The following is a 108273-nucleotide window of genomic DNA, read 5'->3' on the forward strand; positions in this document are numbered from 1 at the left end:
GCCACTCTGTGGAAGCGCGCCTCCTTCTCTGCCTTCTCCCGAGCACCACTGGTTGAAAACAAACTGCCAGCCTCTTTTTGTGCATTCACAGATCATGTTAGTGACATTCGTTGGGTGGCAGAGTGACTCGAGGAAAAGCAACAGGCGCAAGCGACAGATGGCGGCAGCTGTCAAGTACACCACTTCGCAGGCGCAGTTGGCACCTCGTGGAACCGGCCGCGCATGCATCATCCACGTAGCAGATGAATTTTCACGCACTCCCCAGTGAGCGCCACAACTCGTGAAAAAAAAAAACTGTGAAAAACCTGTTGTGTGCATGTGTGACGCTTGAGTCACTGGATAAGTTTTCATTGTACAGCATTCGTTTCCCCCTGCGCCGCCTGGCCTAGAAGAAATACTAAAGCTATCACAGCCAATGTCACCACAACAGCAAACATTACGATTTGCAAGGGCTTCCCAAAGAGCGGAGGATTTCCAAAGCCTCTGGGCTTTCCTCTAGGACTCGTGTACATGCGCATGGTGTTGCTTCAACGAGTTACAAAAACAAACCGTTTCCCATTTATTCTGAGTGTCCGTTCACAGTATCTCCGAAGTTAGGTGTGCCTTAATTTGTCACTTATAATAACCACGTTGCAAATGCAGATACGAAGGGAACACGGATGTGATTGCACTGCTGGGAACGTCAGTCAGGGCCAGCCATGAAGCTCCGAATTCGGTGTCGGGGAGAGGAGGATTACGGTACTCTGAAAACTTATACAGTGACTCCGTGTGAAGCTTCATCCTCAGTGCCCCTAGTGGAATAGAGCAATATAAATAAAGAAAAATTGTGAATTTGAGAAAAATTGCAAAATTATAGATACCGTTAAATTTGGCAGGTTTGTCAGAGAAATATAAAGAAAGAGAATACCGAGCATGGTGGCACCTGCCACCACCCGCCCCCTCCGTTCATCCGTCCTCTTATTGCTTCTCTGTTTGCATATGCTGAACTAAAGGTGCGGATGTGACAAACAGCGTAACATCCCGCAGAATGCTTGCATTAGCGTACGTAAGCTCTTCGCTTCGATGGCCAGGGTCGTCAAAAAGTTTGCATTTCCTCGCATCCCTTAAGCCTGGTGGGTGAGTTGACCAATGTAAAAGAGGCAACAATATGCAATGAATTAATCAAAGCTAGTGCTTAAGTGGTGTGTGTATACTGCTAGTAACAGATGCTGTGTTGCGTGTGCTGCCAAGGGAACAAGTGTGGGTGCAACAAAAACACAATGCAGACCTAAAGTTGCACCTGGCCTTCTTCATTGTTTTGTGTGTGCTGCTGGTAAAAAATGTCAAATAACCAAGTCCAACACTCCACGTTAGCATGTGCTAGCTGCAAAAAACATCACTAATTTTTGTGCGCACTAAACTTAACTTTGCATTCAAGCAGGAATTACCCAGTGAACCACAAATATCCATTCGACGTACCGGAAAGATCCAAACATCATGTCCTAAAAGGGGCGTCCATTAGATGTGCATCATAAAGACCACCGGCACGTTTGGACACGCTAGACGTCTATAGGACATCAATAATATGATTATTTTTTAAATCTAGAGCACGTCCACGAAGCATGGACACTAGATGCCTAATATATGATCTCGTGCATGTCCACCAAGCGTGAACAATAGATGTGCAAAGTATGTTAATGTCCACCAAACGTGGACATTGGACGCGCTATATATCTTCGAAGGCTTTAGTGCCACATTCGAACATGCAAGAAAAGCCTGAATCCTAAGATGTGCGCCATGGAATGAATTTATTAAAGTTTTCTTCTATCGGCAATTACTCAGAGCTTTTTAGCGATAATGCAAAAGATTGATAATGCGAAACATTGCCGTCGTTTGTGATGTAACCAAGACGTAGTGGCGGTTCTGTGATCTGTTGACCTTGAGCTACTTGAGCAGAGCATGAGACGCATGCAGATTACACTCACGTACGTGCTACGCCTTCGATCTCGGTGCTCACGCTCACTTTTCGTTTCCTAAACTTATCTACTCCTTAATTATTGGCTTCGGCAAAACATGCACATATTCATGTGGCTGAATATGCAGGAATGTGGCGTGGCTTATAGTGCTATTATGCTGTAAAAGGGTCATCTGCCACTTCGTTATTAAGTTGTAACGAATACTGTGGTACTGGGTATTTTCTGCAAACCGGAAACTTAATTCTTGCGTATAGCCCAAAATGCTAGCGCATACGTCGATGCATTTGCTTGCAAACTGAGTCGTTCGAACTAGGAAGACTAGGCACACACAGCAAAAAAGAGTCACAGCATATTCTCATTTTCTTTATTATGACATTTTTACCACCCTGTGCTAGATTTATTTGCTATAATTTTTCTGATGCAGATATTCTAAATAAAAAGCACTGATGCTAAGTAACTTGTCATTGTTTTTTAAAATGGTGCAGTTCTATTACAAAAATCATTAATTTTTCCTTCCTTGCTTTAGTGCACTCACTTGATTGCAAGCACCTGCTGTATTGCTGTAAGAGGGCTGTATTATGCTTCAGCAGCTCTCGATTGCTGCTCTGCAACGCTGGCTATGTAGCTTTTGTGGCTATCCAGTGGATGCAACAAATATCCAACTGCGAGGTCTAGTGCACATCCATTACTAGGGGTAAAGAAGCACTTTTGGTGATCTATAGAATATCTTCAGTGTGTTCCAAGGACAAATTAGGATATCCATTAGAAGAACATTATATGATCATAGATATCTCCTGGATGCGACAAATATCCAACCATTTGATCTAATGCACATCCTATGCTAGAGGTACCGATGCATTTCTGATGATCTATGGAACATCTCCGGTGCATTCCGTGCACTAATTTGGATGTCTATAAGAAGTACACAATATCCAGCACTAGGCATTCTTAGGATGTTCAAAGGACATAAGTGGTTATCTGGGTCCCGATCGGCCACCGTACACCTGCATCCTCACAGTGATCCGCAGGGACGCGAGAATGTTAAAAAAAAAAAAAAAAACATGCACTGGGCGCAAACACACCGACTGCTGACATTCAAACAGTGCACCGTAGAACGCTGCGCGCTAGAAAGTATCTGTGGTGGGGAGGCAAACCGGAGACAGAACGAGCGTTCTGGCGATGATGCTGCCAGCAACAATAGAGCAGCCACCGACATGCGTCGCGTCGTGCGTCCGCGGTTCCATGCCCTGTGCTGGAGGCTGGATGAGACCGCAGAAAGTTCAGCGAACTTAACAGCGCCCGTGTGCTGTGCGGTGTCAGTGCGCGTTAAAGATCCCCGTGGTCGAAATTATTCCGGAGACCCCCACTGCGGCACCTCTTTCTCTCTTCTTTCACTCCCACCTTCCTTCTTTTTCTTACGGTGTGGTTCAGTGTCCACTGAGATATGTGAGACAGATACTGCGCCATTTCCTTTCCTCAAAAACCAATTTACCATTTTAGTTATCCAAGATAGCAGACGACGGCGCAGGCTGCGACACGCGACATTGCTGCTCTGCAACGCTGGCTATGTAGCTTTTGTGGCCATCCAGTGGATGCGACAAATATCCAACTGCGAGGTCTAGTGCACATCCATTAGTAGGGGTAAAGAAGCACTTTTGGTGATCTATAGAATATCTTCAGTGTGTTCCATGGACAAATTAGGATATCCATTAGAAGAACATTTATGATCATGGATATCCCCTGGATGCGTCAAATATCCAACCATTTGATCTAATGCACATCCTATGCTAGAGGTACCGATGCATTTCTGATGATCTATGGAACATCTCCGGTGCATTCCGTGCACTAATTGGGATGTCTATAAGAAGTACACAATATCCAGCACTAGGCATTCTTAGGATGTTCAAAGGACATAAGTGGTTATCTGGGTACCAGCCAGTTGAAACATTGTCAAGCACCCTGAGGCTTCCCCCTTGCTTGTTCGCTTTGTGACACCCTAGTCAAAATAGCACAACTGCACATCGTTGCTGAGACGGCCGAGCGCTCAGAACCTTCAAAGGACAAAGCTAGTCAGCTTGCACGGGAATTGATCTGAGCCTCTCTCGGAACCCCGGGGAAGTTCTCTATACCGTTCGGGCGGAAATCTTGGCTTTGGAGGCGGTCGTATACTATAAGTTTTTTGTTTACCAATGTACAAGGTCACTAGATATAATGATGCACTCATTCTGTACTACTATGCTCAAGCCATCTTTATTCATACCTTTCCGACCTATCATGTTTCAATATGGCAGCCACTAAAGCACATCAAAAAAAGTATGCTTGTGTGAATAAACATACTTTTATTCTTATATCACTAACATTCATATTCCCCTTACTACCGCTACGGCACATGTGTCTTGACAAACAGATCATCAGTCAGAGAAGGTATTAGTATTGCAGTAAAAAAGAAGCCAATACTTTCTATAAAACAGCTTCGGCAGTATAGAGTCACCCAGTCAATCGATAAGAAACTCGGTCACAATGTTGTTGAATTCGTCAGCATACTTGAAATGAAGGTTGTGCTTGCCATCAGGTATCACATACAATCTGTAAAAACAATTGAGAAACAAATTTAATTCATAAACTCTCACGCACTCACATTGGTGAGGGTGGCATAAAAGGCACAAAAACAATTTTGCACAGCAACTCGAGTAATTATCCCAACACCTGTAAACATTTTTTCTCTGCCACCTAAATTTCACATATCACATGAGGTCCGCCTTGCACAGAATGCATTCTTGCAATGGTACCTGTCCTCTTCACGCGTTAGAAATTGAAAACAGCTCTCTTTAATGAGCCTGGTCTCAGTAAATATCAGCTGGCTTGGCAAGCCAAGACGAAGAATGTTTTCACCTGCAAGGGCAATAGAATGAGACACAGTGTTTCGGCCTGCATATATAGCTACCGCGAATCACAGCACCCATTGTTTTCTGCACTGAACGTGGCCAAGACGCAGGTGCTACTTTAAATTTCACCTCCAGTGCCCATGCCATTGCCTTTGCCCATCTCACTTGCAGCATCATCGAATGCAGCTACTTCATAGAGTTCCATGTCTGATAGCAGTGCTGATGTAACGTGCAAGCAGTTTGTCAGACAAGCTTTCTTTTCAATGCAGAAAAACTAATATAAAGCTAATACCAAAATTAAAATTGATGAAGCAGAGGCTTTTTAAGATGCACTACAATTTGGCACTGAAATTTTGGCCCAAAATGCAATAGCTGAAGGGTCAATTTTTTCAATTTATTTCATTAGTCAATGGGCCTTGTTCATGGTCTGGGCCTTTTTCATGGTCATGGTGGCACTCTGCGCATGCATGCGCAATGCACTACGGAAAGTGTGTGACCGCCATGTTTTTTGGTGGTTCATCGGCCAGTTAAGCGGTTCGACTCGATGATACAAGGCGAAAGAGTGGACAGGATGAACGAAGAATGAGCATGTACATCAAGTCATGCACCAACTCGCCCAACAGTCGATTCTTCTGAGCGGTTGGAGTGGTGCAGCCAGTTGCATCACTCAATCGGCACTTCGCTTTTGCATAGTTCTCACCAACTCTGCGCTTTGCGTGCCTGCTGAAATCACTGGTGAGATGACTCAGCGATGCGCCGCTGAGGAATGCTTTAATTCTAGCAAAAAGCCAGGAAATGTAAGATTTTTAGATTCCCTGTAGCATCACCGCATGCAGCCAAAAGGGCAAAGTGGGAGCAGGCATTGTGCCGTGTGAATGTTCATGGATCTCCGTTGCAGCAAAACAGCCAACAACAGCCAACTCATGTGTCTGCAGCGACCACTTTGTGGCAGGCAAAGCTCCTTTTCTTCTTTCTTGCACTCTATTTTCTAAGAAGCTGTAGTGTGAAACACAGGGTGCGATGCCTCTGTTGTCCATTTGCTAGTGCAGCAGAAGTGGCTGCAAGAAAAAATAAGCGGATACTCCGCGGGCCTGTCTGCTAGCACCCTCGGCATTATATTAACTTCAATAGAACTTGTCGAGCTAGTTGGTTCATACAGACACGAAGAACTGCACAAAAGAGACACGGACGGCGAAGAGACAAAGACTGAGTGTTTGAGTGCGTCTTTGCCTCTTCGCCATCCGTGACTCATTCGTGCAGTTCTTTCTTTGCAGCTGTAATATCAGTGCTGCATACGAATAAAAGGGAGCCTAAAAGATAGGGTGAAAGGTAAAAGGAATGTAGTACGCCTGTGGGAATGTGCGCGCACCATGGCACAGCCGGTCTCGAGGGGAGCGTGTGGCCGCGGCCACAGTGTTTGCCGAAAAGACGTCGATAACTCCAGAACACTGGATACCTTCAGCTTAGAGCAACTCCCAAGCGAACGCAGTTGCCTTGACTTCTTTTGCTGCAGTGGATTGTGCCTATTTCAGAGCATCACAATGGAGTGGACTATGCGAGTGCGAGGCAACGGCTTCCTCAGCAGAACTCTCATGCACTCGCTAGCCAGCCAAATACGCCAGTCAGTAAGCGCCTCGGTGCCCCCACAGCACTGTATCACGTTGTGAGATCCTATGCGCATCATCAACAGCTCTGGCATAGCCTTGTTATCAAACAAGGAGCACGCTCGACTAGGTACCCCGATTGGGCTTTCAATCAATTTGCTTCCTGTTTGCTATTCCTGAAACTGGAGTGATTACAGTAACGAGAGTGCATAGTTCTGAAAAAGGTCAAGTTGACGTGTGTTTCCCTTATGTTTTATTTTTTGCAGGGATGCCTTCTCGTTTCGTGCATCATCTGGATCATGTGCCATCGATCTTCAAACACAAGAATGCTAGCCGTGTCGAGGCTGTTGCCCGCTTCGAAAGGTTGAAAAAAAAAAAGAAAAACAGCAGCCGCGAGTCGTGATCCGAGTGAGGGGCACCTTCAGTGAGCACTCCGCTGCATGACAGCAATCAGATGCAAGCTATGGCTGAGGATGGTTTCACTGAAGATAACACAACAGATGCTATTATAACCGATGATTCCACAGCAGACAAGTGCCAGAATGAAGATCTGCTTAAACAGAATGGAGAACTTGAGTCGCATTTAGCTAATCACATTTAGCACCAAAGTGCATGTCAATGACATTGCCACTAACGGAAGCACAGAAGTCAGATCGTTGGTTCACTGCTTGCTCATACGAAATCCATCAGCGGAAACATTGTCAGCTCAACAGGAAGAAAATGTTCACAGCACTAAAGGCAAAAACATACTGAAACACTACAGCCAACGTTCGGATGAGCACGAAAACTTCAGCAACCAATCAACGCATGGACAAAACACCGAACCGACCGAACTGACTGCTGCTGTCCACGCGACGCAAACCGACCAACAAAACTACCAGTTGTGACTTGACGGCCACTGCTAGGGCGCTCTCCCAACGTGAAAAAGGCCCATTAAAAAGAATATAAATATACTCTGGCTTCCTATATACAGTGGTCAAACGCATGGTTAAAGCTGCATTCACCTATTGTGCCCCGGTATATCTTTAACCTTTGACTAAAGTTAGCTGAGACACCTGGTATACCAGGCATTGCAGGAAGAGGAAACTGTAGCTGTAGGTTACTTACTGTGTTTTGGTATATTCAAGAATAAGCTCTTTCATTTGTGTTACATTGGCATTTTAACCATGTCAAAGTCGTGTTCATTGGAAAAACGAGTCAGGGCCACAGGCAATCACTAAAAAGCTAATCTGGCTAGTTTCCTTCTAGTTTTACAAACTGACATGAGGTGGCTACAAGTGTTATGGTTACATTTTGCATGTCAGCTTCCCATCACACTTTGTCAACACGTGACAGTCATATACGAAAAATATCCAGTAGATTAGCAAGTCTAACTAGAAAGTTTATGTTCACCCCAGAAAATGGCAAAAAAGAGAGAAAAAAAATACACAAAGAAAGAACCCACAGGATACTTAAGATCTCAAGCTTCTTTTTTCATGTCTTGTTATTTTTTTTTACGTCTACTCTGAAAAATAGCCAGTAATTGTAGCACAAATTTGGCACATTTTTCAATTGCGAAGAAGTTTAAACCAATCAATCCAAGAGTAGCACACCATAGACTAAGCAGCACTTTCTGCATTTTTCTCAGCAGCCACCACTGATAACAAAGCAATCACGAATATGAAATTAACCAAATGCCAATGACCAATTAATTTCATTTAAAGTTTCCCTTAATGAAAAGACTATCACCACGGCTTGCTGCTCACTTTTTCACTACAGAAATACTGATATGTGACAAGCTTTGCCTCTCTTTCTAAAATCCAAGCTTCTATCTTTCTGTAACTGAGCAGAATGAAGTGAACCGGTGGTGATGCGATATGGAAAGTAATGCACGACCAGAGATATGAAGAGCAAAACCCAGTAGGCACACTCACTTGGCATTTGCAATGTGCTCTAGCAAGTAATGTGCATGATGTGAAGGCACAAGTGGGTCTTTTCCTCCGTGTACTATAAGCGTCGGGCAACGTATGTGTGGCAGCTCATTGCGGCACACTTCCCCCTCATGCTTCTGCAGCAGGTCCTGGTAGAAGTCACAATAGCTGGACCAGAGGTGGCGAAAGTGCTCGGTTCCATACAAGGCTTCCATTGAGGCTCTCATCTTCTCACTCCATTTTTCAGTATTTCTTGTGGCTGCAGCAGCATGATGACATGTTTTAAGCTGACAGATTGGGTAAAGTTATGCAACAAGCTCAAACAAGGTTGAAAGATTAATAGAACTACAACCTATACAAGTGCAAAAGCCCTGCAAAGAAGAACACTACAGTGTTCATTAGATTGACATTATAAATAAAACCACAATATGATAAGTACTTACATGCAGCATCTTATGTTTTCATGATTTAATACTGTCAGAACTTTTCACACACAGGCTACCTTCATGAGCAGAAATCAGACTTTCAAGTCTTCAAGTCATGCTTACCTTTATTGAAACACGAGTTACTACATCTATTACTGCATAGCTGAGAACCCACAACAGCTCCAACGAACAGCAAGACCTATATTGAAAAGCTGTACGACAATATGAAATTTTTCTGCGAAATCGAGCATAGTTGATTAACTATGCAAGTGAGATTAATAAATGGAGCTCAAGTTGAATGCAACCACTGCTTTGCTGAAGCTTACCTGTCCAGTTACACAAAACAAATAAAATAAGATGATGACAATATCCTTAACGGGAAACTGGAGTTTTTGATAGTGATGCAAAACTATCGAAAAATTTTTGGAAACTATCGATAGTGTAAATAAACTACTGATAGTGTTACTATCGATAGACTATCGATAGTATTATCGATAGTCTACTATCGATAGTAGAATTGATAGTATTACTATCGATAGTACCGCTATCGATAGTCTTGCTAACGATAACGGTACTATCGCTAGTAACACTATCAATAGTAACAATACTAATATTAGGCATTTGTTGGGAAGCGATATAACTAAAACATTTGCGATACCTGTTTGGTTTCACGGTCTCATGAGAATTAACGTTCGTAAGAGGCTCAAGCTATGAGGGATGCCGTAGTGGAGGTCTCCGGATAAATTTCAACCAGTTGTGATTCTTTAACATGCACAGGGACAGTTCGGAAGAATGCCTGGAACTGCATCCGATGAAAGAACGAACAGCACAAGTTGCGCTCGCTTACACAACGCCATCGTGCACAGCAGACGTCGTCTTGCTGACGTAACCCCTGCAGAAATGCTTTTCGCACACATGCTTCGCAACTAGGACATTGGCACACTAACATTTTATCCAGCAACTTTACGTAGGGAAAGTCTGCTGAGCTTGGTGATGCGTAAGCCGCGAAAACCGGTGAGTCCTGTCAGATACTCATACCATCACCTCCAAACCACACACTCAGGAAACCAAGTTTAGGATGCAGTGGGTACGCATAATTGATTTTATAGAATCAATAGAACTATATATAACAAGTAGTATCGATAGGGCTATCGATTGTACTATCAATAGTACTATTGATAGCACTACTATCGATGGTACTACTACTATCGATAGAACTATCGATAGTCTTTTTTACCATCGATAGTACTATCGATAGTTTTGCATCACTAGTTTTTGGTACTGCTAGTTATAGCCTTCCGGCTGGTCTTTAACTTGGCCATGCCCATATCAGTTCGAAAATAATTACAGAAATGAGCGAGCAGAAACAAGACGTATGCAAAGAACACAAGCACATAAAAATGTCGGATTTCAGAGGGATTCTCTTGCCTATTTCACTTGCCCAGTGGCAGAGCTGTGCCTGCCAGTAGCCTGTGTGCCATGCTGGCCTGTCTAAGGCAGCTGAGAGCTGTGCCTTTTGACATTGTCATTACAACAGTTTCAACGGCCACAAGGGTTATTACACACCAACAATAAGCAGATGCTTTCACACTTTCATTCCCTTGTCATGTATGTTTACACTGTCCTCTACAATGAAAACGAGCTTCCCCAGCCTGACAAAGATCTTGGACATTGTCACAAAGTGCGTGCATGCCTTTTCTTTCTTTTTTCTTTTGTGACCGAGGTGGCCACGGCGCCGGCAGTTCGCAGGCATTTCGCAATGCGGTGGCGACGATTTTGCATCCCTCGCGGGGGCAGTTGACCACTCGCGACGGCTGGAGGGTCAAGGCTACTGTGCACCCTCCCCAGGATTATCGCCGGGAAGCGGACGCGTGCACGATGTAGGGACGCGAAGCGGCCGGGTGAATGCCCCAGCACCATTCCGACCTTTGCAAGCTTCTCGTTAGGACCGTAGCTTTCCCTCGCGTCCCTTCTCAATCTCTCCGTGTTTCTTTCTTCTTCCCCCTTTTTTTAACATCTGCGAATCGTTGGCGCACTGGGCCTTGAGGATTCGTTTGTTTGTTTGTTGGTTTGCCACGAGAACGCAGCGACGGGAAAACCGCAAGCTGGAGATTTCGGTGCGTGCGGATGTGTGTGAGGTCAGCCAGGGAAGTGGTCGGCAAGCGAACTAAGGCGGGTGTCTGACGCTTGGCCCAAGTTCGCCCGTATCCGCAACCCCCCATCAGCCCCGCGCACCTCTGCAGCCCGACGCTCCTTGCAACCGGACCTTGGCAACCCTGCAGCTAAGCCACCATTTCTCCCCACTCGCTTTACTCTTTCCTTTGCCCTGTCACTCTTTCTCGTCGTAACCTTTTGTACAGCATTGCTTTAATTCTGTAACTTTGTTGTATAGTTCTCGCCCTGATGTTTCCCTCTTCCTGTCAATAGTTGTTTGTGTCCCCATTTTGTGTTTGTAGTTTGCGTCGCGCTTATGTATTGACGTTGCTTTGTTGGGCTTTGTGTTGTAACTTGTTGCTGTTATCCTTTGCCCAAGTAAAGGGGTTTCTAAAGAAACTTGCCTACGCCTCATGCCTCCAGTCAACGGCTAATCAGGCGTGGCCCCTATCGCCGGTCAGCAGTCGAACCTCATCTTTGGCACGCGGGGGGGAGAAGTTTGTCGCTCCTCCCCCTCCAAATTTACGGAGAGTGCAGCAGTGGGCAAGTTGGCCCGATTAATTATAATTTCGGCGCTAACCAAACATCAAGCCGCCCACAATATCCTGACAGACATGAGCTTCTGCAATGCAGTAAGCCGGATAAGGCAAATGCGCACTTGTGAATGCTTGCCAAGGCTGTGTATTTGATGTGTCATGCATTGCAGGCATTGTGCGTCCTGTGAGTGTGGCACTGATAGTTGAGTTTGCCCATTAATAGAATCGGATACTGCTGTGCGCCACTGCTCAACAAACATGCATTCACGGAGGAACACAAAAGATAAGGCTTGTACCAGTTAATGTATACGAGATGTATTACATTATGCAAGCAGGCATCACATTTCAGTGAAATTGAGAAGTACTTTTATGCAGTGGACAAACAAAAAATATATTTAATACTATTCAACCCAGCTGCACATCCATATGAAAACTGGTACGAACATTACCACGGCATGTTAACACAACTGCAGAGGACCACCAGTACTATGCAGATAAAAGCCAAAATATCTAGAAAAGGTTGCCAGGGCATCACCTTGTGCTGTCAATACTAAGTGACATGCGTTGGCTGCTTTGCAACACGCATTGGCATCATTGTTTGCACTGCTAGACCATATTCTAGTTGATTACAGTGTAGATCAACTTTTAAAGATGCAGGAAAACTGAAGAAAATCAGTCGTAACGCACAAAGTGCATGCTCAACCAGTCACCAAGGCAGCACCCAACTGCATATGTCATGCAAGCACCTGTTAAACATAATTTAGCTTCTCATTTTCCCACCCACCACAAAGCCAACTTGAGTTCAAGAAGGAGTTTTTAAACAACAAACCTTGCCACCATTTCTGGGAATCTAACAGCCGAAGTTAACTGAAAGAAGGTATTTCAGACCACAAAGTGTTAGCCTTAGCTTTAGACTTCAAACACTAAGATTCTGAAGGTATGAATAGTACTTCACATGTGGCTGTAAAAGGTTACAACAAAATTGGTGATGTTAGTACTGTAGATTGTCTATAGACAGCTTATGACAATATGTTTGTTGGCTATTCTTTACGTGTTCACAATCAATAGTTAAGATTCGAAGCAACAGTCAAACACTGTGAAAACAACTTTGTCTCAACTAAATTAAGGAAAATGAAAAGTAAAGCCCTATGGATCACATGTAGCATTATTCGTTTCAAAAGAAGGCTACAAAGAAAGTACAGGCACAGAATGAGTACAGCTAGCATTAGTCAGCTATCTGACACGCTTAAAGCAGAGATTAGGTCCATAACTTTCCACCCCACTAACACATTTTATGACTCATTAGCCACAAAAATTTGGGGATTACCTTTCAAAGTTGGAAAGCACTGTTACTAAAATAAAGATAGACAACTGTGTTATCAATGTTGAACCACACTGTAGCAAATTTCTTTAATTCGTACTTACTTCCAATCCAATTTTTCGCACCCAAGTGCTCCGTGCAAGTCGGTTCTGGAGCCAGCTTTAACAATGCCAGACGTTGCGATCATGAAAATGGGATCCCAAACTTGTTGCTTAACATCTCAAAAAATCAACAGGCCCCAACAATATTTCAAATAAATTTTTTAGGCGCTATAAAAAACAGATATTCTCTTCTTTTAAAGGTCTTTTTACCAATCTGCTTCCAACTCCTATACCTATGTGCAGCAGACCGGTTGAGTGCAAAGTTGGTGATCCATAAAGCTGGTGATAGGCTACTTGCAGCTATCTACAGGCCAATATCACTAATGAGTTTTTCCTGCAAATTATTAGAATGCATAATAAGTGTAGCAACATAAGTTATTTGGAAGATATTTACTGCACTCAAATCAACACGGATTTCGTAAGCACCTCTCGACTGCAACTCAAATTCTTGAAATAATTCACAATTGTGCCATGACCAACTTTCCACTGCAAGCCGAAGCAATATTCGCATATATTTTTAAAGGCTTTTGACTGGGTGTCCCACTACAAGCTAATAAATAAACCCAAATCCCAGTTTTTAAATTAAAGAGTTTCTCTCTCTTTCTTTCTACTGTAGTTTTTTATATAATGCATTTCACTAACCTCAGCTAAAAGTTTGCATGAATAAAGCCAATTCTCGTTCATTTTACGTTTAATGGGGCTTAACGTCCCAAACCTACTCAGGCTATGTGGGACACCGTAGAGAAGGGCTCCGGAAATTTCGACCACCTGGGCTTCTTTAACGTGCACTCACACTGCGCAGTACACGGGCCACTAGGATTTCGCCTCCATCGAAATTTGACCATCGGGAAATAAAGCCAATTCTGAATGTTCCAAAGTTTTTTCAGGGATACCACAGGGGTCTGTTTTACGTCCTACTCTCTTCTAGTACTATATTTCAATGACCTTTACACTTACATAGTCTCCAGAGCACACAAGCCTGTTCATTGATGACATCATATACACAACAGTGTGTTCTCATGATGACCAGTCAAGACTTGACACATGCCTAGCTAATGTCACCGTTGTGTTGAAGAGGGAATGGAAATAAATGTTGCGAAGACCATATATATTACCAGAACTAAGGAAAAGGGAGCCTCTTCATTTTACGCACAATCTAAAAGGAACTACGGATGAAGGCATTCTAGAAGGCATAGGCTAGAATGAAATGAAAAAAAAAAAAATTGATTTGTGGTTTTCGACCAATACTGAATACCGCAACCTTCCTGGACATTATTCACTGCCTCACGCACTTTTCCACCCTTTATATAGCCACAACATCCTTGTTTTCGAAGCCAAGTGGCAACCAGCCATGGCCAATGTCTCACTCACTCATATTTCTGCAATAAAAATGATGTCAAAAGCAAAACTGGGCATTTCCAAAGAGCTGATTCCTCAGCAGCTGTCAGGCAATGCAAAAAAGGTACTGTGAATGTTTCATTGAATGCTGGCACTCTGTGCTGCTCTGTGCTATTCTTACCTCTTGTGAGGCACAAGATTTCCCTTCTCCGAGGTTCTATTGAAACTTGTCTTTTGATTTTTTTGTTGGAGACATAGATACATGCATAAGTCTGTTTGGCCCAGGTATTTCCACAGGTTGGCTACTGAGAGCAATGCCTGTCATGTGCTCTTTCTAAATTATGAACACACCTGTTGTGCATAAATGCTCGCCCAAATGAGTTCATACCCTTTAAAGCATGTTTGGCAGCAAGTAGCACAGCCAAAGCTTCTCGAAAAATGCCGCCACAGGTGATACCAAAATCCTTACAAGTCAGTAAACCACATAGTCTGGAACGTGCACCAAAGAATGCCTTCCATACAATGCACAGCTCCGAATTTCCATCTTAGATGTGGTGTTCAGAGTCATGACCGGGTGACCCAAATTAACATCGTGTGATATACTCGATCACATCCCGAGGTATTTAGTGTATCACCAGGGTGCCTCATCGTGCTATGGTAGTGTGAGTGGACCGTCGTAAAAAGTACTTTCCTGAGAAAGGTGGCAGAATTGATCAAAAAGGAGACTCAGCAGCAGAATGACAAACAAAGAAGAGCAAAATTGGCACTGGTACTGATAACACTACACCCTGTTTCATACATAGCAGCCAGAGCTACCAAAGCTAGCATACCTGTTCATGCATGCTAAGTCCACACCCAAAAAGTAGTTCGCCATACAACTGAAGTGAACACAGGCCTATTTCATTAAGACAAACCTTAAGCACCATGCATAGCACCTCTTGGACTTTGTTTTACCTCTTGCCACAATTTTTACCTGCAACTCATCGAGACTTCGAGAAGTAAGAATTACATATGGTATTATGATATGTAGCTGGTAGGGAGAACCACTCTTAACCAACACGCACCTGAAAGGTAGTTCACACTCAATGAAAATTACAGCCAAAGGGCTCAAACACTGAGCTGAATCCACCAAATACACTGGCCGAATACACCACAAGGACTTTTCCAAAGTAATTTGTATCAGTAGAGTTATCCTTCAGGTAGGTTGTCCCTTGTGTTTCTGCACTTCTACTGTAAGATGCCTGTGATACTATCCCCATTAACTGCACTCTCACACATGTAAACTACTAACTGCTGGTATGGGTGCGTGACTAATAACATTTATACGGCCTTCTTTCTCAGCTGCTTTATTCCTACGCACACTTGCTGTTTGTGACACTAATGAGATGCAGTGAATGGTTCCAGTTTGAACCCCCCCCCCCAATGTGTAAAAAGATGAAATAATGCACAAGAAATGCAAAAAATGATGAGAATTTGAAAAGGTGTAGGAAAGGCACAAAAATTTCAAAGTAAGATTATCGACTTTCTGTAGTGTACAGAACAGCACAGCGTGGGAGCTATAGTAAGTGTAGATGCTCACCAATGCATGATCTAATAGCCAGGCACATCCATTTTCCATGTTCAAAAAATGCTTCAAATTGTTTTCATGCGGTGATGCGAGAAACCAACCTAATAAAACTTTGTCCCCTTGATAGACTTCTAAAGAGAGCTGATTTGCTTACTACTTCAACGGTTACATTTCATCTACCACAGTTCCTTGTTTTGCTTCCTTTAACACCTTACAGGTCAGAACACATTAAGCAGGTGAAAAACACACAAACAGCAAGTACAAAAATTGATGCCAACCTGAATGGCATGCAAGTTGTCAAAAAGTTAAGCTTCTTCACAGCCATGGCATGCAGCCAGCAACTGCAGTATGTAGCCCGTACTCTAATATGGAAGCCCGCAGAGCACCTTTCATATTTAGGCTGCATGTCACTGGGGAAAAAAATATTTTTTTTTCTTGGTTGTTCTGCACCATAAACATTTGATGTCAAATGCACATACGGAAGTGCTACAGTGTGCACCGACTAGAAACGAAGGCACGGAAAAAAAAATATTTGCTGCATTATCCATACAAGCCCAAACCTGCCTTGGCAACCATAATGAAAGCACGGCAGGAATGAAAAAAACAGAACCATTCTTACCTTCCAACAGCTGAACATCGTGTTCAGTAATGTAAGCATTACCTCCAAAAGCAACAAGCTTCTGGACGCAATCAGGCTGAATAGCTGCTAAGACCAGGCCTGTATTAGCACCGTCACTCCAGCCAATGACAGAGTATTGTTTGTGCCCCAATTTCTGCAAGCATAAGCACAGTGATTACTTTGTAGCAAAAAAAATCACACACACAAGCACGTACAAAACGAAGTTAGTAAAGGAACCGACAACTGACCAAAACATTTCTCGAGATTATAGTAAAAATTAAATATCTTCCAGCTAGTTCGAAATCAGGTAAGATGTTACCAGTTAAGTGAGGAATTCCAAGATTTAATTTGGCATGCAAATATGCATATACAGAAAATTGCATAAAACTAGATGAGGCAATGACCCACAGTGACACTTCGATACTCTTGGTGCATACCACCACGAAATTACGAAAAATTTACATAACCTGGCTGTTAATAAATACACTGTGTATCAGAGTTTAAAATGTCTTTTTATTAGCAGTTTTTTTTTGTCTCCAGTGCATCTCCACAAGTGAAGAAAGCGTATTTTGAAAAGCACTGCTGCTTTCGCATTAACAAGCTGTAACAGCAGAACAGGCAGGAGCCCTTGTAATACGGTGGCACACATCAATGTATTTGTATGCGCGTATACAAATACATAAAAATATGTACAAGTGTGCACATGTGTATTAGCACAGAAGTAAAGCAGCAGGACTGATAACGCGTGCCAAGATCACAATCACATTATTCGGCCAAATAACACATTCTTCAGAGGTCATATTTGATTTTGCTTTCACTATTTTCCAGCATCCGATTGGTACTACATTTCCTGTTGAACCCGGATATACAGGGTGTTCCATATTTATCTGTCTGGGTTGTAAAAAAATTCTCCTGCACAAACTACCGGACTATTTGGGCTCAACCACACACCACAAGGTAGCTTATGATAGTCTGTGTTTTTTTACAAGTAATTTAACATTCGAACTTGCCTGGACTGTCTGGAATCGGCGAATAACTGCAGTAGTCTGTGCACAGAATTTTTATCGAGGCGAGCACAGCAGCAGATTTGACAGGCTGCGCCATTTGGGGTACTGCGAGACCTGCCCCAGCTCTAAGCAGGCATATTGGTTGCCTCGATCGCAGTTTGCCAGATGTATATTAAAAGGATTGTGGAATAGATTCATATATTGATGACTGGATACATCAATAATGGCATTAGAGAAGCTCATCTGTAACCTAGATGCTAGTGACGCGCTTCTTCGTGCTGCCTACCGGCACGCCGGCAGCATACCGCTCACAGAGATTCCTAGGCCTAATCTGCTTCGTATCGAAGCCGCAGCAGACGGTGTTTCGGAATCAGTCACTGCCTCTCTTATGATGCCTAATTCTGTTACCACTACACCTCAAATAAAATATTTTGATAAAAATTAAGCTACAGTTGGCTTCCGCAACACCTTTGACAGTGAAGCACGCCAGGCGGACCACAGCTAGCTTTTAGCCAATTAGACTGGCTTCCCCACATGACAGCAATGTGGCGTGGAAAAAGAGCACAAGAGACAGAAGGTCACCCTCAAACACGCTCCTTATGTTCAACTCATCATGCAATTTCACAGCGCTGTGGTGCCCGCAGACGCCCAAGGCCGCGCAGCGACCTGTCTTCGTGCGCGAAAAGTGATTGTGACAGAATCGTTAAGAGAAACACCACTTGTAGGGACATAGCACGCAGTTAAATGACCGGTGAAACTGGAGTTGGGTTATACTACGCAACTTTCCTGTACTTTTACATAGGATTTTCAAGGGGACAATCTCTGTGTTCCAAGTATCAAGTAATTCGAAATATCCAGGTTCAATAATTCCAGGCTTGACTAGTATGTCCAGTGATTTAAAAAATTCTTAGGAATGTTTTATGATTTATATGCAAGAATTAGGGACCCTGAAGATCAGTACTTGGTCCATTCAAATCTCTGGTATTTGTTATGTTCTTTACTAGATCTTTACAGAGAGGCAAATACTTTACCCCTACCATGTCAATGAGATGTAGTGGCTCAATCTTTTATTATCAATGATGCGATTTTTGTTTTTAATTGCCAGCGAAAGTTTTCCTCGGTCTGTGTTTATCTGAAGTTTTGTGAGACTATTTTTTCATCAATTACACATATGTAGGTGAATTCTATATATTGTTTGCTAGATATCTTTGAGCAAAACATATAATGAGAAACTTTGGCAGTTCTAGTTCATTTTTTAAGCTACAGACCTGCAGATTTAGCATAAGCCATTGTTTCCATACTTTCCAAACAAACTTTAAAAAAGAAGTTTGTAAATTGATAAAAATGATTACACAAACTGTTGGGCATTTACAGTTTTGGTCCAAGGACTTTCAGACACCTCCTAAAAACATATTTCAATTTATTTGGCCAAAGTTGGCCAGAACCTCAATTCCTTCTTTTAAGTGCGGCAGTTCACCCCCTTTGTGATTAACAATTTCTTATCCTAGTTGTCAGGCACCGACATAAAAATACCAAGCAAATTAAAAACATTACCCAGCCACCCTTTGTTCAACACTATCTGAAATCACCCTATGACAGACCGAACAGCACTAAATGAACTTACATGCATGACTCTGGCCAACACTCGAGCATCTCTATGATAAAAATCAACTGGAAAATTCCGTTCGGGTGGTCGACTGAAGCCATAACCAGGAGGGTCCCATGCAATTATTGTGAACAGCTTTCGGTCCAGCTTTTCGAGTTGAAGTGAAAAGTCAGTGCGGGTGGAGCCTGTAGGAGAGCAATGATTGAACGAAACAAGTATAATGCAAGGAACATTTGAATGTTGCAAAAGGGAGAAGACTGCCCAAAATATCTTTTTTTGTGACCTCATGGGTCTTGTGAAGAGACTTAATAAAATGCATTCGCACTGCTCAACAGAATTTTCTTTTGCTTTTGCTGTGGTTTTTGGGATCCATGCTTTTGTGATCAGGGAAGTTATATGTATGCTTATGCAGTATATAACAACAGAATATACAAGTGGAAAAAGGTACACTTTTAATGATCAATACCATCGATTAAAGTGTCAAGCTCAGCTGTTAAGCACCTGATACAGCCACAAAAACCATTCTAACACAAAAATGGAAAAGCAACGTTCAACAATATTCTGCTTTGTACTGCTCTGCAGTAAGCAGTACACAAAGGTCTTTTAAACTGCAGCCATCACCTCGTATTGTACTAGAACATGCAGATATTATTTCTAAGTTCAGCAAAAAGGTCATGTATACATGCACTATTATTGGACCAACTGTCACCATTTCATTTTGTGTGCATGAAAGTGGTAGACATAGCAGAAAGTGCAACAAAATCAATGGATCAACTCGAAAACCTTGGTCTTAATTTAAACCCAGGCACTCTTCCACATGAGAACAGCAAGGAAAAAAAAAATATTCAAATCATGCAGACCACTTTGTCTACTTGCCTACTGCCAATCTAACAAGATCTCAGAATAAATTACTTGAGGAGGAGGACTTGAGAATTTGCGAGTTCCTTTTTTTTGCGTGGAAAGCTTTCAATTGTTTTCTGTTGGGCTAGTTAGTATTGCACTATACTGCAGTGTTGTGTCTGTCTCTTATTCTTGCAGTCTTTGTCTTTAAGTGGTGCCAGAATCAACAAAGCTTTCAAGAGTAATGAATAAAACACAAACAAAAAACCCACAAATACAATTATGCAATGCTGAATTGTAGTCGTGCATGAAAATTTTCTTTAATCAATGGTACATGACAGCCATGCCTGCTACCAGCTTCTCAGGAACTTAAGTGGATCGATGTTCACATATGCTACATAGTCTAGATGTCAGTAAAGGGATACCGAGGACAAACTAAACTTGGCCTGTGTCAATGAATTACCACACTCTAACGACAAAGATGCTACTTTCATAGCAAACTGGGCTTTCATAAGCTGTAGAAAAGGCTGAAAAATAACATATAGGCCGCAAGCAAGCTGCGACGCGTCGACAGTTTTTCGGGAGTGGGTAAAAGGGGATAGGCTACATAACCATTCATTTCTAAACTGCGAACACAGAATCCTTTCCAATGCCTACATTACGAGTTGATTAGAGTGACGGGAAAATTTTTTAACGCAATTTTCTCAGCAATCAATGCATCTTTTGGTGCCAGACAAAATTAACATACCTCCAAAGAGCAAAATAATCAGTTCCTATCAAAAATAAAATTTCAGTGGAGTTGTCCTCGGTGTCCCTGCAATATTTATTTCGACACATTCTTTCTACTATTTGCCGAGACATCAAGCTTAGCATGAATCACTCCTCTGTCATCTGCTAGCCGGTAGTGTGCACATGCATGTGTATGGGACACATTTTTACTAACTGCTGTTTGTTCCAGTTTAAATGCACTCAAATTTGCTCGCCCGCCTGTTCTGACAACTGTGTGCCGTGCTCTAAAGTAAGCCAACTGTATACAATGAAGTTACAGCGCGACTGGACACAGAAGGACACAAAACCACAAAACAACGCGCACTCGCAATGATGTCTTTATTGGCTGACCAGCTGGTATTAATACCCACTGGTGGCCAGAATTTGAAAACGTCATGCGCATGACATGCGCGCTTCGGTTTTCCAATTCTAGGCGCTAGTGGGCGTGTTGTGTCCTTCCTTCTGTCCCGTCTGTAGCGCTGTAAGCATGGGGTACAGAAAACAAGTTGTTTTGTGTACAACGAAGACGACCCACTACATTATCACAGCATAATCACTTCAAGGATATCGGGACTGACACAGGACTGCCGACACCTACCAATTGCGCCGGGTAGCAAGACGACGGGATGAGGGCCATTACCTACAGTCTCCACGTGAATTCTGTAGTTAAGGGCCTCAACATAAAAGCCAGGAGGGCTGTAAAGCAACCGTGTGCAGTAGATAAATAAAAACATCTTAGCCGGCACCGGGTCGATGAATTACTAAGTTCGAACTCGCAGTTACTTACTTTAGCGCGCTCGCCGGTTTCAAAGTGGAGGAACACCTCGCCATTTTTGCAAACGCTGAAAGTGTGTTCATTGTTAACAACAATCACTCTAGTTGTTGACAAAAGTAAAGAGAGCTTTATCGGTGCGACCCCAAACCGTCATTGGCAAGACCGCAACACGATTCCAGCAGAGCACGTGAGGCACGATTAGCAACACACTGGAGATACACGACGACGTCACGACGAGCGGCTCGGTGCTGATGCTGATGGTCATGAAGGAAAAAAAAACAAACTTTCCCTCGATGCTGTACTATTGCGGCCATTTGTTTCCTCCATGGTCTTTTCTTCCCAGTTTTTTTTTTTTTTCCCCTCCTTGGATGCGGCCGTTCCGCTTTGTACCGGAGCATATCGGGGCTCCAAGTCGCATAGCGTTTCGCGCACCGTAATGTATCCATGGGGAAGAAAGAACCATGAGAGTTTCTTACTGTTACCTAGAGGGAGGCTGGCGGCGCTGCACTTCAGCTACGGGCCCTACCTTGGACGCTCAAAGCATCTAGGGCTGGTGAGCTACCTGGTGCGGAACAGTCGGATTTTTTTTGGGTGGGGGGGGGGACACGGAGTGGCTATGGTCCACCATAGAGTGGCGTTACTGAGATGTCCCTACGAAAACGCTGTTCTCCGTGTGTGCGCGCATACGAGCTGCTTCAGAGAAGAACCGTCAAATAGTCCGCAAAAGCAATAGAGCGAAAACGCAACAACACACGACGCCAATAAAAAGATTCTTTTTTCCGAAATGCCATTAAAAAAATAAGCAAGCCATCTCTTATTTTGGGCAAACTTTGAATTTACATGTTTAGCTGCTCGTTTGTTGCAATTTATACACAGGACACTGAATATGTTAGGACATTCTTTATCGAACAAAGTTTATTTTTGCAATATTTCTTCGCCAAAAGTTGTGGTTCTGCGCACGGTAGCGCACCGGCCCATGATGCTTAGAGCGTCCATGGTGGCTGAAGTGGAGTGATCTTGACGAGTACTCCATGTTGAGGAAGCTCCATGCAACTCTATGCTCCATGCTAATACAAACTCCCACAGACAGGGCGCCAGCTTTTCCTCTAGAAAGAAACTCTATGCGCGGTAACTGAGGGTTGCGCGAGAGGAGCGGAGAGGAGCATACGCGACGGCCGATGTAGTAAACGCTAGCTGGCGCGCATTTTTCAGGCAGAGAATATGGTGAAAGCTCGACGGCTTTGTTTCGGCTGGTTTTATTATTCAGTAAATTCTGTTTAGCTTTTTTTATTTTTCACGCGTGGGTCACCGGTTGCGGAAACTTCTGCCCCTATGTTTGCGCGTGCGCCTCGTCGTATGCTACGCGCGCGCGATGCTGGTTCTGACGATGGTGCTTAATATTTCGCTAGTAACGTTCCTAAATGCAGGTGCTAACACGCTGCGCCGTTGTGCGTGAAAGGAGAGTGCACTACGGCCAACGTAGTAAACGCCAGAACGCAGCATGGCTACGAAGTTGGGTGAAATACAGCATGTGTGCTCAACTCGGTAGACCTTCAGAGTTTCAAGTTGAAAGTATAGGGGCAGTTTCGTAAGTAAGGAAATGTAAACTGACCTTTCCATCAACGGCCACCTCGAGGCTGGACTTGGAGAAGTATGAACGCAGCGCTGAAGGTCTGTGTCCTGTCTTGCATGTGTTCGTGTAGTGCGTGCACATATCCGTGTCAGAAAATGAAGGTCCATGACTATGCTTTGTTGTTCCGACTTCTTGCCCCCTTTCGGAGAAAAGCACGACCGACTGAAAACAGTACGTCACTCCACTTATAGTTAGCTGAGCTTGTGCGCTACCTCGGATGTCCGGAAAACATGGTTATTACATTGCATAGCGTTTTTTTTTTTTTTTTCGTTTAATACGCTAGCTCAACGTGGAATGGCAGCTTTGAGGGTTTAAAATAGCTAAGGCAGCGCGGTCACAGCGAAGAAATGAAGATGAGACAAGGGACACGACATGGACAAGTACTTGTTCGTGTCATAACCAATCTTCATTTGTATAACCTCTTGTAATAATTTTGCTCATAGCAGGCTGACTTAAGTAAATTGTTTTGTTACCAGTTTGCTTCATACCTTCAGGCAATGATTGTTCAGAGGCCTGTATCTTGTCACTGCATGGTCAGCATGGCCACCTTTGGTTTGCACCTAACGTGGAATTGTTTGTTGCTTCAACTCCTCCAAAATTTAGAAGAATGAAACTGTGGGCAGACTGGGCCAAAATAATTGGCAAACAATTTAGTGTCAATCGATTTCAGTAACAATTTAATGCCAATCGATATAACAGTTAGGCGTCTAGTTTCAATTCGGGGTTTGTAGCCAGCAGCTATAATAGCCGTATCATTTTTTAGAATTTCGAAAACATTACCCTTGGCGCTGTGGCTCAACAAATTTTGGCTATCTCGCACCAAAGGCGCGCACTATCGAAAAACCTGCGCTCTATCCACTGTCCCGCCGTCAATCAATGGCGCAAGTGTCAGGTCACCTTCTCTGTCCCGTCTGCGCTTCGGTGCTCACCGCTGCTTGCTACCCTAGCCCACGCGGGACAGAAGTGGGCGCAATTCTGACGCCGCAGTAAAGCAAGCGCATGCAACCGAAGCCTCGAAAACGGAACTATACAGCAAGAGAGAGCGCGCGGTTTGCAGCGCTGTATGAGATGTATTGGTACGGGCGATGTCCGAAGTTACTGTTTTGGTCTCCCGCTCTTTATTGCCCCATGTGGCCTAAATGTCCGTTCTAACAGACAAATTGTACAGGATGAAATGGTCGCCGCGAATATACAGCAGGAATGCACGGGTGCCGTAGCTTCGCCTGCCATGCTTGTGTGCGCGCCGAGCTTTGTAAAGATCTAAAATGGTAGCACCACTGGTGTCTGTTCATATTTTTCTTTTTTGTCGTATAGCGCGTTCACGACCACATGCATGCATATGTCGGCTACGTTTATTCCTGTTTCGACACGTCCGCCCAGCACAAAAAGATTTAATTAAAAAAATGTTCATAGTACTGTTACACGAACGCACCAAGACTGCGGCATGAATACTCGTTGGCCTGTTGCCTGTGCTCTACATAATGCAGCGTATTCTAGGCAACCTTGAACACCCTTTTCAGGGACCCTTTAAAGCTTGCCCTCGATAGCTTGTGGCGCCGGAGGCCTCGCTGGCGAGCGATGTGGTCCCGGGCTTCGCTCGTTACTTTGTGTGCGGCTTGTCAGATGGGTCGAGGCAGCGAATTAAGAGAGCGCGAAATGCATGCTTCTCGACAGCAAGCGCGTTAGAACGGACCTTCTTCCGGCCACTTCGTGTATTGTGCCGCACACGGACAGCACAGACACATGAGCAATGTGGGTGTTGCAAAATTAACTAAAAACAAAGCAGCCGCTACCTGTTCTTGGCAGTCTGGTAGAACAGGCTTTTTCCGGCTGCCCGAGCTTTGGGCACAGCCCAACGTCCATGCGCAAGTGCTCCTGCTAGCGCCTTTTCGTTTTTGAAGTTTGATTCGGAGCCTGAGCAATATGCTACTTTGAATGTAAGGAGATAAATAAAACTAAGCAAGCAAGTGTACTGTGCAGCACTGGGTTTTCCTTTCAGTGCCAATGTTAGACCGCATATGCTAGACTCTCCAGAAGACACGCTAGACTCCCCAGAAGCGGGCGCCCAGCTCAGCTGGGCATCGGCGATCGAAGGCGCTTAAAAAAAAAAAAACTTTTTCGTGGGACGAGAAGAGCACAGATTTGATCTGTGCCCTGAGGCGCCGGGCAGGCGTGCTTCTTCGGCGTGCGACAGCTGTGCCGTTGTTTTTATCTTCCGCTCGATGCGTCCTCTGACAGCGCAGTGCGCAGAAGAACAGCAGGCATGGCTGAGCAAGCTCCTCATATGCTGAGCAAGCTCATCAGCTTGTGCTGTTCTGTGGCGGATATTTCGGAATGCGGTTCGTTTTTTGCGACGAGAATTCTGCCAGATGGAGTTTTTACAGAATTAAGATCGTCTCTCATTTTCCAACATGAACATACATGGCAACTTCAGTGATTAGAAGGTGAAATTCCCACCGGAGTGGCCCTGTGGTTACGGCGCTCAGCTGCTGGCCCGAAAGACGCGGGTTCGATTCCGGCCGCGGCGGCCGAATTTCGATGACGGCGAAATTCTAGAGGCCTGTGTATTGTGCGATGTCAGAGCACCCCAGGCAGTCGAAATTTCCGAAGCCTTTCAATACGGCGTCCCTCATAGTCTGAGTCGCTTTGGGACGTTAAACCCCAATAAACCAAACCAATAAACCGAGAAGGCAAAATTCAATCCATTAGGACGTTGACAACGACCATTGTTCGCTGACGTTGTGTCCGTCTGCTCACATAAGCGACGTTAATAAAGAACGGCTCTCGTGTGTCAATCCGGTTTGGTAAATGAAAAAAAAAAAAAACAGAGGCAGCACAGTGTGTTAGCACCTGCATTTAAGAACGCTTCTAGCGAAGTTAAACTCCATAGTCAGAACCAGCATCGCGCGCGCGTAGCAGACGACGAGGCGCGAGCGCAAACTTGGAAGCCACGCTAGAGTGCGCAACGGGTGACCCACGCGTGAAAAATAAAAAAAAGCTAAACAAAATTTGCTAAATCATAAAACCAGCCGAGACAAAAAGCCTTCGAGCTTTTGCATACTCTACCGGAAAATGCCAGAAAAAATGCGCGCCAGCGTTCCCTACGTCGGCCGAAAAAGAAAACGAAGGGTGCGTTCCAATTCTCTAGACGTCCAACAAGACGTCTAGTGTGACGTCTAGGAAGCCGTCTACATGTCTACATTTTGGAACGTGTCTACTTCACGCGCCATCTTGCGGCAGACAAATTGAACTAAAATTTACGAATAAATGCACTCCGATGTTAATAAAAATTATTAATAAAACAATTTAAAAACGTGCGTTTAGTGGGTCTCTAGTTTTTTTTGTAATAATGGTGTGTGCTTTATTCGCATTGTGTAAATTACACGATAGGTGGCAGAGCCTCTCGTCGCTTGTAGCAGACGCTTCTAGCAGACGCTTGTAGGAGACGCGCAATGTTCCCGCTCTCGGAAGACGACGCGATTCTGCTTTTATTATTGATGTTAAATTTATCATGTTCCTCCAGTATGCTCGTCCAGATGGTCCTATCACGGAGAAACCGAAGGGCAAGTACCTCTTTTCCTGCGTTTCATGGCTGGCGGTACTCGTTCTCCGTAATGCGCGCGCTTTGCCGCTCTCCATTCGACCGTTCCCGCCGCCATTTGAGTTCGGGTGCAGGGGTACATATGGAGGTATTGCTGTAAAAACATCACGGGGGTCACGACTCGCTGCGGCAGGTGCAGTATTTTCGTCTGCTTGCATAGCGCTAGTCGAGGTCGAGAGACTAGTACCAGTTTTTCCTGTCATACAATTGGTTGCTTCATAATTATGCAGAGGACGGTTTGAATGAAACGCATGTATTGTCTCAAAAAAAAAAAAGGCTCAAATTATGAAGGTTTGTCCAGTGTACTGGCGAAAATGATCATCAGGAGCTACACACCTCACTGAATTATGTCAAATGCAGTTGGTATGCCTTTGCTTAACAATGTTATTGTGACAGTCCTCTTTGTAATTCAGCATTGTGACGGCTTTCTTTATTTTACAGGGCAGAGGTCCCTACTGCTGCCTAACGCAGAGGTCAATACTCCTTGAATACCTCCACAACCAGGAGCTTGACTTCAAGCATCACTTCAGAATAACTCGAGAGTCCTTCCGAGAGATGATGAACCTGCTGTGGGCTGACCAACCTACAAGGACCCACGGATGGAGCAGAGAGGTGCACCTCCTGGTCTTCCTGTTCTGGCTTGCGTGCGGAACCTCTTATCGTGTGGTGGGGGCTTGTTTTAATGTCCCAAGGACCACCACTTTCCGAATGGTCACCTCTGCACTTGACCTCGTTATAAAGAAGCTGGACAGAATGGTGTATTTTCCCAAACCAAATGAACTCCCACAAATCGAGGCAGGATTCAAAGCCCTTTCTGGGAATGAGCGCTTTGATGGCTTTGTGGGAGCAATTGATGGCTGTCACGTGAGAATAGAAGCACCTGAGAGTATGCACCAGGATTATTTCTGCAGGAAGCACTTTTATTCAATTCAACTGCAAGCAGTCTGCGACCATCGTGGCATATTCTTGGATATTTTCACGGGGTACCCTGGCAGCGTCCATGACGCCAGAGTGCTCAGAAACAGCCCGCTGTACATTGACAGCCTTTATCCACCTGCGGGATACGCCCTCTTAGGGGACTCCGGGTATCCAAATTTAACATCACCAGTCGCCATCACCACACCCTACAAGGATGCACGCAGCCCTGTTGAGATCCGATTCAACAAGGCTCATGCGAGAGCACGCAGTATTGTTGAGCGAGCTTTTGGTTTAATGAAGGGCCGCTGGAGATGTGTGTTTACTAAGTCTCTTGAAGTCTCGGTGCGAAAGGCGCCAGACGTTGTGGCTGCTTGCGCAGCAATGCACAATGTGTGCATGAGAATGCATGATGAAGCGCCAGAGGAGCTCTCAGACGATGACAGGGAGACAGACGCCCCAGATGATGACACAGAGCAAACGCGCCATGAACATGATGCCTCACAATTTAGAAATGAATTAGCTGCCAGGCTTTCCTGTCCTACAGCAGCCGGTGATCACGATTACCATGTTGTGATTTAAATCAGATTATTCACACTAATTGGTTTGTTCAATTACGGCAGATTGGCAAGTCTAAAAATTAACATGCAGAAAACCGCAGTAATGGTTAACAGTCCAGCAAGGAAACAGCAGTTCGCAGTTGGTAGCCAGGTGCTGGGAGTAGCAAGGGAACATGTCTACTTGGGGCAGGTAGTGACCACTGACCCAGATGATGAGAGGGGAATAACTAGAAGAATAAGAATCGGGTGGAGCGCATGTGGCAGGTTCTCTCAGATCATCAATGGCAGTTTACTATTATCCCTCAAGAGAAAAGTATATAACAGCTGTATCTTAACAATAATCACCTGTGGAGCAGAAACGTGGAGGCTAACAAAGAGGGTTCAGCTTAAGTTAAGGACAACGCAGCGAGCTATGGGAAGAAAAATGATAGGTGTAACGTTCTGAGATCACAAGAGGGCGGAGTAGGTGAGAGAACAAACATTCTAGTTGAAATCAAGAGGAAGAAGTGGGCTTGGGCAGGGCATGCAATGCGAAGGCAACATAACCGCTGATCCTTAAGGGTAACGGAGTGGATTCCAAGAGAAGGCAAGTATAGCAGGGGGCGGCAGAAAGTTAGGTGGGCGGATGAGATTAAAAAAGTTTGGGGAGTACGGTGGCCGCAACTGGCAAAGGACAGGGTTAACTGGAGAGACATGAGAGAGGCCTTTGCCCTGCAGTGGGTGCAGTCAGGCTGATGGTGATTCACACTACACACAAAAAGCCTTTCAATAGCTTTATTTCCTTTTTACAATATTCAGAAATAAAATTATTGCACATTACAAAAAAAAAATTACAAACACTTATGTCATTCCTTCCCCACATAGCCCCAGGCAGTAATTTACACAGGAACAAAGTGGTAGTTTTCTGTAAATATAACATTGGGACATTAACAACAAAACAACAGCACAGGATATATTATTGAAAACACCTATGCACACTTCATTGCAGAATTTTTTTCAGTAGTATAGTGATTGGCGACATTCAATATGCATTTTAGAAGGTATAAATGAACAATACATATACCAACTGTAAAATATTGAGTGTATACCGTAAACAGGACACTGCTGATCTATGAAAAGCAAAATTCTGTAACGACACATTGTTCTCCTTGCCAAAGTGCAAGTAAGAAGCATGTTGTTTGTCTTCTCGGTTTAACTATTGCACTCAGCTACTGCACTATGGTCTCAGGAACGCTCACAAGATTTACCGCAATAAATAACAGAACAGGGCACCGCAACAATTTTAGAATTATCACATTTGCTCACGCAAGTTAAAAAAACATCAAAACACTACATGTTTGAATCCTTAGGTATTTAACACATTTTTGGCTTTAGAAATGCTGCGTCACATTCATCTGCTTTACATTTGTTTGTCTTTGTTGTTCGTTGCCTTTTTTGTTTAATCTCGGATTGCTGTGCATGCGCTGGTATACTATACACCGTTCATGTTGCCATAGGATGCCCTATTTGCAGTTTTGATTTTAAGGCCTCCTGCTGTACATGCACCCTAAAAGCATGCACTGTACCACAAATCTGAAATAACAATGTTAAAAAAAGTTACACAAAAACACCCATTAACTTCAGGATTCAAGAAATCTTAAATGCAGCTCAACTTTATACTTCAAGCCCCTTGCAGTGTATACAAAAAAGGTAAACCTACTGCCTCACACCACAGCATGAGAATGAAATTCTGATAGCCATTCTAAACAAACAGCATCAATTATGATACTGTTTTTTCTGGTACAGTGTACGTGTGTTTACTTCTTAGTTGTTTCTATTGTTTACCTTATGGCCCTGATTTAAGTGCTGCTTCATTTCTTTTGTTATGCTTCACCTTTTCTTTGTGCACATTACCCTTTTGTGACCCACCTCAAGTAAAACTAGGCCTGTGTACGTGTGCATTTACTTCTTAGTTGTTTCTATTGTTTACCTTATGGCCCTGATTTAAGTGCTGCTTCATTTCTTCTGTTATGCTTCATCTTTTCTTTGTGTACATTACCCATTTGTGACCCACCTCAAGTAAAACTAGGCCTGTATGTCAAACTTTGTTTCAGAGGTCATGTCATTAGGATACAGATGCGTTCAGTTTCTTATTTTTGTTTTGTGTGCTCACTAGTATGTGTATTCCTCTGTGATAGATTAAAAAAACTCAGTTGAAAGTTAGCACTGTGTACTGTCTCTGTATCAATATCGATAATTTGTGGTGCAGTGCATTAGAGGTGTTTGTAGCGCTGGATTAATAAGAAAATAAATCGAACCGAAGTCATAACCTGCCACATGAAGCAATCTCAATGCCAACTGAGTCAAAGGTCATCGAAATTTTCAATGGCTGTCCAGATGCACTGCTGCCACACGACCAATTTAAAAGATCACTGACTAGTGATTTTTGTGCATCGTTGGCCCACCACCGCTGTCTATCGGTTGTGCCGAACTGTGAAGCATCTTTTTAAACTGAGCAAACTACCAATTAAAAATAGCATTTACTCCAATGTTCATCTGATTTTATTACTGCTTTACTTCATATTTTTTACTCACTGCTACCTCTAGTACCACCTATTAGATCCCGAGCTTGCTACTCAATGATCATTGGAATTCGCCGTATGACAGCGGTGGCGGATCTGGATGGCCCTCAAAAATTTAGATCACCACTGACTCAATGAGCATGAAGGTTCTCCATGTGACAGGGTATTACATTTTTTAAGAATTTTAAGAGTTCTTTGACATGAAAAAGTCAAGGATTCTAGACATGATTTCAGTCTGTCGTTCGATGTTATTGAGCAGACGTTCTTCTATGTCAGCAGAACGTCGGCGTCTTTTTTTCGGCTGCTCCTCACGTGGCGGTGGCTCAGGATCCTTGGTATAACAAAAGAGCGATTAGTAAGCCCTGAACTCTCAAAAAGTTCGGAAGAGGCAGGCAGACTGCAGGCTTCGATGCGATGTGCAGAAATTCTCAAGGTTTGAAGAATCAGGCTAGGAGAAAAGAAAGGAGGACCATGCAAATACCGTTGTTAGCTACAAACCTCTCCTTCAGCCGGCCGTTCAGCCACACTGCCACCAGCAACACTGCCAGCGCGTCGGGCTGATGAAATGAGGCGTGGTGGACAAATGATCGGCCGGCCACTCATGCCGTCATCAATCAGCTTGAAATACGGCCAGTCCAGTTCGCCGTCCTCACTGTCCGCCCCAGTCGGGGGATTCTTGAGCTCCTGGGAGCAAAAAGCCTTGAACATTAAGCTTAATAGTGCTCAACGTCTGGATTATTCAAGCCAAGAGAAAGGTACATGCACAGTTTGCATTAGATATATCACGTGTTGCAGCAGATTTTTGTCCAACTTGCCTTGTACTTGCTCAGCAAATTGAGCCACTTCTTTCGGCACTGTTCTGGTGTGGCTCCCCTCAGCTGCAGCTCGTCAATGATTCGACTGAGATGCAGTAAAAGTTCACAGGTAGGTGATAATGCACAAAACGAGGCAATTTCGACAACACTTGAGGCTCAGGCTTTGCTGCCTCATGGAATAAATGATGAGAAGTTCTTGTTGCAGGGCGTGCTGGTGCATATTCAGGAAAGACAACGGAGCGCAAAAGTGCGAATACAGACGAAGTGAGGGGGAAGGACGAGCGCTATCCTGTTCCCTCACTACGAGCGTGTTCGTATTTTAGCGCTCCTGTGTCTTTGTTTGAATAAACAATGGAACGGGATATTCCTCGGTCGAGCACCTATATGTGGCCACATAATCCTCAGAAAGTGAGCTCGTATGTATACGCTATCGCAAGTGAGCACTAGATTTTATGCGCTGTGCTGTTGCAGGAAGGAGTGTATTTATTTACTACACGCTGCGAACCGCAGCATTGGCGCACATAGGCGGGGGCTTTGCAGTAAACGAAAGGGCAACAATAACTACCTGAGCAACAGAAAATGCCCGAGACAAAGGTGCATTGCACAAAGAATGAACATGCATACATCAGATTAAATCTTGGCCTCAAATTATTTTTGCCTACTAACAGGTGTGCAGTCATGCTACGCGCTCACGCTTGTTTTTGTCACACCACTTACAGCCAGGCTTGTTTGGAAGAGTTCCTCTTCCCTGTAAATAGGCCCTCCAATTCAAAACGCTTTGCAATGAGGTGCTTCGTTTGTTCTTCTGAAACTGCAACCAAAAAATAAAAACAAAAAGAGTTTAAGGCTACCAAACAGTAACAGGAAAAACACTGATGCGTGCCGTTAAAAGCGTCCGTTGTGGACCTCCAGGGGATGGGGAGGAGGCGACCCACACCAACACTTTAATCGTGTGCGGAACAAAAGGTGCAATACAGCTTGAATCGTCAGATTACAAACACACCAACAGCGTTCATCGCTACCGCTTTAGCAGACGATCTCACCCGCACGATTTCCTCCCGCGCGATTCACACATATAAGCTGCTATAGCAACCATAGGTCCATAAAGATTGCTTTATCGGCCGCCAGTTCCTAAAAAAATCAACTTAACGGAATGACTCACACTTGAAAGACTGTGCTTCTCCGGGCTCCAGTGCCCGCGAAGAGCCCGGCTCGCTCAGCTGATCCTCCATGTCCGCCATCTTTAGACAGGAAGTTAGCCTGCATCGATGTTGACTTCGGCGAAGCAGTCTTCTTAGACGGCTTTGTGAGAAATGGAACGCGTCTCAAAATGGCGGCTGTCCGGCAAGACGTCTAAGTAGACGTCTACTCGGGAGAATTGGAACGCACCCGAAAACACACACACACACACACGCACACACACAAAAAAAATAATTTGAAGCCAAGCGATCAAGTCAAGCCTAGCCAAGCGTTTACTATCGCGACCGCGGAGCGGCGCGACCATCGCACATTGCGTAGAGCAGCTTCCGGTTTACCGCACGGCGCGCGCCGAGCGTGGGTCATGTACGAGCATCTTTCTTTCGTTCAGTGTTTATTCTAGATGCAAGTTTGATAAGAGATTTCAAATGCATACAGACTTGTCTCCTCATCTGCATTCAGAAGAATGTAACAGCATTATCGCACTACTGAAGAAGTGCCACGAAGAGGTAACATTTCGTTTCTGCCTTAACCCGTTAGGGACCAAGGAAAATCTAACGGAGGGATTTTCTGCCATTTTTAGCACATAATGCTCCCCTAGAAAGAAAAACAGACTACTGAATTTTGTCACGATTGCTTCATTCGTCCCGAAGTTACACATGTACGTTTTATAATACGCTGGGTCCCTCCCATAGCACATGTGGCTACTTCGTTGCACTCCTACTTGGTGGCGTGAATTTTGTTTTGTCGCTATTTTCACGCAGGGTGATAAACACTTCTTGCAGGCCATCATGAATCTTTTCTGGCTATACTGGACCGCAGTTGTTATTTGCGCGGGAAGCTTTCTCAATTTCAAAGAAGCATCAGACACGATTGAGCCAGAGTGTCTGCGAATCGCTGGTTGCTGCATGTCAAGACGTAGGTAACGTTCTTACCAAGCAAAAGTCAGCAGGCTTGTCTCTAGCAATTAGGTAGATTGTTCAGGCGTTCACAATTGCAAAGCTGAGCTTTCGTGTTAACAGCCACCCCCATTTTTTGTCCCTGATTACGATGTATAAGTAATCGCATAGTAGATCGCATAGTAGCAGTTGACGGTTTGATCCGAAAGGTCGACACCTGCCGTACCACTGCTGTAAAAGGAAAGGAGTTTTGGCTTAAAAAAGTCCTCTTTTTTCATGCGCTCTAGGCAACCACCGCTTTATAAAACATGTAGGCTTATTGTAGCCCTTAGACTTCAATAAAAGCATGTAACCTACACTATTGAAGCAAGAACCAATTTTTCCTGGCTGCTTCTATCCCGTTGCTTTCTTTGGGCCGAGCGGACACTTCCTAAACCCGTTTTGGCAAACGGTTCCCGTAGCTCGAAATTCCTCCTGGCGGAGCGTTACTAGAATCTTGACAGGTAAAAAAAAACTGCCAAACAAGATGAAAGTGTCACTAAGCGTTTAAATTACCTCAGGCAACGATAGGACAACACGCGCTTCCAAAAGTTTCTTTTCGAACTCGACGACTTTCGACAGTAGGTGTGAAATGCATAACAGTAACCGTCTGCTCTGCAGAAGATCCAGTTCTTATAACAAAAACTTTATTATAACATATTAAATTCACACTATCGTCATATTCAAGGTAGCTAGCAACAAGTACAGCAGTCTCCGAGGCCTCGCTGAGCAGACAAAGTGGTTTCTTTCTGAAAAATTGCAAGGAACCATAAGATCTATGACCTATAAAAGATAGGCGCTGTTGTGCACACAGGAAGACCCAGCGTACTATAGAAAGTACAGCAGTATATATATAATTCATCATAGCACAAAAAAAAGCCAAAGGTGTGGGACATTCAAAGCATCCATTGTTCACTTTCGTCTTTCGTGCTGCTCTGTACTTGAAACTAGTGTAATATGTACATAAACGCAGCCGCGAGAAAATTATAAGCCAGCAACTGCCGGTGCAGTTTATTGGAAACAAACATCCTGAAGTTTCACCATGGAAAGATGACATACTGAGGAGAGGAAACACTCCTTCTTAGTGAAGGGGCGTCGGCCGATCCCCCGGTGACAAAAGCATGGCCTACTTGAAAAGAAACACTGTCTTTGGTGGTGGAATCTAAAAATTTAACTGTACTTTTAAAAGTATGCTCGGCACTAATGGGTTAATGTTTTTCTTTGACATGTTCATTCCCTTACAGAACAAATGGGCGAAGTTCGTGGGAGCTTGCAATGACATCGATGTTGCAATGAGGAAGTGCTTAAAAAGAGAGGTAATTTTGAAACAATCATTTTTTTTTTTAGAAATTGAACGCATGACATTTTTCTTTTAATTAGTGTATGAAATGAACTAATATTTTGTTTCCAGCGACTGGAAAAACGTGCGAAGAACTACGAGAAGTCTCGTTGGAAACGGACACGAGAAGCGTAGCCATTAAGGATAGGTTTCTGCCAATGCAGGGCAATAAAGTTCTGTGACAAAAGCCCAAAAATGCGCCGTCTTCTATTCGTAGTGGCCCTGCCTTGCGACCTTCATGCCAGGAATCATCAGGAATTGCGCATGCACAGTGAATTGAAAATTACTCCTCTTGCAGCACAAAGCCACACATTTATGGCTGCTTAATTTTCCACATTCTCAAAGCATCAGTATGAATGAAATGCTGCACTCGAGCAGTGCTGTAACTTGCAGAATACGTTATTAGATATATCTTGCAGAGAACATGAACGTGTAAAGCAGCCAATTTCCCTGTCGCAGCCTTTGGAAGCCAAACTTAAACATTACGTTGACAATGGTGCAGAAATTATGCATATGATATGACCATTCTTGTACTGTTTAGACTGTTTGATTTCAAGCCAGAAGTACAGAAAGACATCAACACATTGTTTAATAAAGCATAAATGATCTTTTAGAGTTTAATACCAGCATTTTAGGACTCAGAAAATTAAACCATTTAGGTGAGTTCACTAATAGATCAACGTTAACAGCTCATCCAGCCACGACAGGTGGTTAATACTGACTGCAGTGATGAGAAAGTATTGAATAGATCACAGCACAACCCGCAATGGTGGCTCAGTAGTTGTGGCATCAGCTGCTAAGCTCAAGGACACCGCATTTAATTCAAGCCATGGCGACTGCATTTCGATGGAGGCGAAATGCAAACCTGGCCACGTGCTGTGCATGGCTGGTGCACATTAAAAACCCAGGTGGTTAAAAACCCGTTACGGTATCTCTCGTACGTCGTGTGCAGCTAGCTTCAGGCCATTAAACCCCGCATACCACATATCACAGCATAAGTGGGAGTTGCATTGCGATATCAGAAAGCTGATGAGAAATTTTACTGAGATCAGTGATGTATTCCAGGCAGCATTGCTACGTGGTGAGCAACATTCCAGGTGGTTGAAATTTCCGGAGCCCTCCGCTACGGCGTCTCTCATAGCCTTAGTCGCTTTGGGACGTTAAACCCCATAAACAAACAAATTTTTTTTTAAAGAGGAAAAAATGTGGCTTTCAACAAAGCTTAGCACACATTGCCATATATCTCCCACTGTTTATTTAAAAATTGTTGTCTGTACCATTAACGTTTTTTGTTTTCTGCAGCATCTATGTAAGCTATCCAAATTGGTGGCTTGCACTGCACTTTTCCCGCACTTTTCTGGTAAAATAATTGCATCACCTTGTTACAGCTGCTAATCGAAAAGAAAAGAGGACAGCAGCTGCTACTATTTGGTTCTTGCAGAGTCTAAATAAGATTCATAAAAAAAAAGATTTAACATTTGACAGAGTTGGTAGTGTTGGTCACTACAATTCATTTTAAACACTTGTCCTCAGTACTTGGCCATATGTAGGTGTTCTATTTCGGGAACGTGCAATTGGGGCAAAGTTTTGTGGCATGCACACAGAAAGAAAAAGCCGTTGCAGCATTTTCCCACCATCCAGTCAGCTGATATTTGTTCAAGTGGATAGAGCATGCATGTCCCCTCATGCTTCCAGGCTTTGTAGTGAATCGGTCGGCCTGACTATGCAGTTTTTTTTTCATGCGCCCGCATTCCGCAAAGTTTTGCTCCGTAATTTTTGCCTTTGTCAAAAGTTTAGACACCAGGGGGTTTTGTTTCTAAGCCATGTAGAACGGCTCTTTCAGCATCTGTGTAAGTCCTAACTTTTGGAACGGCAAGGACCAGAGTTTCTCTTCAGTTCAAGAGGTTTGGAACCCTGGGCATCCATCACAGGCCACATGGCATGGCTCAAAAGCAGAGCCCTGCAGGCTCTAAGACAAAGGGTGTGGCATCAATACCAAAAGTAACCAGGCTGCATGGTTGACTCCTTAGTCATATAGTAGAGCATATATGCTACCCCACAAGCTATAATTCTCTGTTGGTATAGAGAACTCTTGTCCTCACCTTCTGAGACCTTTTGATCTTAAGGAAAGCCCTAAGGGCTCTACTATACAAGCAAGAAGCAGACCATGCAGCCTGGTTACTTTTGGCAAAGACTGTACATGCATGCTTCCATGTGTGCACACTTGCAAAGGTTTTGTTGTGGTCTGGATGTGCACCTATTTGGAGGTAAACGTACACACATATGGGTTCATTATGATTTCATTGCGCCGAGTGTGCGGGAATTTAAGAAATTTAGAATCCAAGAAGTTTTTGGGAGAATCAAGGAATGCAACACTGCCACAAGTGAAGCACTGATCATAGAAAATGAGCCGAGGAATGCTTCAACAACAGTAGCAATGAAAAAAAATTGCAGAGCACTGCTCCTATCCTTTTATAATCCACCTATTGTAAACCACGGCATGCAACGATTTGCTGAGTCAGTGTATAAATATTTGCATTGCAGGGCTACCACAGAAGCCCCCTGCATGATAAATGGTACATGATGACATAAGCTTTGAGACAGAGGAACCAACAAGCTTGCCATACGTATGCTTGTTGGACCAACAAGCCCAAACCACAATTCTAGACAAAAGCTTTCACTCTGCAGTCTGTTTATACCCAGAATTTATGATTTCATTCTCTCAAAGGGACAGCACCACAGCTTCTAGTTAAGCAACGCTGCCTAGTGGCAGACAGGAGAAATTTAATCAGAATAGATAAGAAGCCAATTAAAAATCCTCATTCCCATCAGTTCTGTGGTGCACAGTATTAGTGCTGCATTTTGATGCGATAGCATTACAGCTCGTTGTCAGGAGCAAAATCTGCTGCCCGATGTCACAAAATTCGTTGGGCAAGAGAGGTCACGTGACTTTGTGATGTCACCGTAACCTCTGATGGGCATCACCGCTTGGCCAAGAAGAGGGCACATGACCTTGTGACATCATCACAACCTGCCCAGCGTGGTAGGTGGCAACCTGGTCTCCAGTTTCCGAGTTGCCTGCCCACTGTGGCAGGTGGCAATTAAATTAGTGATTGGTGGAGAGAGGTCATGTGACCATGAGACATCCACAATTTGGCCGTGGTTAGGGATTTCACCAAAACGCGAGAGTTTGCACCAAGTTTCCCCAACTGTTGCAAGACAGAGTTGGTCTCCAATTGGCCACACCAAATAGTGCCATTGCGATAAGTTGCAGCACCTGCACAGAGTTCGCCTTCCATAACACTGTGGAAGTAAAATATATGACTGGTCATTTCATGACCATAAAGCCATGCTTGTAACACTCCAAGAAGCAATGGTACCCAAAGAGGCTCCAACGGATGGAATTTCCACATTGGATATAGATGAAGATATGAAAGAAGGCTACCCGAAAGAAATGATATAGATGAATTAAGGGGACAGGGTAAGCCCTATTCTTCCTATGTATTTTAGGGCATGTTTTGGTGCACTTTTCTCAACAACCAAGTGAGGTAGCACCTACCTGTTTATATCATTATCGTTGCTTTATGCTCTTTCCACTGAACCAAAACTATGCAACACAATTAAAACACTAATTTTTTATGATATTTTTCTCTCAAGGACTAGATTTAAGTCCGCTTTTGGTGTTATTTCTGTCTATAAAATAAAAACAGATCATTGTGCTTGCCTAATTTTGGTTCAGTATATCCCCACAAGGTCATATAAAACACGAAGAATTGGCCTTGTGCATCATATTGTTTTGAAGATAATGGTACCATCGTAACAAAAAAAAAATGTTTTGAGAAAAATGAGTTTAAAGTGAAAAGAAAGTTTTTTTTACCTAGTTTTTTTGCTTTGTCAAGTTTTTCTGACCAATTTATTTCATAGGCACGACTTTCATAGTCATTATTCAACTTATCTTAGGCTTTTTCTACCAGTCGTTTAGTTTCCTTGGCTTCTTTTTTTTACTTGCTACGCTGCTCAGCCAGCAGAGGAAACTTATGACCAGTCAACTTCTCTCAGCTGGTGGAGACTTTTACAGCTTCAGAATAGCCAGAGGGGCTCCAGTACCTTTGCTGTTGCTATTTTACTGCTGTTGAATACTATGAGAGCATCTGCTGTGCACATCCTTAATGCCCCTGGTACTAAAATGGAATTTTTTGGAGCTTTCCCCCAGACGATGCGAGTGAAGGACTAAAATGTTAGCATAGAGCGTAAGAGCTCCAAGATTATTCCTAAATATGTTTTTACGCCAACTGAGAATAAGCAGTATGCAGTTCCCGTCATGGAATCACATTTCAAATGGCTGGTAAGGCATTGCCTCTACAAAAATGTGGCCTAGCCACACGCTTCGTCACTTTCAAAGCTATTGTTTGAAGAGAAATTTACAGTGCAGAAACAAGTGCAATGCTGGAAAAGATGCAGAAAAGAATGCACTGAAGAGGGGTTTATTGGAAAACGTCGATGCCCTTCATAATATGCTTGATCTTGTCGGCCTCAAGCATAGACGGGTCGACACGCTTGCATAGATCGACCACATCTTCAATGTAGGCGGTGAAACTTTCACCCGCACACTGAACACGAGCGCGCAAGCATTGCTCAGCGCGAAGTTTACACACGGTGGAACGGCCAAAAACTTCGGCAAACGTTGACTTGAAAGTATCCCATGTTGGAATATCAGCCTCGTGATTGCGAAACCAGAGATTCGCGACGTCGCTCAGGTAAAATATTACGTTGTTGAGTTTCATGCGGTCGTCCCAGTTGTTGTGACTGCTCACCCGCTCATACGAAGCCAGCCAATCCTCGACATCCTGGTCACAGTGTCCGTTGAAAACGACGGGGTCTCGCTGCTGGACGGCACCGGAGCAAATGACTGGCTGCGATGGGACTGCTGGCTGCTGGCTTCCGTCGGTCGTCGCCATCGGAATTGTGCGGCTGCGCAGCTCCACGTTGGTAGTGTACTAGGCGAACCCGCACGCTCCACCAAATGAAGAGGGGTTTATTGGAAAACTCGAAGGACTGGCAGCGAAACGATGGCACAGGCTGATCGAGTAGCGGCGGCACCAGGACAGAACCAAGAGCGAGCTCAAGCTCTCTACGCATGCGGCCGCCGGTATTGGAGGACGCGCAAATCGCTTCGTCGTCGTTGGTGCTGGCGCACTGCCTTCTTCATTGCAGCACTATCAAAAGTAAAAATCAAAATTTTTTGGATTTTTTTGGTTACCTTGTCTCCTTAAGTGGTTGGGTTAAGCAAAGAATGTAAAAAAAAATAATGAAAATTCAGAAAAAAAATGTGATTACGCAAATATCGGCATCGTCACAGTATAATGGATACATGCTACTGCAGCTAGCAGTCCTGTTACGGTGGTTGATGGACCGACAGTTGCAAAGAGAGAAACTGGAATTATGCGCCCAGAATACCCAGTCATGTTCTGGCCTTGCAGAATGTGCACATTAATCTGTACATAGTTCAAGGTCACTAGTTTTAATAAAGATGTGTAGAAAAACTGAGTGGGGAAGGATGGCATGCTAGGAACAGTGCAACAGTAGTAAGCAGACAAGAAATCATGTATGTCAAGCAGACTTTGAAAAGGTTTTGATTTACTATTGTGTCACTTTCAACATGGACCAACTCATCCAAATCTTCCTTTCAAAGATAAGATGAATACATGCATTGAAAGTGGATGAAACTTTGTTTAGTCATAGTAGAACAATAGATATCTGCATTATAAAAAATTATTGAAAAAAAAAGTTTCACACACCAGCAAAACATCACTTATCTTTTTCTGCTACTTTGTTCCAAAATTGGTTAAAACACCTTGACCATCAACACCAATTTTAGTTGCATGTTTTCTTCTTTCAAATGATGTTTTAGCCATTAAAATACGTGGTTCACCCATGTCATATTCAACTACGACCACTAAATAATTTATAATTCAATTTCTCCCAGATGTTTTTTTCCATTTTGATTTCATTAACCGAACGATAGCTGTAACATGTCGATGTTCAGGTCACGCGAGCCATGAAAAACACTAAAATATAGTCCCTGTTTTGCCGTTTTAGATTAGTACAACACTTAAACCAGCCCGCTTCAAGAGCTGGAATGACAATAAAAGACGTATCAGCAGTTATATTGCAGTTTTTTTTTTTTTCATGTCTCACGCGACCTAAACATCAACTACATGTTGCAGCCATCGTTCAGCTGATGAAAACAAAACTGAAACAGCAATTATAAACTATTTAGTAATCGTAGGCTAATACCATATAAACTAACGTCTATTGCATCATTAGAAAGAAGAAAGCACGCAAGCAAAAATTTGGTGTCTATAGTCCTTTAAATGTTTACAAGAATGTAAACCCTCTTTCACTAGCAGGGTGTTATGCTCACTTCTTTCTCATAAAAAAACAAACCTTCTGTTACCCAACAAGTTTCACAAAGCCTGAGCCATCTTTTAATGCTGTCAGAATGTCATGCATATCTATACTGCACATACAAGCAAGGATTTGTACACAGCTTGAGATTTACGTTTCCTTTATCCAATCCAATTCTATACAGCCAATGATTTGTGGATAATGCAAAAGGGGTAGTGTCATAGTCACACTATTTTCAGAGATGTTGGAATTCTATGAACATGGTGAACACTGGTGGGTTGTGAATGTATTTAAAGTATCTGCTTTGCAGATGAAGTAAGAGTTTAGTCCATGTTCTCACTCAAGTGATGCACAGCTGATGCTCACATAAGATTATGAAGCACTCAAACAAGCAGTATACATATTATCTGTAGTATCCAGTGAGGTGAATGTCCCTTGGTCACTCAGTTGAGCATTGAGCTGGTCGTTGAACTCAGAGTCCAAGCTACTGGGCAGCAATATACCGCCACTTGACTCGGCGAGTACTTCATTGTCAGAACATGTTAAGCCATCCAAGACGGCCAAAGCCTGTGATGTATCACCTGAATACTCTAGGTCAGGCTCACTTAAACCTGAAATAATGGTCAAGAAAACCGCTGGTTCTGGCAGAGTGGTGCAAGAGTCTGTCATCGGCTTGTCAGTAGATGGCGGATCAGCGATTTCATCAGAGCACTTGGGTGGCAGAATGTTTTGGTTTTCTACACCAGCAATAACAGTTAAACTGTGGCTGTTATTTGTTAGATCCTCTTGGTGTTTGTCCGAAACATGCTTTTTGTAAGCCTTATATTCATTGCAGGCAAAGTTGCACTGGCTACAAGGGTACATTTGCTTGCCTCTGTGCTTCTTTGTGTTGAGGATATGCTTGCGCAGATTTTCTTGATTGTTGCAACGATACTTGCAGTAAGGACAGCTGTAAGGCTTCAGGCCTAGGTGAATACGGCTGTGCCTATGCATTTGGCTTCTGCGTGAAGCCTTAAAGTTACACTGTGGGCATTGGAAAGGCTGTTCGCCTGTGTGCAGCCTCTGATGATTTAACAACAAATGGCTCTTTGTAGTCTTGTAACTGCAGCTGCCACAAATAAAATAGGGTTGTGGCTTTGGAAGAGACCGAGTTCTGCAGGCTAATATTTTGGTCTCAGAGAATGCCTTGTGGTCGGGCACGTTGCATCTCTTTTGCTGGGCGCCTTGTTGCCGCTGAACGGGGTAGGCTACCGGAGAAGGGCAAGGCTGCAAGCCAACTGTAGGACGATGAACAGATAGCTCATGACGACGTAGCATGCTTCGACGCACAGCCCGGAAGTTACACTGGTTGCAGTGGAACTTTCGCAAGCCTAAATGATGTTTAATGTGAATGTTAAGGGTACTGCGATGGGAAAAGTGTTGGTCACATATGCTGCACACGAAGGGCTTCTCACCAGTGTGCTTATGCATGTGCAGTTTCATGTAGGACTTACTGACCAGCTTTTTGCAGTGTGGGCAAGGCAGCTTCGGCACACTTGTATGCTTCCTTTGCATGCCTGCGTCTTCTGTCAACAGTCTTGGCCCATCGGAAGGAATATCTGTGAGGGCCATTTCAGACAGCCCTGTGCTACAGAGAAATTGCTCCCTTGCTTGTCCAGCAACGGTGAAATGACACTGGTGAAGACTGAACTCATTAACAGTTAGAAACCGGGCTTTACAAGTGACACAATGCAACTCTGCATCTTGTCCTTGCACTGGCGCAGTGTCCTGGCCACTACCAGTGGCCTGGGGCAGAATCATGCCAGGACACTTTCTCGTTGGCAGTGACTTTTCTAGGTTAAGGACCTCATTGTTACTGCAAGTGCAGTGGCCTGACGAACAAGAGGGCTGCGTAGCGGCAGCAGGACTACCGCTCCTTCGCTGTTGCTCATCCTCATGAGAGTAAGAAGGACGCTTGCTGCAACTCTCTGTTCTAGCATCACTGGCATGGCGAAGACTGTTTGTACCTGCACATTTCTGGCCTTCCTCTTCTACTGCTGTTCCTGCTGCAACTAATGCCAGGCGTCTTTTGCTGGACTTCACTTCAACAGTTGAAATGCAGCCACTTCGCTTCAGGTGGTACCATGTCTCCTTGTGTCGTAAATATGAGAAGTTGTTAGAGTAGCGTCTGTTGCATGGAACACAAATAAATTCCTCCGAGCTGGTGGCAGGTTCCTTCACTGCTTGTAGTGGAACTTCCTGCATGCAGACATCCAAGACGCAAGCATAAGTACACAGCCATATGTGCCTGTCAACTATACAACTGTTTTACAGAGGTGATAACTACAGTTTCTGAAAGAACGATGCTATGTGCACTGTAAAGTGTACCCACACCTGATGCTGCTATATACAAAACAATGTAGCACAATCTAAGAACAGGCACCTAAAGCAGGCGTCGGTCGTGTGCAACATTCTTGTGTTGGTGGCATCGTAATGAGCAGCCATGGGCAAAAGTTTATGGGATGCACATTTGCAGAAAGCAATTTATTTCTGCTCTGTCTCCCTAGCCAGTCAGCTAGTATTCATTCCAGCAGATGGAGTATGCACGTCCTCTCATGCTTCTGTGCTTTTTCATTCGCTTGCTTTCGCTAACTGAGCATAAATTCTTTCTGCAAACAAATCGCATCTAAACTTTTTGCCCATGACTGAACTTTGAAGACAGTGCGAAAGGGAACAAGGACACAGGATAAATAAAATGACTGGGCCAGCACCTTCTGTGTCTTTGTTCTCAGTGCCACCTTAAAATACTTGTTGCAGTGGCTCAGTGGTTAGCGTGCTCATCTACTGAGCTAGAGTACCCACGTACAATACCAGCCACGGCAGCCAACACAAAAGATGCCCATTTGTTGAGCGATCTCAGCGCACGTTAAAGAACCCCAGGTGGTCTAAATGAATCTGGAGTCCTCCACTAAGGCGTCCCCATAGCCCATGTGTTGCTTCAGGCGTTAAACCCCACAATTCAATTAAATGCCATCAAAATACGTTACAGTGAACCAACTACCCAAAACCAAAGTATTACTGACGCCTGTTCCCGGGCAAAAAAACAAAAAACACACTCGGTCCAATCGAGCTTCCAGCAGGAAACATCCAATTGTGTTTATGGAACCAATTGGAAGGTGCAATTGGTATGTCAAATGGGGATACCTGCTCATTCAAATAAAAACCATTGGCTTCCAACTAGAGTTTACAATTTGAAAATTTCCAGTTGTGTTTTTGGAACCAGTCAGAAGCTCCAACTTGGGTTTCAACTTGAAGTGCTTATAATGCAGGCGCCCAACTCAAGTGGCAGCTCTAAGCGGGCCACAGGCAAGCATGCATGACATATAAATAGGGTTATTCGTTTTCGGGTTTTATATTTTTTCAGATTCGGGGGGTAAAAATTGGGCGTTATTTTTCGGCTTGATAATAGGGGAGAAATCGGGTTTTTCGTGGAAAAACTCCGAAATTCGGGTTTTATCGGGTTAAATTTGCAAACAAATAATTTATTCGATTTGCTCTAAACGGTGGGTAACAATTAGGGCTATATTTTGAGCTGCTTTCAAGTAAGTATTGCAAAATTTGGCGTTTCTTTGGTAAATAATTATTGGTTTGGTTTGGTTTATGGGGTTTAACGTCCCAAAGCGACTAAGTGAGAGGCAACGGTAAGTTTTGAGAAAATAAACATTTTATTCACGAGGGCTGGTCATCGACGTTCTACACGTCCTTGTTAACATACATAATCATCTGCATGCGCAACATCTCGGTTTCCATCCAAGACCTGTCTGGTTTCTGCAGGTACCTTAGCTGAGAGAACGTTCGCTCAACGTCCCAGCTGCCATTAGCTAGGCACAACAATGACAACGCTGCATTTGCTATCCTTGGTTAACGCACAGTTGCGTCGTTCCAACAGTCCGTCACTTCACCACCTTCATTTGTGGGGCTTCCTTACAGCAAGTACTGGTTAAACTACTCGTGAAGCGAGCCTACATCGTCCATCACGGAATAAAGAGAGGTCGGCAGACATCAAACGACTGACTCAGCAGCCGCTTCTGGAACGGATCGAGCACGGCAATTGCTTCAGAAATCGGAAAAAATCGGGTTTTACCCGATATTTTAGGAACACGTTCGGGGTGCAAAAATCGGGTAAAATCGGGTTTTGCCCAAAAACGAACAACCCTACATATAAACCATAGGAACACTAGAAACCTGATGAGGTAATGCAATACCAAAGTGTTTAGTATACGAACACTGAATGAACAGGCTCATATACCCCACTCAGGGGACCTTCCTCCAGGAGCCAGTGGCACTAGGTTATTTCGTCTAATCATGACTGCTGTAGCTGTGGAAATGAACACTACTCAGCAGATTAAGCTACCAATACCTTTTTTTACAAGAGCCTATAATTAGTTCACTGTTCGATGTTTAAGTGATTCCAGTCTAGGAAATTGTCGGCATGGACTTATCAAATGGAGCTCCCAATTGAAACATCCAGCTTGGGGATGTTCCAACTGGAATGCTGAATTGGAAGTTGAGAAACCAATTCAGCTATCCAATTAGCTCTCCTATTGAGCCCATTTTGACTATCCAATTTGCCTATCCAATGGGAAGATTCCCAATTGTGTTTTTGGAACCAATTGGAATGCCTGGAGCATCCCAGTAAAAAAAAAAGACAACTGGAACAAATTGGGTTTCTAACTAGTTCCAATTGGATAGTCCATATGAAGTCCCAATTGGACTAATTGAGTTTCCAGTAGGTTCCAACAAGAATGGTGTTCCATTTGGATGGTGCAATTGGACCCCCAAGTTTCCAACTGGTGAGCCCAGCTGGTCTAACCAGCTGCATCCAATTGGATTGTCCAACTGCATCCAATTTATCCCGAACATCTGAATATTCAACAAGCAAGGCAGAACTAATATGGTTCTTATACTAAGAGCTATCGGAAGCTTAAACTACTAAATTGTATTCATCATCTGTGCTATCACTGCAGTCAAATTATGAAATAACAGCACTGAGTTGGCAAGCGCGACTGGCCCCAGCATGAGAGTCTCATAAATGATGTGTACAAGTGAGAGCATAACTGTGTTCTCTGGATGTACATATTGAGCTCAAGCTATTAGTGTGAGACAATATAGTGTTTCTTACGTATCATGTACGCTTCTCTGTTGGCCATGATTTCCATAAAAACATGTAATTCTTCTAGCTTCAATTTGTAAAAATGTTGAGTGGCACCAGGCAGAGCATCTCCCTGCAGTCCTCACAACTCGCCACTTGCTTGAAAGCTTAATTTAAGCTCGGCGCATTTTATTAAGCATTGATTAATGAAAAGCTGGATGCTACGGGCTTTAATAGTGTGTTTTGCAGTCCTTGTTACGTTGTTCTTTAGAAAAATCGTTTGGCCTTTGCTAAAATGACAGATGCTGCAAAAGCAGGCTGCCACACAGTACGCAAAACAAATATAACAGAAGCAAGAAAGGTACTTTTGGGAAGGGCGTAAAAGGCCGCTTCATTGCAAGATAAAAAACCACTGCAATGTGGCCTGCAGTCCTGCAAGCTTAACCCAAATATGCAAAACATCAGGAAGTTGGAAAAATTTTTAACATTTTCATTCTTTTATTGGTGCAAATATTTTTCTTAATAACTTCTGGGCCATCCTACAATGTATGATACTAGGCAAATTTGCTACCTGTTACGTGTGGTATAAAGCTTAAAAAATTTCACATCGACTTTAAAATCACATTTCTCATCACACATGACGATTTCCTTACGCGAATGTGCAAAAATATATATATATATTTTTTTTGGAATTACAATGCAGTCGATGGGGTCAAATTTAAAAAATGGCGTCCAGAGAAGACTGGCGGATCTTTCTGAACACACACAACTGAATGAACACAACACAACCCTTGCACAGGAAAAGTTTAGACCCTCTTGAGCCTGCACTAGTGGGTGCAAGCTTTTACACAATAAACTTTCAAAGTTACTGCACAGAAAAGCGGTGTCCTACATGTAGGACGCTATGCATATATGGGTTAATTTGAGCCCACCATGCCAACACCTTGCACTAGGAGGACACTTCTGGTGGCCGCATAAGCTATTAAAAAAATAACAAGATATATAACTGGTGCAGATGCTGCACAGTGAACAAACAAACAACAATGCAGCCCGTCTGAATGCTTTTTTCTTAACAATGTGTTCTCGGCGGTTATTTTCCACGCTTGCTGGGTTATGAAAGCACAAGAGCTAGTATGCAACGCAGACGATAACGACTGCGCAAGAATCAAGAGCTTGGAGTGCGAAGGGGCAAAATAAAAGCAATAAAATAGAGCTTGACGTAACAAACGCCAACCTCGCTCCAAGGCTCCACTAGAGTAGGGTGGCTACAGCTTCACTACACTTAATCTCACAAGCAGCCCTCCACAAGGCTTACAAGCTGCTCTTTGCCATGGAGCCCATGAACAACATGGTCGTGGGAATCCGACAACTACATCACTGTGCCAAATAAAGGGCACGACATTATCCACCAATGGTTGCCAGGACACAGCGGCATAGTAGGCAATCACCATGCGGACGAGATCGCGCGAACTGCTCACCAGGACGGCGATTGTGTGTCGATCCTCGTTTTGAGATCAGATGCAGCGGGCAAGCTTCATGCACTTGTGTGGGAGATGACGCTTGCCGCGTGGAATTAAGGCCAATTTTCGAATTCACGTTTCAAATCCCTGGACCCTGATCTCTGGCTTCCATCCAGCCTACCACGACGTGAGGCAACTTTGCTGTGTCGCCTGTGGCTTGGTGTAGCTTTCACCAACCATTAATCCTTCTTAATCAGTATGGCTGATAGCCCTGCATGCGCTATCTGCGGGTGTGACGAGACTACAGCCCGTATTCTTTGTGAACACCCTGCCTGCAGTGCCGAAAGACAGTCTCTCCACCGTGCGCTGGAGTGTCTAGATCCATGCCCACTGGCGGAAATGAAAATTCTCGGCCACTGGCCGCGGCGACAGTCGGCGGTGAAGGCCTTTGAGGCGTTGCTCTGCTTCTTCAGAACTTCTAGCTTGCACGATAGGCTGTAAATTTACGAAACGCTTGCTGCCTTTGCATACTGACTTTTTTTTCCTGCTTTCTCTTTTCTCCTTCATCTTTTTATCTTCAACCCCCCCCCCCCCCCCCCCCTTCCTCCTCAGTGACTATAGATACTACTCCGACCTGAGCCAATCAGAATGGCATGCGCTCTATAAACGTGTTCCTCCGAGCCTGTACTGGCAGCTCCATCACTGGGGAGGAGGAATACAAGTAGTCAGCTACTCCACCTCCACAGTCAGTGGCGTTCGGTCTCTCTTGAGCTTCATTTTTTTTTTTTATTGGAAATGATTCAATGTGAGAGGATTCGCGACTTCTAAAAGATTAAAACGCTCACTATACTTATTAGAAAAACACCAGCACGAACTGCCGATTCAATCACGGCATTATCTGTTCGAAAATAGTTCTACTCTGTTCAAATATTTGAGGCACTATTTGCTGTGGTCCAGCAGCACTAACTGCTCAGTACAGCTGTAGGTTCCACACTGCAGCATACTACTTGTGAGGCATGGACGTGTGGCCTGTGAGATACCATCAGTTGCGATTTCGCGCCGTGATGTGCCGCCAGCGCGCCGCTTAGTGCTTAAACCCTATTTCCGTTATAAGTGCGGCTGAAGCACTGACGCTCAGAAGTCTTTCGCCTTTGCGGTTGCCTGAACTACCCTACGTCAGGAATCTACGCTATCCGCTCACCCGGTGCTGAGCCACTGCATTCCAGTCGAAGCGAGCAGGTGGTCCCCAGCCAGGTTTCCACTTGCCGCCCGTGTGCGATGTTGGTGGGTAGAGGTCATTGTCGCTGTCTTCAGCGTCTTCCAAGTCTTCATCGGCCTGGCCCACCTTGCTAGCTGAACAGCACCCATGCGATTCATTCGGAATGGCAGTCTGGATGCTTTGCAGCTCCAATGAAGAGAAGAAATCGTCCGCCCGCTGTGAGGATGGCTCATATTGGTGTTCAGCTGTCGGAGACACTACAGATAGAAGAGCGCTGTCATTCCGTACTATTTTGCAGCAGTGTTGCTTTCGATGCGCGATGTAGGTCTTGGCATCAAGGCATAAATGCGTGTCGTCTTCTTCAGTGTCGAACATTAGGCTGAAAGTATGACCCGTACCGAGCTCATCCACAACCGATAGGCAGCGTAATAGTAAATTCTTTAGGTGATAGGCAGAAAAGTGCTTGGCATGGAGGGTGCTTGGCATGGAACTCGGCTATTCTTTCGTCTTGCCGCCCGTTCTTTCCTTCCTCCATGTTGCTAATGTTGCCACCCATCCCATGCCCATCCTTCTTGTTGCCGCCCCACAAAATGGATTGGATTGGATTGGAGAAACTTTTGATCTAAAAAGATCGGGGTGGGATGAATGGCCCACTAACGGAGGGCGACCTTTCCCACCCAGTCCACAAGCTTGGCTTCCGTGTTCTTGTCAGGTAGAAGGTCTTTTGGACGTGAATTTTCTCGCGGCGTCTCCACTAGATGACACCACGCGAACAAGGTTCCTCCTAGGTTCCTGCTTCCTCCTAGGTGTCGTAGGTTCCTGCTTGTACCTTTTTCTTTTTTTTCTTTCTCATTGTTTTTTTTCTTGTCTGGGCAATGCCCGCCTGTTGCAAAGCAGTGCAGCGGCTGCCATGGAGGAAGAAAAATTTTTTTACCTCCATGGCGGCTGCCGCCGGGGTTGTCGAACGTCTGCCATATATTGTCACATTTGACTCATCATCTACTGTTTCGCACTCGTAAAGTGTAAAAATGGGCTGCTGTTGTGCCGTGAGTGCCCAAACGGAAGCACTGAAAGCGTAGTGACATTAAACATATGGCACAACCTTGGTCATGTCTAGGTCTTCAGGCCAAGGTTTGCTTTTGGCGCATGCGGCACCCTAAGGCTCTAATAAAAGTGCGAAGGGGCGAGGATAGGATGCTTTCATATATTCCCCGAATTTTTTTTCCCCCCAATAACGATATTTGAAAAAAAAAAAAAAAACTCCCTCCGGCCATTGCTCACATTGGTCGAAATGTTTCCTCGCCTTCGCCGATAACAGAGTTTTTCGTACCGTACGGTAAACACGGCAAATACGGCGACTTCTACCTTACGGCAAACCATGCGGCAAACAAAGACGGCAAACGTGGCTTGGCAAGCTTGGCAATGGTAGCAATAAACGATGGTAGCAACGCGTTACCGCATTTGCCGTAAGGCTGTCCGGCTACGCTAAAACTAAAAGAAATACAGTTGGCAAAAACTGACGGTCACAACTATAGTGAACTAGAATTCTAGTACACTATATATAGTCGCAACCATGGTCACAACTGTACTACGTCCCCGTCGTATTCGCGTACAACGAGCTTTCGTCAAAAGCACGGAGAAAGTCGCTTGAACTCGACAGCCATACAGCTTTTTTATTTGTACTTATTCAAGCTTGCGGGCGTGGCCGGCGTGGCGATGCATGCGGCAAAGGATTCGCTTATTTCGCCATGCGTGTGTCCATTTCAAACTATGCTTATGTTTACTATACTAATTTTTAAATATACATGCAGTCAAAACAATGTTTTGAATAGTTAATTTCTTGGGTGAGATAAAAATGTAAAAGCTGTGAGGAATGTTTACTGCTCAGGAAACACACACACTGCATCACCATCATCATCTATTTATGTGAACGTCGCTTTATTTAAACGGGGTACGTCGATATAGCTACCGCGTCATTTGAACAGCCATTCGAGCAGTCGAACGTTCGAACGCGTATCGGTATTTCGAACACTGTGCTTTCGCACAGAGTTAACAGGTAATAATACTTCGAGGTCGCATTTCGGCATCGTGAAACGAGCCTTCACCTTGCAGACGAAGACTGACAAAGCATCTAAGTAAGTTGTGTGCCTGTTGTGGTTCGACGAACCAATTCATTCGAACTTAACACTGGATAACCGTTTCCACTTGTGAGTGCAAGTCCGGCCGCGTTTACTGTTCTCGAAAAGAACTGCCAGAGCAGTGCTTCATGGTGACAGATATATGTGCTATCGGTATCTCTTTTTAGATCGCTGAAATTACTATCAGTGGTGATGTTGTTTGCGCAGTGAGTGGTTACTCGACGACGCTTTCCGTCATCTGATGTGTCTGTGCGATAAACTTATCTGTTCAGAATTCAACGATCGCTACGGAAACCAATTCGTTTTCATGAGTCTGTTTGTTTTCATTTGATCGCGTTTTGGAATACTGGTGTGCACGGTGCACATTTGAGCTATCTACAACAACTGACAAAGAAGGCGATATGCGCTCAGCCTCTCTCTTTGAGGCCAACCAACCAGCTCCAGGGGCACGTGAAAAGAACAAAGTCAGTGCACGCTTGAGATGCCATTTTCTCGAGGGTGCAGTGCCAGTTGCATTTCAGCCGGCAAACTCTTGGTGGTACGTTGCAAAACGGAGATTTACGGCTGGAGCTTATCGCCACGTCGTCTGTTCTTTTCTCCTGTTGCTTGCTCACCTGTGTTCTCCCGCAGATCAAGTGCGTCGCCTCTCGCCGTTTGACGATCCTTATCTAGAGTAATCTCGAAGCGCCTGACTAACCTAAGATGATGTTCAAAAGCCTCGTGGCATATAAAGAGGTTCGTATGTAACGCTGACCAGTAGATTGATTCTTGCTCTCTTCCCTTTTGTGTACAGAGCAAACGGTACAAATGTAGTTTGTGAAAGAGCGCTCGGTTTGAAAATATCCTTGCGGATAAGTTATCACTACACTGATTCCACTGCGATTCAGTGCCACCGCCATTTTGTTCAGACGCTAAGACGCGCATAGTAGAGAACTGGTAGAAGCATTCCTTATTAACAACAACAACAAAAAAGTTTAAATGTGTAAGCCACACTTTATCAACCTGTTTGATAGTGAATTCGCGCATTTAGGTGATTGTCATGTACTTTTAATAAGGTGCGCACATGCTTTTAGAACTTACCTCTATATGTGTCATGTTTTTCACTGAAGTTTTGGTTGGGAGTGTAGAACTACGTCTTTTGCCTTCCACATGTGCTGTATCAATCAAAAAGACTATGATCCTCATCCTGCTGGCAAAAATAGCTTGCAGGTGAAACACACACACTCAGCTTGCAAGTATTTTATGAGTTTAACTTGAGAAAGCTGTTCAGTTCTCTGTTTATCTTATTGTTATTTATTTATGCATACTATTGGCATCATATTTGAGGCTGTACATGAGTGCACATCTTTGTTTTCTACCACTACACCTGATTTCGACACACCGCGGTGGCTCAGTGGTTATGGCGCTCGGCTGCTGACCTGAAAGACGCGGTTTCGATCCCGGCCGCGTCGATCAAATTTCGATGGAGCCGAAATTCTAGAGGCCTGTGTACTATGCGATGTCAGTGCACATTAAAGAACCCCAGGTGGTCGAAATTGCCGGAACCCTTCACTACGGTGTCTCTCATAGCCTGAGTCGCTTTGGGATGTTAAACCACATGAACCATGAACCAAATACCTGATTTCGAGGTGCAATACTTTTTAACGCTACACATATAGAGGTACTACACCTACACTGCATCTGAGGGTGGTTTTCCAGGCCATTGCTTCATATATTGTTGCTTAGGTTGATGTCCTCTGACCTGTAGATCAAACCACTGTTTACCAAAGGGCGAGTTGTGTCTACGTGAAGCTTTGCATCAAACATCCTGGAAAAGATTGATCTGTTTCCCTTCTTTTCGTTAGGTTTCGCAATGATTGACGACCCAACTTCAGAGAAGAAAGAGAATCTGCCTCCGGTGAGTCAGCAGAAAAAGAAATCACAGTTTTGCTGTTGGTGCACTTACCATAGCACAAACCAATGCTTCATGACAGTGTCAAGACTCTCTCATGAAGTATTTGAAGCATGCTTCACATCAAGTGATTACACTGTGTTATCATTCAGCATGCTTATGAAGCATACCTCAAGTATTTCTTCAATGTTGTGACTCAGTTGAACGCATACACTTTGTATTTTTTACCACAGTATAGTTCACTGCAACATGTAAGGCAATCACATCTGGTCAATCCAGTCTTATTATAAAAGGGTTGCATGTAAAATCCCTGGAGCAATGATAGAACGTGGAGCATAGCGTCCACAGTGCAGGCTGGAGCATGTGACGATATGTGGATTAGAAAAAATGCATGTTTTTGTCGCACTTCTGGTCACAACATGGAGGTCACAGTGACGTCAGTGTAACCCATGTATAGTCTCATTCACTAACCTCTAAAAATATGGTACCAGTGCTCTTACTACTGGTTGTTTTCATTGTGTTTCATTTTTCATTGTGTGCTTTAATACAAGCCATACAGGTAGTTAGCCTTTTTATCTGGCTCAATATGTTGAATGTCACAATAGAACAGTTAAAGGAATATAGACTCTTCGTTTTAAGAAGTTGCATGTTTTTCTTTCTGTAATGACGCATAAGACAATAGAATATGAAAACAAATGTATTTTTATGCCGCAGAAGCTATCTATAATAAGGGAGTAATTACTCATTGACGTCCACCCAAGCACAGCAATACGGCTACAAAGGAAAGCTATACAGCTTTCTCAGAAACTTCGCAGTTAAAGAAAAATTCGTCCTGGTCCGGGGTTCGAACCCGGGACCATCGCTTCACCGGAGCAGTCGCTCTACCAATTGAGCTAACTGGGATGGCAAGCTTATGGTAGGGCGAGAGCGAATTGATCAATAACTCAAAGTGGGAACAGTGTTGACCAAATGTTTAGGGGAATCCCCCAAGGTGGAGTAGATTTGTAATAAGGGAGTAATTACTCATTGACGTCCAACCAAGCGCTGCCATACGGCTACAAACGAACGCTATACTGCTTTTTCAGAAACTTCGCAGTTAAGGAAAAATAGCTTTGTAGCCGTATGGCTGCACTTGGGTGGACGTCAATGAGTAATTACTCTTTTATTACAAATATACTCCACCTTGGGGGATTCCCCCAAAAATTTGGTCAACACTGTTCCCACTTTGAGTTATTGATCAATTCGCTCTCGCCCTACCATAAGCTTGCCGTCCCGGTTAGCTCACTTGGTAGAGCGACTGCTCCGGTGAAGCGGTGGTCCCGGGTTCGAACCCCGGACCAGGACGAATTTTTCTTTAACTGCGAAGTTTCCTAGAAAGGTGTACAGCTTTCCTTTGTAGCCGTATGGCTGTGCTTGGGTGGACGTCAATGAGTAATTACTCCCTTATTACCAATCTACTCCACCTTGGGGGATTTCCCTAAACAGTTGGTCAGAAGCTATCTATATACCTAAAAAAAAACCATCAAACATCATGGACCGCCACATGGTATTCGTCTATGACTGTTAAATAGCTTGTACTTGAAATTCTTCTTTTATGCTGTTCCAGTTTTGGTTTCAACAGCCAAATGATGGCTATGATGTGTAAGAAGCATTTAGGTCACATGACGCATGAAAAGACTGGAATATATCCACCAATATGTTTTCTTTTATTCCAGCTCTTGAAGCAAGCTGGCTTAAGCTTTGTAGGGAATTAAAACTACGTATCAACGATTATATTGCGTTTTTCTTCGGTTGTTGAAACTGAAACAGCATCGAGAAGAAATGCTAATGTTTAGTGCATCATTTAAGAGAAGAAAAGGTGCAAGCAAAAATTTGATTTCTACAGTCCTTTCAGGAACATAAGGTGCTAAAGCACTGCTATGAATTTATGTCTTCACGTGTGCATGTGTACTAGTTACAAGCCTATGTGACTGAGGTGAGAGTAGTTGGCCATTTGGTGCATAGCTGAAATAAAACCATTGAAAAATGGATGTAGACACACACACAAAAAAAATAGCCGCAGTGTTCCTATCTCAGTCCTATGGTTAGCAGTTCAAGTGCCAGTGTATGCCTTATCCGCTTCTTTTTGGTCATGTTTTTCAAAGGTTATATTTTTGATGTGGCTGTCATGAGTAACAAACATTTAGATGCATAATTGCAAAAAGTATAGTGTTCTCAATACATTACTGATATAAGCTTGTATCAGCTTGCATGGTGTTTGATTTTTGCTTTCACAACCAACGAATGGTGGTGTGCCCCTTACTGTTGCGTTAATGTCTCCATAAGCATTCATTGCATTGTTCATCATGTTTTTTTTATGATGAATTTGTTGTTTTCATATTGTGAATCAATTAAGACATTGATTTCCTGAAAATTCTTTCTTGTTTTGCCTCTTGTTACAAATATGGGACTAACTTTGTGCTAGGTCTCATATTGGTCTGTCTTGCATGAAATTTTCTTGTTTCACTGAAAGAGGTAAGGGAACCAAAATTTTGATGTGCATATTCTTGATTGCATGTGGTATCAGCCTGTTTAAATTGCAGTGCAGGATCGATCAACAAATGATAACAGCAGAAGGTTTCATTGTGTGGTGTACATTTCTCAAGCTGTCTAATGTAGTACATACATTTGACAGCTGTTTGATAAAACTAGTGACCAGGGTAAGCACAGCAGTCATCTTGCATGCATGGTGACCTAAACAGCAGTGAGGAATGGTGCGATAAGGTGAAAGCTTTATAAGTTGCAATAGCCTATAAAGCTCTCTGAGCCATCGTAAAGTGTTCTGAGCCGACCTAGGGCCACGCCGCGTCCTCCGCTACTCGCTCCGGAGACACTTAAATTTCGCTCCTCGATCTAAAGATTTATGATTTTTTCGGTCTGGCAATCGCCTGCATAGAGAGGCCTGGCGTTTCTGTAGTTGGTCTGTGCATGTAGGCGTGGCGCACCGCTGCCGTTGTCGGCCGTGCCCCGCAGCTAGGGCGGGCTTCGAGGAAAGCCGCTGGCCGTGCCTCCACTGAACTTGACTCGCGCGGGGCGCGAGCTGGGCCTCCGCAAAGCTGGCAGAGGCCGCGGCTGGGTGGGACGGGGGGGCGGCAGGTTTGCGACATGTGGCTGGCTCCGCGAATAGCGTCCGCTATATTTAGGGCTCTTGGGTCGGGGCATTGAGGTTTTCGAGCGGGCCTTGTCCAGCGAAGCGTACGGACGCGTGCGGCGGCCGAGTCGCGTCGTATCCAGCCGCCCTGCCATGGGCAACCAGCCTGGTGTGGCCAGGATGGACACTTCGGCCCCGGTAAGCCTCCAGCTGCTTTGGGATTTACGAGTAGCAGATAAGCCCCCCTGCGACGTTCTATGATTCTCGTGACAGTACGCTAGTCTTTCATGCCCGCCTAAATGCACCCGTATGCGCAACTGACAACTACAACATGGCTCAAAATGACACAGGCGCGGTGTCCGCGTTTCTCATATCCACGCGTCATAATGTTCGCAACGACCAACCGGCCGCCAGTGGCAGTGACATGTCAAGTTCACGGACGGCCCGCCTCCGTGTCACGGGTTGGTTCGCTGGCAACGCTGGCCGCGCTACGCAGAACCTCTGGGATCACACGTGTTAGCTGGCGAGAGTGGTACTCCCACGATTACCAAAAGTGTAGAAAGGACGGCACATCACGCTTCGCAACGTTTCCATGCTTTCTTCATCCTCGGCGTCCGCATAACGCCATTTACTTGCGCTGTCCAGCCATTGGGAATGCATTGGGTTTCCTGTGAACTAGAGCGCGGACAGGACGGGGATAACAAGGCAGTGAAGTGAATAATTCGCTGCTATGAATCACCAGCTAGCCCCGTTAGCCACGGTGGCAAATATGACGCCGGAGGTGCTTGATGCTTCGAGTTGCGTCCATGTCGATAAATGTCGTCACCTCACTGGAGCGGGTAGCGCGAAAATCGGTTCTTGGAAAACATAACGGTTGTCTCCAGAATGGTGCGGGTGAATGATGAACATAACATGTAAGCTTGAAGCTGCTTTCTATTTCTCCTGCTTACGGATCCTGCGTTTTCCTGAGGAACTTCTCTCCACTGCGGCGTGCTCGCAGACCACTGTGTGGCACTGGCACGTAAAGATTCCACCAGCCAGCCCTAACTGCTTGCAAATGGCGAGTTAACATGCGCCTAGTACACTTTTACCCGCAGGTACAAATGCTGTGGGATATGACATGAAACAGGGTGACCAGCTCATGGCCGCACTCATTTCAGTTTCGTCTGTAAATTAGTAACTAGTGGTGTTCCCTTTATATCGGAGAAATGACAGCTGTCGCGCTGTCCTAGCCCGCCAACTCAATTGTATTTTGCGCCGTTAGCGCACGTGCTTGAGAGCTTCCATCTAGGGGGCGACTTCAAATGAATCGAGTTGGGGGACGTGTGCTGCTCGCATGTTTTTAACTTCTCCCGCGGCTGGATGATCGCACCTTATTCGTTTGCTATATATTGTGCAGCACGCATGGAAAAAAAAAATATATATATGTAGTAAGTTCTCGTTTAAAGTGAGCATTCGCATAGCGCTTACTGGTTTGCTTCTGGTTCGACTTGGGCGAAGGATCTCCATCGTGATGGGCTTCGACCAGGTGGCTTCTCTGATGCTAGTGAGTTCAGAGTTTATAGAACAGATTTAGGAGGCCTGTGGGAAATTTCGCGGTTGGTGCAAGCCATGTATCGTCGCACCTACGCCATTTTTCTCCTTGACCCTGAAAATGTACTTACTGACCCAAGAGAAACACGGACGCAAAGAGAACAGATGACTAACCCGCATTCATCACTCCTAACGAAGCTTCATTTTGGAACCCGTATCAACAGCCTCCACTTATTTTTTTATTAAGGCGAAAGCATTTAATGCCTCATACTGTAGTGACCAAGACGTGTTAGCATATGTGTCCGCGTTTCGGATTGGTCGAACTGGTCGTGACGTTACTGCGCGCGAATTTCAAACGGGGCCAATTGTGGCTAGTAACCATGCGACCAATTAAATGAATGAAATAGTGATGTTACAAGTGGGACTGATTTTAGTTAATTAACTTCATTAACCAATTAGCCTAATTAACCATTCTAGTAGGACCAGATAAATAAATAAAACCGAGTAGGAAATTGGTCGAGTTGGGGAATCGAACCAGGGTCTCCGGAGTGCGAGACGATAACGCTAACCACTCCGCCATGCCAGCTCGATGGTTTGGAATGAACAAAGGCGCGTCTAGTGAATATGATGTCTTCGTTCACCCCCAACTTCCTCCCTTCCCTTAAGGCGAGGTTCAGGTGTCCACCGAGATATGCGAGACAGTTACACTTCCTTTCCTCAAAAACCAATTTACCGAGCAAGGCGTAGAGCCGAACTGGCGATGGCGTCCTGTGGACTCCCTGGCAGCGTTGCAAGACACTGTCGCGTTCACCTCTTAGAGGCAAACCTTAACATCTTAACCACACATCAGTGACACAAGCAGCAACACTGCGCTTAAGGCTTTCGCCTTACCGCACTTTAGGTCAACAAAGTGCTCCCCTGAATTTTTTTATTATTTTCGCCACGCGCGCATTGCGGCCCTGGGCATTGAAAAGCTCGCACATTGGCCCTGTTTGTCGTAAATTACGCAAGGTGGTGCGTCATTGCGCGTTGGTGTACTGATCCCCTTCTGACGCCACTTGCGTGTGCATAATGGAGGCGAACTGCAGGTGAATCTGCCTCTGTTGCAATGCACGGATACCATCCCAAGCAACCACCGATATCCTTCGGACGGCCGACAGAGGTCTATTTCGGATGTTCTGTACGTCCGCTGAACATCCGCAAACAGCCGGTAGACGTCCGTCGGCCGTCCGAAAGGTGGCCAAAGGTATACGGTTCGCCCGCCGACGAACGTCCAGTTGAGTACGTCCATTGGCGGATCTTTCTCGAATATTCGCGTATATGGTGCATGCGTGCTTTTTTCACTCCGCGCAATGCAATAAAACCAAAAACAATTTGATGCATAGCACGCATATTTTATTGTGGTTGATGATACATCAGCAGAGCAATGGGTTACATTCGGAAAATTTCTTAAATGTGACTCTTCAAATGTGGCAAGCTTGGGACACACATCCGTAATCTTCCCACCCACAGGATTTCTGAAATAAAAAAGAACGCGACAAACATCAGTCATGTGAAACAAATGGCACAATGCAGTAGCCCAAGTAAAAACATTGGAACCAATTAATAGAAGTGTTTAACGCTGCAAGTATAACAGACAATGCACTAACAAACACCTCAATAAGTATAAGGCAATAACAGCTCTCACTTTTCCACACCATATTTGACAATGTATCTGTTCTTTATTTATTTTCATGGGCCTCAGGGCACTAACCTGCGCAGCACTGTACGCGACTGTGCACAGAAAGCCGCAAAGCTTCCGTTGCGAACCACTGCGACCTCACGTGCTTCCTATGGTCTGCCTTTCGCGCGTTGTCACTCTTTATATAGGCACAGTGAACATAGCGATGCCTTAAAAATTAACAAGATGCGAAAACACTCCGTCCCGCAACTTTGAAGAGGAGTGGGAATTAGTCGCGCGAGTTGAGGGCTCCCGCAGCTGTGTGATGTAGGCTCCCGAAAGTGTGAGAACAGCACACACACTTGGGGAAGCCAGCTACTCGCGCTTACTGCTCCCATTGTCCTGTGAACGAATGTTATATGAGCATGCTGCATTGTCCTAGGAGCAAAGTTCCAAGAAGTGTACTGGATACATACCTTCGTAGGCAATCACATGTGCACTAAGCCTTCTTTACACCAAGGTCGACGCAGTACGGGATTCCGGTGTTCCAGAAGAGCTTCAGGCGCTTCCCGTATCTTTCGAATTGCTTAAGTTACATACTACTTTCGTCCACAGACCGAACAAAGCCACACATTATAATAACAGAGCTATAAAGCTCTGCGCGACAACAATACGCGGCAAAACAGCGCTACGGAGCCGTACTGATGGATTGGATTGGACTGACCACGAAGTGACATCTATGATGATGGTGATAGCAGAATGAACGGGAGTTTTGATTACATGTCGCAGAACTCCACTAATTTGGAGAAGTTTTATAATTATGAAACTAGGCATTGAGTTCTTGCAAAATTCTGCAACACCTGCTTCTCCTCTTAGATAAATTTAGCTCGTTGGAGGCTCTTGCACTGCAGGTAGGAGTGGAATCGCACCAATTTACAAACATCTTCGCGTCAAACCCTCCAACTGATGCAAATAAAACAGTATACAGACACGAAAGACGCGAATATTCTGTGAAATAAAAAACGTCCATACTCATGGCCTGGGAAAATACTCGGCTGTACATCCCATCCTTCGGACGTACACCTCGTCTCTCATGCGGATATACAAAAGTGGACACTGTCCGTACGTCCGGCGGATGTACGAATACGGATATCCGAAATCGGATTGTGTTCGTACGTCCGATGGACGTCCGATCTCGGCAAAGGACGTTCGGATCTAGCTCGTACGTCCGACGGATATCTGTGGTTGCTTGGGATTAATCAAATACATGCTTTTCGGTTCACACACACTTGTAACTTGTTTACTGCTGTACTGAAGCTAGGCAGTGCCGCCGCGGTGGATACGATTCCTGGACATAGAGCCGGATCTTTATAAATATGATGTAATTTTCCTGCTTGGCCTGCACAGTATTTGGCGAAGCAGGATGGCTGTACGACACTGTGATGAAGATGCGCGTTCTGTCCGCGATTACTTCAAAGAAAACATATTTAAAGGGTCAGTCTACTGAATTTTATCGACCATATTTTCTTTGTGGCAACCGATAGCTCTTTACTCAAATTACCTTTTAGCCAGCTGTGGTGCCAAGGAGTGCGGTAGAACATTTTAAAATAGAATTTATTAATGTGGGAACACATCTGTATGAGATGGTAGTCTCATCTGGCAACCATCTGGATTTCCGCCGAGCGGCGACAAACATGGCGGCGCCCGTCGAAGCCGGACCTCTCGCTTCGGACTGAATTCTCGTTGTTGCTGCCTTTTTCAGTGCGTTAACTGGCCATAAATGGGGCGCCTGTCTTTCGCTTCGTCTCATCTCGCCTATAAGAAAACATATAAGAGATACATTTGCTTTATTTTAATAATTAGAGTGACGATTCTGCCGCTCCTAGGCTTAAGTGGAGAGTCGGTTTGTTTACAGCAATGGTTCCCGTCCTGACGACCAGATGGCGCCACTATAGGCTGAGTTTATTTTTGCGTCTCTGCTAGCAAACGCTGAACTAAAAGTGGGAATGTGCCTGCGTTTTGCGTACGTACTGTAACTATAAATATTCATGTGATTTACAGAAAAAGCGAGCGGTACGCCTTCTACAGTTTACTAGAACAAAACGTGCGTTTCTCTGACATTGGGGCATACAAATGGTACGTAGTATATTCACTTATGCTTCTACAAAAAAAGACTACCACTTTCTTGAACAAAATGAACGTTTGGGGTCGCCACCATGCTTTTTTACGCGACTTTTAACGCCGAAATAAAATATAAATTCCTGCCTACACCGGGCGCAGACCCCTCGTTATTGATATTATAGGGTGCCAACTACCAGAATATGCCATTATTTATACACTCATCTCGGTGAGTAGACTGACCCTTTAAGCTACGTGAAGTGTACAAGGAGCTATGTTTTGGAGATGAAGTTATCGAGTTGATGGGAGAGTTGTGTTCCCTGAGACAGTTTTGATTTTCTCACGCGAGTGAAACACATGTCCGTTCTTGTTGTTTGAGTGTGCAGCGCAGAACATCTGTTTATGATCTGTTGTAATCTGTCAAAACAGGCAATAAAGACAAAAAAAAAAGCCGCCGCGGTGGCTCAGCGGTTATGGTGCTCGGCTGCTGACCCAAAAGACGCGGGTTCGATCCCGGCCGCGGGGGCTAGAATTTCTTTGGAGGAGAAATTCTAGAGGCCCGTGTACTGTGCGATGTCAGTGCACGTTAAAGAGCCCCAGGTGGTCGAAATTTCCGGAGCCCTCCACTACGGCGTCTCTCATAGCCTTAGTCGCTTTGGGACGTTAAACCCCATAAACCAAACCAAACCAAACCGAAGCTAGGCACGCAGCCAGTTTTTTTTCTTTCGGGAGGGGCCCGAAGTCGTTTCTCGTTTACGTGCATGACTGAAGCCCAGACAGGCATAGATCAAGGCGCAGTGTTCAACCCAAGTAATGTTTTGTCTTTTAGGTGGATCATTTGACTACCACATTGTGACACGACAATTTGTGACACGATAGTGTCCAGAATTCCAAATCTTGGGCCGATCGGCGTGCCGTTTCTTTAAAAATGGGGCCTATCGTGACTTCCCGTAACAGATAAGATATAACCCTGCTCACGCTGTAGCCTTGCCCACAGTGGTGTCTCTGCTCCTCTATTCGCGGTTGTATGTGCCTAGCTATAGTAGGATGCAACTTAAAATGGCAGCAGTTTGTTGGGCCACGGTCCGCGGCGTCCCGTATTACTGCGCTGGCCTGTCGCAATAGTAAACTAAATCAGGTTTTTAATGTTTGACTCTATTAAACAAGCCACAGATCAAAATTCTAGAACTTATAACTTTTTTTTTCTGGTGATAAGCTTCTTGTGAACAAGGAAAGTTTTAGCAGCGGACTACTTTTTCTTCGTGGTGGAATTCTGTACGGCGGTCCTGAATGTGGGCGGAGCTTCACTGCTGACATACTTCAGTATTCTAGTTCATTTTACTGCATATTTAAGTTGTATCCGACTATAACACTTTAGTCGCTGGGACGAATCTGACAGATTTTCGCGTATTCTATCTCCGTCCAGGACGGGACACCGTCAACGAGCCGGCGGAAGTCGACTGAAAAGGCGAAGGAGCAACGCCTGTCCGTCGGCGGGTCGCGTGCTTCGAGCGAGCACCAAGAAAGCTTGCTTGCGGCCCGGGCCATCCTGAGTGACATAGTAAATTGTGTGGTCAGCGAGCGTAGCCCTCAACCGATGGAGGCTTCGGCCGACCACGACGACGGCGTCATGAACAGAACCTTAAGTTCTCGTTCACTCAAGAACTATCTTTTGGCGGCGCAGTGCGTGCCCGAAGAAGATTGTGCAAACCGCACCTTCACTCCTGAAGCGGATTCTGAAGAAAGTGTGCGTCCCTCAGCGAACGGTGGCAGCGATGTCGGCCATGGCCCTCTGGATACTAGCGTGGTCATCGAACCTGCGGGGAGCGCGCCTGCGGCCAACGCGCTGCGCCCGTGCACACCCGAGGCGCCTGCGGAGGCTAGCGCGTGCGTCCCGCTTAATCCCGAGAACGGTAGCGACGACAACGCCTACGTCTCCGTGCTGGATACGGCCGTGGCCGGTGAAAACGCTGCTCCTGTGGACAACGACCAGGGCCGCAATATCTCTGACAGCATATCCGAACCACCACGTTTGGATTGTTGGTGAGTCAGTGTGCCGCTACTGCGTTTTGTGCACCCATTTTCCGTCAGTTAGGTTAAGAAGTGTTCCATTATTACCTCTGGTCTGCGGTGCGGTAACGCTTCCGTTTTGTAACGATTCGTAGTACGCGGTCAAGTCTGTGAACGATTTTGCTTGCCGTTCTGGCAACCTTCGTTGCTATACGAGTTGTCACGTGATCTCATCATCGGTGCTTGCAGGCTGTAGCTTGGGTGTAGCTGGTCATTCGTGCAGTTTTTAACTGCGTTTCTTGCTGTGAGTAATTTTCACTTTTCTACAAATGAGAGGTGATTAGCATGAGCTGCATGGCTTGCTCGATTTGTCCCAGTGAGCGCTGCAAGGCGCCGCGCGGAGAAACGCGATCGCTGTTGCTGTCCGGACTTCGCGGAACGCTTCCATTACCGCGGCCCATTGCGTTGGCGCAGTGACGAGTCCCTTAGTTGTTCGGGAGGAGCCTTGCCTCGTGAAGAGTGTAGGCCGTGGTGGTCGGCCCTTGAATATTAGCTCAGTGGCTGTGGTTTTGCAGGGATTACGCAGACGCGTCGGACGCTTCTCTTCCCGGCGTCGGCGCGAACAAGAGCGAACTGGATTTGACTTTTGCCACAGCGAAGGGCTCTCCCTTGGGGGCCGCTCGTTTTTTTGACGCCAGCAGCCTGCACACGACCAACGTTGCGCCGTCCGAGGTGAGCTAACGTAGTTTCTCTGGTTCCCAGGGCTTTTTATCACTGAACGCAGTTGACCGTGGAGTTGACAGACGGTAGGCGCTGTTTGTTGCCCACAGCCACGCTGTGAGCAAGTGTATGAGTGCGTGACAGCTTCATTTCTCATGGCACCTCTGGTGAGCGTCTATGTTCAGCTGCTGTTCGATCAGAGCAGCTAATTGAAACTATGCTGGGCTTAGTATTTGGCGTTTAAAGTTTCATCCGGCCCTTATTGTGTTAAGAAGATTAGTGCGTTTTGACTTGCCAGATGTGCTGTCTGGAAATGTACGCAGCGTGTTGCGATCGTACCAATTCTAAAATTTTTTCGCTTGGTACCGATGCTTTTGCGTGTACGGTTCAGGTCGCTTAGAGTGTGACTTGGGCATGTCGCAGCTTATTGCAGAGCGCATGGTGGATAACTGTTGACTAGCGCGTAACTGAATGTGTTGCTTGCGTTGATTAGCATTACTTGCTAATTGTGCATTAATGCGCCTAATGGGTCACCTCTAGAGGAATTTCTTCGGATGGGATTCATTTAGTGCCTTCCTTGAGCAAATATTACAAGAATGCTTACCTGAGTTGTCAACAGTTATGCTGAAATTAAGGTGAGGAAATGGGTGGGATATGCAGTGTGCACAGTGGATGACTAATGATCTGTTGAACTGAGAGTGAATATCAGCAAAAGGGAACGTGGATTGGGCAGAATGATGCGGTTGTGATGCTGGGATTCAGTGGTCACAGCCGGCACATGGCACAGGTCGTCGTAGATCGTGACAAAAGGCTTTTTGCCCTGCAGTCGACCACAGTTGGATGCACTGAAAACAATGTAGATCAGTGGACTTTGGACTAGAACAGCCATATTTCTTGTTTGGTACACATAATCTTTCTCGTTGTTTTTGTTAAATGTAGCTGATATTTCAGAAACTGCGTTGCAAAAGACACATTAATTTCCTTGTTTTTTTTTTTTGCATGGCACTGTGTGACTAGGGCCAGGGACAGCAGTGTGTAGGTAACCTGTGTTGAGCCTGTCAACTTTAAATAATTCGTCCTTCTCTGCTGTTGGTGCCCAGACAGACCACATTTTGCGCTGCACTCTGTGGAGACCACGTTTTGTGCCTACTCTTATGCAGGTTGCGCAGTAGAAATGCAAAGCTGCTGTCTGTTTATATAGGTACAAAAAGAGCGAGCTTGTCCAAGTGGACTACTGTTGACATCTGCAAGGGAAGGGGGAGCCTGCGACAGTCAGCAGCTTTTGTTCATTCTCCTGAAACTTGGTGTCATCAGCCCGCTCTGTTAGCTGAACTTTTCAAAAGACAGCAGTTTTCTACTGCGTGACAAGGCACATACCAGTCCAGATGCATTCATGTGTGGAATTAACTGACCAAATTATGAATGCCTGTGTAAATTTCAGTGGTTAAAAACGAATGGCATGAAAGAAAGCATTCTTCAAGCTCTCAGGCCCTTTATGCAGATGAGTGGACAGAGTAGACGCTGTGGTTGGCAAGGCCGGTTTGTGGTTTAATGAGCAGTGTTCCTTTTAAGAAGATGCTTTCTTCTGTAATTTTTTTATTCCATTTGGTGGTCATTGTAAATTTATTGGTCATGTTGATTGTACATGTCTTAGTGGACTTTGCTGTATCCAGGGGTACTTAATTTTTCCAAAAGGGAGAGAAAAAAGCACATACTAACAGTAGTGCACCTAACTTTATGGTAGGTACGGAAGGACCATCCTTCTGAGCAGTGTTCTTCCTGTCATTGTATCGGCTTTTTATGCCCTGCTTATAAAATTTGCACCCCCCTTGCACATGCCTATTTATACTGAGCTAATCCATGATGGACACTACAGCCATTATGGCTAGTGCTGGGTCTATTACCAAAACTAATCATCTTTAGCATTATACAAAAATGCTGTATTTCTGTATGTATTGTGATATATGAAAATTCCACGCATACGCCCACCTGTCATGTCTACTTTGTGTGGGTTATTCACTTGGAACAGATTTTAGTCTTACAGTACAAACGATATGGCGGTCCTTGACGAGTGTTTTTGCTCAGAATTCTTGACCCATTACGAGCAGTAATTTCATGAATTTTTGTTGATGACTTATCTTGTGACACGTGTATTTTTCGGGTATGGCTTTACTATTTTAAGGCTAATTTGTCATTGCACGTGGCAAAAATTTTCTGTACCCTGGTGTTACTTGTGATGGTGCCTGTTATGCAATTACGAAAACCGTGATGGACAAGTTTGAGGTAGTATTATGATCAATTTTTATCACCTCATTAACTTAATGCAAATATATTTCGAGATTCTTGCATGTAGGGCATAGCTGTTGGAACTGTTTTATAGTGTGCTTATTTGGTAGCATTGCTTGATTTTTTTTTTTCACCTCTTAACTGCTCTTGTTACTGCTCATGCTGGCTTTGGATGTCTGGTAAGTGTCTGAGGCTACTTTTATTGCTTCTACAGAACGCTAATTTTTATATCTGGGATTTCGTTTTAATTGCGTTAATTGACTGCTCTGGAGTCGATTGAATGCACAGAATGTGTTTTGGTACTGCTATGGCACCAAAATACATTGTTGTATTAAGCCAGTGTACCAACACTGCATACTGTTTTTTTTTTTGCAATTCCTGCTTGTGTCTGGTGTTAGTAACATTGTTGGAGTGTGAGCTTCTTTGAAAAGGTTTGTGGTAAGACACCACCTTGCACCTTTTCATTTTTTTTCTTTTCTAGAAAACCAAGCACTAGCTCAAGGGACATTGAACCTTTAGGCAAAGTGTTGGGTACCTGATGGTATGGTGATTCAGACCCAGTACTTCCTGTATACCGCTATGAGGCAGCTGCAGTGGCCAGACTAAGCACAGTAGTGGTAGCAGCAGTGTGGTAACAAATTTTTGTCATGGCGCTGTGTCTACTCTTCCACTTATGTTGGCTTTGCTCTTTGGTATGGGGGAATATGCATCCACTGTTCGTGTCATGTTGGGACGGTTAAAAGGGTTATTCTTCTGATTCTGTATAATAGTCTTGTCAAAAAATGAAGAGGATTGCGCATATATTTAAAGTGTAATGTGATGCTGAGCTAAGTTACGTTTACAGCTTCCATTGCACCTTAAAGGGATACTGTCAACTACATCCAATTTTTGTTCGTAGTAAAAATCGATTCTATGGCTCCTTCTGAGTATGTTGCTGTTTGCCCAGCAGCAGAAGGTAGATTTATTGTGAAGAAAATCTCATCTAAAAATTTTCCTGCTACTCAATTCAAACTTGTGATGTCAACACCAAAAAGGTCTCCGTGGTCACAGTTTTTGAAGTCAATGGTGGGCAGTCTAGCCTCTATCAACACACCAGTTTACTTGCGAAATCGACTAGTATTTCAATTTTTGGCGTTTTCTACCTTATAAAAGCTGAGTTTTCTGTGAAAGTAATGCCTTTGTCATTAGAATGTGGTAATATCTATACAGGCCAACTCTAGGTTTTCCTTAGTGTCTCTTTAAAATAAATGATCCATTTTGCTGTGAGCAGCTGTGTGGCATATCATAGTGGGTTGTTTGCTCAAAATAATGCTTAATCTGACCAAATTGATGTTATTTGCTGCATTGTGCAAAACATATTTCAGGATGGTTTGGACAAAGCTTCAATTTTCCTCTTCAGCTTGCCTTTAATTTTATGGGGCCTGAGTGATCTATATACAGCTCTTTGATACATGTGTTTGCATCAGCAAATATAATTATTCCAGGCAGTTGCATGTGGCTTCTGCTGCTTGCTGCATAAAGAGAGGGGTGTTAGTATGCACCCATTTCATTGCAAGTGTGTGGGGTAGCCGTGACAAGTTTTTTGTTGTTGAATAGACCCTTTAAATTCATTGAGGATGGAAACCAGTATGAAAAATGTTTCCGGTCCCTTAACACTTTCACTGCAGAGTTTTTTTTTTTCTGACTGCTCCTCACTCTCCTGTCATTTTTTTTTGCATGTTGGCAGTTTTTTTTTTTTTTCATGTTCTTGAGGCTTGAATGCATGCTCCTCTTGAGGCTACCATTCCTCCTCCTTTCAGCCGAAATTCCGCTCATCAGGTTTCCTCTTCTTCCTCAAGTTCTTAGGCGGCAGGGGCTCTTCCTCACTGTGTTCGCTCGACAAGCCATTTAGCTGAGCTGCTTCATCGTTGTCACTTTCGTCTTGAGTCACTTTCGTCTTCCTGAAATTCTTTGTCCGTCAAAGCGTGGACGCACGTGCCATGCTGACTCACCATGTCTGTGCTGCTGAGATCACGTTGAAGTAGCACTAAAGGTGCAATGCGGATGTAGAAATATGTGCTCCATCTGTTGTCTAAAATTTACCCTACTAGTTCTGTGTGTTTATGTGACCTCTCCATAGATGGCACGATATGCCAACATTGTTTGTTTTTACACGAGTAGTAGTGGAAGTGGCAGGGAGTGACTTAAAAAGGCTACACGAGCATACTTTGGTGTCGCAGGGGGTGTGCGTTTTTGGCTTCCCGAGTTATCTCAGGAGTGGCAGTGCAAGGGTTAAGGCAGGAGTTGAAGTGTTGTGCAATCTGTCGTGCTTTTGTTCATTGCTTTTATAGAATAGCTCAAGGGGGAGTGGGTTTCGAACAAGAGAATGATTACCACTAACGTCCACATTAGCGCATTTGTAGGGCTACTGCGGACAGCTGTATAGGTTTCTTAAATTTTTGTATCTGCAGGGGAAAACCTGGCTTGATCTAGGGCTCAGACATGGAACCACCACCACGCTTGTAGTCACTCTACCAACTAAGCTAACTAGGATGCCTGGCAAATGGCAGTGTTCAGCTGAATAGATCAACACAGAGTGACATGTCTTGGATCCACTTTTTTAGAATGCTTGAAAGGTGGACTGAAATTCAAGAAGTAGTAGTAACAGTACACATCCATCCTCAGTGTAGCCTTTGGCTGCAGAGGAAAGCTATGCAGTTTTTTAGAGTTAGTCCTGGACCAGGATGAATAGTTTTTCAGCTACAAGGATTCAAGAATGCTGTGTAGCTTCCTTTGGTTTTCTTTTGTTTTACTAAAGTGGATGGTAACAGTAATTTTCTCTTTGTTAAATATTTGATGTCACTGCTGCATTTAGATGTCCTAGATGCAAACTTAATCATAGGGGAGGTACCCATATGTGTGTGCTGGTGGCCGATCCTTCAAATTTTACACGTGGAACAATGACGTGCTACGCAGGCTCAAAATTTCATTTTGAGCCTGCAAATGTTTTGAGGAAGCAAATGTTTTAAGCAAAGTGACATGTGAAACTTTTAGTTCCTTTTGCCGGATAGACATATTTCTGTGTTATAATAACCCAGCCTTTCACATCACAGTAGTCATTGTGCTCAAATGTGAAGCATGAGCAATCTGTCACTTGTTGACTCTTTGAAAAGGTTTGACAGTGAAATAGGCAGCTTTTCTCACGTTTATATTTGGGTGGAAATTTAAAACTGTGCAGCACAGTGTTGAAAGTATGCTCGGTGTTTCAGGCAAGCCTGCCATTAATTTTTAAAAGTAGGCCTTTTGAATAAAAAAAAAAAACGTGCCTTTTACAGTATATTAATACCAGTGTTAGAGCCGCCGCAGTGGCTCAGTGGTTATGGTGCTCGGCTGCTGTCCCGAAAGACACGGGTTCAGTCCCGGCATCGGCAGTCACATTTTGATTGGAGGTGAAATGCTAGAGGCCCATGTACTATGCGATGTCGGTGGACGTTAAAGAACCCCAGGTGGTGGAAATTTCCGGAGATCTTCACTACGGTGTCCTTCATAACCTGTTGCTTTGTGATGTTAAACCCGGTAAACCAAGCCATTAGTACCAGTGTTGGCAGGTATTTGAAAACAGGTGACTCATTTAAGCTGGCTAGCTAAATTCTAATAGTTAACTTTTCATTTTTTACAGGTAAGTGTGTGGTTGCAATTAGAGAAATTAGTAGCTGACCATTAGAAATAGCCGTAAGAGTTTTAAGGATTCAAAAAATGCAGTTGCCCTCAGTGCTGTGGCTGAACAGCTTTCTGCCATTTCTCATGTTCCGTGGGACTTCTCTCCCTTGCATTGAAAGGAGCAGTGAGCAGTGATGAGCACTGCAGCACAGGCAGGACAGAGAAGCTTATATAGAACGTGTGCCACAGAGTGATGAGATTGCAAAGGCGTACAATTTTTGAACTGTGCTAGAAAGGGCCAAAATGTGCTCACCCTCAGTGTTGAGAGTAAATGTGGTTTTGAGATTCTAAAAATTGATGTGGCGGTTACTAATGCTGGGCTACAAATCTTAATGCAGCGAGGTGCCTGTCCATTAAAAAGTTAACATTTAGAATTCAGTTTATCAGCATTATCAAATTCACCTGTTTTCAAACTTCTCCAACACTGGTAATAGTATGCTGGTGCAGTTTAATGTCGCAAAGCCAGTTTTTAAAAATTAGTGGTGGGCTTCCTTGAAACACCTGGTATACTGCTTAATGGTGGCATGTGCAAGATATACTATATATTTTTCATTAGTAGCGGACAAAATCGTGTCCCTGTAGTCATGAGCATGCCATACAGTGGGGATGCCTTATTGATGGCTTGAGTGAACTGTACAACATTCATGGAAGCAGCTACTTTCCAGTTGGTTTCAGTTAATTGAGCTTCAATTTTATTTGGACTTTGACATTGAACAGCTTCATTTGCATTTTATGAAAGAATTGAGATGCACAATTTATTGTAGTTGTATGCCTTTTTGATGTTCAATCTGAAATATGCTATTTTTGGAATGGAGCTCCCCTTGTTTTGCAAGGTTATTCAATAGCCTTGCTCATTGCTAAGAGCACTGTGCACATAAAAATTGTATAGAAAGAGTGTGTGGTGATATTGCAACTCTTGTTATTTCAGGACACTGAAGTAGTGAACCATCCCACTGGACCTGCCTTCAATGAGAGCTGTGATCAGGAAGAAACAGTTTGTGACATTCTGTCAACGGACGCTCTGGAGTTGCAAGACGGCCACTTGGAAACAAGTGGTAATGTGACTTGTGTTAACACTGGTGACGTTTTGCTGCTTGAGGACAGTGGAAGTGCTCCAGGGAGCACGCCTAAATTACTGAGCCCACGCCTAATTGAAGAGACACTTGAATCTCCTAGCAAAAACTTTGGCGTGCTTTCACCATCAGACCTTCAAAGAGCATCCACTCCGACACAGGAAGATTTGGTGCCTCGCTTTGACAACCACTGTTCTGTGCAAAGCCCTACAGACGCTTGCAACGAAACCTGCGAAGCTTCTGAGGCTAGTAGCTATTTTGAAACACCTACACGCACACATTGTCGGGATGAAACAGTGACCTTGAATGCCACTGACTCTGATGAAAGCCTGTTGACCACGAAAGATGCAAGTGATGCTGAAGTTACTGTGATTGCCAAACATCCTGCAACCTGCGAAGCAGCTGCACATACACAGGTAGGCTTTCCTATTCATTTCCCCTGATGTGAATATAGTGGTGTCTTTTCTGTCATGATGCTGCAGAAGCATTGACCTTGTGTATTGAAATCATTCTGATGAAGTTTAAAAGGAGTTATTTTTGCAGCTTAGTTTTCTGCTCAGATCAGGCTTGACCCAGTGCTTTAGATCTGAGTTGTGGGAGTCTTCACTTATTTACTTAAGGATTCGACTGGAGGTATTTTGATCATTTTTGGCACAGAACATTGCCGTGATATCAAAGGCAAATTTGTTTCACAAAAGTCTCTTCAGTTGTTCGAAGCTGCATGACTACATTTTATGATATTCTGAGCCCTTCCCATAGGATAACTGGCAGACACCGCTGCTTGTTGGGGTGAAACCTCAAGCATTAGTATTTGATGAAAGTTTTCTGAGGCAGAGGCACAAAGGTTTTGTTGTTTATTCTCTTCTTGGAATTATGCACAACGAATTGGTTAGGGTAGATCACCATACAAAATTCGCCCACACTTGGTAAAAAATTTGTAATTGAATAGAATTTTTTTCGTGTAGGTTTGTTTCAGTAGACAAACAATGACTGTGATGTCTCATGCAGGTTTGAGATTACACGAGACATACAAAAACTGGATTATAATCATTGCTTCATCGTTTTAGTTCAGTTCACTCCATATTTTGTGCTAGCTTGTTTCAGGGGCCAGAGTAGAGCAAGTGGATGAAGAGAGATTGCATAGTTTATGTGCCTCACGTGACCTAAATCTTAAAGGTGCAGTGAAGAGGAATCTCAACTCGTCTTTTTGCCGCGGGAACTCAATCTGGAGCATGGAGTGCCTTTCAGGCAGTCGTGTGGTGGCTTTGCTTTCGCTATTTTTTTTTTTTTCCGTAAATAAATAGATCTAGTCAGAGACTACATAGCTGCAAATTAGGCCCATGGAAATAAAAATACGCGTGGACTCTTTGCTTTCGCCGATCACTACGTATCACTCCACCGATGGCAGAGCGGCAAGCCGCCACAGGACTGGTTGAAAGGGTGGTCGACTCCTCCCACCGTTGGGGGAATTAAAAAAAAAAAGAGGCGTGAGCCGGGGCGTTTAGTCCAATTTAAATTAGGGAAATCGGCCGCACAGGGCAACAATTCGAAGTTTCTAAGAACGCTCTGAACGTGTAGATCGAGTTCCAGTGGTAAAAATACTAGTTCAGATTCCTCTTCAGGGCAGCTTTAAGACCTAAATCTCGTGACATCATGGGTCCCATGGCTGCTGAAAGTGAAACTGAAGAAATTCAGTCACAGGTTATTCATCCTGTGTAAATGAATTCCACACAGTGGTACATGTTTACTAATATGTTAGCATCATTCCCAAGGTTGATGCATAACAGGGCAGTTGTTTTTTGTGGTACGGTAAATTGTCCAGCTGTTGACCACAGGATTCCGCAGCATATGTACTGTGGAAAAAGCAGCTGCCACCTTTCCTTTCCCAGGACTCTCTACTAATGCACGTAATAGTTATTCACAGCTGGATCCTAAAAGGTTGACTCCTCCTCACTGCTATAGACACTAAACAACTCTACACTGGCTGTAAAATGTCAAACTTTTGTGCCGCCGCTGTGGCTCAGTGATTATGGCACTCGGCTGCTGACCCAAAAGACATGGGTTCGATCCCAGCTGCAGTGGTCGCATTTCGGTGGAAGCAAAATGCTAAAGGCCCGTGTATTGTGCGATGTCAATGCATGTTAAACATCCCCACGTGGTCGAAATTTCTAGAGCCCTTCACTACGGTTTCGTTAATAGCCAGAGTCTCTTTGGGACATTAACCCTCTGAGGGTTTTTGCTGTATATGTACAGTGGCAGTTTTCCGTCCCACAAGGTCTTTGCCCTTCGGGAATGGTTTCAACCCCCCATTTGAAATTTCATGCCATAATGACGATGCATGCTCACTATGAGGTGCTGCCACCTCCTAGGACTGAGGTGCTGCCACCTCCTAGGACTTGCAAGAAGTGCCGCGTGATCGCAATGAAGGCGTGCGAACCTTTCTTATTCGGCACTCCCTTGCAGGGGCTGCGGAAGTTGATTTCCATCTTTATTGGCACTGCTCTTAGCTTGTTACCGATGCTCATGAGGTATTCTTGCTCTCCTTGTCTACTAAGCTTCCTTCGAGTTCTTCAGATGCACTGCGAAGTGGTGAAATGGCCAAACATACTGCCCGTTCTCTTGACATAGACAGCGATGACTCTTCCAATTCTGATTTTGCTCCATTCACAAAGTCTGAATCGGAAGACGGCTCATCTTCGGACAGCGAACTGCATTCAACCAGTTTGACCTCCGACCTCAGCGTAGACTCCAAAATACTGTTCCTGATTTTTTTTTTTACAATTTCTACCCGACTTTACACATTTTGTACTTTCAACATTCGCTATAAAGTGATTTGACCATCTAGGAAAGTTCAAAAAAAAAAAATTCAACCTCACAGGGAAGCCCCATAAATCATAAGCCACCAGACATGTCTGTACAGTACAACAGCATATACTTTCTCGTAGTGCTAGGAAAATGAAAGGTACAATCATGGCTATATGATTACACAGCGCTCCCAAACTTTCTATATATATACAAGTGCTTTGTGTGTGTGTGTGTGTGTGTGTGTGTGTGTGTGTGTGTGTGTGTGTGTGTGTGTGTGTGTGTGTGTGTGTGTGTGTGTGTGTGTGTGTGTGTGTGTGTGTGTGTGTGTGTGTGTGTGTGTGTGTGTGTGTGTGTGTGTGTGTGTGTGTGTGTGTGTGTGTGTGTGTGTGTGTGTGTGTGTGTGTGTGTGTGTGTGTGTGTGTGTGTGTGTGTGTGTGTGTGTGTGTGTGTGTGTGTGTGTGTGTGTGTGTGTGTGTGTGTGTGTGTGTGTGTGTGTGTGTGTGTGTGTGTGTGTGTGTGTGTGTGTGTGTGTGTGTGTGTGTGTGTGTGTGTGTGTGTGTGTGAGAGAGAGAGTTTAGTTTAGTTTAGTTTAGTTTAGTTTAGTTTAGTTTATGGGGTTTAACGTCCCAAAGCGACTGAGGCTATGAGAGACGCCGTAGTGGAGGGCTCCGGAAATTTCGGCCACCTGGGGTTCTTTTAACGTGCACTGACATCGCACAGTACACGGGCCTCTAGAATTTCTCCTCCAAAGAAATTCTAGCCGCCGCGGCCGGGATCGAACCCGCGTCTTTTGGGTCAGCAGCCGAGGACCATAACCGCTGAGCCACCGCGGCGGCGGCGTGTGTGTGTGTGTGTGTGTGTGTGTGTGTGTGTGTGTGTGTGTGTGTGTTATAAATATGTGAGAAGCCAAAAGCCACAGAAACCCATGGACAGAGCGGATTTTTATTTATTTGGTGCTGTTTTTTTTTAGATTTAGAATATTACTGAATGTGTTATTGCTTAAAGAAAATTGATTAGAAAAGCAGAAGAAAAAACAACCACATGCCGCCGGTGGGAACCGAACCCAAGACCTCCGGGTTTGGTTCCCACCAGCCGCATGTGGTTTTTTTCTTCTGCTTTTCTAATCAATTTTCTTTAAGCGATAACATATTCAGTAATATTCTCCATTGTTCAACACCACAAAATAAATAATTATAAATAAAATCCCCTGTGTTCCTTGGTTTCTGTGGCTGTTGGCTTCTCTTAAAAATGTATAACGAGCCCCTCATTCCCCTTCACTTGTCTGCTTAACACACACACGCACACACTGTGTTTCTTGTAAGGCTTTGCACAATTTTTAAAAATAAGCTTTTTGAGATAGAAGAGCGCTTTTTTTGGCATTGCATTTTCAGCGGTGCAGTGCATCAGAATACAACTAAGACGTGCTAACTAGTAGGCTGGTTAACTAATATTAAAGAGTTATCTTTTAACTGTTACTGTTAGGCTGCTTATTTATTCAATGGTGCCTAGCCCACCGTAAGTAATAATCATATCAGTTTTTATAATTTTGAAAATGCGGTTACCCTCGGCGCTGTGGCTCAACAAATTTTGGCTATTTCAACGTGTTACATGTGCTGTAGGGGTTGCTTCGCCTACAAGCATCTCGAAAACGCATGTATCTTGGTGCGATGTAGCCAGAATTTGTGGGGTCACAGCGCTGCGGGTAACCGCGTTTTCATAATTCTAAAAACTGATATGGATATTACTGATGGTGGTCCACTTGCCTCTGAATAATTAATGAGCCTAACTGTAACAGTTAAAAAGTTAACGGTTCAGTATTAGTTTAACAGCCTGCTAGTTAGTATGTCTTAGCTCTATTCTGATGTACTACACTGCTGACAATGATAGGCTGCAAAAACTCAGAAGTTCTAACTCAAAAACCTATTTTAAAAAACTGGGTAAAGTCTTAGCTGAAATACTCTGTATACATCATGCCACATTAATACGACCCCCGTTACTATGGATGACGAATTATGGACTGTTTTACTGGGGACCAAGCATTTTCAGTGTATTTACACCTGGTTAATCCCCGGACAGTGGACACAGCGAAAATTCAGAGCCCATTGGGACCCATGTATTGTTGTCCCTTTAATATGGACAGCGATGGGAACGAAATGTCGAGAACCTCTACCAGATGTTCCGCCCCTTGTATTTTTGCTGCGTAACACCAGTGAAAGGCAGGAGCGCGAGTGCCATAGAAATGACCTTTGTGCGTGTGTGCGTGCGTTCATGCTTTACAGTGTCAAGGTGCCTGATCAACACCCCTTAGCATTTGCCGCTCTATGTGAATGGCTGCGAAAAAAATTATCTGTGCTGCGTTGAAAACCTGCGTAGTGTTGCTGGTCAATCTTTTCACTTGTCTGCTAGGAGTCTGTAGCCTCTTTCGGCTTTTTTTATTTAATTTTGACATAGTCTTTGAATGGCCTTGTATACATGGGTTTAGTATGTATGCATTATTTATACACTCCAGGGGCATTACAGTGGTTACTGCTCACTAGCACGATTGAAGCAGGAGCTACGTGAAACCGTGCTCTTGTGTGTTCCAGACAAAAACTAGTGTTCTTGGTGCGTTATGCTATACATGGATCCCAATTTGAAATGTTAGTCTAGAAAGGAGCCTTGTGTAATATGTGTGTTCATAATATAATATTCATGTGGCATTCAAAGGCGATGCACTGTGGCCTAGTGGCTTGAGCATCCACTTTGTATGCAGGAGGTGCGGGGTTCGATCCCCAGCGCCACCGGCTACCAACCAGTGATACAATGGGCACACGCTTTCTGCAGGAATAGCATTAGCCCGAGTGTCAGTGTCTGCGTTTAGGCCGTGAATATATACAGTTGGCTTTCAAAAAAGCCCTTGCAAAAGCCTCTTCTATGGTGGATGCAAATTTGCTAATGCGAAGGTTGATAGTACTGATGTTATTACATGCCATGCTCCATAAACTTTGCATGGTTCGCTAGTTATATCGCTGGACGATTCTTTTCCAGCATCATCCAGACAGGGGTACAACGGAGGGCACATTACCCGTGGATTCTGAGGCTGGCCCTGAGGTTGCTCAGTTTTCTGAAGACGAGCTCCGGGCAGCTGCCGTCTACTTCAAAGAAGATTTGGACTTCCTCCAGAAAGTGGGCAGTTGCCGGCGGCTGGGCAGAACCAGCTTGGGGCGCTGCTCGCTCTTCCTCAAGTTTGACCCTCTGCTTGCCAATAGTTCCCCTAATGGTGAGTGTTAGCTTCCTTGTTTAATGGAAAAGTCTAGAATGTGGCTGTCTTATTTATTTTTTTAAAGGAATAAAACTCCATGGCAAAGATATGCAGCCCTCCTTAATTAGGCATGGCCAAAAAGTTAATTGGGAGTGATGGGAGTAAGCTTGGTTCTTGCATATCATTGAAGCAAAAACTGGTTTGGTTTATGGGTTTAACGTCCCAAAACGACTAAGGCTATGAGAGACGCCGTAGTGGAGGGCTCCGGAAATTTCGACCACCTGGAGTTCTTTGACGTGCACTGACATCGCACAGTACACGGGCCTCTAGAATTTCTCCTCCAAAGAAATTCAACCGCCGCAGCCGGGAATTTCTTTGGAGGAGAAATTCTAGAGGCCCGTGTACTGTGCGATGTCAGTGCACGTCAAAGAACCCCAGGTGTTCGAAATTTCCGGAGCCCTCCACTACGGCGTCTCTCATAGCCTGAGTCGCTTTGGGACGTTAAACCCCATAAACCAAACCAAACCAGTTTTTGCTTCAATGATATGCAAGAACCAACCTTACTCCCATCACTCCCAATTAACTTTTTGGCCGGTCGAGCCACTACCTCTGCTCTTACGCCCATAAAGTTGTCAGAAATGTTCTCTTAGTTATTGTTACTGTTATTGTTATTGTTGGATAATTAAGTAGCCTGCTGAGCATTCCATAGGGCTCATTCTCACTGACTGAAGTGGCTGGCCTGTGCTGGTCGGCAGTGCTACTGTGGCAGACTGTGACAGGGCTGGTTCTTCGGCATCAGGGTTCGGCATCACGGTTGCTTCGAGAATGCTTAAAATTGCAGAAACCTGCATCTAAACTTTGTACTGAATCTTGCATGCAATGTAACTGCACTATTGTCTGACCGGTGCGTGACTAATACTGGTGCAAGTACATTGTTGCATTTACAGTAGTGTTAGAATGTTGACAGTAGCACTGTTAAAGCTTGGTTAGTTCAAGCACATTTTTATGCTAGTGTGATGCAGAGTTTGCAGTTTTACAATGGTGCATGATCTATGGCATGTGCACCTGGCCAATTCTTTAATAGTGTTACATGCGTATCAACAAATGGCTGTACAGCAGCTCGTGACAAAAGGACGTGGCGAAATGTGTGAGAATTGCACACGTGCACGAACTGTTCGCTGTTTGCAGCCTATTTAACTGCTGAGCTTTGTTACAGAGCACTGTACGACCATTTGTTTGATGCTTGCATTATGCTGTTCAAGAATTGGCCAGGCATGTAGTTATGTATATGTATTGGTGCACATAGTGGCATTTGAAGCATGTTTTCAAAGTTCTAGTGATCATTTTGAACTGGAGTGGCTGTTGATGCCTTTAAAGCTTTGGCCAGTCGTTGAGGGACCCAGAAAGGCCTTTTATTTATTCAGAAATGTGAACCTGTAGGCATCCTTAGTAGCAGTGTAGTGTGAAAAATTATTTCCGAAAGGCACAACAAGAATGGAGGAATCGAAAGTACAGTATTTAGCTTTTGCATTTTTTCTCACCTTTAATTCCTTCTTTCATTCTCTTGGCCTGGGCCTGTTGAGGGATATGCCTACCAAGGCCACAACTGGTCACTATGCTCCCTGATAACTCAGCTGTCACCACCATCGTTAAGTGTGGTACTGGAAGCCTCCCAGTGTCTGCGAGTGCCAGCGCTTGCTGAGTGGCTGATCTGTAATAGCACAATTGACCTGTTGCAGAAAACTAAGAAGGGCTTACTTTTAACTTTGTTTCTATGTGCTATAACTTGGCTTAGGTGTTAAGTCACATGATCTTGCTGTGAGTGAACTCATCATGCTGAAAGGATGGCTGAGGGCGCCACTTTCATACACGGACCAGAACTCCTTAAATCCTCCAGATTTAGTTAACACAGACGGAGTATTCTGGTCAGTTTTGACATTGTTTGGTGCATTGCAGGCTTGTCTTAGTCATTTTTTTTTTGTTTAGAATCTAAAAAATGGACTTGTGATGTCATATTTTTTAGACTCTAAACAACAAAAAAAGCCCATAAACCATGTCATGTCATATTTTTGATAAGGAAGCATGATTGGTTTGTTTAAGCAACCTGCAACAGTTGCAACTGCAGCTTGTGCCGAGAAAGGTTTTTCTAGGTAAAGTAGTCGTAAAGACAGTGGTGGAGGGTCTTGGACATTTTTCTACTTGTAATGAAGTATTGTCTGAATTTTGGCCGTGCTGATTCTTTATTATGCAGACTTGCCCAGAAAGCAAGGTCATGTATGAATTTGATTTTTATGGTTTGATTTTGCACATAAAGCACTGGATATGAAAAAAGGAATTTAGCTGTGTGGATATTTTAATTTTTCATATAACAAAATCAGATATTCAAGCATAATCAGTTTCCTGTTTCAAATGAGTTGGTACTGCTTCATTTCAGAATGTTTCCCAAACATCTTGCAGTTATAAAATATGGCACCCTCAGCAGTGAATATTGTGGTCTGCTCTCGCCTTCCCGCACAGGGGCAGACAAGCAGTAACTGTACCTCAACCCACGGTAGTTGTAGCAGCAGTGACAGCTGTCTTGCATTTCTACAGTTTACCCATCTTACATTTAAAGCTGTCATCCATACATTCCGCATGTGGCTTGAAGCAGAACTTGGCGCAAGAAACGGCAATGCCATTGTTCTCAACTTTGGAAGGTGCGAAGGAAAGATCTAAATGTAGGTGCCATGGCCATCATGGCAAAGTGATGTGGCGCAAAGGTTCAGCCGTGCATATCGTTGACACTGTCGCTGAAATTCGTGTTGCAGGCGGTAACAGTGTTGCGAGCCATGTGCATTTTACCGGTGTGATGTCATCAAGTACCTTAAAAACTCGCATATAATACAAACCCGAATGTAATACGAGGTAAAGTTTTAGAGACGCGAAATGCAAAAAAAAAGTTTTGCCCGTGTATAATACGAGTGACGAAAGCTTAGAGAAGACATTTATTTAAATCGCATCCTGCACTTCACTTCAATCACTTTCTTCTCCAGCAGCGCTTTCTTCGGACATTTCTTTGTCCGACAAATCATCCCAAATGTACTCATCTTCTGTGCCTTTGAGGGCGTTAGAGTTGCTGCACTTCTTAAGACGCACAAGATTTTCTGGGATGGCTGCCGATGCGTCTACGATCCATTTGCACAGCGTGGCTGGTGAAGCCCGCTTCAGCCTCCCGGTTGGCGTCACTGCAGGCTCACCTGAGCGTATCCACTCTGCGTAGCCCCATTTGACTGCGTCCTTGAAGGGTTTGTTTACACAAACATCAAGGGGCTGTAGTTGTGACGTCATCCCACCCGGAATCACAACGAGGTCAGTGCCACAGTCGCGTAGCAGCCTCTTCACCGAGTCGGCCAAATGGCAACAAAATGCATCCAGCACAAGCATGGACGGACGGATGGACAAGGTGGACGACCCCCGGCGCACCCAACGGATCAACAACAAAGAAACGACATTGTGGCGTCGTTGTCAAGAGTAACGGAGCCAAACCGTAGCCACTCTGCAACAACGAAACCGTAAATAGTACGAGGTGGTAATTTAGGACGCCAATTATGGGAAAAAAAACCAACCTCTTATTACACGCGGGTTTTTGTGGTAGATGATGCAGCTTAAAAAGCAGCAGCAACAATGAGGAGGTTAACGCAAGTAATCCACAAGGCATTTATGAAAAGGATGTTTCCAGATCCACCTTGCAAACAGCCAAAAATCGCTGGCTACAATCAACACCATAGCACGCACTTACTCAGGTGACGAGTTGTGTGTACATGTGCTGGTATGTATTCGTTCCCTGGGTTGAGTCTTGGATCTCGTTGGCCATGAATTTGTGCAAGATGCAGCACACCTCAGGAGTTCTGCTGAATGCAAATGCATAGTTTCATCATAAAGAACTCTGCTGCAAATGAGACTGTGGTGGGCAGGTACCTAGAAGTGTCCCAGAGCTAGTCGTGTATGACCACTTCCACTGGACTCTGTGCTGGGCATGGCTGTTTTTTTTTTTTTTACTGGCCAGTCAAGGTGGGGCTGCTTTGTGCTGTTTTCAGGTGAACTGGTGCAGCTTTGCACCTTGCTCCAGGTCGACCACTTGAATTCGCCAAAGACAGTCCGGAATTCTGACTAGAAGCCAGCTCATTGTTGTCATCAACAACACTCCTTACAATGGTTGTTATAAGGGCATCGTACACAAGTGAATAAAAGCATTAAACAATAGTGTTCTTGTACTTCAGGACATGTAGAATTGTGAAAGAAAACCAAACCAAGCATGGGTCTGCACGTGATAATGCTGCGAGGTGTTTGTGCAACTAGTCCAGGCATTCCTAGCCAAGAAACTTGCTCAGGTTGCAAGAACTTGAATGATTTCTTTCAAACACGTACCATACAGCCCAGCTTTTGATTCTCTCATCGACTTTTGCATATTGTCTCTCTGCGAGAAATCTGTTTTATTTCATTTAGGTTTGCAGTGCTGAAGCTTTGCATTGCTTTATTCACTCTGCACTAATCGTTTCCATTTACCCTGTTACACACTGGCCTGCTTTCCTTAAAAAGCTATTTGTTTCTCTTATGCTTACAGCACCAGGTGAAGAATCAAGGCCTAAAAAGCGGTACTCAGTGTAAGTTTACTTTTAGAGGTTTTCCATCATCATGCTTATGTCATACCCTAATCACTCAACTTCTAATGAGCATCACATGCATAACTTCCAGCGTTAGCTATAGAGGTCATTCACACAATGCCAGTTGCACTGTATGCCGGTGCAGTCAATCATGTCTGCATAGCAACGTGGTGTTCACGTAGCAAAACCCTCAAACAATGACACTTTCCCCAATTGTGCCGCGCATACCCTCAATTCATTAGTTGCAACATCCGCCAGTGTGGTGTCTACCAGGGTACAGTATTTTCGTATGGGAGCCTTCTATTGTTCGCCAAATCTGCCAGTGGGTAATTTATGTAGAGTAACTGTTTGTCCATTCTTGGGGCCTTGTTTCTTGCCATTGTGGCAGGCCTTATTTCGTCTAAATTTTTAAATAGCTTGTTCATTGTGCAGAAAAAGGCATATGTTTTGCTTTTAATCTCCTGCTGTTTTCATTGATACTGTCAATGATGTTGTATGCTATTTATTCTACTATTGAGCTGTGGGCTAGCAAGGTCAGCAACACTAGAATCTCTGGTGTTGTGGAATTTTTCAAATTTGTTACGGACGTTGTCAAGGGCATTGCAGGTTCTGGTCAGATGTGGATTCCTTCTACAGACTTGCTCAGAGTGACTTTTGGAATGCTTCTGCTGGCTAAACACTGGCTTGCTCACCGTCATATTTTACACGGGGTGAAATTTGACAGCCAGTTTTGTTTAATAATGTGTTTGGAAGAGGTACTTCTCTGATTCGCCAAGAATTACTCAGAAATCCATGTTTGTTAGTGGTGTTGCTGAACCGCAAAAAAATGTTTCCACAACAGCTATACCAGCAGTTCCCTCTGTCGTCATTGGCTGAAAAGCAAGCATTTGATTTGAAATGAGTCCTCCCCAACCGCTCGTGTTGTAAGAGTGCAGCTTTTATGAAAGCTTTTTTTTTTTGGTCGTACATTGGTGCAAATGGATGTACACTTCCAGTTGGTTTTTACCGAATCAGGAAAGTACCCCACCCGGACGTGTTAACAAAACTGTCCATATTAATGCTACCTCTATGTGGTGTTGGAGGGTGTGCAAGGCAGCAGTTTAGCCAAGAGAAGCATACTAGGAGTTGCTGTGAGGGGGACAACATTCTCTACTGTTCTGTGCCTAATGGCAAACAATGGCATTTTCCTGCATTTTAGTGCACTGACTTTTGGACAATTCATGCTATTCAAAGCCTATGCTGTCTCACTGCGTTTATGCACTGCGGCACCTTTGCAATCTTTCTTGCTGCACTTTCAGGCTATGAAGAAATGGATTTTTTTGTCTTCTTTTGTTAACATTTTGATGCAAGGTGTACAGTCATGGACAAAGGTTACAGGGTGTTGATTTGCGAAAAATAATTCATTCTTACCTTGGCTTGCTTGCCAGTTAGTCTGTATTTGTTCCTGCGCATGGAACACACTCAAGTCTCTGTGTGCTTCTATGCTTTTCATTGACCTTCATATCCTGATAGTCCGTGGAAAGAATATTTTTCCGCAAACCCGCATCCCGCAAACTTTTGTCCATGACTGTATAGTACGTGCTAATGGCATGGCAGAGCCAATGTTGCCGCTATTTCTTCCATGTTGGAGCTAGAAGGTCATGTGAGCTTGGTCCTAAGGATGGTTTTGACTAGCAGTGCTTGAACTGAAACCTGGGGGACCACTTCGTGCTTCAGTACTTGCATGTTTTTTGTTGTATGAGGCTGCACTTTGCATTGAACCAATGCCTCCGACCGCCGTAAGGAATTAAAAAATGAATGTGTTGTCACCAGCACATGAAGGGGAAAGCGTGGGATTGACTTCCTTCCTCAAGTGCTTTGAAAGCTTCTGCGTCAAATGGTTTTAAAAGCCTGAGAGACCTAGAATGCGTGTTGATATCTTTGCTTGTTTTATTTTTAACATCTTTCATGAGAAATAATCTGCTCACTAAAATCATGCACTCCAACTGAAAATTGCTGTATACATGATGCAGCACTCTTGACACCAAATCATGATTGCAGATAATAGGCACCAAAGCTTTTCACCGTGACATCAACTTCCTTTCTCTTTCATTACGCTTTCGACACAGTTACTGTCGTCTGCTGCAACTGGGCTGCGGTACTTGTGCAAGAGCTTATGTCGCAGCCAGTCTTGTGCACGTTGCAGAAAACAAGTTACGAATTGCAATTAGTTGCTTCATCCGGAATGTAACATATTTCAATCGTCAAATACAGCCCTTGAAAAGTAACTGAACAATTAGAGATGCAATCTGTTACTATTATGGTATTTTTTCTATCTTTTATCAGCATGGCATAGATATACATGGACGAGAGTGAGTTGGTGCTGCTTACTAGATCTATAGTCTCTTGCAGTACATACATTGACAATTTCGCCATCAGTTGTTTTTTGAAGCTTGATACAGCTTTGTTTCCTTTTGAACACATCAGTAGGGACACTGATGAGTATCTCGGTACACGGCAGATGGAAGTGCATTGAATTAACATATGAAGACCTTGCGCACCATCTTGAGGTTATGCAAGATATGTCGTGTGTGCTGTGCGATGTCAGCGCATGTTAAAGAACCTGAAATGGTCTAAATTAATTCGGAGCCCTCCACTGGGGTGTCCCTCATAGCCAGAGTCACTTAGTGAATTGTGCGGCTGTAATGTCCCTATCGACCATCAGAATCACCTCTGTGCTTCATTTAATAATGCCAGCTGTGATAGGAAGCTAGTATGCCATGTTCTAATGTTGTGTTTGCACAGACATAAAGGAAGGTAAGGATGACACAGGCAGTGCTACTTGCTTTGAAGTAATTATTCCATGCTCTTTTGCTCTGGCCTGGTAAAAGTTACATAGGTATAATGTAGCCGGCAAGGGAATATCTAGTTGAGATAAGCAAGTTCGTATAACTTTTTGCACTCTTAGCAGCCCAATCGAACTTCTCATTACATGCATCATATTCATTCCTCCAAAAAATGGTAGCTGCCGAGATACCTGACTGCTGCAGCTAAAATAAATAGAAATGAAAAACTCTCTGTACAGCAAAAGTCACTGCTTTGCTGTGGGGCAGTAAGCCGTTCACGTTGAAGGCAGAGCCTGTAGTTTTTCAAGTAGATATTGATTGGATTGTATGGGCATTACACCACAGGCTGCCGGCACTTTGAAGCTAACATAAAGTGCAGTTCTAGCAAGCTTCTGCATGGCATCTAGTTTCTTCGAAATGTGTTTTTAATAGATGCTTTCTTCACTTGCTTAGTAATAGAGCCATGGGAACCAGTGTATTAGAGCGGTGCACAAAGCTGTATGCATTTCTATAAGTGCCCATGCCACAGCCATAACCAATCAGACTCCCAGTTGTTGGAGACAACAGCAACTGTGCGAGGAGCATGGAGGGAAGAGAGGGGAAAAGCTTGATGTTGCACCTTGATGTAAAAAAAACGCTACACCTTCTTATGAGATTTCATGTTGCAGTGTACCGGTGCTTTCTCCCCATAGCCTTTTCCTCTTGGAGGGTACAATGTTACTGCACATGGTATTGCTCTTCTTTGTGTAGCCATCTTTGCTGGGCATTCGTTTACCCGCCAAAAAAAATTTATTTCAAGATTGACTCCAACTATTCCTGTCCTCTGTTAAATTCCAGCAATCCACGGTTCTCTGAAAGGGGAAGCGGATTGTTGGACCTCAGTGATTCAGAGGTGAGATTGTTGCCTTTGTGCAGCTATATGTATCAACGTCTGTATTAACATCTATTGTTGCCTAGAATTGTGGAGCTTCACCCCTGCGCCGCTCATATTTTTTTGTGTCAATGTCAAAATTGCGCTCAAGATTCTTGTCAGTACATGGCTTTTTTCTGCTGTACAACATGGATTGAAATGCCTTAATGCCACCTCTCCAATCCATTTCCTTTAACCTTCAACATCTACTGTTATAGGACCTGCTGAACTGGTCTGCACCTTCACCTCCACACGGAGTCTCGGCAGCTGTAGAGGTGAGCCTCTTGCTTTCATGTGCATTGATTCATTGTGTTTCAAGCTTTCAGTGCTGTACAGACAAATGTGTGCTTTTTATATAAGAACTGGGCACAGAAACACTTGCATTGTTCTGTACAATGCTTTGGGGACCTTCAACTCGTGTGTCTTCAGGCCAACAGCCACATTCTCTGAAAGCATATGGCTTTTTAAAGCTATGACGATCACGAGCTGGGCTTTGGGGAATTGTAGGTTTCGGTTGTTTAGCTTCGCAGCTTTTCTTCACCTTAGGGAAATCTAAGATGCCAGACAAGGCAGGCACGGCTGACTCGAGACAGGTACAGCACGAGATGAAGTGGCGCATCCTTTGAAATGCAAATTGGGGCCACTGCACTGTGTCTTAGATAGTGAACAGTGTAAGCATGAAGCATCAAAACCTTGATGCCTCGTGCCTTCCCTGGAGGGTGGGCAGGCTTCATGAATGCATGGAAAGGATAAAATAGCAAACGATCGATGCGGTTCACATTGCAGTTTGCATTAGCATTAACGTTACCCCCTGGATGGATCAGGCGCTGCCACTGATGAGTTTAGACCGCGCGAGTGGGTGGCGGGATTCAGTCCTTCAATCGCAGTGTGACACGCTATACCCCAGCTCCATTTTCCTGATCCAATCCAGGAATCTGTGTGACACACTGTAGCCCCTCTCCACTTTCCAAACACCTTGACTCTATACTTCGTCTTGCAAGATGTTTGCAGCACTATGGAAGGCAGAGCCCTCTCGTCCCATCATGGCTGCAGGAACACAAAAAATAGTCCCTCGAATATTTGAGCAGTGTAGGACTATTAATCAAGCAATAAGCACAGCTATTGAAAACATAGTTTGGACTCGTAGATTTAGATGGTATAGAGTGCTTCAATCACTGGTGAAATTAACAGACAAAGCCTGTACGAACACAGCTCGGCGGAAGCTTGCTGCGAGGTAGTGATGCGTTTTGCCATTTTCCAACATGGCGCCAGCTGAGTCGGTTGTGTCGCCAGTGCGCCCTACACCGACAGTGCGCTGTTTTTCCAAGTAGGCCATTGCAGTTGGTTTCTTGAAGTGCTCCGCGTCGAGAACGGGGGCAGTTCAAGTACGAATGCGCTCATCAAGAGGACGGCAAAACTCACTCAGGTGAGCAAGTGAACACTTTACCAGTGGACAACGCAGACGTTGAAGGCGGGCCGAATGTTGTCCCCGAAGAAGCCGGCAGCATTACAGTGATGGACAACGTGCCATATTCTGTGAAGCAGGATAAAGTGTGGCGGATGACTAGCCTCAAAAAAGGACATACAGACTTGGCTGCCCGGAAAACGTGTCGCGTGGAGTAGCGACATGAAGGCCGAGCTCATGAAGCTTGTCAGCAACGTGAACACAGGTAGGGACCGATAACGTGTGGACTGCATCGCCAAAGCTGCTGGCCGTCTCGCTGTGCGCTTGCCACCCTACAACTGCCAACTGAACCCAATAGAGCTTGTTTGGAGGTATGTCAAGGGCTTTGTCGCTAGTCAAAACAAGACGTTTAAGCTCTAAGACGTGGAGCCTCTGGTTTGGCAAGGCATCATACAAGTGACTGCTGAGAAATGGAAGAATTACGTGCAGCATGTTATTAGTGAAGAAGATGAGATGAGGAAACTGGACCGTGTCATCGACGATGTTGTTGACCAAGGACGGCCTATTGTTGTCAACCTGTAGGATGACACAACCAGCAGAGCTGAATGGAGTTGTGATGAGGACGATGAGATGAGCCCCATTAACGTGCTGACGTACGCGGAAGTCGGAGTACTGTCACAGCGTCTCATGAGATATGGCAGACGCCATAGCGGACGGCTCCGGATTAATTTTGACTGCTTGTGCGTTGACTTTCACGCAGCACATGGGGTTGTTTTGCATTTAGCCAGCATCCTGGACATCACCTGGACATCCACCTGGACATCAGGTGGATCGAGCCACAGGCGCGTAGGAACACACTAATGTAGTGCGCGCCATCCTGATTGGACGAGAGCTCTACCTTTCGTAGTGCTGCAAACATCTTGTGAGACTGAGTACAACTGGCGACCACAGTATTGCTCTCGCCACCTGTTGTCTCCCACCCTCTGTTCCATCACCAGAGTGGAGAAGAGGATTTTAGTGTGAACTTTGCCTCCTGCCAACGCCAGACGCTTCTTGCAATAATGCTAGTGGATGAAAAATGCCACTGTTCCTGGGCACAGCTCTTGCTTGCATAAGCCCCAAGGTCACTAGACCCTCCCTCATTAGAAAGTGATCCCATGGTCGAGAATGTGATATGTGTGCCACTGTTCCATGACCCCTTCTTATGTAGCTCTCATTTCTATTCATAACAGGTCAGAAAGCAATGGTATTATAACTTATTCAAGCTACCGGATGGGACACAGCTTTTTTCCTGCTCAGTAGGATGTTTATTAATTAGGCTTGTTATCACTGGCTCCGTACAATTTATATTTGAAGGTGGCAGTTTGAAGAAAAGGCAGGTAATATAGGTTGGAGTGCTATTTCGGAAATCTGCACAGAAGCATTTTTGATGCCTGGTTGGTGATTAGCGTGCAGGTAGCTGATTTCATGACTCATGGCCACATTCTGTGTACATAACGGTGAACTCGAGGTTCCACCTGTGTTGTGTCTATGCAAATCACCAGGCAGCCCTGTTTTTGGGCCTGGAATTTTATTTAAGTACCTTGTAAGATAAAGCTTTAACAGGAAGTAACATTTTCTGAGCACAGAACCCCAGCACATTATACAAAACCCATGTGTATTGTGCTGGTGTACTGTCTGTAATTAATTGGCAGTCAGTTCTGTTTTGGCTCTTTTTCAGATTTCAGAAGCTCATGTGGCAATGATAGCTGTTCTGTTAGGAAACGCTAAACAGGACTCACCCTTTCCTGTCCACTATTTTGTTCTAATTTTGCTTGAATTGTGATCTTGTGACCAATGTGCAGCGCTGTTGCAATCTACGTGAGCTGCACATACAAGTTCTGCTTGGAATTCAGCAGGTGTTGTACTTTTTCAGGAGCAAATGTTTTCGGAGAAGGAAATGTCACAGGCGCTCAAGTACCAAGAGCTGATGTTTCAAGAGCGCCTGCTCAAGAAGGACCAAGAGTGTGTTCGGCAGCTCGAGTCAGTCCGTCAAGAAGCTGAGAGTTTCCGTGGAAAGCTTGAAGAAAGCCAGAAGTTGTGCCAGATTCAGGAGAGAGCCCTGCAATGCCTTGAGAGGTAACATCCTGCCTGTTTGGAGCAGTGGTGTATCATTTTCCTGCTCTCAGTACCAGGGTGAGAAGTGTAAATAGTGGTCTTTCAATGGCAGGCATAATGAGAACTTGGTGGGAGCCCTGCAGCTCATCGGCAAGGATATTCAGAAAGAACGTGCAGAAAAAGATGAAAACCTACAGAAAATGGTCAGGGAACGCGACCAGGTAAGCAACTACCACACATGAGTGCATTTAGTGCAATTGTTCTCAGCTTGAGTGATTTTGCATCCATGTCACTTGCTGGGATGTGTGTCTGCCACTAAGTATTGGAAGTGGTTGTTCTTACTGAAATGGAAGTTTATGTCTGTGCTCCTGTTACAGTTCAGTGCATTAAATAGCCGTACCTGGATGTATAAAACTCAAAGGAGAGTGCAGCTGAGCTTAATGTAACAATAATTTGAAATTTAATAGAAATTAGAGGTTCCTTTCTGATTGAATATACTCGACCAACTTGATGTTTGCAGTGTAGTGCTAAATGCTTTTGAGACCACTACTGCGTAGCTTGTTAAGTGACAATGACTGCTGTAGGGTATCGAAGTTGTTAGTCCTCTGCCTTGATTTTTGTATGATGTGCAAGCACCTGAAGTGTTAAACATTGCTTTGCAGCTTGTTGAAGATTTGCACAATGTGGAAATTACATTCGCTGATTTCCATCGCCGTTACGAAAAAGCCAAGCAAGTGATCTCCGTTATGAAGGAGGTACTGTTCCTTCTGGCATCTTCTTTTTCTTACCGTCTTCAAAGTAGTCCTCATTTATTATTTCTCCTTATTTAGTTAGGGGGTCCGCCGCGGTGGCTCAGTGGTTATGGCGCTCAGCTGCTGACCTGAAATACCTGGGTTCGATCCTGGCCACAGCGGTCGAATTTCGATGCAGGCGAAATTCTAGAGGCCCGTGTACTATGCGGTGTCAGTGCACATTAAAGAACCCCAGGTGGTCGAAATTTCCGGAGCCCTTCACTACGGCATATCTCATAGCCTGAGTTGCTTTGGGACATTTAACCCCCCGTAAACCCTATGTATGAAGTTACGTATTGATCTTTTGCTTGCAAATGCTTGCACTTACCACGGTTTCACGTATAGTTCCCTGTAGTTCCTCACATACAGCCCTTCTGAACATGGCATTCATTGTCAGGTTGCAGTCATGCCCCAGCAGATGGCAGCACATTTGGATAAAGCTATGCCTTTGTGCAGTTTTTATCAGTGGGATGCTGATATAAACAGCATAACAAAAGTAAAAAATAGTGATAATGGGATGTTGTTTTTATCAATTTTAGAGCTGAAGCTCTACTCCTCCCATGCACTGAAGCGCGCGGAGCTGGCAGCGTCGTTCGCTCGCCTTCGCAGCTGCTTTGAACAACATGAATCAGCTCTCATGCAGTTGCACTCATCTGATAAGATAATAAAGAGCTGAAGCGTTGCTTGATGTTCACAGTTAGCCATGAAGGAGTGGTGCGCTGGAATTAGTGCTTTGGCTATGTGGTTAGCTATGATTCTTATAATCAAGTCTTCTCTTAATCAAGCAACAACCAAGTCAAGTCATTGATATGCAATAAAGTTATACCACAGCAAACCGTTTCTGATCATACTTAATCGAGCTGCTGCTCTGTAAACCAGCCTCACCCAGGTTGAACCCTAGCCAATTTTTTTTTAACCACAAGTATGTACAGCAAAAAATTGAACAGTTGAGTGGAGATACATAGGTGGCCCTTGAATATTAGGAACAACAAGCTTATTATCCAAGGATTCTATTGTTACTATATCCATGTTTTTTTTTCTTTGGCCATGTAATTATTTGCTTGTGCAGAACGAAGCCATCCTGAAAAAACAGCTGGCAGAGACGGGTGAAGCCCTGGAGAAGAATAACCACATGGTGAACATCATCAAGACCAAAACGGAGGAAAGCATTGAAGGGTGCGTAGTTTAATTGTTGTGGCTTCTGCGATATTGCCTGGGACGTACTGTCATATGGTCAAATACTACTCAAGAACGATGTGGTAAATGCCCCTCAAAGGAGACCCTCCAACTAGTGAAGTCAATATGTTGTCATTACATTGCAGTCAACCGCCTTGTGCCTGGTAACCACCTGCACTGCCACACTAGTAGGTGCAAGGCAGTTAGCCATGATGTCATAAGAATAGCTGGGTGCCATTCAGTGGAGGGCCACTATTGAAGTGCATTTGCAGCTTTGCTCTTGAGCTGTATTCGGGTACAGCCTGTCTCAGCTTACCCATGCCGTTCCGATTTAAATGTCTCATTCGGTTAGTACTTTATTGTTCTAACAAGGTGCTATAGTTGAGCCCACTTATATCGAACCTTCCGGTCGCACAGATTTGGTTTGTTGTATCCTGAATTTGTAGTAAGTGGACCTACCATATTACAACCAAATTAAAGTCAAACGAAAGTGGCATTTATTTTTTTTCATAAGTCTGTTATGCATGTCCAAGCAGGCCGCATCACGGAGCTTTCCAAGCTGTAGTGGAGTCATATGCTTGTCACCAAACCCTTGCTGCTGATGAGCTGCATTAGGGAGAATGAGCTGCATTCAGGAAGTAATACTGCTGGCCTCCTCGAAATGTTTCCACTACCACTGGCAGTGCACTGCATCCTCTATCCTCGTGCCATGGTTCTGCACACCCACTCAGTGCTGCACCCCAGTGCAGTCCTGTGCTCTCAAAAAAGTTATAATGATGCAGCGAAGACGCTAACGAAGGCACATGCTCGCACACTGTACCATTTTTTGTGTGTGCACTGCCTGCACGCAGCAGAGGCTCAGTAGATGGAGAACCGATTGGGCAGGTGACACACAACACGCGACCAGCTGGGCCGGCGAGGCATACCTCATGACTGGTATTCAAACTTCTCACATCTCTGCCATTGCTTGATCGCTAACAGTGCGTAGCAGTTTCACTTTCATTGCTGCCAGCCAGCATATATGCATGTGCTGATCGATATCCGTGCATGCTTGGCTGGCAGATAACTCCAGTTTCAGTGACATCTTCTTTATTACTTTTTTGGGGGCGCCACATTCTTTCTGGTGGCAGGATTAAGGGCACTAGAAGACCCTTGATGCTGCCATCGTTTTATCCGCGACGTAGTGTCATTCGTATTAAACGAGTGTTCGTTTTAACTGTGGCCATTGACTCGACGTTAAGGGGGTCGACTGTATTTATACACCTTTAGTTTAACACAGAACTTCAGTAATACAAAACTAACAAGCATTGAAACAACAAAAGCAAGAGCACTTCATCATTTTGCATCTGTTAAGCCCCACACACAGGGTTTTGCACTTGTGCTGAGCTTACACCCTAAATGCACGAAATGGCAAGGAGCAACATACCTAGTATGTATATGTCGTTACATAGCGTGGTGATGCCTGTTGAGGTTGGGGGCGTCCCACTTTGCTGTACATTCATTGTCTTCAACACTATGCCTTATGTACATGTTTCAGTCTTCTGTTTTAACAAGAAAAATTTAAGCAAGGATGCACTAATGATTTTTCAATTGCATTTTTGTTTTGAGTCTTATTAATGCAATGCATGAGATGCGTTTTAACCCGTTCCGTGCCTTGTACGAGCTGGTTTGTCTGTTTCCAGTAAAAACTGCCAAGGATGAGCTCGGCTCATTGATGGTTTCATTTTCTTGCAGTGTCATGGACAAGCTGATTTAATGTATGTTTCTGATAGATGGCAGCACACTGCTGTATGGGGCAGCACAACAGGGGTGTGCTTATCCTGGAGGAGAGAGTGTTTTGAAATTCTTACGGGCTTTTGCCATTTTTGGTCAGAATTGGGGATTATAGCGAGACAGGGAAAGGTCAAAGTAGCTCTGAGGAAATGTAAAACATTTATTTTTCTTTTGTGGTGTTTGTTTTTCTAGTGCCAACAAGGAAGTGGAAAATACAAAGCGCAACTTTGAGGCAGATATTACTGTTCTGAAAGGTCAACTAAAGAAGGCAGCAATGACCATCAACAGTCTTGAAAAACGACTAGAACAAAAGGTATGCAAGTTTTGAGTTTGTACAAATTGCAACCCTTGTGAACTTAAAAACTGTACAATTTATCTTTGCTGCTCATTTGACTTTGTTGCCCCTCTGCCCTGTGCGCATGCCTATAACTGTGTCTAAGTAACAGTAATGAGTTTGCCTTGACAATGGTTTTGGATAGTGCCTAAGTACTAATATTGGGTCTGCCTTAACAATGACGTGTCCTTGAGTCTGCATAAACTCATTAGAGGCAAGTGGCGAGTGTGCATACTTTTCGCAGTGTGGGGAATGGAGTGTTTTGGAAAAGATCAAGTGATTTCCTCACGAAAAGGGAAATGGCTGGATGGGATGGCTGGAAGTACAGATTTGCCCTGCAGAAAAAAGATCCAAAGGGGAGGGGCCATTATCAGTCCCTTTACAACAGCATCTTGTGGTTACTTTGGGGCATAGTCAAGTGCAGGGCTGGTTTCGTCTAGCCAGAGCAGTTGTGCGTGACTGATCTGTGGGCATGCCTGCTGTGCAGTACATTGTCTGCGCTGCACATAATCTCTGTTGGAAGGGGGCTTTGTAAACCAGAGCAGTGTTCTCTCTTGAGGCCGGTGCATGTAGAGACCACGTGCGCATCTGCGTGGGAATAGGGGGTGGTAGCACTGCACCTGATTATTCTCCATCACGTCATGGGTTGAGAACACGTAGTTTGTGGAAGAATGCATAAGCAGCTAACTTGTGACCCATATTGCAGTGCATGCCCTTCTCAGATGGTGAGACGTTACTGAGAAAAAGCCCTATCCAGAAGTTCTTAGAGGTAGAGGTGGAAGTGCTGCGCCAATTTGATCTCCTGCACCAAGCTGCGCCTAAACGTCAATTTACGCCCATTGCAAGTATATTGAGCTAAATTTAGCCGATTGTTGTTGTCGGCTGGGCAACACTGGGTGCTTGCTACGAAACGGACGCAACTGCATTCTCATCGACTGTTGGGTTCGCTCGTTGTGGTCGGCGCGGCTGTCACAAAAGTACAGTGGCTGGAGCTTTGTAACTAAAGGCTTGTACAAGCATGAGTAAAAATAAGTACTTTTAACTATTATCTGGTAATATAACTTGAGCGCGGCCGGTATTGTGAACTTACCTCGCATAGTAAGCTGTATTTATTGTGCGGACAACGAGATACCAGATTCGAATACTCGCATAATTTGTGCACTTTATTCAATAATTTATGGCTCCAAAAAGAGATGCGGAGATTTCACGAACACGTACTAAAAAAACTCCATGAAGGTCATAACGCACATATATGCCCTACATTGTCGCGCATACATTGCCCCCCCCCCCCCCACTCTCACTCCTCGCTGGTCAAAAAAAAAAAAATCCATATACAGGTCGACGCAACCCCAGTCCCCGCGGGATGGTATGACGCCGCATACGGAGCTCTAAGCAATAAACGCGCAACGATACAATCGCAGAGCCAGCAGTCAGAGGCCAATGGAGATAAACGGCGCTAAAACTGTGTCCTCGCGATAGGCCCAGCTGACTAGCGGCAAATCGAACCGCCAGCGGTTCGGTTGTTGTGGATTCCGGACACCTTGTCCTGGAAAGCAAGCGCGAGTGGGCCGGGTAAACTGCGCACAAATATAATTTTCTTTACTGGAGCTAATTTAACAAACGAATTACTAACTTCTTACACGTGGAGCTGCCAGGGAAGGGGCACTACCCGTCGTGCTCGCACCTCGCACGCAGCAGTTACGACATTGCTTTGGCTTGGCCTGGCCAATTACGTGGTTACATCATATGTTTCTCTATGGTTGCGTCTTCACAGCGGCGTTGCCAGCATCCCCTCGCTGCTTGCACTTTTCACAGCCGTACGCGGCAACGCGTTCGCGCCGCACTTCCACAGCCTGCCTATCGTGCACCCACGTGCACGCTGGTGCATTTTTTTTTTTCATATATGTTTGGGTAATAAATTCTGAGTGCACATTTACGCGGGGGCGCAAGTTATGCGAGTAAATGGGGTACGTTAGCCCCCTCCTTGTTGGTTTGGTTGCGGCAATTTTCCAAATTTTGAAATCTACCGATTGCCGGCTATTTATTCTTTTTTTTTTCGGTCCTGACATAGTATATTCGAGATTTTGCTGCACTGTTTTGACGGTTTGGTTGTGGCTATTAAGAAGTTATGCAGAACTGAAAGGCTTTAAAGTTTACCAAGCAAGTCCTGTCGCTCGAATTCTCGGCGCAGTGTTATGTGACAGAATCGGGCGAGCAGTGCAGGTCCTTTCTCTTTATAGTCCTCACTGGAATGATGCAATTTAGTGGATTGACTGGGACAAATTTTAGTATCAAATCTATATGTATACAGTTGAACCTCGATATAACGAAGTCCTACTTGCAGCCGAAAATTTCGTTACATCGCGAATTTCGTTACGTCGAGGTTCCCATGTTTCAGCTGTCAAAATAAAGTATAACTGGTTCATGGAACACTGCTTGTTGATGGGAAATTGTAAATCACTTATTGAGGAAATACGCAAGAAAATCGAGTACAGTGCAATCCACTTATAACGATATTGAGAAAACGGGTAAATTCGATCGTTATAACCGATTATCGTTATATCTGGACCGCCAAAAAAATAAAGAAAAAAAAGCAAACGAGAGCACGCATGCATTTTCCCATGCATGCAGACTTGCCTACTTGCCAGCGATGATTCAGTCGGATAGAACAAAGCTAGTCACTAAAGAACACTGAACACTTTATTGCTGTACATATAAAGAGAATAAATAGGTTAATCACGCTTAAAAAAGTCTGAAATCCGCGCTTCCTTGAGCGGCAGCTGAAGCTTAATTATTTCCGTATGCATCGTCTCTAGTTGCTGCGCGTACATGTGCGGCAGTCCTGTACCATGCATAAAGCCTATCAGCGACTGAATGGACTGTAAGGCACTTCATGAAGACATTGGAGCTGGCGTGGTGGTGTCACTACCATCGTTGTCAATGCTGCCGTCATCGTCATCACTTTTTTCATCATCGCTCGATGCCGCTTTTTGTCGCAATAGCTGCTCCTCGGCAATGGCCTCATCGGTGAATTCCTCACACGAAGCAGCAGCGTTGTCAGCGTTCAAAAAGTCGTCTAAGAGCGCTCCGCCGGCGTTGTCGGAAGCGGCAACATGATTCCAGAGTGCACCCACATCGGCAGTTTCGGGGAGCAAGTCATCTGTCCCTTCTGAGACCGCACAGTCGGGACGCACGAAGCCTGCTTTTCTAAAGCAGTTCTTGATTGTGGACTGCTTCACCTCGTACCACGCACCATACACAAACCGCACCTCTTCGATCAAGCTCACCTTCAGGTGAGGAGGCCCGGAAGCATGCTCTGGCGATATCGAGCGGTCTATTTTTAAGATCAGCCATTCGAGCATGCGACGTCTGTAGAGGGCCTTGAAATTGGCAATTACGCCTGCGTCCATGGGCTGCAGACCTGCCGTGGTGTTCGGAGGCAGGAAGACCAACTCAACAGACGTCAGCTTCACGCTGACGCTGTGTGCAGAGCAATTGTCGAGGAGTAGGACAACTTTCCTCTTCTTTCGTTCCATTGCGCCGTCAAACTCGAGCAGCCATTCCTGAAACAGGTCGCGAGTCATCCACGCTTTTTTGTTATTCCGATAGCGGACTGGAATATGTTGGTTCCTGAAGCAGTGGGGCCTCTTGGATTTCCCAATCACAAACGGCTTGAGACGCTCGCTACCATCCATGCTGGCGCACAAAAACACTGTCACTCGGACCTTGCTGTGCTTTCCACCGATGCACGGGTCCCCTTTGAGCGCGTGCGTCCTTGAAGGCAGCATTTCGTAGAACAACACTGTCTCGTCCCCATTGAAAATGTTCTTTTCCTCATAGCGCTCCAACAGCTCGGGCAGTTTTGTCACCAGCCACTCGTCTTTCGCCGACACGTCCAGCGAGGCAGCCTCCCCGACGACGCTTTTATAAACAATGCCGTGGCGATCCTTGAACCTCTGGATCCATCCTCCGCCGCGTCTCTCATAGCCTTAGTCGCTTTGGGGCGTTAAACCCCATAAACCAAACCATCCTCCGCCGGGCTCGAAGTTTTCACGTCCCAGAAGCAAAGCGAATGTCTTCGCCTTTGCAGACAGAATCGGTCCTGTGATCGGAACATTCTGGTTGCGAGCATTCAGGAACCACTGGTAGAGACTCTCTTCGACATCTCTGTACAAAGGGTCTCTAACCCTCTTTCGCTGGTCGTCGTGGCCGCTGGAGCCGGCCTTCTCGAGGACATCTACAGCCTTGATTATGGTCGAAATAGTCGACTGCGAAAGCCCATACTTTTTAGTGAGGCTTCCTACCTTGAAGCCCTGCCGGAAATCCTTGTGAATTTGGTGCTTCACCTCGAGAGAGATCGCCGTCCGCTTAGGCGGCGCCATCTTCCACGTACAATCGTGCGATCGTGGCGATAGCGATACGGCCGCACCCTTCGCACGGCACGGCGGTGGCCAACGGACTGGCGGCCAAGCAAACGCTCCCCTTCTCCCCACCTTCTCTCTCCAGCGATTGCGATGATGATGGCGCTTACTTCCAAAGGCCGCATGCATCCTTGCGGATTTCTCCACAACGGTCTATTTGCGGCACTTTTCCCGTCATTCTCTTCAAATAATTTTATTTTTTTTGCAAACATTCATACGAAATTTCTTAGTAAATACTTTCCAGGCGGTCAAAATTCTATCGTTGTATCCGATATATCGCCGATAATCGTATCGTTATATGTGGTTTATTTTTACATAGGGGCAATGGGAAAATTGATAAATCTAAATAATTTGATCGTTATAACCGATATATCGTTATATCTGGTATCATTATAAGTGGACTACACTGTAATAGTATCGCTAACAAGGGCACCGGATGTTTTTTTCTACATCAGGTGCATAATGAGTGATAGCAAACACCGCGACGGCATCATTTTTCTCCGTGTGTGCATAACGAAGAACGAGCGCAACGCCTAGTACTGAAAGCCGCCACAAGATGTCGCTACTGGTATCATCATCAGCATTGAACATTTGCAGCCGGGGACGCATCAGAGAAAAATAAAGAAAAATGTTCGCATTGCTCACGCCGGCGCAGCTACTTTGGACATGTCGTGGGTTTGGCAATTGTGGCTTGTTCTTGCTGGCGGTGGGATTGTGCTCGCGACGAAGCGCTTAGTGAACGCTTGTGTGACGGCTAAGTGAACGGTTTCTACGGAATAACGGAATAAGCCCCAAGCAGCCAGGCCTTTGCTAATGCGGTTTGAGGAGATCTGCCGAGAACTTGATTTATCGGAAACATTACCAAATGTCGCAGAACGTTGCGACGCATTTGCCCCTTGGTACAGCTTTCCGTCGGTCTGCGATATAAGTCTTACACAGTTCAACAAGAGACAAACTCCAACAGAACACATCATACAAGAGTTCCTTACACTAAAGGAGAAATATGATAGCTACACCGAGTTCTACACAGACGGATCGAAAACTACAGTTTTGTTGGAAGTGCAGTAGTCGAAGGGAACTGGGAAAAAATAGTAAGGCTTCCTCAGTGTGCATCAGTTTTTACAGCCGAGTGTTATGCTGTGTTTCTTGCTACGGAGAAAATAATAAGCAAGAACATCGAAAACAGTATTATCTACACAGACTCCCTCAGTGTACTGAAAGCACTACAATCCAGAAATGCAGTCATGCCATCACTAGGTACCGTCATACATAACATAACAAGGATCATAACACAAGGGCATAACATAAAATTGCCGCCGCGGTGGCTCAGTGGCTATGGTGCTCGGCTGCTGGCCCGAAAGACGCGGGTTCGATCCCGGCCGCGGCGGTTGAATTTCTTTGGAGGAGAAATTCTAGAGGCCCGTGTACTGTGCAATGTCAGTGCACGTTAAAGAACCCCAGGTGGTCGAAATTTCCGGAGCCCTCCACTACGGCGTCTCTCATAGCCTTAGTCGCTTTGGGACGTTAAACCCCATAAACCAACCAAACCAACCATAACATAAAATTATGTTGGGTTCCAAGCCATGTTGGAATTGATGGTAACGAGAAAGCGGACGCATGCGCTGCTCAAGCCTACAACAAAGAAATAAAGAAACTAAGCATGCCACATAATGCTTGCATGAAGCTAGTTCAGAGCAGACTGAGGAACAAATGGCAGAGCACATGGAATAGTCAGATAAATAATAAGCTACACTTAATAAAACCAATATTAGGAGAATGGAAATCATGCACACATCAGGAACGCTTTTTTGAAGTTATTTTATGTCGTTTACGTATTGGACACATACACCTTACCCACAACTTTTTACTAACAAAACAAGACAAACCTACCTGTGAAAAATGCGGAGATGAACTCACAGTAACTCATATCTTAATCTCGTGCATAGAACTTGAAACACTCAGAAAAAAGTTTTTTACCCCGTTTTACAACCAACACATCCCTTTTCATCCGTCATTGATTTTAGGTGAAGAAACTCTTATTGATAAGTCAAGCGTTTTTAACTTTTTATAAGAAGCCAATGTACTAGAAAAACTCTGAATTCCTACCCCGTGCTTTACAATTTATTGACACACCTCATCCACCTTCTCCGTCATGAGAAGACGGCTGAGGTCACTATTCCATCGGTTGGGGACCTCGAGATCCTTGCACAGCCAAGGATGGCTGCCGAGGTTGCCGACCCTCTTTAAAGCTTTTACCATAAGTCACTTTTCAAATTTTGTCTTATATTTTTACTAGGTTGCATGAATTAACTTTTTAGGCCCTTTACACCGCCGTTCATTTAGACTTTTATATAACATCTGTATAAAAAAATTTTTATACCCTGAGCTTGGCGCATGATAGCCTTAGTCGCTTATGTGCAATTAAACTCAACTCCACTCATCTCCACTCACACTCATCTCCACTCACACTCATCTCCACTCACACTCATCTCCACTCACACTCATCTCCACTCACACTCATCTCCACTCACACTCATCTCCACTCACACTCATCTCCACTCACACTCATCTCCACTCACAGTCATCTCCACTCACAGTCATCTCCACTCACACTCATCTCCACTCACACTCATCTCCACTCACGGCCATTCACACACACATTCACGCCCACTCACACTAGTGAGGCATGAGTGCACTCATGAGTGAGCGTGCCGACCTATGGTCTTGCCTGGTCTAGACGCGAACGATTCAAGCAATTCAACTTTGGATGAAGAAGTGGTTGCACTTACTCGCACTTACAACCATTCACTCACGTGATTCACAACCATAGTGATGCTATTAGCATCGGTTGTGTCTGGTATATTTCAGTTGTTAATATTTTAGTTAGCTCGCAAAAACAAATTCGTGGTGTCACCACTCAGTGGCAGTTTTCAGCAGTGGATATGGTATCATCAGGTGGGAGCTTGATGACTGGACAAACATTAAAGATGCTGCAAATTGTGTTAATAAATGAAAGTATGTTTTGTCACGTTTTTGGGTTTTATGTATTAGATAAACAAAACCAACATGTTTACCTTACGTAAAAGCACTGCAAAGCAAGAAAAACAAAAAAACACCACCAGAGGATCTGGCTGTTGTTTTGTATTGAACGACTTTGCACCTCACTGTACACTTCTATGACCTGGCGCAGAGCACTTACTCTCTGTGTCTCGGAACTGCTTTGTGAAATCGATCTGATGGAGCCATTGCATTCTACAAACGTTAGTTTCGCTCCCGAGGAAGGACAAAAAAGAAAAGCCATTCGTTTCACATTTACCAGTGCGCAATCGTCAGCTTGTGTAGGATCACCGGGCGGCGACCCCAAATGGTGCCACATTCCAGTCAACAGTGCGCAGTGGCAGGGCACGGTACACGGTAAATGGTGTGCACTATGCCAAAAAGTATCTTGCACAGGTCGCCACTCCGTCGCTATATCTCGCGCTCAAGTTCAGATAAGTCAAAGCCATTGATCAGTGTTCCTTTCTGCACCGTCGGCGTGACAATGAAGCATCGCTGGGCCAGCTGGGCATCCACATGGTTGTTGTAACCATGGAAAAGATGCTGCCTGCTGTGGCAAGGACGAGTTACAGCAAACAGGCAACCATGGTGTGCAAACTTCCGCAACGTGCTCAGATAGGCTATTTTGATTGGTCCCACCCAATTTCGTCATCGGGAAAGTGAAATGGGAACAGGAAGAGCCGCGAAAATCAAGTTGAGGTCAGCAGTTTGTCTGTGTTTTGGAATTTGTTCAATGAATAACTCTTGTTCGAATGTGTTGATTTCTGTAATTCTTTTTGAGTCATAATCTGTGTGACATGAAGAATTCACCTGAAGTATAGCCAGCATCACTTCAAGTAATGTTTCACAGCCCCTTAAAAAAAAAAAAGTTGACCATCTCATCTGCTGTCTAGGTCAGGTTAACCAATGATCGAGTATAAAGTTCCACGAAAACGATAAAAATGCGTCCTCTTTGCTTTCTTCCCTGATGTTTATCGTGTGGACCAGTTGCATTCAGACTCTGCTAGCCTTGACCTGGTGGGAAATTCTTGCAATCGTGTATATACAGTATTGATCACAGTGCCAAGTTCGGGATGCGCCTATTATGCGCGGAAATAAAAACATCTGATTTTTCGTGACCAAACTGGAGGTGCACCTATTATGAGAGTGTGCCTATTATGCTAGTACATACGGTATGTAGGGAAAGCCCACTTGCGTAACTTTGCATGGGGCTTCATGAGGGGCGAGTCGAGGTACCGCAACAGGGCAGGCGAACGTGTAAAAATCCCTCCTATTGCATGGTGCATTGTAACCTATGAACCTCTTAAGGATGTAAGAGGAGATCGAAGGTGACTTTTCTATTTTTCGACTTAGAGCGATGAAATTTGGCAGACCGGCTTGAAACAGCATCAAGCAATCAGATATAAAGTTTCACAATGACAGCTTCAGTAGGTTTTCTTTTATCATTGCTTATATATTGTCCCCATGTTGCTTGCTTGTGGAAAGCCTAGCATGACAAAAAAAAAAAACAGGCTACAGGTCTGTAAATGCTTATAATACGAGGTCTGTTAGAAAAGTATCCGACCTTTGGCCGAAGAAATAAAGCTGGCATAACTGGAGTGTTGGAAACCTAATCACCCTCAACGTAGTCTCCTTGGGACTCCACACACTTCTCTCCCAGCGGTGCTGCCATTGATAGAAGTATTCCGAAAAGGCCTCTTTCGGAATGGAGTTTAGCTCAGCTGTCGTTGCAGCCATAATGTCCTCTCTTCTCTGAAATCGCGCTCCTTTCAATGGCCTCTTGATTTTGGGAAACAGCCAGAAATCGCAGGGGGCCATATCAGGAGAGTAAGGAGTCTATTGAACTACAGGAGTCTGGTTTTTCACCAAAAAAGTCTGAATCAAGTGCGAGGAATGTGCAGGAGCATTGTCGTGATGGATGCGCTAATTTCTTGTTGACCTCAACTCCGGTCTCTTGCGCCGCACAGCATCACGTAGGCGACGGAGGACATCCCTGTAGTACTCTTTGGTCAGTTTTTGACCCTGTGGTGCGTACTTATGGTGTACCACACAGTGGGAGTCAAAGAAAGCAGTCAGCATCACTTTGACATTGCTGCGCACTTGGCAGGCCTTCTTTGGTCTTGGTGACGTGGAATGCTTTCACTGTGACGACTGGGATTTGGTTTCTGGGTCGTACCCGTACACCCAAGACTTGTCACCAGTGATTATGGTGTTGATGAAGTCGGGGTCACTGTTTGTGAAATCCAGCATGTCCTGCGAGACTTCAACACGAAGCTGCTTTTGCTCCACCGTGAGCAGCTCCGGCACAAATTTCACCGCAACTCTCTTCATGGAATATTTTCGGTGATAATGGAATTAATGTGCAGAAAAAGTGCTGATGTCCACCTCTTCCGCACTTTCTCGGATAGTCACACGACGGTCCCGCATCACCACAGCATTCACTTCGGCAATGACCTGGTCACTTCGGCATGTTGATGGCCGACCGGAGCGTGGCTCGCTCTCCACCGATGTACGGCCATCTTTAAACCAGTTGTACCACTGCTTAATCTGACTGTGTGCTGCTCATAGCATTGTCACTGAAAGCCGTCTGAATATTCCGAATGGTTTCCACTTGGCTGTCGCCCAGTTTCTGGCAAAATTCGATGCAGTAGCGCTGCTCCAGTCGCCCCACCATTTTCCTTGCAATAAAAAACCGATGAGAGCACTGCGCGCTACTTCACTCAAACGCTGCATCCCAGCGAGTGACGCTATCGGCAGGCGGGAAAACATTCGCGCATGCGCACGAAGGTTCAAGGTCAGCTGATGCAAGCGAGCTTGTTTCATATCCATGAGGTGTTCGCAAAAATAATTAAGGTAGGATACTTTTCTAAGAGACCCCATATTTACTAGGGAGTGTGGTGTAAATCAAGACTTAATTTTTTTTAAATCTCTCTGGTGTTCTTTTTAAAGGACACAATATGCACCTTCTCTTTCTTTAGAATGTATCACGCTCTAATTACCATGGAATAAAAACGTGACCCTAAATGGTAAATCGGAAACTGTCGAAAACAAGCCTGAAAATTCTAAACTAGCACATTGTCTATCTAAACTAACACACTGTCTATGTGTGTAGATGCTGACAAATATATTTATTTGGGGCGCTTAGTTTGTTTTTGTGTTTTACTGAAATATTTCACCCAGAAGTAGTATTGGAGATGCCAAAAGGTGTACTTTTCCAAAAATCAACATTTTTTGCGATCTGATCCCCACATCCCCCCTTAAATGCGCTTAACGACATGCGTGATGAGGATAAGAGTGCCCCTGCCACCAGGCCAGTTTCGGTTTCTGAGCTTTGCTGCCAGCCAGTGACAACGGCAACTGCTGGCCCATGCATTCACTGGTTGTCCGAACCTTGCTCCGCGCCACTTTTGGACACCGACTGGTGTGTTACAGGTCAATTCTTTTTGTTCTTTTAAAGTAGCCTTGCTGTTCTGATGCTAGTGTGCGTTCCCCTCGCTTACATCCGCGTTCTTCCAGAACGCCGAAGCTGCGTACCCGTCACAGGCTTTTCGGTGTTTGTGTAATGGAGTCTGGAATGGAATTTTGTGTGTAATGGAATGGTGTGTGTAATGGAATTTTGCATTTTTGGCAGTTCTTTTTTCTTTTGGGGGCGTGGGGCATTTTATAAATCGACCTCCAAATAATCCGGGCATTTCTTCCAGGTCCTTGAAATCTTAATGAAAGAGATTTTACTAGCCATCTTGTTATTTGCAGTAGCTTGTAGCGTCAATTCATGGATTACATTTCGTTGCTCATTTTGCATGACCACATTACAGGATACATACTGTAATACAGTCTAATCAAGCAGTATACATTTAGGTGCATATCATGTTTCCTATATGGTGCTGAGTCAGTCTAATTTTTGTTCTAGCTGCAGAGACAATACACTATTTTGGAAAAAAGAAAAAGGGCAACATTCGCCTGTCTCTTTTTCGGAAATATTCGAAACAGATATTCAATATTTGATTCGATATTCGAAGGCAGTTTTTCTGAATATTCATATTCGATGATTTCAATATTCCCACACCCATACTTTTAAGCTTTGTGAAAAAAAAGTGCAGAGCCACAGATCTGTACATTTGAGCTATTGTGTTTGCAAGTACTTGCATATGTGCTCTTCAAGCAAACATTGTGGCATATTTTGCAAAAGTGTCTCATCTTGTATTGTAGAGCATAAAACTCGGAATTGACTTGTCATGTGAGAGACTATGCTGTGTAAAGGTGCGATGTGAAGTTTGTCATGATTAGCACAAACTTTTCTGGCTTTGTCTGCCAACCCAAAGAATTTGGAAACTAAAAGCGACTTGTTCCAGTGTGCTTGCTTCTTTTGAAGTGCTCCAGATTGAAAAATTTACTACTCCAAAAATTGTTTCAAATTGCAATTTATCAGTAGCTTCACTTTTCACAGCATCAGCTGTTCTTGGGCCATCCTAAGAGCCTTTGAAATGGCAGTGGTTTGCATATGCGCTATTTTTCAATTAAATGAGCACCTCAAGCTGTTATGGTGCAGCATGGCTGTAGCTTTCATACTGTAGTGGGTATGTGAAGCAAAGGATGCTCTGGCACTATTGCATTCACACTACTAGCTTTTACAAGTACACTTGCTATAAATCGAGTTAGGAGAGGTTAGTGCAGCATTGCGGCCAGTTGTGTTGTACTCATGGGCTAGATTGTTTTCTCATACCCTAGCAAAAACTCCCACTCTTGCAGTGGGAGTGTTTGTTGGCTTGTTTCAAAGAATTTTTATTAGCTAAACAGAGGCTTGGCTATCGTTATGCTTCATCAGCCACAATTTTTTCTGTTTAGTTCCTGTCTAATATTTGGTACTTGGGTTCCAAATAGAATTGAATTGTTCTTCTCTTTTTCAGAATGAAGAAAACACTGAACTCACTAAACTGTACGACGATCTCCTTAACCAAGTCAAAGCCAAGTAGACTGCAGCAAGCATGCTTAGCTGCGCATCAACTGTTCCCTGTTTATTTCCAGTGTTTTGTCTCAACAAATGCAACATGCACTAATTTATGGCCTCACTTGTCTGATGGTGCTGCCTGAATGTGTATTCATTGATTAGATTGACACTTGTGTTGCAGGTTCATCCCAGTATAGTTTGTGATTAACTGCCTCCCAGGAGGTACAGTTTTTTGTGGTGACTCTTCATGACACTAAGCTTTATGTCGTTCTTTTTTGGGGACAGCCAGAGCTTAACGGACATTGTTGTGAAAAAAGCTTCTTTAGGGGAGTTGCTTCTGTTAATTGAGCAAACATCTGAGCTCAAAACGTTTGTGAATTGTACCATTTTTTTGACAATATTCGTTTGCCTTGCCCACTGGCTTAAACATCTTATGAAATCAAGAGCATTGATTTTTTTTTCTAATGGTAATTGAGGGGTAGTTTGTATTGATTTCATAGATATCGATTTTTACTGAAAAGGCAGTCAAAAAATTCCTTGTATGATTCTTATGCTTGTGCAGGCAATCATTAATGCATTACCCAGTTTGCTTAGCGCAAACTTTTTTATGAATAGGTGGCAAAGTGGAGTTAAGAGAGAAGCACTCCAACTCACTGTCTTATGAAATAGTTCGTGAGCTTGTTCATCCTGTGTCCTAGCACTTCACAGTTGACTAACTCATCAATGCTTGCACCCAATGTCATTGGTAGTCATGCATGCATGCATGCATGCAAATGATGCCAATTCACTCATCAGGTACGGTATGTTCACGTTGCTCGCTGTGCATTTTCTTTACACCACCGAATTTGCGTTACCAAAATAAGTGCAGTACATGAGTCGGTGGGCTGTGTACCAGGAATGCACAACTGGGTATGTGTTATTGGGGTTCTATTGTACACACATCCTTGAGACTTATTGAGAGCAGTATAAATAAATGGATATTAGTTTTGCTATTAAACATTTTTTATAGATAATAAATTTCTATTGAACTCTGGGCCTTTGTGCATAGTGAATGGCTGGTACAGTAAAACCTCGTTATAACGAACATGGACAATATGAATTATCGGCTATATTGAACTATTACGACAATTTCCAACAAACTCTTGCAATTCTTGCTTCATGTATCGAACTGCCGAGTGCTAAGTTCTGCCCGCTCTGATAATGAGCAGCAGTCTTTTCCTCACTACACGAGTGACTGCTTGTGGTGCAGCAAGCATTGGCGCCACGGTTCACGCTTTTATCTCACATTTGCGAACAGTGCAACTGAAGATACAGCTGCGTGAACGGTGGGTAGCGAGCTGGTTGGTACCTGTTTGTGCCTTTCACACCCGTCGATTGTGCCCTGGAACCAACAGCGTGGTCTGTTGTACGTTCCAGTAGCCATCCCGTGCTTGCGTCAACTTTCATAGAGGTGGCGAAAATGGCGATAGCTTTCATTCTGGCGTCTTTTTTCACGAGACACCACTGTATAATGCGGGGAAGTCACCCCAGCTGTCACTTAGCATGCCGCCACCTCGTGCTGGTGGTGCTGTGCAGAGAAGCCAACCCAAATGATGTTTCGCGCTCGGTTTTTTCCGGCCTCGGCAGTCAATGTGAGCAGCTTCAAAGTGGCACTAAAACTTTGGGAAAGGTTTCCCAGTTGCTGCCCTTTCACTGACTAAATTGCACTTCTCCTGCATGAGTATTCAATCAAATTTTATATTACGATTGTTGTCTGTATCGAACCAGTTTACAATTCTTTACCTGTTCTCTGTAACGAGGTTTGGCTGTACATGGTTTCAAAGCGACATGCAAATCCTAGGTGCTGCTGCTTTTCGTGCATTTCCTTTTATTAGTGGTGCATTAAAACATTTCAAAATTGCTTATTTGATGTCTCCGATACTGGCATAGTTGATGAACCTATCAATTCTATAGACTTTCTATAGACAAATCCTATAGACTAGTCTATAGACAGTCTATAGATTTATGGCCATACACTTTTAGTAGACTTTTGTCTGTAGACAAATTTCTACTAAGTCTAGTCGAAACAGGTCTACAGACAGTCTACAGACTTAAAGTGCACTTCTAGAACTTGAGAGTTGGCAGTAGTTTTGATATGCAGGCTGCAGGTGGTAATTCAGAGTGATGACTGAGCTAGCAGTTCGGACATTTGAATTCAACATTTTTTAATGATTGTGGGACACCCGGCATAACTGCGGAATTTCAGCTTAGCAGTGGTTAATGTTTACAAAAGAAAGAAAATGGCATCACTGGCTGGTCTGTTATTCACACGAGTGCATTTTACTATTTCTGTAACTACAAAAGCTATTACCTTGGGTACATTCCGCATTTTTCGTGGTGCTGCACCTTTGCCTCCAATATT

The 108273-nt window shown here is 44.4% G+C and overlaps 5 protein-coding genes and 1 long non-coding RNA gene across 7 annotated transcripts; 2 read left to right on the forward strand and 4 right to left on the reverse strand.

Annotated features, from left to right (window-relative positions):
* Positions 1 to 4186: 4186 nt before the first annotated feature.
* Positions 4187 to 21713, reverse strand: LOC149350775 (serine hydrolase BPHL-like). Its single transcript, XM_089579919.1, has 6 exons — positions 21424 to 21713; positions 21235 to 21332; positions 19047 to 19213; positions 16416 to 16569; positions 8358 to 8613; positions 4187 to 4541 (listed from the first exon to the last, which is right to left on the reverse strand). The coding sequence occupies exons 1-6, from the start codon at positions 21492 to 21494 to the stop codon at positions 4451 to 4453; spliced, it is 837 nt and encodes a 278-aa protein (XP_089436045.1). The 5' UTR covers positions 21495 to 21713; the 3' UTR covers positions 4187 to 4450.
* A 7164-nt stretch (positions 21714 to 28877) lies between these two features.
* Positions 28878 to 40424, reverse strand: LOC149350776 (uncharacterized). Its single transcript, XM_089579921.1, has 4 exons — positions 32659 to 40424; positions 32214 to 32307; positions 31497 to 31581; positions 28878 to 31365 (listed from the first exon to the last, which is right to left on the reverse strand). Exons 1-4 carry the CDS (start codon positions 32735 to 32737, stop codon positions 31168 to 31170), a joined length of 456 nt encoding a protein of 151 aa, XP_089436047.1. The 5' UTR covers positions 32738 to 40424; the 3' UTR covers positions 28878 to 31167.
* LOC149350777 (uncharacterized) lies at positions 33008 to 35166 on the forward strand. Its single transcript, XM_089575564.1, has 5 exons — positions 33008 to 33202; positions 33458 to 33611; positions 33880 to 33902; positions 34876 to 34947; positions 35043 to 35166. Exons 1-5 carry the CDS (start codon positions 33122 to 33124, stop codon positions 35103 to 35105), a joined length of 393 nt encoding a protein of 130 aa, XP_089431690.1. The 5' UTR covers positions 33008 to 33121; the 3' UTR covers positions 35106 to 35166.
* Positions 40425 to 40578: 154 nt separating the features above from the next.
* On the reverse strand, positions 40579 to 49968 carry LOC149350778 (uncharacterized). Its single transcript, XM_089579920.1, has 2 exons — positions 49171 to 49968; positions 40579 to 43616 (listed from the first exon to the last, which is right to left on the reverse strand). The coding sequence occupies exons 1-2, from the start codon at positions 49672 to 49674 to the stop codon at positions 41751 to 41753; spliced, it is 2370 nt and encodes a 789-aa protein (XP_089436046.1). The 5' UTR covers positions 49675 to 49968; the 3' UTR covers positions 40579 to 41750.
* Positions 49969 to 51172: 1204 nt separating this feature from the next.
* LOC149350779 (uncharacterized) lies at positions 51173 to 106907 on the forward strand. Of its 2 annotated transcripts, XM_089579923.1 has the most exons (15): positions 51173 to 51323; positions 53171 to 53223; positions 63085 to 63701; positions 64244 to 64400; positions 71302 to 71862; positions 77279 to 77510; positions 82096 to 82135; positions 85798 to 85852; positions 86089 to 86145; positions 89191 to 89393; positions 89485 to 89593; positions 90035 to 90127; positions 91233 to 91339; positions 93305 to 93425; positions 105832 to 106907. In XM_089579923.1, exons 2-15 carry the CDS (start codon positions 53179 to 53181, stop codon positions 105895 to 105897), a joined length of 2463 nt encoding a protein of 820 aa, XP_089436049.1. In that variant the 5' UTR covers positions 51173 to 51323; positions 53171 to 53178; the 3' UTR covers positions 105898 to 106907. The 2 variants fall into 2 exon arrangements, with proteins under 2 accessions (XP_089436049.1, XP_089436048.1); XM_089579922.1 differs by lacking the exons at positions 51173 to 51323; positions 53171 to 53223 and adding an exon at positions 56394 to 56545.
* Positions 59254 to 60254, reverse strand: LOC149350780 (uncharacterized). The gene is made up of 2 exons (XR_016289469.1): positions 60017 to 60254; positions 59254 to 59397 (listed from the first exon to the last, which is right to left on the reverse strand). It is a non-coding gene; the product is annotated as an uncharacterized LOC149350780 (long non-coding RNA).
* Positions 106908 to 108273: the final 1366 nt, after the last annotated feature.

Source organism: Amblyomma mixtum, chromosome 3 (genome assembly GCF_055824585.1).
Source record: "Amblyomma mixtum isolate Tamu chromosome 3, ASM5582458v1, whole genome shotgun sequence".
NCBI lineage: Eukaryota > Metazoa > Arthropoda > Arachnida > Ixodida > Ixodidae > Amblyomma > Amblyomma mixtum.

What these genes read in the sequence shown, in the direction of transcription:
- LOC149350777 (XM_089575564.1), top strand. Translation starts at nt 33,122, where the DNA reads ATGCATACAGACTTGTCTCCTCATCTGCATTCAGAAGAATGTAACAGC. An exon ending in ACCACCGCTTTATAAAACAT is followed by an intron (nt 33,903 to 34,875) that starts GTAGGCTTATTG and finishes ATTCCCTTACAG; the next exon opens with AACAAATGGGCGAAGTTCGT. An exon ending in GGAAGTGCTTAAAAAGAGAG is followed by an intron (nt 34,948 to 35,042) that starts GTAATTTTGAAA and finishes TTTTGTTTCCAG; the next exon opens with CGACTGGAAAAACGTGCGAA.
- LOC149350779 (XM_089579923.1), top strand. Translation starts at nt 53,179, where the DNA reads ATGATTGACGACCCAACTTCAGAGAAGAAAGAGAATCTGCCTCCG. An exon ending in CCACCACGTTTGGATTGTTG is followed by an intron (nt 63,702 to 64,243) that starts GTGAGTCAGTGT and finishes GTGGTTTTGCAG; the next exon opens with GGATTACGCAGACGCGTCGG. An exon ending in TGCCAATAGTTCCCCTAATG is followed by an intron (nt 77,511 to 82,095) that starts GTGAGTGTTAGC and finishes TTATGCTTACAG; the next exon opens with CACCAGGTGAAGAATCAAGG.
- LOC149350776 (XM_089579921.1), bottom strand. Translation starts at nt 32,737, where the DNA reads ATGGCGGACATGGAGGATCAGCTGAGCGAGCCGGGCTCTTCGCGGGCA. An exon ending in TCTTCCAAACAAGCCTGGCT is followed by an intron (nt 31,582 to 32,213) that starts GTAAGTGGTGTG and finishes ACTGCATCTCAG; the next exon opens with TCGAATCATTGACGAGCTGC. An exon ending in ATTTGCTGAGCAAGTACAAG is followed by an intron (nt 31,366 to 31,496) that starts GCAAGTTGGACA and finishes TTTTGCTCCCAG; the next exon opens with GAGCTCAAGAATCCCCCGAC.
- LOC149350775 (XM_089579919.1), bottom strand. Translation starts at nt 21,494, where the DNA reads ATGAACACACTTTCAGCGTTTGCAAAAATGGCGAGGTGTTCCTCCACT. An exon ending in CTTGCTACCCGGCGCAATTG is followed by an intron (nt 19,214 to 21,234) that starts GTAGGTGTCGGC and finishes GCTCTCCTACAG; the next exon opens with GCTCCACCCGCACTGACTTT. An exon ending in CGATGTTCAGCTGTTGGAAG is followed by an intron (nt 8,614 to 16,415) that starts GTAAGAATGGTT and finishes ATGCTGCTGCAG; the next exon opens with CCACAAGAAATACTGAAAAA.
- LOC149350778 (XM_089579920.1), bottom strand. Translation starts at nt 49,674, where the DNA reads ATGCCAAGCACCCTCCATGCCAAGCACTTTTCTGCCTATCACCTAAAG. An exon ending in ATGCAGTGGCTCAGCACCGG is followed by an intron (nt 43,617 to 49,170) that starts GTGAGCGGATAG and finishes GTCTGCATGCAG; the next exon opens with GAAGTTCCACTACAAGCAGT.